The following is a 144179-nucleotide window of genomic DNA, read 5'->3' as shown; positions in this document are numbered from 1 at the left end:
GTTGGCCCATGCATTGTGTATGAAAATTATCGACAAATTTATTAAGAATGAATTGAACCCTAAACTCTGACACTAACAATAGGCTTTTGTGCAAAATTAGTTCAAAACAAAAGTGAGCCTTTTAGCCTTGCTCTTACGTACATCAACGAAACCCAACTTGTCTTCAAAAACCTGCCTTAAGTGAACTGCCAGTCTTCATGTAAAAGGCTTCACCTTTGAAAAAAGTGCTGTTCATTATGAAATTCGCAACTTGGAAGTCCCGCTTGTGCCATTCATTTACTTTGAATAGCTAACATAAAAATTGCTACTGTTTAGTAGGAACAGAAGACAGTCAATGTGAACTGGTCTCTACCGAAATCTATATTATAAGAATAAAGCGTTCCATTTTTGCTGAATACAATGGCAGATAAAGAACCTACAGAATAGCAAGCGCAAAGCTTTGTACTTCCAAGAGAAAAGCAAGAACACAAGGATGTCCTTCTATCTGCAGCGTAGTTTAGCTATATTGCATCATCAGGCAACAGCTTTTATTACAGTGTAGTTGTTTAAAAACCCCTTACGCAACTAAACTGAGGGGTTAAATTTTGCTCTTGTTTTGGAACAGTTACTAGTGGTAGAACTCCATTATTTTCCGTTATTAGCAAAGACAAACTGAAAGAATCGAAAGTCTTATTTCCTTACTAAGTCATGCTTATACGCGGTCTAATCAATTTACAGTTATCAAACAAGTTTCCAATAAGAAATCTATGATAATCTTTAAAAACTCTCAAAACCAAAAATATTCTAACACATTCTCAGATCAGTCAACACTTATAGAAGAGGCTCGGAGAGACCAAATGCTCCTTCAGCCCCAACCTTCCAAAAACAGTAACGAACACTGTCTCGGTCCTACAGTTGCTCACATGCGCACTAACCACAACTGAGAGATATTTGTTTACAATTTAGGCCGAGGCTTACCCATGCTGCGGTTGTTCCTGCTTGCTTACAATACAGGGCCTCTGACTCCTCGAGGTAGCTGCGCATGCGCGTGAGATACAGAAACGAGTGTGCCGTTTAAGTTACGCTCTCCGTTTCCTATTCAACTCTCCTCTCTATACTTCCTCCATGCTCAGATCATTGCCCCAAAAGCCGAATTTTCTATAATCTGGGGAGAGAAAGGCTTACATGTGCTGCAGTTGTCCGTGCATGCTTACATTTGAGTGCCTCTGGCTACTCGGGTGTGCGTCGAGGTAGCTGCACGCATGCGCGTGAGATACAGAAACGACTGCGCCGTTCAAGTTACCTATCCTTTTTCTATTCAACTCTCCTCTCTATACTTAGTCCATGCCCAGATAAATGCCTGAAATAGTGAATTTGCTATTATCTGGGGAGAGTAATTAAAAACATTAGGTAGTTTTAAAGTAAAGCACTGATTTGTTGACCAAAGAAACCGGACTCGAGAAGATACTGGACACAACGGAAGACTTTCATTAGCATCCACAGTGTTTGTTTACCTTTAGCTAACCCACTTTGTATAGACGTGGTCCATCTATCATATACGGGGAAAAGGTCTCTTAACAGCCAACCATACAGACCAGGGGGAGAGACAGTGGGTGGGTGGGTGGAACAGGAGGAATTTGACCAGGGGCGAAAAAGGATGATGATTGTCCGAATAAATGGCCGGCTTCCTCCATCCAAAAGAGCCCCCCAAAAAAAGCCACAATCGGGTTTCCCGCTCGACCGGGCAAGACCATTCTTGAGGTCAAGGAAAAATAGCCAGATAGAGGAAGCGTATACAGGGTGTTTCAAAAAAGTGGTCGTAGAACCAACTTCTGTGGGCTTTTATTAGGAAATTTTGATTATGAAGTAGCGTCTGAGGCAATTAGACTCAGATGTACTGGAATGGAGATACGGAAGACGCGTTGTTCTTTTATGGCAGTGCCTCTAGTGCCACTCTGCAACCAATAATGAAACTTTTTCGACTCAAACCATAGTCATAACATGATCTATGAGTCGAGAAGATTAGGGAGTGTCCTGCTATGGGCGACGACAGGCGATGCTATAGGAAGAACAGGGGTTTTAGCTTATCATTCCAGTTCATCTGCGTCTTAGGTAGCAAAGCGTCAACGGGAGAGACCCTTCCCATCTATAGACCCCGAAAATTTACCCCTAGTACCCCGGTTTTGTGGTTGGGCATCAGCTTTAGGTACCACCTGTCAATGGCCACAAGAACTAATATTTACATTACGCTTCGCAGCCTAAAAACTAAAATGTTTCTACTACGTGATGGCGGCACTCAGTGATGCCCAACGACGAAAAGCATTCTGGGATCTTTAAATAGCTACAGAAGGCCTCTTACTTCGCTAATCCAGAATATAACTATCGGTCTCCAAGATACTGACAATTTTGAGACAAATTTTCAATGCCATTGGCAAGTTGTGATTAGAATGTTTTACAGATTAAGAAACTGAACACACTGTTTTAATTTAAATAAATTTCTAGTTTTTGTGTTCAGTTTCATAGTTAAGAGGTCATCCTGTAAATAAAATAAATCTGATCTTGTTAAGAATGTGTATCATACCCCCTATGGTACACATTCTAAAAAAGTTCAGATTTATTTTTTATATTACATTTTCAACTCAAAATCGTTCATAGAACCATCCTTCATGGAACACACTGTACATACTTGATTATACGCCCAAACCCATGGCGGATGAGAACGCAATGTTAAACGGCGTAGAAGAGAAAGTAGCGCGATGGGTCGTTGGGGGTGGGGGTATTACATCCATTGAGCACTCAAATCTGATAGACAGTGGCCCCGAAAGATATTAGCTGGCAATCATCATTTCCATTGAAGCCGCTTTTTCCGCTCCTAGCGCTGACCACTCTGACGAAATATCATTATTTCCCTTCGGCTCGACCCTACGGCCATTATATTCTTCCTCCTGTCATAATGCCTATAAGCTTTGACCGTTTAAACACCGGACACGTTGACCGCCCCATCAAAATATTTGATGGGAAATATATTCTTACACGACTAGCTTGGGCTTTGCAATGTTCACTATCATATCTTGTTTTTTCTCTGATTAGGCCTATAGACGTGATGAAAATATTTGTGTGGACCAATTGCCTGAGGATTTTACGTCAGGCAATATTAACCCAGAATAAGTTAAACAGATGTATTTTGCGTTGAAGCTCTTATTTTAAGTGCCCTATAGACCGTAAATTAGTGCTAAGCCTAACACCGTTTCATATAGAAAATAGACCATTCCATTAAACTCCGAAGTCATCTAACCCCTCCGTTTTGGCGTTGCCTCTTGGCGCGAGGAAAATTATCTAAGAGGACGGCCTACAGCCTAAGTGTTGGTTTCTCTGCAAGTAGTTGATTGATCTGTGCAATGGGACAAGAGCTTTCTTTCTCATTGTTAGGAACCCACTTTGGTTTCTTCATCATGAAAACAGTTTTCTTGCTCAGTTTCCAACCAGAGCTCTATTTCAATTGACGCCGATTATTAACCATAAGATTAACTAATACTAAGGACGAGTAACTCATTACAAAGCGAAATCTCACAGATATTTCATGTAGCTCTTTGTTTAGTTATAGTTTCAATTCGTTAATTGAGCAATTTGACCAAAATTCATAGAGTCAAGGAATAGTTTGATGGTTGAGTTCTTCTCCAGGCTGGAACGGAGCAAGGTGAACTAGTAGCCATTAAGTCTGGTTAAGAAGCCATAGTCCTTGACTAACCGCTAATTAACCATCATTTTATGCAAATTGAAAGTTAAAAAATATTGTAGATTTCATAATGGGTAGGCTCTAGGACTATCTTGCGTTCGCCAACGAACCACGTATTGCCAACTAGCGTAGGTAAAGTTAGGCCTAAATCTTGCGATATGGTTCTGAGCTCCAAACCCATCAAAATTATAATTCCAGCCACCAAAGATATCAAAAATACAAATTGGAGGATACCTGCGGTAAATAACAAACCATATTTTCCATACATTTAATCGACAAAGCAAGATAAGCAAGCTTTACACGCATATTTCCAGGCAAAATTTTCATAACCTAATTTTAAACTACGTATTCGATACGGCTCCAACGAGTTAGTTTTCAGTAATAAATATATATAGCTTCAAGATAAATGACAACGCCGTATAAATATATATTGATTTTGTTAAATATTGACAATATTGGGGAAACACTAACGATCTATTTGACCTCGAAAGATGCTGCTTGGCTTTCGCTAGCTCCACCAATCAGAGAATAGCTAAAGATACCGAAGAGAATATGCCGAGAGAGGAGCGGAAGATTAAGCCTTTGCCTAGGTTTTTTTTTATTTAAAGGTACCGTCCAGTTTTAGGGAACTACAATACTACATCCTGTTGGCTTATGGTGATTGGCTTATTCTTTAAGACTCTCATTGGTTAGAATATGAAGTCTGCTTAAAGAATGAAATTTTTTATCATTACCAAAACCAGAAGTACTGAGCTAACCAAATTCTTCACTCGGTGAAAGTGAATATTCTTCATAAGACACCAACGTTGGCCCTCTGGTAGCGGTTTCTCAATTTTCCCTCCAAAACGTGATACGCTCGCGGCGGTAGACGGCCGAACTAGATTCAAGGACCCGCGCGTCTGTGTTCCGCGACTTTAGGTTTAGGAAAAGAGGGTAGGAAATATTTTTGAAACTCGACCCATTTTTTCTCTTTAGTGTAGGCGCGATGGAAGCGGTGGCATAAAATCCTCAAATTTGTTCACTAGTGCCAGGATCTACTATCAATGCTAGAGCCCTCCACTTCTAGGCTCATCTCACTTCTGCCAAAACGAATAAGTGATGGATAAATATTTTACTACAAAGCAAGAGAGAACTACTATTTAAAACTTAATTCCACCAAGATTCCACGAAATAGGACGTTATAGGCCTAACGCATTGTGGTCCACTCTGAATGAAGAAATAAGAATGACATTTTTGACCACTAGAAGTCTCTCTATACAAAGTTTGAGTGGAGCCAAAATTTAAGCAGACGAAGTTTCATACTGAATTATGCGAAGATGGTACCAGAGCTATGATTCGACGTTCTTATTACATTAATCCGTTTTTTGTAAGTACTTAATTTATAATTGTTTTAATTCTTACATTGAAACTCTAGCTAATAACCATAAAATTATAAACTTGGGAAAATACGATCTTCTATTTAATATATGATTCTTAAAAATGTTTTCCTCGCATTTACTGGTTTTACGTCACGCAGGGGTGTTCAGTGCACATACCAAATAGCCTGCTTATGCTAAAATAGGTGAGATAGGTTTTACCTACCGAACGCCGCCAACAAACACATCCTACTCTTTCCTTAGTTATTTGACCGTCATTAATCCGGAAACACGAAACAGTAAAAACATGCCTTCACCTATTTGAAGGTGCAAGAGGTAAAACTGCGGGAATCACCTGTTTCACATCCCAGGGTTACGAAATAACGCGTAGTCTTCTACTCCTCTCCGTTGTTATTTCTCTATGCTGAAGTTAGCGTGCACGTTTAGGCGCGGAAATAAGTCAATTTATAAGCAAAACTCGTGGTCTACCCTAAATTCGAATGAATTTCAATGAGGCGTCAAATTTGACTTTTTAAGCGATCATTTCCAAACTTTTAAAACTAGCTGGTTCCCGCTTTTTTAACGGACCGCTTTTAAACGACCGAATAAAAATGGCAGGAAAAAACGAAACGCAAGAAAAAAATCGTTAAGGATAAAACTTCCAGCGATGTTTTGTACCCCTCGGAATATCTTCGAATGTAAAGCTTATTGAGCTGAGTTATGTTCGGCCGGCTGGTCTGGTCTCATACCTTAAATGTATTGGTTTTACCATAAGTTGATAAGATATGCTCCATAAGTTTTTCACTGGTCATGAAGTGATTGAAGTACGTCATACATACTCGTTTATCGACGCCTGTTGAGGTGCTGCTGTCAAAGGCTTAGAGCAGACTAAATAGGAAGATGGACTGTAAAACTAACCACCGCTCGCTTGTCGTTCTCGAACTAGCTCGAGCTGTCTCTAGTATTACGAAGTATAGAAAGTGTCATACTTATGGAACATGTCTTATAAACTTATGGAAACACCGATTTCTTTCTACTGTTTATTGTAGTTTTGGACCATTTATGGCAATTTCAATCAAAAGAAAAGTATTTCTTCGGATTAACGTGCAGTTAAGCATTGTTGTCAGGAACTTTGTAAGTCAATTAAGTTAGTCAAGTACTGATTTGATCAAACTGAACTCCTAACCTTTTTTATTGACTGGAAAATGGCAAAACTCATAACTTGCACGTATACTTCATTGTGCATGGATTAACTTGCACGTATAATTCATGTTGCATGTTATCCAATGTGGATATATCAATTTTCTTTAGTAATTTTATCAGTTGTAGCGAATTATTTTATCAAGCCAGTTTTTTACTGACTCGCACTCCTAAAGTCTATAACTCATCTTCGGAGTAGTGAAAACTAATATCAGGCTGCTCAAAACGCTCACAAATAGCTTGTGTTTCTATGCCAGAAGAAATATTAATCGAAACATTTCAGGGAAAACGTGGAATACTCAGGGAAATCAAAAATGTGCCAATAAGATCAGGAAAAAGTGAGGCAATTAAATTTTAGTTGAAGGGGTTTCTTGGGTTTACCAATATTCCAATGTTGAACGTCACAGAAGAGATGTTTTATTAAAATGTTGTTCTTACATATATGCTCCTAATATTGACAACTTTGCCCTGGAAAGATCAGGGAAAATCACATCACATGAAATACTTAGGGAACACAAACGCAAAGTCTGCTATGAATTTGAGTTTGAAAACTGAAATTTTCTGCAACAAAAACCTTTAATATCGAGTGAGCACCTTGTTTTACAAAATATATTTTTTTGGTAGAGTGTAAAAAAGCGTGGTTGTAGAAAAGGCAGGGAAAAATTGCGATATGGCGTGCTGGAGACATTTCTGTGTGTAAAATCTCTTACTAAAGATAGGACAAGGAGAGAACCTAAGCGCGGGGACACTAGCTGAAAATGTCCCATTTTATAAGCGACACCGGCACCCACAACTATTTGGCAAAAACCAAACGATACTTTGAGATTTTTAGCGTCGCTCAGTTCACTCGGGACATTTTAACGAAGTCATATATATGTGTTGCCAGCTTCTACCCAAAAGCTTTTAGATTTCCAAGGGTAAGGCTAACAAGGCGGTCGGTCATCTCTCGATATTTTGCTTCTATCAGAAGCTAATGAATGTAAGTCTGCTTTGAGCAACGTTAGAAAAATTGGGGATTTTGAGAATTTGTGGCAGAGTTTTAAAATTTCAATGTTAAAAGTTGGGTAGTAGATATCATCTGTTGGTTTTTTGGTTATGGCAATAAACATTTGTGGATCAAAAGACGTTAGATCGAGCTTCATCTTTAACAGTCAACCAAAGTTCTTTTGATTGACATTATTTTACCCTCTACTTCGCATTGATTGTTTTTTTCTAATATGGTACTAGCATGAACTAGGGTCAGCAGCCCAAATTTGGAACACTTTTCTTAAAATCGTCATAACTTAGGTTTGAGAGCTTCAAATGAATATTTTAAGGACTCATTTTGAAGATTGAAAATCCCTCTATCCATAAAACATGGCCCCAAGACTCTATCAAAAAACCCAGAAGATACAAGCGTAATTAGACAACCTCATATTATTATTTTTTCCAAAACGAAGGGGAGGTTTTCCATAGGTATAGGGAAATAAGCTTTCACGACTAACAGGAAAAACATACTGAAAATCTGACTTTCCAAAAGAGTTTGGGAAAGTGTTCAGAGATAGGTCTACTAACCATTCATTCTAACTTTTTTAAAAATAAAAGTGGAATTTTATCTGGGTTTGATTATGCTTTTTAACTTTAGTTCTAAAATTAGGTAATATATTTATAAGTTCATGGTACTAATCAGTTTAAATCCGACAACCGTCGAACTAAATAAAAAATTAAACAAATGACTTAGACGGTCAAGGAAACCCATTAAAATTTTAAATAAAAAATCCTGTATCAATCCTTCTTTATCAAAATTCTAGTATTCCGTAAAGCATTGAATACTTATGTTAATAAACGTATGCTTCTATTGGACACGTCACAAAAAAAGTATATTTTTTTTTGGTCGGTCAAAAAAGTGCGCGTGGTTCAGGAGCTTTAGATTCGGATCATTTACGAAGAACGACGATCCATGGTATGCGGTTTATAAAGAGGAGTGTAGTGCAGTGTTCCTATCTTCGTGTTAAGGCCCCATTAACGAGGATAATATAGCAGCCCGGTCTGCCCATCCATCGGGGAAAAGATGTTTAAAGAGAGAATGAAATCCCTGGAGAACTCATTTTTCACCGATTTATATTGATAAAATAATACCAAAATTGTTTGGAAAACTATCCAAAAAATAAATGCCCTCTTCATTTTTAATATATTTTCCAAACTTCTTAAACTTGAAGAGGTATTTTTAAAAACTAAGGGTATATTTTTAAAAAACGAAGGGTATATTTTTAAAAAACGAAGGGTATATTTTTAAAAAACGAAGGGTATATTTTTAAAAAACGAAGGGTATATTTTTAAAAAACGAAGGGTATATTTTTAAAAAACGAAGGGTATATTTTTAAAAAACGAAGGGTATATTTTTAAAAAACGAAGGGTATATTTTTAAAAAACGAAGGGTATATTTTTAAAAAACGAAGGGTATATTTTTAAAAAACGAAGGGTATATTTTTAAAAAACGAAGGGTATATTTTTAAAAAACGAAGGGTATATTTTTAAAAAACGAAGGGTATATTTTTAAAAAACGAGGGGTATATTTTTAAAAAACGAGGGGTATATTTTTAAAAAACGAGGGGTATATTTTTAAAAAACGAGGGGTATATTTTTAAAAAAACGAAGGGTACATTAAAAAAACACAAAAATATGGTACATTTTTAAAAAGCTAGGGTTACTTTTATGAGAAAACTAGGGTTACTTTTATGAGAAAACTAGGGTTACTTTTATGAGAAAACTAGGGTTACTTTTATGAGAAAACTAGGGTTACTTTTATGAGAAAACTAGGGTTACTTTTATGAGAAAACTAGGGTTACTTTTATGAGAAAACGATCAAAAACAGTTTTCTGACGATTTCATTCTCCCTTTAATGGGATTAACGGTTTTCGGCAAAGAGAAGGAAGGAAAATTTGAATTTTATCGTTTTGACTTTAGTTGTTCATGATGAGGAAATAAATGAAAGACTAAATTAACTGATAGCTTCCAAAATCCCCCTCGTAAATTGAGACTCAATTACTGTCCAAAGGAAGGATATATTCACGAAGAGTAATAGTTTATACTAACTTTTATTTAATGTATTAGTTTACGGGAATCATCGCGAATTAGTGTGAACTAGTTTAAAAAAAACACTTCATTAAGAGTTATTAGCTATTCAGAGATACTGACTCATAACAAAGGAAATACACACAATTAGAGTAAGACATATCAGCTTCAAGCTTAAGAGAGTTACAGAACCTTCATCCAGCAGAAGTGTACTATTAAATGGTCAGCATTCGCTGGTAAATTAATCTAATTACTCCTCATGCGTTATTACTATTTCCATGTTTTAGGGGCCAATCAATGTTTGGGACATTAAACTTTAGCATATCCCATGTTCTTTGACAGTTTCCTCGCAGTTTAACCCTATTTATGGCAGACTAATCAGAATCAACCTTTATTTAAAATTAGTTTTAATGAACTTTAAACGTAAATATCACCTATGGAAACGTGGCTTTTCCTTCTTTCTTTCGAAGTAGTACAAAATAAAAAAAGCAAAGTTTTCCCATAGCGTTTGAAGATGGAAGCCAACTTTAAGGCGGAAACAAACCCATGTATTTCCTACGAGCCCCTGTAGAAAAGCTTCACTTCAATACACCGGTGTATTCAAAATATTTTCAGTTCGATTTTAACGTCTTAATTTATTCTAATTAACTACTAAATTTTGTGGAGACTAGTTTTACAGTCCTAAAAATTCAGATAGGCTTATACGAACTCTTCCACGTTTAGAACTTTGATAATTGAGACGACAGACATTTTATTTATTTTCGAATTACAAATATTTAAATTAACGTTTAATAATAAATGGATTGAAACTATACGATATTCTTTGTTAAGTCAAAAAAAAAACTAGTACCTTATCTTTGTCATTTAAAAATATTAATTAACCTATATATCTTTTATTTCAAATAAACTCTTGATAGAAATATCTTAAATTAAAATTTATCTCCATAATATCGTCTGAAACCCCGAGACACGTGGAAAAAAGCTGGAGCGGGGTCCTGGCTTTTACAACCGTTGACTGAACCTACTCTATTTGAGTTTCTCGCGAGAGTGTAGTGTAGTAGTCATAGAGGTTCAGGGGGAGAAGGTTGATAGAATGATCTCGGGTGTGTATTTAATGCCTATCGGAATACGCCATCATGTAAAGCTTTAGGGATTGAAACGCTGCTCCACTGATGCGGCTCTCATATCCTGTGGGTTGCCAGCATCGAACAATATTCTAAAGACTCCCTGGCACCCGCGTGTCATGCCACCTTTCAAGGGATAGTCGCGCAACTTGCTCAAAAATGGTTTCAAAGCAAGAGTGTTTAACATGGAATAAGCTCCATTAGCAGTTTACCACGGAAGTCTGAGGTGAAAATTTCTTAACACCGCATAGTGGATTTGAACCACCGATCTTGTGTGACACACCGACTTGTGTCATCTTTTTGACTGAAAAATTTATAGGACATTGACCACTGCAGTGTGTAAAAATAGTGAATCATCTTCATAATCAAGCTATCAAAATGTATTGGTCGAAATGTCCAGTGACCCCCTTTGTTTTTTAAAAAGTATTAGACATTTTAAAATTCTATCAGTGTCCTGTGCTTATTTCTTGCTCTGGTTCGTTGCACTCCTGTAAGCCAAGCTATTGTGCGACCAAGTTTGAGGGAATACGACACATTGCGGCACTCCTAAACCTTGCCCCGTGTCCGTCGGTGACTTGACCCCATTACCCTTCCGTCACCACCCAAGTAAACCCCATTTTCTGCCCTGACAAGTCACTTCATCCAGTTGCACCCTGATTATTCACATCCTGATCTAGGTTGTCACGGCTTATGTACAATAGCACGATGGGTCTGCGGACTCTGTCTCCGGTATGACCTAGAAACACTTAAAAAATAAATTAAACAATTACAGGTGAGTCAACAAATATTTCTTACCAACTAGTTTGGTGATTCAACTAATCCAAATTCTATTCTCAACAACCATTGATACTTCTAGTTAAGTCAAATAGTTGAATTCTTTTGAAATTCAGTGCCGGATCAACACCCTTGGGGGCTCACTGCGATATGACAGCTGAGAGCTTAAAACTGACCATCGGGGGCCCTTGATCCGGAACTGCTATGTTCTAATGGCCATTGAGACTGAAGGGAGAGCATTGTTGTGAGTCAAAACTGTATGTAACTATCTTTCGAAAAACCGTGTCATAATATATTCCGGTTATAACTATCCTCTTCGTTTTAACGCATCGTATTGTGCACTAAAGAAGCAAAGAATTTACACGTCACAAGACCGTATTCCCAACAAAACTGTTTTATCTTACGATTACAAACTATAGGTAATGGGAAAAAGCATATGTCCTCTCGAGTAACGCCCATACATTTTATTCTCATTTGAGGAAGGCACAGAGAGTCTTAAGACAGTCTTCAGCAGTGCTGGATTATCAACTAGGCACTGTAGGCACTTGCCTAGGGGCCCACGATGATCTGACTTAAGCTCTCTGCTGCCAAACGCCTAGGGACCCCAAGAGTATTGATCTTGCACTATCTCTTCAGGAAGAAATTTCCTAATAGCTCTAGTTTTCAATGATAGGAAGGTATAGGTTCTGGAACCAGCATATGTCTTCTCGATGACTACCCAAAATGTTTTCCCTTCGTTGCAAGCATCTTAAGAAGGTTCGAGCCAAGAGGTGGAATTCATAAACGTCGGACGCAACGCAATTTAGTACAGACGAAGGCAGTCAGGGCGTTGTGCGCAAACGTCCTGCCTTTGGATCACGACGCCCTGCCTTTGCCTGTACTAAATTGCGTTGCGTCCGACGTTTATGAATTCCACCTTAAATCTCTTGTCTTTTACTGGCGATATTATGAACGCGATGCCTAACCTACTCGCATTTTACCTTCAATAACGTGCGACTATCTCTTGTTTGAGCGCTTAGGTGTGTAGCGGGAGAAGGTTGGTTTATTTGGTTGGCGAAGGGGGATGGGGAGGGAGGGGCTCTCTTTGGTGGCGCGTACGTCTTCTTCCGCGGAATTGGCGGCCATTATTCAGGCTGCCTAACTATGGTCGGGGCCATCTATTCTCATTAGGCTCTCAACGGGACACAGCCAAGCGGTGGATGGATACATCTGATAAAATGGCGAACACGCACGCATCTCGCTCGCTCTACAAATTCGAGGGGCTAACCATTCGCAGAAATTGTCAAGAAGGTTAATACTGTTCTGAATTGAGAGAACCTCTAGGTTTTTAAAGGTGAATTTGAGTTCACTATGTTGTGAATATTTTGCATTTCGGACATTTTAGAAAAATACCCTGAAATAACGGGCGTTTTTTGATTTTCCATAAATGTTTGAGAATTGCTTCGAATTAGTTGACAGTTTCCCATAAATGCTTGGAAATTGCATGAATTAGTTGACAGTTTCCCATACTTTTTTGAGAGTTGCATCGAATTAGTGGACAGTTTCCCATACTTATTTGAAAATTGCATCGAATTTGTGGACAGTTTTCCATACTTTTTTAAAAATTGCATCGAATTTGTGGACAGTTTCCCATACTTATTTGAAAATTGCATCGAATTTGTGGACAGTTTTCCATACTTTTTTAAAAATTGCATCGAATTTGTGGACAGTTTTCCATACTTTTTTAAAAGTTGCATCGAATTTGTGGACAGTTTTCCATACTTTTTTAAAAGTTGCATCGAATTTGTGGACAGTTTTCCATACTTTTTTAAAAATTGCATCGAATTTGTGGACAGTTTCCCATACTTATTTGAAAATTGCATCGAATTTGTGGACAGTTTTCCATACTTTTTTAAAAATTGCATCGAATTTGTGGACAGTTTTCCATACTTTTTTAAAAGTTGCATCGAATTTGTGGACAGTTTTCCATACTTTTTTAAAAGTTGCATCGAATTTGTGGACAGTTTTCCATACTTTTTTAAAAATTGCATCGAATTTGTGGACAGTTTCCCACACTTTCTTGAGAATTACGATGAATTAGTTCAAAGTTTCCAGTAGATTTGCATGTTTCTAGTGCCTCTTAAAAATAACACAATTGAAAATGTTTTAAACACAGTTTGCAGAATATCAACTTCAAAAAAAATTGTTACTATAATTATTTTTCGAGATCCCACGAGATATATAAATTTGACACATTCCAACGAAATGGTGATTAGCTCCTCGATGTACGGAGCATACAAAGGGGAAACGGCAGAGTCGTCTGTTAGTAGAGAAGAGGAAGCTAGCGGAGAACGTAGGCAGGGTTTCCTTTATAACTAGGACATGCACGCTTCGTACAAGGAAGGGGAAACGCTATGTAGGAAGGCAGGCAGGCAGGCAGCTCGGCAATATGAGCTTTTCGATCAATATAGGGTGTTCAAAATAGGGTGGTGTTGAATGGCATCAGGACGCAAGCCGATTGCCGATTGGACGCAGCTCCGAGAAACCATTAGGCTCTCCTCTCGTAGGTTAGGGTAATTAGAGCCACCACCGCAGCTACTCCTACAGCCATCTACGAATTGAAAATCTCATCCAGTAATATTCTATTCGGGCCCATCGTATTGTGGTGGCCTCTCATTCTATCTCTATACTAGAAAGACAATGGCTCACACCGCAAAGAGCAAAGACAATATAACGGGACCCTATATACGATTTTAGCTTCAAAAGGATTTCAGAGCCCGCGTGTTTGAAAGGACCTTTTTGCGCTCATCGAGTAATGCTGTTCGTCTTCACGAAATATGACTTAATTTGACAAAATTCAACGCAAACTCCAGTTACCAAATTTAGGCGTGTTTCTATTCAGGTTGTAGCGTTAGTTTGTGGGCCAATTTGCAATTGACCACAAGGTCAGCCTTGAGGTAGCGAATGATTTAAAGTGATCAAGTTCTTCGTACCTATGAAGCGCAGTTAACAAAAGCGGCATAAGCTTGTGACTTGCCAAAACTTAAGTGTTTATGTTTTGAAATAGCGTTAAAAATGTTAGCATCTCTTCGGAGGGCCAAGCTATTCGTAGCATTTTTGCCCCAAGGATTCAAGGTCTTGGCACAGTTCACAAAATCACGATTACGAATCAAATTGTTTTTGTTTCTGTTCCCTTTTGCTTTTGCTATTCGATGCAATATTAAAGCTTGCAAAACACGATCTGCAATTGAACAGTCTTAGATCATCTGACTTAGAACCCGCATCCAAAAAAAGAGGTTATTTGCACAATCAACAGAAAATTCGCCAGATGAACTGAACATCTTTAGTTTTTGCTTTTTGAACCCATTCACCATATCGAAAATTTCAACTTAAATTCTACTCCTTCAAAAGTTGGCTACCATTATGGTTTCATCACAGTTTAGGCTTAACTTCAAGTATTTGCTGAGAGTGGATTACCAGATGAACTGCTCATCTTTAGTTCTTGCTGTTTGTAGCAAATATTTCCACTTCAATTCTACTCCTTCAAAAGTTGGCTTCTGTTATCATTTCATCAGAGTTTAGGCCTACAAGTATTTGCTGAGAGTTGATTACCAGATGAACTGCGCATCTTTAGTTTTATTGCTGTTTGTAGCCATTCACTAATCACCATATCGAAGATTTCAACTTCAATTCTACTCCTTCAAAAGTTGGCTACCATTATCGTTCCAACAGAGTTTAACCTACAAGTATTTGCTGTGGATGAGAGTGGGATTTCCACCTTAAGTCTGAATCGGTTCTAACTCAATAATGAAGTTAGAAAACCACTTCGACAAAACTTGGTCATCATCACTGGCACTTATTCAGCCACCCCCTCCCTCAGAAGGGATGGGGGGTTAGAACAGAGGGGGTTGATGATTTGCCTTTTAGCCTTTAGTGGTGTGAAAGAGAAATATAATAATTGATTCTGGTGAGCTTGCAGATAGATCGGGCGGAAAAGACGCCCACTTCACTTTCGAGAGAATATTTCGCGATTTGTAAATGAAAGGATATAACCTCCACCACCACTACCACGAGAGTCACAGACCCACCCTGTCCCTCACCCCATGCCTCTTGGTGTCTGCATTGTGTTTGTTTGGATTGCCTGCTCCAAACAAATTCGTTCAGGCTGAAACGATGACACTCATTACTTGGGTTCCTAAACCCGTTTCGAGGACTTTCCCAGATAAAGGAGCTCGCTGCTGCCTCTACTTCCACTGACCCTTCCCAATTTTCTCTGGACTTGTCGTGGCGTCTTTAATATTATATCGTGTATAGTGCGGTTCTCTCTATTCAAGCTTTTCGAGTGGCGTATAATCTAACCGCACTATATACCAAATCTTCTCCAAGTCGACCTTACCTTACCTTCCTTCCTTTCCGCGTCTTAGAGTTTGTTAATTTCGAAAATGGATATGGATGTGGAAAGAGGTGCTTCAAGATTATTGTATCTAATGATTTTCCATTACCTTCTGAAATGATGTGCTATTTCAACGTAAAATGCTATACCTAGAGAACGGATCGTATCATGTGAAATTTCAATGTACGATGGTACACCTATGGAACTGTTCACATAATGTGCAACTTCAATGTAAAATGGTACACCTAGGGAACCTGTCACATGATGTTAAATTTCAGTGTGAAATAGTATACTAAAAGATAATGTCACACCATGTTCAATTCCAATGTAAAATGGTGCACCTAGAGAACTGATCACAGCATGTTCAATTCCAATGTAAAATGGTGCACCTAGAGAACTGATCACAGCATGATCAATTCCAATGTAAAATGGTGCACCTAGAGAACTGATCACAGCATGTTCAATTCCAATGTAAAATGGTGCACCTAGAGAACTGATCACAGCATGTGAAATTTCAATGTAAAATGGTACACCTATAAACCTGATCACAGCATGTGAAATTTCAATGTAAAATGGTACACCTATAAACCTGATCACATCATGTACAATTTCAATGTAAAATGGTACACCTGAGGAACTGATCACATCATGTGCAACTTCAATGTAAAATGGTACACCTATAGACCTGATCGCATAATGTGCAACTTCAATGTAAAATGGTACACCTATAGACCTGATCGCATAATGTGCAATTTCAATGTAAAATGGTACACCTAGAGACCTGATCACATCATGTTCAATTTCAATGTAAAATGGTACACCAATAGAACTGATCACATGTTCAATTTCAATGTAAAATGGTACACCAATAGAACTGATCACATCATGTGCAATTTCAATGTAAAATGGTACACCAATAGAACTGATCACATCATGTGCAATTTCAATGTAAAATGGTACATCTAGAGAACTGATCACATCATGTGCAATTTCAATATAAGATTGCAATTTCTGTCTTTCATAAGAAATTATTTTTAGCTAGGTCATGCTTGCTTAAAGAGGCAGCGTTTCCCCAAAAATGTATTAATAGCGATACATTTTGACCGATTATATTTTTAACAATTTCTACTTTCTATATTTGCTCTATACGACCATGCGATATGGTGGTGTAAATTTGATTGTTGCTTGTATTAAACAATGACTCATTAGACGCTATCATAGACAGTGAGTCATGAATTATTTGTAGACTTCAAACTACCACGTGGTATAGACGTATATCAAGTTTGATCTAAGAACCCTATTTAACATTTAATTTTCTTTTATGACACGAAATTTAAATGTCGATCAAAGAGTTTGGAAAATCCCCTAGAAAACTAAGAAAATGTGCCTGCATAACAACAGGTTAAGAGAAGTGTTTAGACTCATGATCGCCCTCAAAGCTTTAGAACTTTCGTCCAGTATTTTGTAATTAAAAATGCTAATAGATGGAGTTAGTGTTTTATCGCTTAAACCAAAACCTACCTTATCTTAACTTTGTCTTCGATGTGGTGAATAATCGCAAATTTGTTTTCACCCATGTTTTATTTAAATTTAAATTTAATATATTTATTTGTTTGTTTGAGGTCGTCAATATCACGAAGAATATTGATTTTTACAAGAGGGTGACATTTGCTTTGAATTCACTGTCATCTTAGTAACCTAAACATTGTGAACGATATCCAGACATTTTAACCATTCACTTACAACCTATAACCTGGTTAACGAATTTGCTTTCCATAGAGGTTATATAATGAAAAGGATCATAATATTACATGTTTTATAAATTATTTTGGACAAATGGAATTTTGGTTAAAAAAAAAAAAAAAAAGGGTAATTTTTTTAAAATAATTAACGTTTTATGAACACTTCTTTAGAACACAAAAAATTTAATATCTACACTTCATGCGATCCTTATTCATCTTTTCAACTATAAGACACTTTTTATTAATATCTGTCCCTTCAGTCTTAATTTTAATTAGTTCGTTGGCGCGTTCAACTACCTCCTCTACAGAGGATGTCAAATCATATCTATAAGGGCCTACCGGGCCTGTACAACACCTCTATTTATTCTTTATTTTCTTTGTAAAAAAATTAAGATTAGTAATTTTTTAAAAATATTAATATTTTATAAACATGTTTTTAAAAGTGAAACAAAATGGTATGTTTTCCTTCAGAAAATCCAAATTGTGCACTTAATTATTTATTTGTTCGGAAAAAGCAGTTTCATCACCTCTCATACTGACGATGACGTTACGGAGAGGTATTACATTGAACCTGTCTGTCTGTCTGTCTGTTCGTAATATCCGCGTTCGCAGTTCACAGAAAGTAATATTGACTTATACTTCATTGGCATCGCTAGGGTTATGATATACATCTAGCCTCAAAATGGCAGGGCAATTGCGACTTCTATTATCATTTACTGTGAATAAATGCCTTATATACCCTAAATTTAAAAAAAAATGTTAAAGAGGCATACGCTTGAATTCAAACGTCAACAATAGCTATGTTTAAAACGATTTTAGGAATAAAGTTTCATAAAACGATTTAACTAGAATTAAGGTAAATTACTGACGATTAAAATAATTAATATCAATTATATTTATTTAATTATTTAAGAAAAAGCTCTTAAGTAGATAAATAGCCCTCCTCTCGAATCGGAGAGGCCTTTATTTTGGTTTCCCAACTTGTTCTTAATATTAATTTTTGTTGACAAAGTAACTACCTCTGCATTAATCGCTGTTAATTTTTTCCCAAGTTAAGTTTAGGTCTAATTTTCGTCTATTAATGAAAGAGAAAAGATATACACACGCCCTTATTTAAAATAACTAGTGACTGAGGCTATAGTTAATCGGACAACATAATGGCGGTAATATCTCGCCAGGAGAATTGATGGTATAAAAAGAAAGATAAATTTCTAATAAAAGCTTGACGATCGAGTAACAGCTTGAAAAATGCAAAATGAAAACCCTAATGTATAACAGCCAGTGCACACTGGCCCACAACGTTCGCTATCTCCCTTCAACGCAAAATAATTAAACTTTTATAGGCGGGCGGCAACGGAAAATAATTTGATCATCTAGGCTAGGCCTTGCACCTCCCAAGCGCGGTTGCCTGATGTTTTAGAGCAGACTGAAATCACGACGGGTGGTTGCTGGCTTAATATCGTGGGAGAGTAGATCCAACGCTGCTTTCATCGCTGCTGTATCATTTCAAATTGCCTGTTCGCAAAGATTGAGGTAATAGAGTATAGAGTGTAACATCGCAGGATGGGTGTTGGGTTGTTCAGGGACGACGAGGGGACAAACACTTTTAGGGACTGAGAAGTCTTGGATTAAGGATGATGAAATGAACACACGATGCCTTACAAGAACCACCTAATAGGTGATTTCGCAAACTTTGTCAGGAGTTGTTTGTGCGACGTCACTACTACGTCATAGGTTTATTGCAGGGAAAACATCATTCAGGGTGAAAAATCGATATTTTCAAGACTAGGGTCAAAGTATTAAGCTGTCTGCTTGTTTAAATGTTGCAGTTGAGTTAAGACTTGGCTTAGTGAATATAGATTTAACAGCTAAATGATTTGTTTCCAGTTTAATCGTAATAGCATTAATATTTTTTTCCTAACCAAAGTAATGAAGCAATAAACACGTTTGTAAACCTTAACTAGCAGCATAGCTTGTCTAATTTGAGCAGACGACAAATAACAATCACCCTCTAGAATTTTTTTTGCAGTAGTAGGACTTCATGTGACGTCTCAAGAATTTGTTCCACGTGACCAGCCCGACTTTTGCGAAATCGGCGATTAGCATTTAATTGGTCTAACGAGGACTACTGCGCCATCCGCCATTGGTTTAGTGGCGTCTGCTAAATGGAAACTCTTACCCCTACGGTATTGGTTGAATTTTCACAGACTGAGAGAGGTAGGGGTAAGTGATTCGATTTAGCAGACGCCACTGAACCCAAATGGATGATGGAGAAGTAGTCGTAGTTTTTAATACATTAAGTTCTAATCATTTTGTAATAAGGTACCTTTTATTTTTTAAATATTTTTCTATTTACCAAGGCGTAAGGATTTTTGTCAAGACGAAGTTTGTGGGTTGATTGCCGAGGATTTAGTACCAAACAGTTATAGAATTCACGCTAATTCTGAAGTTTGATGAGCGGGAGAGCAAACAAATAGGGGTGAGCCTGGGAAGAATCATGTTACATAACTAAAGAAGTATGAGGATACAGAGTGTCATCCTTCTTCAATTATCACCTTCTGACACTAAATATATTTAATTCAAACACTTTTGATACTATTTCACAAAATTGTGAACCTTAGTAGGTGTCCCCTCGACCTTTCTTGGTCTTTCATATCTCCTCTCGATGTCGACGAATGAATCCCCGCTTAATTTCATTAATGGACTCCCCCCTCCCGCCGATAGAGGACGCCGTGGCACCGATTTAACCCCACCGATGTTGAAAAAGGGGTTCCCCTACAAACCTTTAAATTGACGAGCTAGGAAGAGAGTTGCGTGTTAGCCGTGGGGGGTAGAGCCCGACCGGAAAGTCAACTTCATCCCTGCTAACTCCCTCCCTGAATTATGCATTCATGACGACAGCCATCTTTTATTATTAAAAGAGTGAGAGGGGACGTTCCCCATTCGTTCTTCCAACGTTCCGTTTTTAAATGATTTTGCCCCCCCACCATGTCACCCCCCGTTCAACCCCAAAGCGGCGACGAGCGAATTCAATCGGCCGCGATAAAACCATGACTGATGACTTCATAACAATTTTAAGTAGAAATGAACACCCCAAAAATTTTCATTTCATTAAATCGAGGGGTTCGCCACTCCCTTCGCGTTCTTTCTTTCTTTGTAATCCATACGTGTATTTCTGAAAGTGGTTTGCTTTGCTTGTTTCTCTGTTCATCATGCGCAGATACAATTCGTTGATATGATTAAAGGCTCTTTCAGACGATCCAACTTTTTGACTCAGCTTGATGGGTCAACTCGAGTTGAATCAAGGAGTTGGATGGTGTGAATAGACGCTGGATGAGTTGAGTCACCAAAAAATTGGCTAAGGAAAATTGGATGACTGACTCCACTTTTTAATTTCATTTCTTCAGCCAATCAAAATGAATTGCAATAAAAAGCCTTTTTTTGCGGGTTATAGTGCCAAGGTAGGTGGCGCTTAAAAAGTTCCATTTGGCGGTAAAAGTTTAGTCGTGTGAATAGGAAGGATTTATTTCACTTTTCCCTTCAAACGTTGGGCAAGTTGAGTCAACTCTTTGACCCATCGAGCTGAGTCACAAACTTGGATCGTCTGAAAGAGCCTTAACCCAAACCCCTTTCGTGGATTGGGTTAGAGGTCATATACGTTGATATGTGTATTAGAAAAAAGGGGTAAGAGCCTAATCTACCTATATGTGGAGCAAAACTGCTGGAGCAATACAGTTCCAAGTATAAGAGAGAAAATAAACTGAGCAACATAGAAACTTTTTGTGACGCCATAACAATTTTTTCTAAGGCGTTGATTGGCCCATCCCTGTTTTACCCTAGAGATTACTTGAGAATTATCCCTTTCAAAGAAGTGTATGACTTCCTGGTATTACTTGGAAATAATGTGATTTAAATTTCCGTGTTTTCCAAAGCGTTATTATTACTTTTTGTCAATTTCCAAAAATAATTGCTAATCTCCCGAACCATAAATGTATGATATACCATTAAGTTTCTGTCCCAACATGGTTGTAAATTATACAAGCCGTGGAAGGCTTCCCTTTACTAGTGTACTCTTAAGGCCTTTACAGACGATATAACTTCTGGCTCAACTAGATGGATCAAAAGTTTGAGTCAGCATAAATTGGTCAGTGATCAATTTTTAATTTGATTATTCACCTTGTCCACTTTCTGTTAACACGACCCAACCAGTTTACTCAACTTAAATTTACTCATCTAATTGAGTCAAAAGGCCTCAGTATAACAGGCGAGAGGTCATAATAACACCTCTTCTCGATTGCTGGCCAGGGTTTAGTTTAGTAATTTTCTTCCCCAAAATTGTCTTAACATGAGCATGGTCACTTAAACTACCATGGTAAAAAAACTTAGTAACGTAAAGAGTGTAAAAACTACTGTTGGAGGAAGTGGATGAAAACCTCCACGTTAAGAACAGAGGCTTTAAACTAAAATTCCATCCAAGAGAGTCAGGTCACCCTCAAATATACTTCTCTCTAAGCTACGAGCGGTGCTACAGGGGAAAGAAAAGACGCGTGTAATTTTTACACCCGATCTCTCTTAGGCGCTAACCGAAAAATACCTAGAGATGGATACTTAAAGAGGATGATTCGCTTATGCCCGTATTTATAGTTAAAAATCCTGATATTTTCTAACATATCCAAAATTATACTTCAATACTTGAAAAACCAAATATTCTTAAATAATTTATGTTCGTCAAGCACGAAATTTCCAAATAAAAATACTTGAAATCGTCATAGCGGATAAAATTATTTCACCATGATTTTTTCATGGTGAAATAATAATTTAAGTTGGGTTTTTTACCCAACTTTTAAAAAATTACTAAGGAAATTTAGATATCGATCAATCTTGCGGATCGGTGAGTACGTGTAAACTAGAGACAACATTATAATTTTTTAGACCATTTTTTTCTCTTGGCGTTCGTTGTAATCGTAAAAAGGGCAAAGTTTATGAAGAAATAATTATCAGAACTAGCTCGGTTAGGACTTTAGGGCCTTGGAAATAGATAAGCTTGTTTGGTTAGCACTCGAAGCCCCGTACGACGCCGCTTGCACGCATAGATTACACGTAAAAATATAGCCCCTGTGCTCTATATGCACAAAAAATGTATTCTTTCAACCAGAACATGATAAACTCGAAGGTTTCAAAGTATTTATTGCTCCAAATTTCACCAAAGAAAAAACCCATATCTAATATCAGAGATAGATTTAATTTTAGAAGTAGGAATGGAGAACGGAACGGTTAGTATTTACTTCAGTTATTCCGACTCATAGCCCACCCAGTATAGAGCCCCTTCCTCCCTCCAACACGTAACGAAAAGTTTAAATTATCTTATTGGGTAGCTCACTTAAACAGCTACGTTTTGATGACGTTGCTGACGGGGATGGTGGCGAAAAATAGTGACGTAATTTCCCTTTTTACCTCTGTCGCTATGACCCTCCCGCCTCTTCTTTCATACCCCCCCCCCCTCCGTTCCGTGGAAGGGGGTCCCGGACTTTGACTAGCGCCCACATTACGCTGTTCTCCATTCCTACTTCTAAAATTAAATCTATCGCTGCTAAGGGGGACGTAGTATCGTCTCCTTAATTTGGAGTATTTTATGGAAGACCCCTTAAACTTAATTAAGGGGCTTAAAGACAATGAAAATTTTATTAAGGGGTCATTCCTAAAGCTTTTAAATCATAACTTGAAAATTGTGCCCCGGACGGCAAAATTTCATAGAACATTTACGACTCAAAATTGCTCAATGAACATCCTCTTAATTAATGAGAGACTTATCAGAAACACCCTCTATATAAAATAGAAATTCCGCGTCAATTTACAATATCATAACTTAATAATCTACCATTAAGTTTCTATGTCTTAATGGGATCTAGTCTGTCTCACTGCAGACTATAATCCGGCGCACCAAAAACCTTCTATTGAATTATACGAGACACAACTGCTGTGAATGCCTTTAATTTGGTTTGAAACACAAGAATTGAATAATAATAAAAGACTTTCCTTGATTGGCGGCGAGATTTTCGATCTGTTGTTTTCTCCCTGAAAATATCCTTGCTTAAAAAAACCTTGATTAAAAGCTTGGTCGTTGTTTGCCCTATTTTAAACATCAGTATAGCGTAAGAGGTGGAAATGTACCCCTTGATCCGGGAAAAAAACGCAAGTTGCAGCTAGAGGGAGAAAAAGCCCTCGATAAAAAGAGAGACTTTAAATTAAAATTTCCACCCAATAGATTCAGGCCACTCCATAAATATTTCTCTCTGAATCCGCTCGTGGCATAGCTAGTAAGGAAATAAAAATATCTCTTCTATTTTGGGGCCGATTTCTCTTAGACGCTGACGTAAAGGAAGGGGCAGGAGCGGTTCCATCAAAGACCCATTGATGGATACTTAAAGAGAATTATTCTCTTATGACGATATTAAAGAAAATGGCAGCAATTTATCTGTGCGTTACAATCATAATATGGAAAAATTTTCATAATTTTAGAAGAAGAATGTGGAATATATTGAAGCTAGCATTCCCGGCGGCCATTTTCCTAGATGGCGGCGAAAGCTCGCCCTGTACAGCAGGGGACTTTTAGTATATTTTTTGTTGGGTCAAAAACAACACATGTACCAATTTTCATCTTTATGTTCAAATGTTCTAGGTCAAGCCCTTTTTTAGCCTATCTGTCCTGGCCTATTATAGGTGTGTTTTTAAAGCAGGCAAGGGTAGATCCGTCAGGTGGTACTAGTCGTCCAATAGAATTCTGTATTCTTTTCCTTATAACGTCATCTGCCTTACTTACGTGTTTTGTACATGATTCCAATTTAAAAATATTCATTGTTTTATAGTGTCTTTCGATTATAGTTTACTCGATAGGTGAACCAATCCGTGAAATAAATTAAATGTTTCAGAAAAAGATTTTGAATACCATGCCTCGGAAGTTTTATTTAAAACTTAGCTTGGCCTTTAGCCGAAAGATCTGTATCAACCATTGCAGCCATGGAATTAAAGCACGCTAATTTCGTTTCAGTCTGCAACTTTGACCCGAGATAAATTTATAATTTATCTTTTTGGCTCGATGAATTGAATTGATACAGATATATATGCCAGTAACTTTTAGTTATACAGACCTACTTTTTAAGCCACAATTTATAAACCTGAGCAAGAGACCTTTTTCAAAAAGTGGGCTCGGTGTTATGTGGACCCAAAGACGTGGATAGGGATTCAAAATTACCCATCACACACCAAGCCCCTTTTGTTTGTAGTCACATACCTGTTGTTCCGTCCTTAAGCCAACAAAGTTGACCAATACAGGACTTTTGAAAATTTAACACTAATTGATTAGAATTTAGGCTAGTTATTGAATCAGAAAGCGTTCAGTGTTTTTCTGTTCGCAAGGTAGTAAAAATATCCGGTAGGCGTCAGTAGTAGTGCTCCTAGCTAAGAAATAAGAAGGGGAAATTCGTAAAACTTCGAGTTGACCATGAGTTTTGTACAAGAGATGTGTGTTGTAGCAGGCATAGATTTAACTCTAGAAGTAGGAATGGAGAACGGTTAGTATTTACTTCAGTCCGACTCATAGACCACCCAGTATAGAGCCCCTCCCTCCAACACGTAACGAAAAGTTTAAATTGTCTTATTGGCTACGTTTTGATGACGTTGCTGTCTGGGACGGCGAAAAATACGTAATTCCTTTTTACCTCTGTCGCTATAACCCTCCCGCCTCTTCTTTCATACCCCCCTCCGTCCCGTGGAAGGGGGTCCGGGACTTGGACTCGCGCCCAGAATACTCTGTTCTCCATCCCTGCTTCTAAAATTATATCTATCCCTGGTTATAGCTTTAACATTTCAGTGGAGTACGGGCTTTTCCACGTTTTTTTTTTAAATTTGTTAATTAATGAAGCCTTGTTTTAGGTTTTAAACTTTCCTTCTTCATGAATACATTATTATTCGTTAAATCATTATGACGTCATCACCGATTTTATATACCATTAATAATAACCTATTTTATTAGTGGCTCATTTTTGAAATTATTTTTAGTCGAAATTAAAAGTGTGGAGTTGCATTATTTACTTGATCAAATCATTTATTATTTATTATAAATCGAGATCGTTCTGTTAGAAAGGCCAGAGTCGCTAGACTTTATCTGACTGCCTGTCATGTAACATGGACAATAATAAACAGCACTACTTTTAACTAGCCTTTTGGTGATAACAAGTACCGATATTAACAAAAAAACTACAATCAGTTTAACTAGACTTAGCTCAGTTACATAATACTCTTGTAAGCTAAAGTAAATTTGACCAGCTGCACTTGAACGGCAATGAGATGTAGGGACTGTAGCCATAACTTGGAACAGCTCTAAACTTGGAACACTTTCCTTAATATCGTCCTAACTTAAGTTTGGGAGCTTCAAATAAGGGTTTTTTTGAAGATTTAAAATCCCTCTATCCATAAATGTCCACGAGACTGTCTTAAAATCCAGAAAAGGTGAACCATTGATAGAAAGTTTTGCATTCGGAATGGAAGGTTCAAAAATCAATACTTTCTTGATTTGAAAATGAAAACAGATAGCCGTAAATCAAGGACGAAATATAGGCCTAGACCTTATGTTTTAATCTAATATATTTCAGAGTGTTTTGTTTTCTTATTAAAAAGTTTGTTCTTTATGTTTATTTGCTAAATTAACCAATATGCATGGTTAAATTAAGCATACGTTTATAAGATATGTTCCTTCCATAAGTGTGACACTATCTATACTTCGTAATGCTACTGAGAGACTTAACAGCTCGAGCTAGTTCGAGGGAGAACGACGGAAGCGAGAATTGAAGTGCTACACTCGGTGGTGGTTAATTTTGCAGGACTTGAATCTTCCTATTCAGTCCGCATTACTAAGCTTTGACAGCAGCGCCTCACTAGGCCTCCCTCGCTTTACCTCGAATCTATGACCTATCTCATTCACTTCATGACAAGCTCCAGTTTCTAAGTTACCAGACATTACAAACTTATGGAAGGAACATATCTTATGAACTTATGTTAATATCAATAACGCTAGAAAAATTAAGCTTCATGAGAAATGATTTATTGTTCAGTTCATCTCAATGCTGGGACGGAGTATGATCATAAGTTACTGAGAGCTCGTCATGAAGTGAATGAAGTGGGTCATAGATTTGAGGTAAAGCGACGCCTGGTGAGGTGCTGTCAATTGGGGCTTAGTAATGCAGACTAAATAGGACTACCTAGATGGAAGTCCTGCAAAATTAACCACCATTGAGTGTAGTCTGCAATTCTCGCTGAACTAGCTCGAGCGACGCCTGGTGAGGCGCTGCTGACAAAGGCTTAGTTATGTAGACTAAATAGGACCTAGATGGAAGTCCTGCGAAGTTAACCACCGAGTGTAGTCTGCAATTCTGGCTTGTATTTCTCGAACTAGCTCGAGCGACGCCTGGTGAGGTGCTGCTGTCATAGGCTTAGTAATACAGACTAAATAGGACCTAGATGGAAGTCCTAGCTGCAAAATTAATTAACCACCGAGTATAGGACTTCAATTCTCGCTAGTCGTTCTGCTGGAACTAGCTCGAGCTGTAAGTCTCTCAGTAGCATTACAAAGTATAGGCAAGGACATACTGATGGAACATAGATCTTATGAGTTTATGCTAGTTTCTAATATAAGTAACTTCGGGTTAATATCGAATTGTTTAAATATTAACTTCTCACGCAGCAGGGCAGGAAATCAGCCGCTTTTTCCGCGTATTATGGTTTTTAGCTTTATTCGATGCCTCGGAAAATTTAGTCGCTGATTACACTTATTCTCTATCATAAAAAAAAAACAAGTTTGAACTTTGACACGCATTGATATGGGAATATATATATTTTTTGGGAAGTCCCTATCTCACTTTGTATCGAGCGTTTCTTTTTATGGTTTTTATTTACATTTCACAAAAAATAACTCGAAAAATATGAGAACTGTCTTTGTCCTTCGAGATTAGACAATCTGATAAATATTCGGGCACTTCACCCAGCAAAACAATTAGGTCCAACTCGAATTATCATGTATTTTGGGGATTTTCTGGAAAAAGATTTCGTCTTTCTAGAAATACTTGAAAATTACCTTTTTTTTAATCAAAATGAAATTTATTTTTAAAATATTTTTTTTTTCTTCTGGGTTTTTCCCATGAATTTGTCAATATTTGCTTGGGAACAACAAATAAACAAAAACACAAAATTATTGTTTATCGGAGTTGCAAAATAAGTTTCGTCATGTGAAATTGATTAAGAGTATTGTATTCGAAATTCTATGATTTTAAAATTGATTTTTATAAAGCGACCAAAGGGTTTTATTTTATTTTTAATGCAGAATTTAACAAGGTCATGAGCTTCTATTAAAACATACGATTTAGTTGAGTGTAAGCAAAATTAACATTTACTCTGAAATCAAAGGAAGTAAAACAATGTAGCACAGATCATTAACCAACACTTTTTGAGTGTTGCTGTACTGCCGATGGAGAAATAATCGGTATAACATTTTTCAGACCTACGACACTGCGTGAAAGCTTGCTACATATTAGTGCGTTTTCAAACGTTGCATAGCGTAAACGTTTTGAAAGTAACGCCAAAACTCACGTTACGGCCATAGCGACATCTGTTGACGCTATTAACGCTTGAAAATGCATACCCTAGGCAACGTTTCAAAAGCGCTAATGAGTAGTAGACTTTAATATTAATGACGTATCTGATTTCTGATTTCACGAGTAGTATATTAGTACTAACACACTAAATGTTAATTCGACTGCCATGAAAACAGAACCTAACCTTTATTACAACTTTTAACTTCACGAAAACAATGCTTAGTTAGAAGGACTTAATGACTGGAGGTTCTCAAACCCAACCTTGTGGGACTCAAACCAAACCACTTCTACAACCTTTTACTAGTTATTGATGTCAAGCTTGCAGTTAGGTCACGAACTTTGACCTGCAGGGTGTCGAAAAGTGAAGTAGGACCGAAAAAAGGTAGGATGGTTCTATTTTCGTTTTTGAGTCAACAGAGTTCTGTGAAATTTTGTCCTGAGAGACAATTAAGTTAAGAACATTGGGGTGTTTTGGGGTGGCCCTTTAAAAATTTAATTAACGGTGTATGTTCAGTTTCATGAAAGGGTTATCCATCGGAGCCTCCGAAATGAACTAGGCCCATGCGTGTCGCGAAGCGAGAATATTTTTTTAACCAATTTAGTTCGCCGTGGTTTTACGCTTGGGGGCGCTTATTTGACCGTAAAATAAACAAAGTTGGACCTCGTGACCCTGTTGACTGCTTAAGTATTTGGGCCAAGGTCGCGGATTGTAAGTATACGTTTTTATTACTCTTACTGAATTATTTTAATTGAAATAATTTATTTTGTTGTCATCAATACATTCTAACCGAAAGATTCAATAAAACGTGAATAGCCCCAAAAACATTTACGTTAATTTTAGGATGAAACTTTTCTCTATCATAAAAATTTTATGACTGACCCCTAAAATAGCAACGATAATTTAAGGAAGACCCCTGTCACAACGGTAATATAAGCGCCATCTCGTACACATATATGGTGAAAATATTTTCCTTAACACACTGGATATTTCCCCACATAAAATTTGATATGCATGGGCCTTGTTCATTTCGGAGGCTCCGCTTTCACTATCAAGGAAATCTAATGTTTTTTAGATATAAGGTATTTTTAAATCATTGGAATTATAAAAATAATATTTACTAAAAATTCTAGTTCAAAATATTTGAATATTTTTAATATATTTTTCCCTTCAATTACAAACAATGTAAATAGCTTCTGTATATTGATTTCAATATGACTCAAAAAGTATATTTTAAAATTATCCTCGCTGATAAAATTGAAATGAATGATTTGTTATTTGTTATTCATTCGCTTACGAGAGGCTAACCACTCTGCATAGTTCAAGATAAATCTGTAATCATTGCAATGTGTACTATTTTTATTTTTTATTTCTTATGATTTTTATTGAGGTTAAAATCTGGTTTTTAAACCCAAACGTGACTTGGGACCATAAAGAAAAGAAACTCTTTAATATCTACGAGATTGAAGAACATGACAAATATTTTAGTAATATATCGTATAGAACGTTAACCTATGAACCTTTTTCACAAAATTTGAATTTTCAATTTTTAATTTTTAATTTGTGTTTTACAAGGATATATTTAATTTTAGAAGTAGGAATGGAGAACAGAGTAATGTGGGCGCGCGTCAAAGTCCCGGACCCCCTTTTCCCGGGACGGAGAGGGGGGTATGAAAGAAGAGGCGGGACGGTCATAGCGACGGAGGTAAAAAGGGGAATTACGTCACTATTTTTCGACACCGTCCCCGTCAGCAACGTCATCAAAACGTAGCTGTTTAAGTGAGCAGCCAATAAGATAATTTAAACTTTTCGTTACGTACGTGTTGGAGGGTGGGGCTCTATACGGGGTGGGCTATGAGTCGGAATAACTGAAGTAAATACTAACCGTTCCGTTCTCCATTCCTGCTTCTAAAATTAAATCTATCCCTGCTTCAGGTACAAAAGTTGTAGTTGATAACATCTGATTTAAAATGGTTGAAGAAATTTGGTTTTTTAATTTGCCGAAATACGGAAACAAATTTATCTAGTTGCTTCCCTTCGTGTTGTTTTAACTGTATGCAATTTTCGTAATGGTCTATTTCTCGGAATTTTGGTAGAGGCTCTAAATACATAATGAAACAGCTTTACTATTTGGTGATATGATTACGAATGCACTATTTACTAAGAAAGGGACAGTCTTCTAGATAAGATCTGATTACGATTTTAATATGTAATCGTAATTTGTCTTGTTAATTATGGAATTTGTTTTTGTTAAGAAAGAGTAATCACGTAATTGTAATTAAAAGATAATCGAACTGGATGATTCTGGAGTGTTAAAATCTTATCACGTGGTAACTGCTGTTCAGGTTGATTTTCAAAGAAAACAACTATGATCATAATATTTAAAGGGATCTTATTCAAAGATTGAAAAGGGTTGTCATTCGAATATCGTCATAAGTTTATGAGTTACTTTCCATAAGTATGACATTACCTATACTAGAATGACGCGAGAATTGACTACACCCGGTTTTGCACTCATCTCCCTATTTAGTCTGTACTGAGCCTTTGATAAGGCCTCACCAGGTGTCGCTTTACCTCGAATTTATGACCTACGTCACTTCACGACAAGCTCTCAGTAACCAGTGACAAACTTATCAAACATATCTTATGTTTATTGTCGACTATGTTTTCCTTTTACCATGTCTTGTATGAATTTAGGCTTACGTATCTTTTACGTAATTTCTTGCCTGTTTACGCAATATTGGACTACAGATCTGAATGCTTTAGCGAAGCAATTTATAAATGTATTGCATAAATGGAAAATTAATTTTTATTACATATGAATTCAATACATTAATTAATGAGTTTTAATCAAAGTTTTATTTAAGTTGATCCATTTGACAAGTTAAATTTCGAATAGTGAAATACAATATTTTTAACCGCTTCCCAACTAAACCAAAAAAATATTTTCCAAATCGAAACGACCTCTAATCAGTCAGCGAAAAACTTGGAAAAACCCACTGTAATAAAACCATAAGTTCATAAGATATGTTCCTACCATAAGTTTGTAAATTCTGGTAACTTAGAACTTGAGCTTGTAATTTTGAAGTGAGTGAATGAGGTAGGTCAAAGACTAAGGGTAAAGCGAGGGAGGCCTGGTGAGTGGGACGCTGCTGTCAAAGGGGGCTTAGTAATGCAGGCTAAATAGGACCTAGATTAACCACCACCGAGTGTAGGACTTCAATTGACTCGCGTCCGTCGTTCTCGAACTAGCTCGAGCTGTAAGTCTATACCATTACGAAGTATTTGAAGTGTCATACTCATGGAACATGTCATATAAACTTATGATTAAACTTATTATTGACCATCACAAAGTACAATCCTCTTTCCAAACAATATTTTTCTTGGTTAGCCCCTTGATTTTGTCTTCGCTAAATTGCGCATGTATTGAATTCACCAAGGACGAGATACTTCCCTATTGCTTGTCAATATAAATGAAGAATCGATTGTTCTTTTTTGCGTGTCCAAATTTCTTCATTTTGATGTTTCCAATCTTTATCTCATATTTTAAGACACTTGATTTTATATTCGACGATGTATTCCTTCTTTCGAAAATATCAAACGAGTGATAGCGACAGTCGTTCTTATCAATGACGCTGTTTCTATTCTTAAAGAGATAGTTGCCGATTGTGTTCAACGAGTATTTTGATATTGATATTCTGGCCGTTAAATTTATGCTTACACTTTTTAATAAGGAGAAATATATTTTGGATACACACTCTAATCTGACGTCTAAACCAAGGTACTTTCCAAATTAAGTGCTAGACCGGTAGAGTTGAATTTATAAATTTATTAGAGATAATGGCAAAAGTTTAATTTTTCTTTACAAGTTTTTTTCAAACAAGTTATAACATAAGCAAATAACCTCTTTAAGTATCCATCGTTAGGTCTATGGCGTTCCCTTCCTTAGCTTCAGCACCAAACAGAGAACGAGCGCCAAAAATACAAGACAGATTTTGAATTTAGAATATGGGGGTGGCTGACTCTCTTGGGTGGAATGTTTCTTTTCTGGTATCTTTTATTATCATGATCGAGGAGAGGTTTTACTATGACCTATCACGTGTTATACTTAGGTACACTAAAGAGAAGGCTTTTATGGCGCTAGTGTCTCTTATAATTTAATGCTAGGTAGGGGTGAGACGGACTATATACTGCTGGGGGATGGACAGACGTTTCCTCTATAGATCCCATTCAGACATAGAAACTTAATGGTAGCTTATTAACTTATGGTGCCCTCTATAATGGTCCAAAAAAGTCATCATTTGATTTTGTAACACTTTTGAACGGATTTTAAGCTGTGTTACCAAGTACGGAGGTGGTAAACACTTTGAAGATAGGTTTTGTTCATTGTAGCCAAGAACCAAAATGTTACGATTCGACGTGTAACGCTATTCTGAGTACGTTCTTAATGCAAATAATTAGATATGCGTGTAAATAATTTCCATAAACCACCTTAAGGCTCTATCAGACGATCCGACGTTTTCGACTCAGCTCGATGGGTCAAAAAGTTGTATCAACTTTCCCATGAACTTTTGAAGGGAAAAGTGTAGTAAATCCTTCCTATTCACACGACTGAACTTTTACCGCAAAATGGAACTTTTTAAGCGCCACCTTGGCACTTACGAAATAACCCGCGAAAAAAGCTTTTTTGGTAATTCATTTTGATTGGCTGGAGAAATGAAATTAAAAAATTTAGTCAGCTAAAATTGGATCACTGATCCAATTTTTCCTAACCAATGTTTTTGGTGACTCAACTCATCCAGCGTCTATTCACACGATCCAACTATGGTCAGTTGGAACACTTTCTCAAACTTTTTGGAAAGTCAGATTTTTCAGTACTGAAGTGAACGTTACACTAAGTTCGAACTATTGCCGATCGATTGCACCTATTTTCAGAAGCATACTTTTTCTGCAAAATGGGGTTTAGAAAAGGTCGATTTCAGCCCTAACTTGGAACGGTCCGTCCTAAATTGGAACGTCCCCGTCCTAAATTGGAACGCCCCGTCCTAAATGGGAACGCCCCCGTCCTAAATTGGAACGCCCCGTCCTAATTTGGAACACCCTAATTTAAATACGAAGTTTTGTAACTCTAGTTGATTCAACTCGAGTTGACCCATCAAGCTTAGTCAAAAAGTTGGATCGTCTGAAAGAGCCTAAAGAAAGCTTAAAAATCTCTGTTGGATTTTCAGCATCAGACACTTAAATGTTAGGCCTTGGGAGCATAAGAATTGAAAGACATCGAAAATGCCTTAATAATGGAAAGACTTGTCAAACTATCTTACGGAGATTGGTTGAGTTTAATTACTTAGTATGGTTGCGACAATGGTCTTTTCTATTCCATTGTTAGCTCCCTAAGTTTTGTTTCAAGCAACATACGCGACTATCACTTTAAGAAAGTTGTGGTTAAATATTAATTTTTATCAGCGCAGCTATAGGGCCAAGCTGACTGATTAAAGTAAAGTTCTGTTATTTGGTTTTGGGAGCGCGCGGTAAGCTAAATTGAAAGACGTATTTGTGTGTTGGCTTACTGAGCGCAAATTATCCAATTGATAAAGTCCCAATTTAAGATTAAGGCGCGCTGAGAAAAAAAGCGGAAAAACGTGATTGAGGTTGAAACAACTCTTCAGAATTCCAGATAACGATCCCCCTCCACCTAATTTAATCATTTTTATTCCTGGCACCTGGTCTTGCGCAATAACATGTGATAGCTGTTAGACACATAAGACTGAAAAACCCCAGTAGAGCATGCCATTGTTGCAGTTATATATTAGATGAGCACATATGGAAACCAACCGTGGAGTATTTTACAAGAAAGCAATATTTAAAATCACCATTTAAGGCGATAGGTTATTCTAAATGATTACCATCAATAGTTTCCTACACATAATAAAAATTTTTTAATACGGCATAAATATAATATCACCTTAACCTAAACTACCTAAGAATCTAACCTATCCTAACATAACGAGACATAAACAACATGATCTAGCCTAGCCTAACATATTATAACTTAGCCTAACCAAGAAGTGATATCTAGTTTACTAGGGAGAAGGTATAAGATGCCTTTGTATTCGCGCGCCATAGTCCCAGTCCCCCTTTCAAAACACAAGGAGGGACGTAAAAGCAGGTCGGGCTATTTCGCCTCTCCTCAGTCGGAAAATACGTAATTTTCGTCACTGGCGTCGCGCTGACGTGAGTTCTCAAGAACCAATGAGATGCAGGTTGTAATTTAGGGGTGGGGATTAACTCCGGACCTACGTTTGGACTGGAGATAAAGCTAGAAATGTGGTGAATTTATACCTTCTCCCTAGTAAACTAGATATCGCTTCTTGGCCTAACCTAACCTAACCAAAACTGACCTGGAAAAGTTTATTGTCATAAAAGGTGTGGAATTTTAAAATCGTCATAAAAGTTGGGGAATTTTAAAACTGTCCTTAAAAGTTGTTAAATTTTAAAACTGTCCTTAAAAGTTGGGGAATTTTAAAACTGTCCTTAAAAGTTGGGGAATTTTAAAACTATCCTTAAAAGTTGGGGAATTTTAAAACTATCCTTAAAAATTGGGGAATTTTAAAACTATCCTTAAAAGTTGGGGAATTTTAAAACTATCCTTAAAAGTTGGGGAATTTTAAAACTATCCTTAAAAGTTGGGAAATTTTAAAATTTTCCTTAAAAGTCAGAGAATTTTAAAATTGTCATAAAAGGTAGGGAGTTTTAAAATTTTTATAAATATCAGGAAATTTCATACGGTTTTGAAACTAGTCACTTCAAAGCATAATTTGGTTTTTGAAACCTGGCAAGTTAAGGGATTTGTAAACTGAAAAATCTGTGCAAGCGCTGTATAAAACTTCATCATAGACTTACAAAATAAATTTTTAAGTAAATATTGTTAAATTTCTAATTGATTTCAAACTCAATTATGTGGCAATGTTTCGGTTTTAAATCATTAGAATTTTTTTTGTTGCTGACGTGAGCGTATTTTACACATTTTGCAATAATTACTACAGCAATAAATATGCAACGAAACTTCGTTAGTAATAAAAATAATTTACAGCTCTAATAATCGTTGTGACAGTCGACAAGTAATCTCCTCAATTAAGCAATCAACATAAAACAATTTTATTCGTTTTGAAACGAGCCGAGTACACATTGTCAAAATACGAATACCAAAACACAAAACACAGCGAAGTTATTTGGATTTCATATAGACCGTTCCATTATTAACATGAGGGAAGAGAACTTTGCAGAGCGTAAGGGGATGCTTCAAGCGGAGCCTCCTAAATGAACTAGGCCCAAGCATATCAAATGTGGGGAAATATCCAGTTAGTTAAGAAAAATATTTTCACCATATATGTGTACGAGATGGCGCTTATATTACCGTTGTGACAGGGGTCTTCCTTAAATTATCGTTGATATTTTAGGGGTCAGTTATAAAATTTTTATGATAGAGAAAAGTTTCATCCTAAAATTAACGTAAATGTATTGGGGGGCTATTCACTTTTTATTGAATCTTTCGGTTAGATTGTATTGATGACAACAAAATAAATTATTTCAATTAAAATAATTCAGTAAGAGTAATAATCTTACAATCGGCGACCTTGGCCCAAATACTTAAGCAGTCGACAGGGTCACGGGGTTGAAATTTGTTTATTTTACGGTAATATAAGCGCCCTCAAGCGTAAAACCACGGCGAACTAAAATGGTTAAAAAAATATTCTCGCTTCACGACACGCATGGGCCTAGTTCATTTCGGAGGCTAAGCTTATGACGCACCACTAGAAGCAGTGCGTGTAGCGAACTGTGGCTCCATCTGGCGTTGACTCATGGCGGAAGAGACCCCTTCACACTTGCGCATTGGTTCTCTACAAGTAATTACGGGAATGGTCTATAAGAGGAATTTTAAAACTTCGATATTTTACTATTGACTATTAGGATTCTGAATATGTAGTGGAGTGTAAACTCGACTTGTGTTTTGTCATACCAAGAAGTGATATCTAGTTTATTAGGGAGAAGGTATAAGATGCCTAAGTATTCGCCCTTCATAGTCCCAGTCCCCCTTTCAAAATACAAGGGGGGACGTAAAAGGAGGCCCCGGGCTACTTCGCTACACTCTCCTCAGTCGGACAAATATGACTGTAATTTTCGTCATTCGCGTCGCCACGATGACGTGAGGAGTTTTCAAGAACCAATGAGATGCTGCTGCTGGTTGTAGTTTAGAGGCAGTGGGGATTAACTCCGTCCGGACAGGCTACATTTGTTTGGACTGCGGGAAATAAAGAGCTGGAAATGTGGAGGCGAATTTATACCTTCTCCCTAATAAACTAGATATCACTTCTTGGTCATACAAAAGAGTATATGCTAAAAGTCATTAAAAATAATCGCACTTTAGTTTATCTTAGGGCAATTTAGACTGGAGTCCTTCGGTGTTTTACTGTTGTTGTAAGAAGCTAGTAGCTAGCGGTACTTGACGTGAATATCAACTAGCCCTTGTATAATTTCACAAGTACCGTTGTATAAATACCTTCTTTTGATTTCATTTCTTTCAAGTGTCCTTCCGTCTGCTCTCGACTCGATTTTATTATGACGACTTCAAACTATGAATGGATTTAATTTCACAGTGAATAGTTTAATAAATGAAATATTTTTAAATCTTTCCTAAGTACATTTCGTAAAGTTAGGCTACTTGTTTGTCCTTTTCTAGCGGTATTTTCTTGACGCACCTCTACGCCCTGAAAAGTTCTCTTCACCCCATGTCAATAGTGAAATAGTCTATGTAGGCCTAGCATCGTTTTACTGAAATTTAAAGTTTGTAAACAAAAAGTTAATTTGATTAAAAATCAACATCATGGTTAAATTTCAAGATCGGTGGGTCTAAAGACTATTTAGTGTCTAAGCTTAGGTAGAACGTAGTATAATTTTTGAGAAATGAGGCCTTTTTCAATAGAATATGTTTCAACAGGGATAGATGCAATTTTAGAAGTAGGAATGGAGAACGGTTAGTATTTACTTCAGTCCGACTCATAGACCACCCAGTATAGAGCCCCTCCCTCCAACACGTAACGAAAATTTTAGATTATCTTATTGGCTCACTTAAACTACGTTTTGATGACGTTGCTGCCGGGTACGGCGAAAAATAGTGACGTAATTCTATTTGTACCTCTGTCGCTATGACCCTCTCTTTCATACCCCCACCCTGTCCCGTGGAAGGGGGTCCGGGACTTTGACGCGAGCTTACATTACTCGATCTGTTCTCCATTCCTACTTCTAAAATTAAATCTATTCCTGGTTTCAATTAAACCAATATGAGTCATTCTTTTCATCATATTGTGAAATGCAGTGACTTATCTACTTGACCCTTGTGAGCTTTTGGTTGAAACTTTTTCTGTTGAATTTTATCTTAAGTGCTGACACTCGATACCAAAAAAAATAGTGTTATTTGTTCCGTGGTCACCTTGGACAGTGGTGACCAGATAAGTTATTAAAACTAGTTTTGTTTTCAAGTTGATATTATAAGTAGGGTTTTTAGCCCTTGGTCATCTTGGACGTACAATAATCATTACTTGTTTTTTATCATTGTGCGCCCTTGGACAGTTTGTTATAAAATAACAATAAATTTATTTATATATTTGTTCTGTATGATAAAATATTTGATCAGGTTTGATTAAACACATTCCGCCCCTAACTTTAATTTTATTGATGCTTTAAATAAATATTTACTCGGAATTATTTTCACAAGCAACAAGTGCTTATATTTGATTTTATTTACTTTCACGTGGACAAATGGAAGTTTGACCAGGCTAAGAAATAACGTGGTGGCCCAGGACCACTTCAAAAATTAGCCTGGTCAGTTTAAAAATTGAATTCATGGGGGTACTTAATTAATTAAAAACTTTCCGAGGTTTCACCATATTAAGTGGCCAATGTCCAGTTTTTTAATATATGGCCAGTTTAAGATAAAATGCTTATTTCTCAGAATGAGTTGAACTCATACTAAATTAAATTTCAGGGAACACCTTTTAAAGCTAGTAACGACGGAGTGGAGGACGTAAATTAGGATCAGTATTTTTTCTGGTATATCGAGGTCTTTCAAAATTTTAAAGAGCTTTTAGTTTTAAAGTTAGACGCGATGGGGGAAGTAAATGTGATGAAATTCTCAAAGCTCCCTGTTTATCAGTCTCAAACTTAACTTGTTTACTGGTCTTTATTTAGAATTGAAACTGAAAAGAGATAGACCATTTTGTAAATTGCATACAAAGAAACCAAGACTCAGGCTCGAGGCCACCATTGGGGTATTCTACCTCGCGTAAAGAAGCAACGCCAGACGGAGCTCGAGGTCACTTCAAGCAGGAGGCAAGCCAACTTGCACTGCCTCTAGCGGTGCTTTTCTTGGCGAGAGAGAGAATACCCCAATGGCGGCCTCTGCCTTGTGTAATTGTCGAAATGGTGTGTTGGGCTTTAATTAATTTCAAATTTAAATCTAATTTTTCGCTCTAATCGCTTAAAGGAAGCGTAAAGATTGTAATTTAGTTACCTAATTTTAACATTAATTTTAATTGATATTAGCAGAAGCAAATTTACTTCTGATATTAGGGGAAAGTGGCACGAGGTACTTAAGGCTTTAGCAAACAAGTTATCATAATTGGAATTGGCCCTTAAATACCTGTATATTGGAATCAATTTTCGCTATCAATATTCCATGGAATTTGGGTACATATAAACGTCCTCGGCAAGGATGCGATTAGTCAAGTTTCAAAACGTGATTAATCATAGTGGGAATGAGGTTTACTTGGAGGGTGACTGAAAAGGTAGTGGGGTCAAGTCACCTCCGGCGGACACGGGCAGTCGGCACCTATAGAGTAGGAACACCGACATGCGTCGAATTCCTTCTAACGTCAAAGTTACCAAAATTTGAAGATACCCATTTCAAAAGGGAGGGCCGCCGTATCGTCTGCTTGGTATATAGGGTTAAGGAGGACCATCCGGTATGCAAATCCAAAGACGTTAAATAAGGCTTCATCGTTACCAGTCCACCAAAGTCCTTAAATTTTTTGAATTCAAATATAACGTTTTTGGATGAACACCATACCGGTTCTTCCAGGTGCTCGGACACCAGACTCTAGGACTAATTCTGACTAGGTCTTGAATTTGACAAATCAAAATTGGTAATTTTGCAATGTCGGGCTGGTCACGTGCAACTGTTTCTTGAAACATCACACAAAGTCCTACTTTTGTAAAAATAGTTGTTATGTGTCGTCTGCTACAGTTAGACAGGCTATGCTGCTATTTAAGGCTTACAAACGTGTTTACTGCTTCATTACTTTGGTTACGAAAATTTTTTTAATGTTAATATTATTATTATTAAACATGAAACAAATCATTTAGATGCTAAATCCATTTCCACTAAGCCGAATCTTAACCCAACTGTAACATTTGAACTAGCAGACAGCTTAATCCTTTGACCCTAGGCTTGAAAATATAGATTTTCTTACCCTGAATGAGGTTTTCCCTGCAATGAACCTATGACGTAGTAGTGACGTCGCACACACTAAAACAAGCTGGAGGGTGCTGAGAAAGTTTCCGAAATGATTAGCCAACTTGTTATGAGCACCAACTGAGACGAAATTTGCTAAAATACCTGTAAAAATATTTATTGGATAAATTCGAATCAATTCCCCTCCATATAACGTACGTAACAACTAGCTGTAGCTTAAACGGATAAAAATTTCTTTTTCCTCGGCTTTGAAGTGATGTTGTTAAGTAATAAGTCTCGGCGAGAGAGTAAAGTGAGTGCACTCGGTATTTATCTGGAGATTACCCTCTCGAGTTGTCATTTTCGCGACTAGCTGGAGTACTACCGGCTTATTCTTATACACCCGAGTTTTTCCCTGTAAGCTTGAACTCGTACCTTTTTTCTAGTGTCTGGCAATTGGAGAGCTTTTTCACTCTAGCTTACGGATAAAGTACTTGTGGGTGCAATTGAAAATAAAAATCCCACTCGAACGACATTATTAATGAAATCTCTGTCAAGTTCTTACGGTACTCATCGTAAATTACAACGAAAGAACACCTCTTCAAAATGAAACTTGTAACTTGAGTTTTATTTAACAATGTTTATTACCGGTGTGTAATTGATATATAAGCACTTCAATTGCGAAGGCGTCGAACACAAAGCAAAGATGTATTTTATTGTTTTATCTGTAAGGTTCTGTATACTAAAGAGTAGGCGTGTTTGAAGAAATTATAATACCTATCCGTGTTCGCGATGATGTCATGGAGAGGTATTACACTGGACGTGTCTGTGCGGAGCCTCCAACATGAACTAGGCCCATGCATGCCAAATTTTATGTGGGGAAATATCCAGTTTGTTAAGGAAAATATTTTCACCATATATGTTTACGAGATGGCGCTTATATTACTTAGAATCCGCAACCTTGGCCCAAATACTTAGGCAGTCGACAGGGTCACGGGGTTGAACTTTATTTTACGGTAGTATAAGCGCCCCCAAGCGTAAAACCACGGCGAACTAAATTGGTTAAAAAAATAATCTCGCTTCGCGACACGCATGGGCCTAGTTCATTTCGGAGGCTCCGGTATGTCTGTCACCGCGTTTGCAGTTGGCAAAGCGGAGCAAATGTATATGCAATTTCCGGACCGCGTTCGCAGTTCACAGAAAGCAATATTGGCTTACACACCATTATCATCGTTAGGGTTAAGAAGTACACGGCGATCGGCTAGGGTTACGAGAAATGTGTAGCCCCCTCCCAATGGCAGCTAGGGTTTACACCAAAGGTTCACGCAATTGCGGCTTTTCTTGCCATTTACTGTGAATTAATCGCTTTATATACCCTAAATTTCCAAAAATTTTTAAAGAGGCATACGCTTGAATTCAAACGTCAACAATAGCTATGTTTGAAATGATTTTAGGAATAACGTTTCTTAAAACGATTTAACTAGAATTAAGGTAAATTAATGACGATTAAAATAATATCAATTATATTTATTTAATTATTTTGGAAAAACCTCTTAATTGGGTCTCGATTAGGAGAGGTTTATTTTGGTTTCCCAACTTGTTGTTTGTTGCGTTTGTGAATTTGAATGTTTATTCATAGGGATATGAATTGTTCGGTAGATGTCGGTAGTTGTCCTTCTGCACTAAGAACAGTTTGAGAAGAAAAGGTGACCTTTTTTATTGCCCCGACCGGGGTTAGGGTTTTCGGTTTCAATATGGCTACGTATGACGTCTGTACATTATCCACTTTGGCTGATGTTAGGTTTTAGGTTAGCAAACGGTGAACCGACGCATTATTGAGCCTAATAAGGAAAGAAAACCTAAACTAACCTATCCTAACCCAAGTGTAACCAAACTTAACCAATCCTAACCCAAGTGTAACCAAAATTAACCTATCCTAACCCAAGTGCAACCAAACTTAACCTATCCTAACCCAATTGTAACCAAATTTAACCTATCCTAACCCAAGTGTAACCAAACTTAACCTATCCTAACCCAAGCCTAACCAAACTTAACCTATCCTAACCCAAGCCTAACCAAACTTAACCTATCCTAACCCAAGTGTAACCAAACTTAACCTATCCTAAGCCTCGAATTCGTGGACTTGTTGGAAGATGGCATCATCATAACATTACGATTAAATGCTTCGTCTGAAGGGGGTTTAAATTTTTAACATCGAAGGTCTTAGCTTTTGTAAAATCTAAATTAATTGCTCACATAAATTTCAAATAGAATTGGGAACGATTCATAGATATAAGTAACTAATGGACAGTAAGTATGACACTCGATGAAATGCGTTACTAAATAAAACATGATTTCCACCGACACAGCTGCTTAATTTTTGCCTGTTAAAATTTGCAATCAGCCCTGGAGAATGAGGCAGAGCTATAAAAACCTTAGTGAAGTAATATGTAGGTTACCTTTTAGAGTTGCTACTGTTCCAGTTTTAACGGAATAACCCCAATATACAGAATTTTGCAAAATGGTGATTCCAAAATACCGTGGGCTCTGTGGGCAATTTTGAATCTCAAATGTAACTTATATGACGTTTTGTCGTAAGGTGCAGACAATTTACAAAACGCGATTTCCGAGTTTTACGGACAACCCCTTAAAATTGTCTCTCAGTTTCTTTCTTAAATAATTTTAAGAGGTCATCGCAAAGCCACCATAAGTCAAAATGCAGGGTTCATATTCAAAAAAGCCACGGTTTTTATTGGCATTTATCCATCAAAAAAGCCCATCTTCAATTTAGATGAATTTAAATGCTAAAATAATTTGTTTTTAAAGGTACTTTAAAATATTGTTTCAACTTCAAAAGCTTCATTTAATATTTATGATTCTAGTGGAACATTTTAAAAAATTTTTTATTAAGAAGTTACTTTTGAATAACAAATTTTACGATTCAAGCAACTGATAATTATAAAAAAACACACAAAAACCCAATAAAATCCGGTAGTCATGGTTTTTTTACGAACCCCGTCAAAATATCATAAATACCATAGAACATTTTCCACTCAAAATCGCACATAGAAAAATCCCACAGTTGTTTGATTGTATCACAATTTATTAAACACAATGTATATAACATGATAGGAAACAATCTCCCTCAAAAATATAGTATTAAGGCTATGGCAACTTACGTTTAATATGTTTCTTATGGCGCTGGTTATTTTATTGGCCCCTAGCTGAATGGAAAGAAAATCTCTAAAATTCATTTCCAGTTAATCCTCTGTTCGAAAAAGAGCTTGAGGTGAAAAACACCTTCCCGTTTTATCTTTATAGGATTTTCTTAGGTAATATCAATTGACTTTCTCAGTTCCAAAATGTTGTAAGTACCGATAGTAAAACACCGCGAAAGATAAAATAATCCGTATAGCCAATACAATTCATCTCTCAAAGATATTACTTTTAGAATCCAAAAAGCGAAGGGCAAATGGCGTTTGTTTCAAATATCCAACTTGGGAATAGCCAAATACCATGTAATGGCTTCACTTTGCCTTCGACTACGTTACGCTTTATATGTAGACAACACGGAGTGCCACTAGTCTGTCAAAATAGGATTTCTTTTTGGGAAGTTGATTTGCGGGGCAACGGAAACACCAATTTCATTCTTTCCCTCAGGATCCTTTAAACGGAGAAACAACGACTCAATTTTGATACAACGTATCGGTTCGGTTGTCCCTTGACAAACGTTTCTTCGAAGATTGTAAAGGATCTTGTTTTACAATGGTTTTAATAGGGGATGCCTAAAATGCATGGTTCAGCTTGTTGGACTTTGCAGGAAGGAAGTTTGATACTGGAACCAGGGATATTAGATGTTTTAAGAGGGATGAGCAGCTCCAACGGTCCAACCTCTTGGCGTACATTCCGACGCGCCTGAGGCAGAGGGTTATTTTGACGCGCGTTAGGACGAGCGAGCCGAGTTCGAGCCGAGCCGAGCCGCCACTTTTGCGGCTCGATTAATTAACGAGCGAGCTTTTTTATGGTCGAGCCGAGCCGAGCCGACTCGCGAGCCGGCTCGCGAAATTAGTCACTGATATAGTGCTTTCCTTTTAGTCTTTATTCTCTCCACCAATAGCGTTCCGTGGTATTTTTACATGAAACAGCGTTGCCAGATGTACCATAATTATGGTACAATACCATAATTTCACCTCGAAATTCACAGTGTACCATAATTTCTACTATGTACCATTATGGTACGCAAAAACACAATAATTTTGATATTTGGTACCATAAATTCAATAATTTTTTAAATAGTACCATAAATTCAATAATTTTACTGTTAGTACCATATTTTCAATAATTTTTCAAGGTATACCGTAAATACTATTCCTAGAAATTTATTGTATACTTTTTCTTGGAAGTTGCGAGACGAAACCCAATAGAGGTCTCACGGCAAGGATGGATGATAGGGTAGGATAGGAAGGCGGCTAGCACGTCCTTGAACATAGCCCACTTGATCACGCTATGCCTAAAAGGGCTTTACCAGCCGTACCATAATTTTGCCAAGAATTCAATAATTTTGGAGCGAGAATACCATAATTTCGTTTTTTCAATCTGGCAACGCTGACATGAAATAAAGCGTGGGAAAAATCTCTCGTCTCTAACCTTGAGCATATTTTAAAGAGCGGGTTTTACTGAACCACTACATTCCTAAACATGGGATGGCATTTATAGTCGTTCTCAAGTTTGACGTTGGTAGTAGCAATTTTTTTTTTAAACATGTATATGTTAATCGAGCCGAGCTTTTAAAAAGCTCGCTCAGCTCGGCTCGTGAACAGTCCTAACGCGCGTCGTCTTGTTTTTCCCTTTTGAAGTCGTATTCCGAGAATTCTTCCCCCATTTTTACGTCCCACCGGACCTAAGCCGTTCCACAGTTAGCGCCCGCCTATTTCTCTCAGATTTCGTAAATTGGTGAAAATGGTATGCATCCTTCTAGTCTGAAAACTATCTATTAATGAAACCGGTTGAAATGTAAGGAAGCCATTTTTCAAGATGGCCACCGATTGTAAAAACACTTCTTAGCGTGTAACTTCTACCTAAGACAGAATTAATTACAAAATAAAAGTTCCAAGAACGGAGGGTTGGGCTGGGCTTAATTATCAGTCATTCAAGACTAATATTTAGATAAATACACCTCTAATATTACTCAATCAACCGATAAAAGGTGGTGACACTTCTGTTTAGTGTAAGATACAAAAACTTATGGATTATAATTATTCAAGTATAACATTATAGACTATTCTATTAATTGCAGTAGAGAAGCAAACACCACAGGAAGGAAGCCACCCTATTGGGTTCTTTCCCTCGCGCCAAGAAACACCGCCAGAAGCAGCGCGAGTCGGCTAGTCTCCCTCGTGTAATGTATCCGTCTGGCGTTTCCTCTTGGTGCAACCTTAGATGTCGGCCCCTTTTCGTTGGCTTCTCAGCACGCAATTAATGGAATGGTCTCTTAAGAAACTTCTCCCCTATTCCTTGCTAATCTGCTAATCTCCGCCTGAGTTCGGTTGATTTAAATCCATCCATGCCATGGCTTCGAATTTCGTCCCAATAAAAAATGTAGCGAATTTCCCACAATGCAATTCGGGTAACACCACGAAACCAGATCACACCTGTGTGTGGTTAAGACCTATATATATTTTTTATTGTTAAAAAACGTAAAAATCGTTCAATAAAAGCTGTACGTCGTAAATAAGAGCCCCGGAGGAATTCAGTGCTAGGTACCACAAAGATCGAATCTATTTCGTTTTCTGTCACATGCTAAAATCTCTTACAAAAACGGTGCAGCCAGGCGTTTGAAGCGGGAACACCCCTTTGAATTCGTATATAATCGTGAGGTGTCGGCCTCCAATTCGTCTCTCGCCGGGGTCCAAGTCATCGATCGCCCTTGGGGCCCCTGGTCATACACCCGCCACTGGACAATGGCCGCGAGGCGTTCGCCCCATACAACCATTCTCACTCGTCTCTTGTTCAACTTGCGCGGGAGAAATCGCTTCTTTTCCGGGTTGTTTGGGGACCCATTCTTCACGAAGGCGCTAAATCCTCGCCCGAGGACCCCTTTCTCTGGCACGGCCACGTGCTCTCTGAAATGGATAGTAGCATCCATAGATGGACAATCGCTTTTAGATTCAAGAACGAGTTTCTTTTTTCATCCAGGATTTTTAAGGAATGCTCGCGTATCAGGGTTTTGTCACCAAAAATCGTATTTTCGGACATTCCTCTGTGACGTTTTTAAGAAAATTTAATGTAAGAATTTTCTTTTTATTCCGTGTTTAATATTTGCCAAGGGTTTGACTCTCGAAATGCCAGGATTTTGACCTTTCGACGCAAGTAAACGTTTTCAAATTTTCAATAACCTGGTTTTGAGAACACTCGACCCATGTCTTTGACTGTACTATAGAAGTATTACGAAAACCAGTAGGCCTACCTTTGTTATTACTTCAAAATTATTTGAGCTGTTAAATGTAAGGAAATTTTTAACTGATTGAAATTGAATCGCGGTCGAAAGTTATTTTATTGGAAACCCTTCAATGTGCTATAGCAGGGATAGATTTAATTTTAGAAGTAGGAATGGAGAACAGTTAGTATTTACTTCAGTCCGACTCATAGACCACCCAGTATAAAACCCCCCTCCCTCCAACACGTAACCAAAAGTTTGAATTATCTTATTGGCTCAGTTTTAAACTACGTTTTGATGACGTTGCTGACGGGGACGGCGAAAAATAGTGACGTTATTTCTTTTTTACCTCTGTCACTACTACCTGCCTCTTCTTTCATACCCCCCGTGCCGGGGAAGGGGGTCCGGGACTTTGACGCGCGCCCACACTACTAGATCTGTTCTCCATTCCTGCTTCTAAACTTACATCTATCCCTGGTATTATAAACCCTTATAGTCAAATGTTTGGTGTTATCAAAGCTAACACGCGTGTTCCAGAGTTTTGATAAACCTGAACAAGCTCAGTCTGAACGAGCTGCGATACTGACAAGTTTCGGTACAAGTTATTCCCATGGACTAAGTGTTCCCTATGTACGATGCTTTTATATTACTGTGAAACATAAGTGGAATTTAGTAAGTAATATTAATTTTAAGCTTGTGGAAATTGCGGTGTGAAATAATTTTCAATCTTTACATAGAAATCTCCATCAAACAAACCCTGACCCAAAATTTAAATCTTTTCGAAAGATATTAAAACTATAAATATAAACAAATAACCTAACAACGAGATAGATAAGTTTAAAAAATGACTACACAATGTTTTCAAATAGCTGTATGTCTTTCTGTTGTGATATATTGTCTATGAAGTTATGCGAACCTAGACATCGTGTCAACAGTTACAGTCCCACATCTAGATAGATGGACGCGACGTGAAGTGCCTTCTCCGAATAGTGACTCTCAAGACTGGACTATTCAGTTAAGACCTCCTAAACGAAATTATGTCCTTGAAAATCTGCCTTCAATGAAGGTCAGACCAACCTTGTCTATGTCCTAGCTGTAGAATTTGCCAGGCCCTTAGTTTGAGATTCCCTTATATGGACCATTTTAAGTTCCCAGGCTCGAGGGAGCTTCACTCTAACAAAAACTACGTGACCTTGCATTGGATACAAACATCTAGAAGAACGGAACGGAACGGTAATTATAGGGACCGAATTCAACTTCAACAAAGGCTTAAGAAGCCGAAGACCATTTGTCAATTTGACAGTTCTCAAGTTGTCGGCAAATTACACGAAACCTTTGACCCGCCTTTACTTTTACTTGAGGGGTACATTTACTCACCGTAAGATGTTATCGGAATGTTAACAGCCCCAACCTGACACAGTGTCACAGATAATGGTCAAAATAGCCTTGGATAAATACAGACAGAAGATAACTCGGTGAAGTAAGGCATTGATAGGTGAAGAAAATCTTAAATATTTCAGCTATGAAGATAACAAAAACGAACCACTAATTACTGAGTAAAACCATGGTTAAACACATTGTCTTAATTGGTGTACTCTTCATGCAAGGGTCATCTTTTATATACAGTGTAAATTTTCTGTTATATTTTGAAAATTATAACAGAGCAAAACTTCCAGTAAAGAGAACGGCCTTTTCCTAAATATAAAACTAAAATTAATGATCTCTTGTTACAAAATAATTAACAGGCAATTAGTCTAATTGAAAAATCTAGGACTTCTACGTCGCCATTGCTTTAGTGGCGTCTGCTAAACCGAACCTACCTTACCGTTACCTCTCTCAGCCTGTGTGAATTCAACCAATCCTGTAGGTCTAAGAGGTTCTGGCTAGCAGACGCCACAAAACAAATGGCGGATGGCGCAGTAGTCCTTGACTATTTTTAAGCCTAATTAAATGCAAATTATTTTGTAATAAGAGACCATTTTTTTCATGTTAACATATTTTTCCTTATATATTTAGAAAAAGGTCATTCTTTTAAGATATAAATTTATGTTATCTATATTTTTCTTTTGATGTCTTTCAATTGATATTGCCGTAAAGTTAAATTTCAACCAAAGGTCAATTTCCACATTTTAGATAGGGTAACACTATGAAGTTTCCCTCAAATCCCTCCCCTCATGGGAACCACCCAAATTTAAAGGGGCGGGCCTCGCGCAACACTTTAAATAAATCTTTGAACCATGTTACTCCTTATCCCACCAGGGGTTGATTCATGCTTCTAAGAAAGCTTATTTGATTTTGGCAAGTAACAAATTGGTCGGAAAAAAATCATGTTTTACTCATAACTCATTAACCTATTTCACTCAGCGCGTATTACACTTAAGCTTTGTTCCCACTTGACCGAAAACACGACGGAAACACTACGTAAGTACTGTACCTCTGCGGTAAAACATCTTCCGCAGAACGCGACCAAAACATCTTTCAGAATTGGTGTTCTATTTTTGACGCTAAGATCGTAGAAAAATTATTTTTATAGCCAATCAAAATTCGTTTCGGGATGAAGCTTCTGTTGACGTCATAATATTGGAGTGTTTATCGCCGCTTTGAGGTATTTTTTCAACTCGCCAGTCGCCATTGCCACATTTGCATGTTGTTAACTTTTGAGTCTGAATTCTCTAATCGGATTAGATCGCCTTCATTTGGTAGAAGTAAGCTCCGTAATTAAGATACCATCAAGGGAAAATCAAAGGCCAAGGCTTAAGTTCTTCTGGTACCGATCCCAATTGCAACGAGTACCACGTGACTACCGGTCGACCGCCCTTTTTGGACTGAAATTCTGAATTCGGTCGTATGTGTGAACCGATCTAAAATCTTGCCGCGGAAGGCCTGCGTAAAACTCAATTTTTTGACTCAGCGCTAAAGTTTTGGGTCGTCATTTTCGGTCAAGTGGAAACCTAGCGTTAAGTTGTCACGTTATTTATAGTTGTACACTAACAACGAACGAACTTCGTAACATAAACTTCTGGTAGAAAATAAATGCTTGCAAATTCCAAGAAATCTGTAGCAAAAGTGTTTTTCTTTCTCAGAGTTTGAGGATGGGACTGTAACAGGTTGACAATAGTCTGCAAAAAAGTAATTGGCCTGTTCCCATGCACGACCTTGGATATTAGAGGTAGGGTCCCTTCAGTAATGATAAGTGGACTCAATGTGTTAAAGTGTTGTCTAAATATTCTGCGTTTGAAGGGGTTCGTGTCGTGGGAATGATACCACCCAAGCACGCTTATTGAAGAGCGCTGCCTTTATTTAGGCAGATCTGGTTATAAGCTTGGGACCCCGGGCACTCTCTCTGAATGACTGAGAGCCCACAGAGAGGATTACGCGCTTTTGACCCGTCGACCCCCCCCCCCCCGAATAAAATAGGCGGCCAGTCACTGTAGCCACGTGCAAACATGCGCCAATAATATTGTAGTGGCACCTACATCTTAGCAAAGACAGAAAATTTTCTGCAGATTAGGGAAAAATCTGGGATACTTTAAAATGAGCTAACAAGTCGTGGAATTTTTGAAATTTTCTAAAAAATTGTGGAATTTCTAAAATTTTCTAAAAAGTTGTGGAATTTTGGAAATTTTCTAAAAAATTGTGGAATTTCTAAAATTTTCTAAAAAGTTGTGGAATTTTTGAAATTTTCTAAAAAGTTGTGGAATTTTTGAAATTTTCTTTAAAGTTGTGGAATTTCTAAAATTTTCTAAAAAGTTGTGGAATTTTCGAAATTTTCCAAAAATTGTGAAATTTCTAAAATGGATTGAATAGTTGTGGAATTTTTGAAATTTTCTAAAAAGTTGTGAAATTTTTGAAATTTTCAAAAAGTTGTGAAATTTCTAAAATGGATTAAAAAGTTAGGGAATTTAAGTAATGGGCTTATAAGTCTGGGGAATTTTAGGAATGAACTGAAAAGGGGAGGGGAAAAAGGCCTTGTGTTTACGATATCGAAAATTGCCATGTTGAATTACCAGCGTTGCTTGTTACATAACAATTTAGTACCAACCTGAAGAGTTGCTTATGAAATTAATATTCTTTACAATATACTATTAAAATAGAAAATTAGCTTTTCAAATAAAAAGTTAAAGAAATATTCAGGTGATTTGAAAATGTTATGGCAACCCTGTTCTGGAGCCTGCGCAGTACACACACTTATATATATAAATATTACCGGTATTTGGTTATCATATCTTCAAGACAATTCCCTGTATCTTTGAAATGGATTACTCGAATCTATTTGGCTCCTATTGTAGGCACACTCCTGGGCTATTTAACCTCCTTGGTTTCAAAAAAAAAATGCTTGGATTGTGGGTCCTTCTAGAGCATGGACGGTTCAAAGTACAAAAATATTCGCGCCTTCTTTTCGTCGATATTTTATTTTTTTCAACGCGTGGCACGTTGGGGGATGGGTCACGCGGGTCCACCTTTTCTTCGGCCACCTGCAAACCGTGAGTAAAGCTTCCTTGTTTCGCTTTTCAAGACGTTGAAAAAGATGCCGCCACGGGACCCCAGTGAACGTTTTAACTATACGTGTCCACACCGGTTGGATTGTTCCCTTAGAGCCCCCCCCCCCTAGACTGACCTCCCAGGATTCGTTGCGACTTTAACAAGTATCGCCTTTGGAACCTGTTGTCCAGGAAATATTTCAGTTGCAGCTTTACATCGTGAAGCGAGGATATTATATTAGTGTCGTGCAGGTGTTGACTTGAAGTTTGAACAAGCAAAAACTTTTAAAATTGTAGACTTATCAACTGTCTTCAAGGATTTATCCCAATTGTGTAAGTTTGTTAATAAATTTGGCATATGCACAACAATAGGAATTTGGTAATTCGGACGTAACTCTGCCCCCAGCGCCATAATGGTATTTTATTTATTTTTTTACCTCCTGGTATGTTTTTTAGCACTGACGTTGCATGACGCAGTACTGTCTAGTCCCTATTATAAGAATATAAGTAAAGCATTGAAAATATTGGCTTAAAGATTGACCCCATCTTTACTGGATACAGAAATTAATATCTCATAACTGTGCAGCGATCCAATGTTAGTAACCTGAGCTGTCAATGCAATTATCATTGCGGTTTGATTATGGGAAATTACATAAATAACATGGCTGTGGGTTTTCAGGTTATTCCTGTAAAATGTTGCATGTTATAGATATTTGCCGCTGAAGGGGGTTTTCGCAGGTCACCCAATGTTGCCATGACCTTGGTGAGTCAAGAAAAGGCAGAGATAAGGCTAGAACTTCAGTTTGAATCCTTACTTGACCATCTTGACTCACAGAGTGTCTGACAACACTGCACTGAAGTTTAAGCTGAGAAAGGGGGGATTTTCTATAGCCCCTATAGTGAAAACTATAGTTTAATTATTGGTTTCATGGCAAAATTGTACTTAAGAAATACTTTTCAATTAAATTTAAGTTGGGTTTTTTCTTTTTATTGAAAAAGTTTTATAAACCAGTTTTCTTATATTTGTTAGTTTAGTATTTAACTCCATGACGTCACAGCTCTTTCTAAATGCTCGTCAACCCAAGGGCCAACCAGGAACCCAAACACTATTATTCTTACTTTGTACATTTTGTGGGGTAAAAATTTAATATTTAACCGACCTTCTGAAGTTTTTATATTGGTGCAGTCACTTTTACCAAATCTTTATGAGCAGTAAAAAGGTTCTTTACATCTTGTTTTCATCTAAACATGATCTAAACATTCCATGGCTGGTTTTCTTTTCACACCTTCTCTGTCCATGATGTTTTATGGTTGAGGGAGGGTGGGGACCATAGAGGGTGTTGGTTTCGTCCCACCTAATCTTGAAACATGAATCGTTGTACTATAGCTGCGGCGGGTCATGTCATGAGCTAAACACTATTATCAAATTTTATCAACCACTTTCTTCAATAATTTAATGGTTAATTTTTAAAATGGTCTCCACCCTACTCATTAACGAGAAACAAAATTGTTTGAGGACCATTTCAGGCTGCTACACGAGGGGCAATTCACTACTGAAACAATGTTTCGTACGCCATGGCGTTAAAGACTATAACATAATCTTATGCCAGGAGGATTCACTAGAACTAAAATTGCGATGGCAACTGTTGCAGAATAATACACGATGTTTAAGATTAGGGGCTTTTCTCTGTTTCCATCTAGACCTAGTTGAATGTTGACATGACTATAATTAAATCCAGGGATATGTACAACTAATTCCTTTGTTCCCCAGTTTTTGGTGTTAATTTGTCAGCGCAAAAATGTAGTGTGACCCGGGGCCATCTTGTTTACATTGCTTTTGATTCGATTACTCTGGTTTACTTGACGAATATTTGTTTGAAAACGATTAATTGTTTTTCTAAATACACCTAGCAGTACTAGTTTTTTTTTTTCAAAACGAGTACTTGAAAATACGATTACTCGGTTTTAGCAGACGAATATTCGTTTTGTAAATACACATATCAGTCTAAAATATTGTAGTTTTCGCAAAGAATGGAATTTTCCTTTCTCTACCGGTTCCCACGCTAAGACTAATTTGTGAGCGGAAAAACCCAACATTGAAAAACCGCTTGATAATTGTCATGTGACCATAGTAACTCCCATTTTCAATCGAGAAGCCTTTTTTTCGAATTTAACCCTTTGGAAAACATTACTCGGTTTAGGGAACTGTATTCGTATTTTAATCGGTTATTCGAATTTCTTTTCGAATAATTATTTTGTAATTCGAATACTTATTTTTCTCGAAATATCAAATTCGATTCGTTGAACAAAATACTCGATTCGAATTAAACGAATACTATTCGGAAATTTGAGTACTCGCTCAACCCTAGCCATAAAGCTTTATTGCTGTTTTAAAAATAACTCAAGATCTTAGTTTGTTAGAATTTTGGTAACCAAATCTAGTTTCATGTATAAATTCTTCAGTTAATAACAAAAGTGGGCTGCCCCTCGGTTGTTACAGAGAAATAAATATATTTTTGAGTGATGCTACTCTTTGCCCGGCTGGTGTCTCTTTTTGTGCCGTTGGTTCTATTGAAGGACGACTTTTCCGTCTCCTTGATCGTAAAATATTACAAAAAGAAATTCTTTAGATTATACAACCAAAATATATTGTACAACAGCGTTTTTATTACGACACAAATTTTTAAGTTTATACCGAAATAGGAAAAAATATGTTGCATGTATTATTTTACAATGTTCCGTACTTAGCGTCATCGAGGTACGGTCTTCTTTAAAACAAATAGCTTTGCTTTTCTGTTTTAATCGCATCAACTTGGAATTTTATAGTATTAAGTTTTAAAACAAGTTGGGTAAGCAAGAAAGAAATCCGGATATTGCGAACACGTTTGCTCCGACTATCCAACTGCGAACACGTTTGCTCCGACTATCCAACTGCGAACGCGGTGACTGACACACAGACAGACGCGTGCAGTATAATACCTCTCCGTGACGTCATCGTCACTCGGAGGGGTAAAAATACCGTTTTGAGTTGTTAATTAAGTATTAAACTGATACCATTCATTTTCAAATTACCAACCCCAGTAATAACTATCCTCATTCCCAGTATTAATACTGCTACATCTCTAGCCTTTAAGATAGCTTCCATTTTTGTGTTTCTCCACACAGTGCTATTCATCAGGTTCCGACGAAACCAGTTAATCGCCGAATCCCGACTTGTTATTAGTATACAGAAATTCAGATTCTTATTTTAATGGGTTCTTTGGCAAATGGGTTTCCCCCGAGTTACTATACCAAAAACGTAGGCTGTAATCTATTGTAAAGCCTGACAAGGTCACGCGGTGGCGTAGCTTCTTCCATTCCTCGGGTATGCCTACGAAAAAATGTCCTCTAATCCTATCGTTGAAGACGTTTACATCTCGAAACTCAAGGAACTTCACAATACGTGCGGTAGATAAATTCCACCCCATAAAAGTGGTTCCACAAGGTAAAAATACAATTACAAGGGACGAATCCGGTTTTACTTCATAGACAAGCTCTGAAAGTTGTCACTAGAGCTTTGTTCACACTTGCACGGGAGTCGGTTATCAACTCTATTGCCCTACTAGTTTTTAAAAGCTTTACTGCTACTTCGAAGCGATTTCAACACCTCAAAACGCTTCTGTTAGTGCTGTCTGCTTATCTTTTCGTTGGTGTTGTCTGCTAAGACCGGAGAAAATACCATTAATACTAATCTTATCCCATGTGAAATACCCCTGAAAACTAGACACTAGCTTCCAAAGCCGCTTTAAGTTGGTTAGCGAAGCAACTTCAAGTAACCGCGTTTGTAATTAGCCTCTCGAGTATCAGTTTTGTTCACACTAAATTTTGGAACCGTTTTGAATCACTTCGAACCGGTTTCTCATGTAAGTGTGAACGTGGCTTTAGAGCTTGCAGAGATACCGCATTGAGCTCGTTCGACATAAATGAATATTTTCTAAAACTAAACCACAATCGAAATTCGATTTTTTTCTAAATGACTCTCCCCAGCGGTGAAGAATGAAACTAATGTACTTGGCTCTGTGAAAGCGCATGTCGTCTAATATCCACCATCAAAAAATAGGTCTTAATTTAAACCAAGACACAGAAAAAACATTTCTGACGCTAGATGACGCTGAGAAAAACATGCAGCGTGAAATGCCTCTTGTAGTGAAAAAAATATATTCAACAAATAATAAATAGATCCTCACCTAAGGCTCCACCAACTTATAAACACTCGAGATGAAAACTGTCACACAGTCCCCCGGGCAGTAACTTAGCAAGTTCGTCCCTTGAATTACAATATTACCTTGTGATAATTTTGATACTTGCCGGTTGAAAAAACGCAAAAATGTCGAAAGTGCGTGCCTCTCAGAAAGACGGAGTATGAATTGCGCGGTTGTGCTCTTTGCGTGTGACATGAGGATCAAATAAAAACGGGCCATAAATTACTTGACGTCGTCAATGTCACTTTGGTCGAATTCGTTCAACCTTCTTCCGCCAAAAACCATCAAGAATACTGGACTGGATTTTCTATTACCAAGGTGTACCGAAGTCGAGCCTCCTCCAACGCGTTCGCATTACAAGCCACATTACACTTATATCGATATCTACCATCTTAGTTAACTAGAGTCAATTAATAACAAGCATATCTTCTACTTCTCACGCTTATTAAAGCTTGACTGAAAGCTGCAAATATTCATTTAAATCTAGGACTCAAAACCTTTTTGGGTTCTGAAGTTTTATCACAAGAAATTACAGTTACTCGACGCTTCGTGCAATTCGCTCTATAGAGTGAAATAAAACAGGGAGATATTTTACAGGGGGAGTTACGTGGTGAGACTAAATATGCCTAGCTCCTTGCTTCTAAAACTGTATAGACCATTACATTATTGACATGGCTGAAGTGGAACTTTATAGGGGCATAGGGTTGCGACGAAAAGCACCGGTAGAAGCAGTGAGAGTTGGCTCGCCTCCCGCATGCAATGAACGGTGTCTCCATCTGTCGTTGCTTCTTGGCGAGTCGGAAAAGATCCCTCCGTTTCTGCGTGTTGGTTTCTCTACAAGTTAAATAATTGCTGAGAAAGAATCGCATAGGGGCAGGACCGCCATCGGAAGTTATTTCCGTCGCGTTGAGTTCCTACACCAGACGGAGCCCGTGTTAACTATACACGCGGGAGGCTAGGCAACTCTGACTGCCTTTTGCTGTGCTTCTTTACGCATAGAAATAACCCAGGAATGAGTCCCCGCCCAAATGGTGTTTAGCCTCTCTTATGGCATTAATGGAATGATCCTTACTGGTTACTATAGAGAAATGACAGTACTACGTATGCAAACGTCATACCCGTCTATCTCTTAGCTCAGTGTCATCCCCCTACTGGTCGCGTACCGTATCCCCTCTTACAAGAGCGCGTCCAGAGGGAGGGATACAGAGTCTACACCTCCTCTCTACCGCCACTAGGCTATGGTTTATGGGCCTACGTTTTTGCGAACTGTTCTGATCATAAGAGTTGATTAGTCGTATAGGCTTAGTTTTCACAACAGGGGCTATGTGCCATTCTCCATTGCTGCCAGAGCGATGATATTTTGAATCATTACTTGACAAACCTGATCTGATAACACTACAGTGAAGCTAAGGCTGAGAGAAGGAGCAGGAAATGTTTCTAGTCCCTAAAGTAGACTCCCCTCAATTGAGTCTCCCTGGGGGAAACTGCGAACGGGTCTTTTTCAGTGTTAAAGCTCGTTTACGCTGACAAGATATTGATTGTAAAAGCAGGCACTCGTCTTACTTTTAATGAGTATTCCTGCACGCTCTATAGCTTTCAATTTTTGTAGCCTAGGGGGCTTCAGATACAGCTGCGTGTAGCTTAGGCACAGAGAGAGAACCTTTTAATAGCTGTAACATCGTTTAGCGGCGAATTTACAGCTTTTTACAAAAGATCTTTCCAGCTCGTAAAAAATGTGTTTCTCTTTTGACTTCGAGTAGGTGCGCCAGATATTTCTCTTTCTCTCGCTCTCTCGCTCTCTTGAGAAGAAGATCGCTTTTGTTCCATCTTTTCTTGGAGTTACGCTACGTTTTAGCAGAAGTAAGATGAGACTAGAAGTATTGAGGTAACCAAATTCTTCACTTGGCGAAAGTGAATATTCTTGATAAGACACCAACGGTTGGCCCTCTGGTAGAGGTTTCTCAATTTTCCCTCCAAAACGTGAGACGCTCTCGGGTGGTGGTAGACGGGGGCCGAACTAGATTCAAGCAGCACCCGCTTCGTCCGTGTACACCCCCGGCTTTAGCTTGAGGGGAACGGGGGTCGGAAATGTTTTTGGAACTAGACCAATTTCTCTCTCTCTCTAGTTTTAGCGCGTGGGAAGCGGCATAAAATCCTCTCAAATTTGTTCACTAGTACCAGGATCTATTACCAATGCTAGAGCTCTTTACTTCTAGTGCCTTATCCTACTTCTGGTTTTAGTAACATTTTTCTTCTCATTTTGAATCTTCGAAAATGTGGAAAGTTTAGGTGCAATAAGGAAACGATGTACCGTATATGTCGTTAGAGTAGACTTTGACAAATTGATCGTATACCTTTTGAAATAAACTGGTATTTTGACCATTGTTTAAAGTTTCTATATAAGTTTGTATTATTAACTAAAATTAGGCCTATCTATACACTTGATCCTTATGCCAAATGTAAAACATTCCCTGGTCTTAAGGGTGCATTGAAACTGTTCTTGGCCTTTGGGGAGCTGCTAGAGAGGTGTGGCTTAAAATGGCTCCTCCCCTTTCCACTAAAATGGCGGAAAACTTCACAGAGTGAAAGGCTAGTGTGGGATGGCTCCTGATTGGCTAAGTGAGGGTCTGACGCTTAGTAGGGGAGATTTTCGCCCCCTTTGCCCACTCGTTATAGTGTTCTTCAAGATTAAGCGAAATTTCTTTTACTTTTTCATAAGTTTATAAGATATGTTCCTAAAGACACTACCTTTATTTCGTAATGCTAGAGACTTACAGCTTGAGCTAGTTCGAGAACGACGGAAGCGAGAATTGAAGTCCTACACTCGGTGGTTAATTTTGCAGTCCATCTTCCTATTTACTCTGTACTAAGCCTTTGACAGTGCCTCACCAGAATTCTGACGTTTCACCTACGTCACTTCATGACAAGCTCTCAGTAGCCAGTTACAAACTTATGGATCATATCTTATGAACTTATGCTAATGTTTTGAAGCATTTTGAAAAATTAGAGCACAGAATTAGAACTACACCCATAAGAGTACTGTTAAACTAGTGTTACCCCTTCATATTTTACATATAAATCACATGGCATGACCCCTACGTGGCATTTCACTTATGATATATTTATAAATATTTAAATATTTTAAATAGAGAAATCATTGATTTTCATTGGTTCTTTTGAACCACGTGCAGTCACTCTCTCACTCTCGTTGTGGGTTAGGAAGTATCAATAATGATTTACAAGGCGACGTCGGATGTCCCCATTTTTCCAAAGAACAATCCCGGACAAAAGAATCTAACGCGGCAACAACGGAAGAGCTCGAAATGTCCGGTCATACCAAAAAAAGCCATACGTCCATAAGTAAATTAATTCACAACTAAGTTTAAAACATTTCGTTGGCCGTGAATATCAAAATCCTACCAGGAAAGCATAAGGCTAACACAGTGACGTCACCGTCACTCAGAGAGGTAAAAAGTAACCGTGCACATTATGTTTCATTCAAACACAGACTTTTCTGTTTTGGTCATCTTTATAATTTCTTATGCCTGTCTATTTCTTATGTCTACCATGTTGAGTTAAACCGTTAATATTGTGACGTCAGAATTACAATTCCCAGTTAAGATTAAGATTCTAGTTAAGTTTTCCCCACAATCGGGAGAGGTCAAAGGGGTGTTACTTAAGATGGCTCCACCAACCAAAATGGCGATGAACTTTACAAAGTAAAATGCGGGCTTCTGACGTATAGTGGAGGCATTTTTCACCCCTTAAACCCTTTGCGCACTCTTTCATTGTAGCAAATCTTTAACTGATCCAAAATTTTGAACTTTGAGGAGGTTAAGTTTACTTATGACAGTAATGATATATATATATATATATATAAGAAACGGTCAGCTCGTGCAATGGCAACACAATCTTATCTGGTGTAACCTCTGTTTTTAAAAGGCGCGAATGGCGACGAAGAGTCGTGAATGAATGGACTTGGGGACTATGTCCTTCGTGTCGCGCTTTATATGTATGACTCCTGTAAGCGTTTTGTATCTCCCCCGCCCCTGAAATGGCTTCTTTCCTAAACTACATACAAGGGAAAGTCTCATCAGAATGTTTTCTAAAACATTTTGGAGCTACACTTATTGGATGATTTTGCGTTAACTTGCAATGGTGGCTGGAACGTTACATCAGGGATAGATTTTATTTTAGAAGTAGGAATAGAGAACGGTTAGTATTTACTTCAGTTATTCCGACTCATAGCCCCCCAGTATAGAGCCCCTCCCTCCAACACGTAACGAAAAGTTTAAATTATCTTATTGGCTCACTTAAAGTACGTTTTGATGACGTTGCTTTCATACCCCTCCGTCCCGTGGAAGGCGGTCCGGGACTTTGACTCGCGCCCAGATTACTCTGTTCTCCATTTCTACTTCTAAAATTAAATCTCCCCTGGTTACATAAAGGTTATATCTCAGCCGATCTTAATTGATGAGTTTTAGGTGTAATTTAAATCGATGTTTTCAGTGATTTTATTTCGGATTTCATGTTTTGTTTAACCTGCTGGTCAAACCCACTATTTGTTTTTCAGCCATCATGAAAAATGGCGGACAATGTTTACAAAAGCAGTTATGTCTCTGAAACTACTTCGTTAATTGGATCGTTTCGGAACTGATTTTAATTTATTTTCAGGGTAATTTACACTAAATTGAATCAATATGTAACAACATATTCTGTATAACCTAACTGGATTTTGGTCACCATATTTCAATGATGGCTTTTTATAATTACAGAGAAAAACATTCTGTCTGTGCAACTGGTTTTCTGAAAATTTTGGGCATTGTATTTGTCGATTTCGCAATCAATTTGAACCCAAATTCATTGTGCTGTATAGAACTCGTTAAAATCATGATTTGTTTAAATCACCGCCATCTTTAAAAATGGTTGTTTAAATCACAAAAATCACTGCACACATTACTCAGAATTTATTTGGCATTCTTTGTATCCAGTTCTCAATTTATTTAACCAGTGAGTACCTATGAGAAGGAGCTTTAGATATAGACCAACTTCTTCGTCTGTCCCCCCGCCCTTCAAACAGGTGCCAACTAAGCTGTGGCTCGGTATCAGGGTTCAGCACATGCGCAATCGGCACAATAGAGAGAAAAAAATCAGAAGTTTGTTTACGTAATTTCGGCTTCTCGGCTCTGCGCCGAGGGAGGTGCGCGTGAGAGAGATTTCGGGCTCTGCCGTTATAGTTACTTTACCCCTTCCCTCTTTGATTCTCCTTCATTTACGTGCTCACTGAATTAGCCCACAACTTCTTGAAAATTCAGAGCCATTCAAATGGTTTTTTACCGCCATCTGTTAACATTAATTTACTAAAAATCATTATGCCTGATTCTGAAAATTAAGGACAATATTCCACTAGATTTCGTGAAAAATACTCCAAATTTTTATTAATTAAATATACCCTAATTTCATAAAATTCTCTGAATTTACATTTTTGACTCTGATCTAGGCATCATGATACACTTGCCCTTTAAAAGTATTATTCTCCCGTTTTCAGAAATGATGGTTCGAAAAATGTCACTGAGCGCGACACGAAATACGACCTCGTGATTTTGATCCCCGTTCCGCCTTCGCCTTCGCCAACTCCCACTGAAACTCTATTGAAAATACATTTTTATCGATATGTAGGTATTACCCCCCCCCTCGTTCAGCGCGATACAGCTAGCCAAAATATCGGTGTATAGCTAAGGCCTTTTATGAGTTTAATGGCCGTATACCAGACCCCAAAAACGTTCGTTTTTATTACATTTGGTGTGTCGTGATTAGGGTATTTTTGCCAAAATAACTAGCTAGCGCCATTAACATGAATCTCTTACAGTGCTTACACAAATATTGAAGTGAAGTTCGAGATACATGAGGTATGGTGGAGTAGAAACTTTAACCATAAGTTTATAAGATATGTTCCATAAGTATGACAAAACCTGTTCTTCGTAATGCTAGTATAGACTTAAGGCTCTTTCAGACGATCCAACTTTTTGACTCAGCTCGATGGGTCAAAAAGTTGTATCAACTTTGGCAACTTTTGAAGGGAAAAGTGAAATAAATCCTTGCTATTCACACCACTAAACTTTTACCGCCAAATGGAACTTTTTAAGCGCCACCTACCTTGGCACTTGCGAAATAAGCCGCGAAAAAGGCTTTTTTCTTGTAATTCATTTTGATTGGCTGGAGAAATGAACTTAAAAAGTTGAGTCAGCAAAAATTGGATCACTGATCCAATTTTTCCTAGCCAACTTTTTTGGTGACTCAACAAATCCAGCGTCTATTCACACCATCCAACTACTTGATTCAACTCGAGTTGACACATCAAGCTGAGTCAAAAAGTTGGATCGTCTGAAAGAGCCTTTACAGCTCTAGCTAGTTCGAGAACGACGGAAGCGAGAACTGCAGACTACACTCGGTTTTCCTGTCCATCTTCCTCTTTAGTCTGTATTACTAAGCCTTTGACCGCGCAGTACAGATCCACTCCTTACGCTACTGAGGTTCTTAAATTAAGAAAGAAAAACAAATTTTTACCACCAGCAATTCGAGGAGAGATTTTCTTAAATTTTATTTATATGTTCCATCTAAAAGTACACTAAAAGGAAGGCTTATGCGAAGGTATAGTGTCTCATATATTTTTCTACCAAGTTCAGGTGAGACAAACTATAGACCTCATGGGGGGCAGAAAAGTCCACTATAGAAAATATTCAATCATTGCTACTTAACGGTAGATCATGAACTTATGCTTTTTACTTATATGAGTTCGAAGTTCCATACTAAAAGTACACTAAAAGGAAGGCATACACGAAGGTAGTGTTTCATACATTTTTTACCAAGTTGAGGTGAGACAGACTATAGACTGCATGGGGCGACAGAAAACTCTGCTATAAAAATAGTTAAATCATAGCTACTTAATGGTAGATCATGAGTTTATGCTTTTACTAATATCAGAAAAACTCGTGACTAAAGGTGATCAAATTTTTATCGTAGTCGAAATTTAGGCAACTAGACAAGAATGCTTGAATGTATGCTAGTAGGGCCTATACGAAATTTGTAAAAATCTGTTTTAGATTATTTCAGTCGTTAAAAATTTAATTTTAATTTAAAATCAAATTGCACTCTGTGTCGTAAATGGGAGAATGTATTATATCATAAGTTCGTAAGGTATGTTCCATATGTTTGACTCTTGTTACTAAGAACTTGTCACGAAGTGACGTCGGTCATAGGTTCTCGCAGAGTGACGCCTGGTGAGGCGCTGCTGTCAAAGGCTTAGTAATGCAGACTAAATAGGGCTAGATGGAAGTCCTGCATGCAAAATTAACCACCGAGTGTAGGACTTCAATTGTCTCGCTTCCGTCGTTCTCGAACTAGCTCGAGCATAGCATTACGAAGTATAGGTAGTGTCATACTTTTGGAACATATCTTATTAGCCTTTGGTAGGACTGAAGTATGTTGTGGGTTCTATGATCAATTTCGATTCGAAAATGTAACTCCTATGGCATTTTACCTGAAGTGAGATGAGACTAGAAGTATTGAGCTAACCAAACTGTTCACTTGGCGAAAGTGAATATTCTTGATAAGACACCAACGGTTGGCCCTCTGGTAGCGGTTTCTCAATTTTCCCTCCAAAACGTGAGACGCTCTCGGGTGGTGGTAGACGGGGGCTGAACTAGATTCAAGCAGCACCCGCTTCGTCCGTGTACAAACCCGGCTTTAGCTTGAGGGGAACGGGGGTTGGAAATGTTTTGGAACTAGACCAATTTTATTTCTCTCCAGTGTAGGCGCGATGGAAGCGGCGAATAAAATCCTCAAATTTGTTCACTAGTGCCAGGATAGAGCCCTTTACTTCTAGTCTCATCTTACTTCTGATTTTACCAATGGTACACTTCCTTTAATTAAATTAGCATTGCGTTTAAATTTCTTGCTTAAATGACAGGGGTCAACCTTTTAAACACTCCAGTCTTTAATTGTAAATATCATAGAAAATTTTCGACTCAAATAGTCCTTTGTATATTCAACGGCGAAAAAAATGGTCTTTTCTATAATTATATAATAAAATTCCACCTTACAAACAAACAAAACCTTTTAGAAACCCGATAATCATATCTCTGTGGTATTCAATATTTACGTATTCTATGGTTTGATTTTAGGTATAGTGTAGACTAGACTAGTGGCACCCTAATTAATTCACCATAAGTTTAATACAGCTCAAAGTGTTTACTGCCATTACCGTATAGTCGCGTTATAAAAGCACCGGCGAAAGTTATATTTACGGAAACAATTAGTGCCAAATATGAAAGTGGCCCGCCTCTACCATCAAGCGGGGAATTCTGAAATACTGTTATTACAGTCTGGTCCGTTTATTCTCAGCTCCGGTCTCTTAGCACGGACGGCAGTAAGCGCCCGAGGACCAATTCAACACACACACGACACTACACCACACCACAAGCCAATTCATTCCGGCTATATGCTGCCAGGTTGGGCTCCCAAAACGGAGTATCGACGCCTGTCCCAAATCTATTGGCCTCCAGTAACACGTGCCCAATCCTTTACGGCATAGAGAATTATTTCATTACAGGAGTAGAAAGTCTCCTAAAACCCAAAAATATCAAACATGACCTTTTAAATTGTAAAATTGAAAATTTTAATTGTTTTCCAAGTAAATTTGAAGAGTTTTACATAACTTTTAAGGAAAAGGTTAGGGAACCTAACAGTATATCTTAAAATAACGGCCTTTTTCTAAATTTATAAAAAAAAACTAGCTGTTATTCCCGCGGCGTCGCTCCCGTGTAATAAGAACTTCCATCAAAATGATATAAAGAATAAGTAGATTTTACTGATTCGACTAATATTTTTGTAGGAGCGAAGGGACTCGGCGTTACCCGTCAGCCCTACGGACACGCATTTTTTGATTACTTTTCACTCGGACATTATTCCATGAAGAAGGCTTTATAAATCTCTGGCCGCCATTTAAAAAGATGGCCACAAATCGAACCCGAAAGACCATTCAGCCCGTCTATATAGGTTAAAGGAAACCAGTGTACGAAATATTTGCGAAATCGGTTGAAACGCGCGGACTTGGTTGCATAGAGAAGATTTTTTACATTTCTGGGCGGCATTTATTAAGATGGCGGCGGATTGGGGGAATCTTTCTTAGTACGCGCCTACTACTTACGAGTAACGTTCCTGCAAATTTTCAGCCTTCTAGGGGGCAAGCGGTTTGTGCTGGGCGTTGATTATCAGTCAGTCTGTCAGTCAGTCAGGACTTAGATAATTGATCTCTTATTACAAAATAATTGGCATTTAATTAATCTTCAAAACGAGGACTACTCCCCTGCCGCCATTGCTTTAGTGGTGTCTGCTAGCCCGAACCTCTTACCCCTACCTCTCTCAGCCTATGAGATTCAACCAATCTCGTAAATAGAACTCTTTTCTGAATGGCGGGAATCAAAATGACGTTTTACTTTTAATATTAGTACTCAAACCGTCTAGTTCTCAGTGCGAAAACAATATTGACACCATGCGCAAGGAATTTCATTACTCTTTACTTAAATTGAAGGAGACTAAACTGGTATGCTTTCTACTCCTTTTTAGCGATACAGTGTGTAGTAAAGGTAGCCTACATTGCATGGAGGAGATGTTTATCGGGTCAGTCAGCTATGGCGATCCTTGCGGCCAAAAAGTATAAGCAAGGCCTGACTCACCTTGTTCAATAGAAGCCTGCTTACTGTATGTATACACGTATTGACCTTTTTTGTTCAATTAGCTGACTCGGAAATATTGTAAAAGAAGTGTCGATAAGGTTCAGAGTGCATACTGGGGATAGGCGACGATGACAAAGGCTGTTTGCTCTGTTACGCGCGTCGCTCCGCATGGCCCAAACCTTGTCATCAAATCCCGAACCCAACACGCGTCCAACGTGTACATACTGCTAGACATTATTGATTTCTGATTTCATTTTATTAGCTATACCCTGTTTGTTATTGTTCCGAATGTGCTTCTGTTAGAGAAGGGATAGATTTAATTTTAGAAGTAGGAATGGAGAACAGATCTTGTAATGTGGGCGCACGTCAAAGTCCCGGACCCCCTTTCTTCCACGGGACGGAGAGGGGGTGGGTATGAAAGAAGAGGCGGGGGGTCATAGCGACAGAGGTAAAAAGGAATAACGTTACTATTTTTTCGCTGTCCCCATCAGCAACGTCATCAAAACGTAGTTTAAGTGAACCAGCCAATAAGATAATTTAAACTTTTCGTTACGTGTTGGAGGGAGGGGCTCTATACTGGGTGGTCTATGAGTCGGACTGAAGTAAATACTAACCGTTCTCTATTCCTACTTCTAAAATTAAATCTATCCCTGGTTGAAGTTACACTACGTTAACTAAATATTCTCTGTTTGAAGTAGTAACCGAGTATAGGGCCTAGTCAACTCTCGGTTGTCGTTCTCGAACTAGCTCGAGCTGTAAGTCTCTAGCATTACGAAGTATATACTTATGGAACGTACCTTATGATGACACTATTTCCCCGTCATTCTTTATTAATTCAAAGTTGAGACTGGTGCAGCCACGCAGTTGGTTCCAGCACGCGGAAGTTGTATCTACATATTTTCTTAATCCCGGATGAAAGTTTGATGCGTGATGAGTGAACATATTATAGGTATAATAATTATTGGCGACGGTCCACGGAGGGCAGACGACGCTTCAATATCCTGTACACGATACTCCCTAGGCTAACTCGTCTTCATTTTATTATAGACGACCTCTTCCTACACTTTTATTAGCTGGTAAAACGCCCTTTACTAAAACCAAGGTGGCTAGAGAATAAAAGCAATAGGAGTAGAAGATCATGGACGAACCAATACTGAAGGACCAATGGCAGAGGGAGAAAGTTGAAAAAAGACTCTTTCAGACGATCCAACTTTTTGACTCGGCTTGATGGGTCAACTCGAGTTGAATCAACTAGTTGGATGGTGTGAATAGACGCTCGTTGAGTTGAGTCACCAAAAAAGTTGGCTAGGAAAAATTGGATCAGTGATCCAATTTATGCTGACTCAACCTTTTAAGTTCATTTCTCCAGCCAATGAAAATGAATTACAAAAAAAGCCTTTTTCGCGGGTTATTTCGTAAGTGCCAAGGTAGGTGGCGCTTAAAAAGTTCCATTTGGTGGTAAAAGTTTAGTCGTGTGAATAGGAAAGATTTATTTCACTTTTCCCTTCAAAAGTTGGGCAAGTTGTTACAACTTTTTGACCCATCGAGCTGAGTCAAAAAGTTGGATCGTCTGAAAGAGCCTAATTCGCCTTCTAGCGGTAGATAGTATCAAACCGGATAGTGGGGGAATCAACGTTCTAAAGAGGGAAGCAGCTAACGTTTTACTTTGTCTAGATGCGCTAGCTTTTTCCGAGATTTGACTCAGTATTTTTCATAGCCCCCGCCCTCCATTTTGGGGGCTGAAAAGGGGAAGTAAGCTTAACATTAGTTGTTTAGTCGCTTAGTATGGGGCTCTATGGGCTAGCTACCATCGGTCCTTCAGTATTGGTTCGTCCATGAGAAGATTAAGCTTTTGCCAAAACGATATGGCTTCCAGGGTTAGGAAACTACAGTAACGCTCAGTTGTTTTTTGGAAGGCTGAGAATAAGGATTTTTTTGTTTAAACTGGACACGTGGCCAGTAGAGCCCAAGCACTTTTAATTAAAAAACTGAATATTGGTCATTTAAATGGTTAACGTTCCAACCTTTTTAATTAAGTGGTCACATGCTCAGTAAACCTCAAAAATTTTATTTTAAAACTGGCCCAGATAAAATTTAAAGTAGACATTTGTCCAGGGCTACCGCCTTATTTCTCAGCATGGTTTCTGGTGATTGGCTTATTCGCTACGCATCTCATTGGTCGGAATATGTCGTCTGCTTAAAGAATGAAATGATTTTAGACCCAACCAATACCAAAAGATAAAAGCTATAAAGTAAATAAACTACAAGATAACGAGGAAATTTTTTTCATTTCAATCTGTCTGATTCTCTATACCAAATAATTATTGCAATATAAACTTGCGAAAATATGATTGCATAGTTAAATGAAAGCTGCAAGAGGTATAAGCAGACGACTAAACAGGCGGAGCGAATCACCCGGTCACGTGACAGGCGCGAGCTAGTACCCATAACTTCGGGTACATGTTAAATATTCCACTCCTCTTCTTGTTGTATTCTCTTTGATAGGACTTGGTCAAACGTATATCCCGTTTTGCTCATAAACTATGAAGTCGGGAAGTTTGGTGCGGTGCGGTGCGGTTTCGTTAGGCGTTCCCCGTTCGTCCCTCGCGCTTATTCTGTGTGACTTGTCTAGAACATCTTCCTCACTTGGACTAAATAATTCAAGAAGTACATACTCTAACTTTATTGCAGACGAGCAGCGACGACACCCTGCGTGGCCCGCAAGGACTTTGTTAGCTTTCTATACTTTGTAATGTTAAAGATTTACTGAGAGATAAGAGCTAGTTCGAGAACGACGCGAGAATTGACTACACACGGTTTTGCAGTCCATCTTCCTATTAGTCTGCAGTACTAAGCCTTTGACAGCGCCTCACCAGACGTTGCTTTACCACGAATCAATGACCTACCTCACTCACTTCATGACAAGCTCCAGTTTCTAAGTTACCAGTGACAAACTTATGACCATATCTTATGAGCTTACGGCTATATCAACCAAGAAGTGATATCTAGTTAATTAGGGAGAAGGTTTAAGATACCTAAGTATTCGCGCGCCATAGTCCCAGTCCCCTTTCAAAATAAAAAGGGGGGACGTAAATGGAGGCCGGGCTATTTCGCCTCTCCTCATTCGGAAAATACGTAGTTTTCGTCATTCGCGTTGCGCTGACGTGAGTTTTAAAGAACCAATGAGATGCTGGCTGGTTGTAATTTAGAGGCGGCGGGGATTAAGTCCGTCCGGATGGGCTACGTTTGTTTGGACTGCAGATAAAGAGCTAGAAATGTGGAGGCGAATTTATACCTTCTCCCTAATAAACCAGATATCACTTCTTGTATTAACGTTATGTTTAAAGAGAACCTCCATTCTTTTAGTTATTCCAAGGGATCGTGCGTGACTCTGTTAGCCTATTACTGGCAACTCTAACTGTGAGTCGAACACGTGGGCGCAGGAAGAGCGAGGAGCGTCTCTTGGTCAGTGTAAAGAGTGGTGCTCGGAGTAACCCCCTCTAGTTTCATTAAAATACTTTTATGGTGGGCTTCCGGACGAGCCTGATTACTCTCGTAAATTATCACTCACCCTTAATACTCACTCCACTGTTTGACGTCCCCTATTTGCCTCATACCGCAGCTAGTTCAGGGCGGAAACAGCTCGCCCCGGCCGGTGGTGAATCTTCCCAACCTTTACAAACCGCTCAGAGTTATTCCTATCTACCTATGACTACGCAGGGTTTTTACTGAACCTGGAAAACCAGTTGAGAGGAAAGGACCACCATTGTTAAAAACCTTTCAAATAAGTAGTACCAAAAACGGATTTATGTAAGAAGAATGTTGAACGTAGCAAATTCCCTACCCATATTCGACTAATTTGTACATTTTGATGGGAGTGACTTATAATTTCAAAGCTCGCGCTCGCCATTATCGGCTTTATTCTCTTATGTTTTGGGCTTTAAAAGTAGATACTGCATAAGGCAAGTAAATAAAAACGATTACTTAAAATTGTACTACAATAGTAATTTTAGTGCAAAGAAATAAAAACCAGATACTTAAAGAAACATCAATTATATCCATTCTCAACATTGAAAATTAATTCCACTAAATCGGGAGTTATATCGCATTGTTGTCCACTTTGCTGTTTTACCACTGCCACTGGCACAATTTCGGAAAAAAAATATATTTAACCACAAAAATAGAGATAAGAATGACATTTTCGATCACTAGAAGTCGCTATGTGCAAAATTTGTGGGTGGAGTCAAAATATAAGCAGACGAAGTATGCGAGGATGGTAACAGAGGCTAAAGCTATGATCCGACGTTCTTAGTACGTAATCCGTTTTCGATAATATCAATTATATATATTTAATTATTTAAAAAAGAAAAATTAGTTGGATAGATAGCCCTGGTCTCGACTTGGAGAGGATTATTTTGGTTTCCCAACTTGTTAAATTATTTCCAAAATAATTTTTGTGAAATCTTCACCTTTTTTAACGAAACTTGTATTATTTTGTCCTACCTCTATAAATGGATTTAAAAAAATTATTAAATGACTCTGCCTTTAAGATTTTGTTTCGCGATGTTTAACGAAATCAAAAATAAGCGACATCTTATCAATATAATTATTATGACTAATTGCTCTACTAGCGCCTGTAAACACGATACCAGGAGTTCATAATAACCCACCTTCGGGGGGAAGTACGAAACTTGCCATAGAGCTAATGTTAAAAATCGCGAACAACAAGATTTTGTCGTTGCGCATATAAAGGACTAGCCTGTTGATGGACATACAACTTTACAGTAGATTGTATCTATACTCCTTGGTTTTCGTTCCAAAACTTGGCAGGGATCTCCGTCGTTAAGAAAAATGGCGAGTATGTGGACGTAGAAACACTATGGAATTCTTATATTAAAGATTCTGGGAATCAATTTGTCCATACCATTTTAATTTAACCACGGAATTATCACACATATCACAAGAAAACAATAATGACTATCGTTTAAATGTTTTGTAGAAAACTAGAAACCATTGCAAAGCCAACTTCTTAGCCAAGGCTTAATGTACACCGCGGCTGACCGCGCCGACAGACGTGAGACGGCGACTCGCGAGCCATTTTCGCTCCCTAAATCACAAGATAAAAATAGTGCTAACCCGGAATATGGCAAATTAATGCGCGTGGGCGCTAATCATTGGGGTAACTATTTCTTTGGGAGTTAAGCGGTGTATAAATCCGCTGAGCTTTACGGCGAAACTTTGTTGTTACGGGCTTTTTAACCAGTTTCGTACTTCCCCCCCCGAAGGGGGGTTATTATGAACTCCTGACGATACACATTTTCCCTGCATATCACCAACGTGTTATGAGACTAATCTTGAGCTGGTGGTCACCTAAAATTAATATATCCACTCTGTCTCTTTCAAATCAAAGTGTATGATCTGATGACTGACAAAGGGATGGTGAAACGTCTTAATATCACTTGAGATATCATTTCACTTCCGTTGTATTTATCTGTGAAATTATTTGAAATATTTTTATTATCACTCGAGATAGTAATAATTATAGCTGTGTAAATATATCCGTTTTGCTTGATCCACGTTCTTTATAACCTTATCGTGACTTTGTTCTAGAAAGAAAAGTCAACTGAAGGTCAAGTTTTATGGGACTGGAAACCGGGAAGGGTTCCTAGTCTATGTAGACACTACATGATCTTTGGGTACAGCAGTATGAAACAAGTTGGGAAAACCAAAATATTACCTCTCCGAGTCAAGAGGTCTACTACTACAAACTTATTTATCTAGATATGGAATTATTTCTCTTTTTTGAAGTAAAAATTTACGAAATATTGAAACAGTATTCCAAGCATAGCGAATAATACAGTAAAGCAGACAACATTTTACATCCAATAAGGATAAATCTTGGACACATGGAAATCAGTCAATGGGGAAAAGAACAGGAAATGAAGTCTACGCTTCAGCTGTTTACCGTATATTCTGATAGCTACATTCACAACTGGTTTGCAGTGTAAACACTATCGTCTCGTCTCACCTCAACAATATTCTTAGTTTGCCAACATGAATGTTAATGTTAAATAACACCAAAGCTAAATTGTAGCTAGACGCACTAATAATCAATGCGCACCATAAAGAGAAAAAAGTCTGTAGCTACTACCCGTTTACCATTAGCCCTTTTGCCATTCTAATTGCCACCATGATCTTTTCTTCTATTATAAAATCTTAACCTGATTATTTAATAGTGTATTTAACTTTCGGCTCACTCTGAACCGTTGATGTCTCTTCATTTCAGACACGAAAATCAAAGCCACAAGTTTACTTCACCTCAGGCCTCAATTATTTACTCTTTGGTTCACTAAGCCTATTGCGGATGATACTTAATATACCCGCCGGAGTCTAGGTCTTAGTTTTCTTCATGAAATCACTAAACCAGGGATTATTCTATATACAGATGTAGTATAGCTTAAGTAATATATAAACAGCCATTTCAAATAACAACAATATTAAAAAAAATCTTTGGAATATCAAAATGAAACAGAGCTTTAAAGCTACAAAAGTACTAAATGCAACATAATTACGAAAAATACTTCCACATATTCACTTTATATTATGGAAAAGGGAATATTAAGGTTCTGTATGATCAACACAAGGCTAACTGCTAACGCGACGCACTAGTGTAACAATGGACGGACACACACAGACAAAAACATAGACTGCTTTTTAACTCTTTCCGTATTAATTTTGAGTTGAGAAACAAGATTATCATTAATATTAAAATAAATATAATTATTTTTAATTATTTTAATCTTCAATAATTAACATTAATAATAGTTAAATCGTTTAAAATAAAGTTATACCTATTATCATCTCAAACTTTGCTAATATTGACGTTTAAAGTGAAGGGTACCCCTCTTGCCCGCTTTCTTCAAATTTTGGGGTATATATACGATTCGTTTCCATTATAATAGTAAGGAAAAAGCGCAATTGCGAAAACCTTTGGTGGCGATCCCACCTTAGGGAGGCTAGAAGTTTCTCGTAACCCTAGCTGATCGCCGCGTATATCCTAAAACCAAACGATGATAATGGAGTAGAAGCTAATGAGACAGATTGGTGTCTATGTGGAATAGACGGAAGACCAGTAGATGGTGGTGTTAGAAGCCAGAATGTACAGACTGGTGTCCAAGTGGGATGGACAAAGACCAGAAGATGGTGGTGATTAGAAGCCAGTATGTACAGACTGGTGTCCATGTGGGATGGACGAAGATCAAAAGATGGTGGTGATTAGAAGCCAGTAAGTACAGACTGGTGTCCGTGTGGGATGGACAAAGACCAGAAGATGGTGGTGTGAGAGCTCAAGTAGAGGAGCCATTTCCGTGACTGTGAAAGCAGTTCGGAAATGGCGAACACGTTTGCTCCGATTTGTAAACTGCGAACGCGGTCACGTGGGGTCTGACAGACAGACACACAGACAGACACACAGACACGTTCAGTGTAAAACCTCTCCGTGACGTCATCGTCACTCGGAGAGGTAAAAACACTACGATGTTTTTGGTGTCAGTGCAGTTAAGGGGGCTCTTAGCCACATCGCAGTGTATGATGAAGCTCTTAGTTCGACCCGAGACGTAACAGTTGTAGTAGTAGTTGTAGTGGTAGTAGTGACTGTGGCAGGAGTTTTCGCGTTATTTCCCTGTTCATTAAGTAAAACGAAAATCAATATCAATATATAAATCAAAGTCCCGACTGACTGACTGATAATCAACGCCCAGTACAAACCGCTTGCCCTAGAAGGCTGAAAATTTGCAGGAACGTTACTCGTAAGTAGTAGGTGCGTACTAAGAAAGATTTTTCCAATCCGCCGCCATCTTAATAAATGGCGCTCAAAAATGTAAAAAAATCTTCTCTATGCAATAAAGTCCGCGCGTTTCAATCCATTTCGCAAATATTTTGTACACTGGTTTCCTTTAACCTATAGACGGGCTGAATGCGGTCTTTCGGGTTCGATTTGTTGCCATCTTTTTAAATGGCGGACAAAAACTCAAAATCTCTTCTTTATGGAATAATGTCCGCATGAAAAGTAATAAAACAAATGCATCCCTAGGGGCTGACGGGCAACGCCGAGTGTCTTCGCTGCTCCTAGGGTGCTACAAAAATATTAGTCGAATCGGTAAAATCTACCCATTCTGTATATCATTTTGATGGAAGTTCTTAGTACACGCGAGCAACGCCAAGGGGAACAGCTAGTATTTATATATATAAGGCAATTTCGATGCCTTTAGTAGTTATGCAGTTTTAAAGCTCTGTTTCATTTCCTTATTCCAAGAACATCTTTTGATAATAATATTTGAAATGGGTGTTTACATATTAAGCTATACAACTGTTTTAGATTTTTTTTGTGGCTACAAGCTCGAAAGAACGGTAAAGCTAAGTTTCAATATTTTCATGAGGAGTTATGATGTGTTTGTAGTGGACTGAAAAGTAAACACTTGAGGCCCGAAATGAGATGAATTTAAATGTTTTTGTTTTCGTGTCGGTTACCATAGAGGATATACAGTGGAGGAGTAGACAGTTTTTGTGTTCAGCCTTACCAATTTAGGTATCATTATGCCGGTGTTAGAGTCAACAGAGTGGGTACATCCCATGGTCGTCGTCGAGAAACAAGAAGAAAGACAGGACGAGAACGACGAACCACGACTACGAATTCGCCTGGACACACGAAACTTGAATCGAGCTGTTAAACGAGAGCCATATCCCACACCAACAGCACAAGAAAACTTTTCCAAGTTGCATGGAGCTGAAGTCTTCACTTTCATCGACGGCCAAAGCGCATTCTGGCGGGTGGAACTAGATGAAGATAGTTCAAGACTTAGCACATTTGCAACCCCATTTGGACGGTTCCGGAGGTGTGCCTTGGGGATATGTACTTCTTCATCAGTCTTTCATCGGATCATCCACGATATATAACCGCCGTCAAGTTTCCCATACACGCACATATCAACGGATGATTTCTTGGTTGCTACCCGAGCACACACGCACAACAGAGAGATAGTGGCAGTCCGTGAAAGAGCAAGACAAAACGGCTTGATATTCAGCGCAGAGAAAATGCAATTGGCATCGCGATAGAACACATACTTGGGTTTAACCGTCACGCCTAAGGGATTGGCCATAGCCCCATCAAAAATCACTGCCATACAAGCCATACCTTCACTGACAGAAAAAACCACGCCACAGAAGTTTTGGGGATGGCCAAATTTCTCAGACAACACTCTTCGGAAGAGGCACCGTTTCGCGCATTACTTGAAACGGCGTTGCATTCACTTGGGACTCCAATGCGGAAGGAATTTTCAATAAATTGAAACAAATCATCACGGCAGCTACAGTACTGGTGTTCTTCAACCCAAAATGTCCGATTACGATATCCTTGGACAGTAGTGGCATAGGCGTCGGCGCAGCCTTACTACTAGACCAAAGGCCAATCGAATAAGCCTCCACATCCTTCACGCAAACACAGCAAAACTACGCACAGATAGAAAGAGAATTGCTGGGAGTGGTACACGCCTGCGAAAGATTCCACTGTTACATCATAGGGACGACATTCACAGTGGAAACAGATTATCGCCCATTGGTCTGGATCATCCAAAAACTTTACCACCTGTTAGTTATATCGTCCAGAAGCTTGGCTTACAGGAGTGTGCAACACTTCCGACAGCTGGGACACGATTCTATTACTTATCTCAACGTGCAAGCCCCCTTGATCTTGCTGTCGCAACCGCAAATCTCATTGGCTATGCTCAAAGACATCATAAACTTACTTTGTTCAACGTTTTATCCAAAAACCTATTGCACATTTACGACTTGGTCAATTTTCACATTTCTGCGACACAATTCCTCTTCTTTATCTCAATCCCTAGCTGGGTTCAAAGTTAATATAAACCAAGTCAGGATGATCATAACTGCAATGTAATGTTTTCAAAACTTGGAGTCCCAGCAATGCCAGCTAGACAGATGTCCATTCGGTTAAAGCCATGTCCGAGAAGTCTTCGGTTAATTGTTATTACGCGTTCACGACTCCCTTCATGTTGTCTGTTACCTGCTGCGAATTTATCAGTTCTTATGTTTGTCAGCATAGACTTCGTATTCTTGACTTTGTTCTTATTGGCTTTGCTTTATCTTATCTAAATAGTCGCAGTACAAAGAGTCGTGTTATAGCCGGGCAAAATTCACTTCAGGCTAAGAACACAAAGTGGACGGACCTCTCGCTTCTCTTTTACGTTTCAAACAGAATGGATTACTGAATGATCCGTAACAATTCAATTTCAAACAGGCAATCGGAAAAACGAATATGTTTCGCGATCCCAAAGTGACCGAAAAATGTACGCCAATTACTCTGACGATCAACAACAACGATGGCCGAGTTATTCCTCCAGTTATACCACTGTAGCCCAACAGCAAAATGAAACTAGTCCTTTGTTACATAACGTGAGTCATCCAATTACTTCTTCGCCTTTAGGAATTCCCCCATGTGTTCAAAACTTATCCCCAACAACCCAAGAAGACTCCTACATCCCTCCAACAGCACCTTCTCTTCCATCACAGGATGTCTATCGGTGAGTCTAATTTCCTATTTTTTGTTGTTAATATTTATTTAAGGGTTTAAAACTGCTACCACTAAACGTATCTACGCATTAGTTTCAATTGATACATCAATAAATATTAGAGTCTAGATATCCTAGTGTTTTACGTGATTTTCTTAAGAAATTGCTCTCGCTTTCTTAGTGGTTAACGCCATATTTCGAATGAATTATTTTGGGGACATCTAGCGGTAAAACTAAAGAGTTTAAAACTTAAAAATTATTTTTAGTTTAACCACTTAGTAGTTTTATTAGATTTTGGTAATAAATTGATTCAAAGTATATTTGTTAAAATTGGTAAATTAACTAAGTCCAACCATATTTCGTGATTTTTTTTTGTTCAATATGTCTATGATAAGTTTGGCTTTAAAAGCATTTCCCCTGCTTGTGATCACTTCAATTAGGCCCTAAACCAAGTGATGGTAACTAGTATATGTAATATCTATTTTCTAGGCTCTATTAGATAAGTGGCAATAAGTCGCAAGATGACTTGGTCCAATTAGCTAGCTGAACTTATTTATTATTAAGTGACAAAACGAATACTGCATCAAAATTATTCAAATCCTTAAAATCACCTTTTGATAAAGTTTAAGTAAATTTAATCGAGATATTCAAATGGGTAACCTTCGCATTAATGTTCATGACGAACAATTGACGCATGAAAAAATCTACGAAGTACGATGACGATTTCAAGGAACGTATAATTTTTGTAACTGGGGGAATGACGCACTTGGGTTTTTAGGCCTATCACGTGATCTGTACCAAATGGTATAGGGAATGACTTGCAGAAATGAGTGAAGATTTTTTTAAAGCGACATCTATGAATTTAACTAATACGAAAGAGAGTAATGCATTAAAATGGGGTTGATCCAACTATAATTTGAGTTAGTTTGTTTATTTCAATGATTGTTGCAAAAAAAAAGTCCATTTCGACTTTCATTGAAAAATTTGTGACGTGAATACATAATGGGTTATTTCTCTTTGGAACAAATTGCACCTAATTTTCCCAAAATTTGAGTAGACAATACAAATTTACTTATGAAAAACTCCTGACCGCCAAAAATGTTTGTCTAACCTCAAATAAAGTCCATTGTTGTTGCAAATATTATTTTTCCCTCCATCTCGTGGGCAAATTAAACTTTAATATTTGCATTAAATAGTCAATAGATTTAAAACATTTCCAGATGAATTTGTATTTATTACACTGTATACAAATTCGTTTATGACAAACAGAGAAACCAACACACAGGGGCGAGACCCGCCTTTGGGGTATTCTCCTTCGCGCCAAGAGCCAACACCAGACGGAGCCCGAGTTCACTACGCGCGCGAGCCTCCTGGCGGATCTTCTTGGCGAGAGGGTGGATACCCCAATGGTGGCCTTGCCCCTTTTGTGTTGGTTTCTTTTTTCATTGTAATAAACTAATGTAACTCTGAGTATTACTAAGCCTTAGCTTTCCATAAGTGCACTATTTATATAATTTCCCATATTTTAGGCCTAGTCAAAACTACCTACATAAATTTTAAAAATCCTCAAAGTCTAATTTGTTGTTCGATTTGCGTCTTAAAATAACCCTAAAAAGAGATTATAGTTTGCTCTTAATAAAAAATGACAACTGATAAGAGAGATCTCCGCGTCCTTTGACCCTCATCGCAATAAAATGTTTCGTCCTATTTTGAAATTCATTGGGTTTTGAAAATTTAGGAGTGAAGCCTTTTCTGTTTCTTAGAGCAAGTTCATAAATTTTTGACATCGCGTTGTTCTATTTTTACTCCGTGTGGTTATGTAATAACCAACGGGAGTTATGGGCTGATAACCAGTTTGTTATTTAGTGTGATGCACGCGGTTCCTTGCATAACTGAATCGTAAATGGAACTGGTAAAAGTGACTGTTTTGATGGTTCAGAAATCGTGGGAGGCGATTAGTCGCGGTAAGGGTGCTTTAAAAATTCCATAGACATCGGGAAAACCTTCAATAGGCCATTAAGTAAGTTGGTGGATTTAGTTTTTTTGACAAACGAAATTCTGAAATTTGTTACTGCAAGGGTTTATTTCTGATTGTGTTGATTTGGTAAGATTTACGTAAAAAGGAAAAATGTATGCTAAACTAAAAATGACACCTTATATTGTCGTGGTCACTGTATCCCTTGAGTATTGAATTGTGCAGGGATTTATCAAGTTTATGTGGCATTCATCGTAACTTTATAGTGTATGCGAGATACTGTATAGCTTTAGATCATTTTTGGAGCTGTACAACCTTAGCACATTAGAAACCACACGCAGTAATGCAAAGTGATTTATACCCTTGTTATGAGAAAAGTCCTTTCAATTTGACTTTTCCAAATTAGTACGAATGATTGCTCACTAAATCTTACTAAATGGAGGGTCGGAAATACTCAAAACCGCCAGGTTAGCTAATTCGGGTTCGGAACTTCCGGGACGTATAATCAATAAGCATCATCTGCTATCAGGGGTTCTGCTGACTTTTGTCACTCCCAACGTTAGTGTAACCGAGATATATGTAAAAACATTGTAGCTAACACTTAAATTAAATTTTTAATTTAATTGATGTTTGAGTCTAGCACTGTATGTAAAGTACCAACTTCAAATATTCCGGTGTGTAACACTAAAAAACATCCCAACATAGACCTTAACTCCAAATCAGCACGAAAGAATTGCAAACCAATCAGACAAACGCAAACAAATGATGATATTTGCAATTTTTTGCTGCTCAATCAATATAAATTTATGTACCTTTAAATCGTTAACTTCAATGTCTCTACATTTAACTCTTTCACCCTAAATTCTTGAATCTTGACTGAAAAATGAGCAGACGATGCTTAAAAGTTCCCCACGGGGTAGAAATCGCTGTCAACCCACCTCTTAGTATTGAACTATGGACTTTTTGGTGGGAAAGAACTAACCTCGAAGCGGCTATTTAATTGACGCATACTGTTGTTAATTGGAGCAATCTGAAATTATAATCATATTCCATTTAATGGAGTAAAAGTATGAGCAAATCACGAGTAAACCCAGAGTAAGTTAATGGAACTACGAATATTCGCAAGCACGTGGCAATAAAAATGAAAATATATTAAATATTATTATTTGTATTTGTGGAAATACATTTTGTGAAATTCCAAAAAATGTAAGGAAATTTAAATATTTTTGATTGATAGTACTTTGTTTCTTGTCAATAAGATAGAACTGATTATGTTAAATTACACACATAAAAGAATTCCCCTCAAGAAAATGTTCTCAGTTTATTTAAATATTTGTAAACTAAATATTTCTGTCCCATCAATAGACAAGTAAGAAACGTGTTTTTGTTGATAATTGATAAAATACTTTGATAAGAGGGGTAAATCACTTCTTTTTTCGGTATACATTTAATAATATTTAATTTCAAATTTAACTAAACAAGAAGTGATATCTAGCTTATTAGGGAGAAGGTATAAGTTGCCCAAGTATTGGCGCGACATAGTCCCAGTCCTCCTTTCAATTTTCAAGGGGGGGGGGACGTGAAAGGAGGCCGGGCTATTTCGCTACACTCTCCTCAGTCGGAAAATACGTAATTTTCGTCATTCGAAGTGGGTTTTCAAGAACCAATGAGATCCTGGTTGTAATTTAGAGGCGGGGTTTGGCTCCGGACCTACGTTTGGACTGGAGATAAAGCTTGAAATGTGGCGAGTTTATAGCTTCACCCTAATAAACTAGATTTCACTTCTTGATTTAATAATATTTCATTACAAATTTAACAAAAAAAGAATGAATTCCCCTAGAAAGATTCAACAATAGCATTTAATCTTATTTCATAAACTGAAGCCACGTTCACACTAGACACTTTGAAACTGTTTTGAACCTAAGCTTTTTTTTAAAAAAAAATAATAGAACATTCCATTATTGACATGGGTGAAGTGAACTTTACTGGGCGTAGGGGTGCGTCAAGAAGCCACGCTAGAGGCAGTACGTGTAGTGAACTGTGGCTCCATCTAATGTTGCCTCTTGGCGAGTTAGTTTCTCTACACGTTAATACAGGGATATTCTATAGATAGTATTTTAAAATATATGACAATGTGGCTGGTAGTTCCTCGCGATAGGGGCTGGTTATGTTTAACCCCCTAGACCAAACGAACCAGTTAAATACCTATTATTATTTACCCTAGATATAAAATTTACCGCGCAGTGTAAACTGGGCTTAAGATAGTAGAGATTTGAAATTATCAGTAAATTCCCAAAATATTTAAGTTGTACTCTTCAAAATATTCTTAACAACAAAATATTAATATTAAAATTATAAATATTCTAAATTACGGCATGCTATAAATCTCAAATATACAGCGTCATTTATAGTACACTAAACTATTTCTGGGAACCAGGGATAGATTTAATTTTAGAAGTAGGAATGGAGAAAAGAGTATAACGTGGGCGCGCGTCAAAGTCCCGGACTCCCTTCCACGGGACGGAGAGGGGGCATTAAAGAAGAGGCGGGAGGGTCAGAGCGACAGAGGTAAAACGGAATTACGTCACTATTTTTCGCCGTCCCCGTCAGCAACGTCATCAAAACGTAGCTGTTTAAGTGAGCTACCCAATAAGATAATTTAAACTTTTCGTTACGTACGTGTTGGAGGGAGGGCTCTATACTGGGTGGTCTATGACTCGGAATAACTGAAGTAAATACTAACCGTTCCGTTCTCCATTCTTACTTCTAAAATTATATCTATCCCCGTGGGAACTGATAACTCAAAGCACGGATTTTTATAAACCTTTTAAGGTACTTTTTACTGGTAGAGCACTTCCTTTGTCCTCGTGCAAAACAATTTAATGAAAAGGTATTCGCGTGCAAGGAAATTAAGATTAAAGTTCTAGTATAAAAACAGTCATTCTAAATTAAATTTAATTTCAAATCTAAGCTAGTTAAAGCTTGACTAATTGGGCTAACGTAAACAATTAGGATCTGTACATTTTCTAGTATATCAAGGTTAGCCAAAATTAATTAATTTTAAACCACGTGACGCTAATACCTTTCAGGTTTTCTTTTTTTTTGTTAAAGTTACTCTTAAATCCTTATTAATTAAATAATACAGCGTGTAAACTGATTAAACTAATTACTGCCTAACCAATCATTAACATCCTCAAGAAATTATTAATAACCAATTGAAAATAAGCAATTAGTTAACTTTTAAATAAATATTTTCGTTCAATAAAAATAAAAAAACGGTACTTACCAGAGGCGATCTTGTTGAAAGTTTCAACGTGGTGGTCAAAAATTGATGGATAACCGATTCTCTACGTACTTAGATTTAAAATGATAATATATGAACAGTTAGGAATAAAGACTGATCACAATTATTTGCAAAGTTCGTGGGAATAACCGATATTGCGCGAGTGACCAAGGGTCAAGAACCTTATTTTTATCTTATCGTATGTTTGTTTAAATTTCAAATTTTTCCATACACTTATTTTGTTCATGAATCTTTATCTGTTGAGAAACGCAAATAGAGTCGATTTTCCAGAGAAATCTTTAAACAAAGATTTCGAAGCATTTGTTTAATTTTCCGATAACACACAGGGGCGAGGCCGCCATTGGGGTATTCTACCTCGCGCCAAGATTCAACACCAGATGGAGCCCAATTTCACTACACGTGGGAAGCTAGCCAGTTCGCATTGCCTCTAGCGGTGATACTTGGCGGCGTCGCTCCTGTGTGCTGGTTTCTCTGTATGTAATTTACAAAATGGTCTATATTTGCCTCCAGGATTCCATATTTTAGTAGTTTGGGGTGCTTATATTAATTTAGGTAACACAACAAGTTTATTTCATATTTTGGACTTCTAAATACCATTTTTGATTTTTTTTTTCATTTTAAAAAACACATTCTCGATAAAAAGATACACTGTTCAAGTTCCCTTTATCAAATTAAATGGCTGGATAGCCCCTAGAGCTGGGTACCTTTTAGTATATGTGACCAAAAACGAATTGCTTCAAGATATTTCTAAATGTAATGCTTACCCCCTAACAAATCATACCCATCGTAAAGACATTATAACTGCACCTGAACGAACTAGATATACACATGTAAGAAAATACAAGTCTGGACAATTTTTGAGGATGGGACAGATCAAAGTAGGGATTGGTCCCAAGATGACGCGCGCCCCCGTCTTGGCGCTCGCAAGTTCGAAATAATAATTTTTGGAAAAGCGGAATGCCTTAGGAAAGCACCCAAAAACAAAGGCCCTTTCCATCCTGCTAAAGAAACTCTTCCTCGAGAAATTCAAGAACCCCTAGAGGTCAGCTAGACAACAAACCCTTTTTATTAAATTTTTTAAATATCCCCCTTCACTATAAAAGGTGTAGGCCTATCAGTAGCCTGGGACCCTTGTAATATTTTGGGAAATCTGGGGTTTATATTTTCGTTATCTGCATCACCGCAGAGTAGTGGTATTATTTTAACAGTCGGGTTAGGTCGGTTTCAATAATTGTACTACTGTTCGATTTTGAAATATTGTATCTTCGTTTATTAATGTTAAAAATATGTCATCATAGACGCAGGTCGATGTATTTGACCTACGACCTCAATCAAGGCTAGAACAACCATTCTGTTTTCTTCTTTCTTTTGCCATTCACGTAATGGATGTAACCCTTGGAACCGGGAAAGAGGTGGTTGTTGCGTAGGAAATAATTTCGTACTAAAATCCCCACGAGACGGATGCGTCGCTAATCCTTATTGTAGGAAAACTGGCACCGCGCCGCTCCCACTTCCAGCAACTACAACGTTCAATAAGCCGAGGGGCGCATCACGCTGCAATTGCGATACGTCTTACCAGATAAAAATAGACTTACCTGACCAATTGGACCATTGGAAGTTGACCAAAATTATTCATCCTTACTACTGTATCAAAAAAGTCATAAAAATTAGTTTGAAATCTCCACAAATTCATATCTCCAATTGTGGTTAAACAACATCATTATGGCGCTGACTCCAATTTTAGGTTGGTTAGATTTAGGTTTCGGTTGTATGGGTTAGTGTTGAGTTGGGTTTAGGTCTGGTTTGGGACGGGCTAAGGGTTGGGTTGGGTTATTTCTAGGATTGTGTTAGATTCAGGTTTGGGTTTGGGACGGGTTAGGTTTGTGTTAGATTCAGGCCGAGGTTTGGGTTTGGGACGGGTTAGGTTTGTGTTAGATTCAGGCCGAGGTTTGGGTTTGGGACGGGTTAGGTTTGTGTTAGATTCAGGCCGAGGTTTGGCTTTGGGGCGGATTAGGTTTGGTTAGATTCGGGTCTAGGTTTGGCTTTGGGACGGGTTAGGTTTGGTTAGATTCGGGTCTAGGTTTGGCTTTGGGACGGGTTAGGTTTGGTTAGATTCGGGTCTAGGTTTGGCTTTGGGACGGGTTAGGTTTGTGTTAGATTCAGGCCGAGATTTGGGTTGGGACGGGTTAGGTTTGTGTATGACTAAGTCAAGGTTTGGGTTGCGATGGGTAAGGCTTGAGTTCGGTTTGAGTTGCTTAGGGTTATGTTATCATTTATGAAACAAACAAAAGTCGTAGGTCACAGATCCTTTCCACTAGAATCTATTTTATTTCTGTGTTTGAAATATTAGATTATCAACCAATAATAACTCATTAGGTTATCCAAACTATATCAGTTCTATTTGCCTAAGTTCAGACCATGAATGAGCAAACCTAAGAACTTCTTAATTTCAGTGTGAAATTTGTAAACCCACTCTCTAACTTAGTGATTTGCCTCTCGGAGTAACCAAAGCGTACTAGGTCCTTGTACTAGTACAGCGAGCGTGTTTGTTTGAAAGGGAGTTAGCTAACCGAGATAGAGTGAAAATAATAAAAGTCGAGATTAACGCGTATCTTTTTAAGCCTTGGCTGCCTGCATGCTGTAATGATCGAACTTCATCAATCAGGCAACGCGACGCCTTGCCTTTTCATTCCGAGTCAACTACCGCCGTAATAACAAGCTACTAGGGCAAGGCTTAGTAGAAAAAACAGGGCCACGTCAACTGAAATTTAGGGGGCAAAGAGAGGGGGGTGGGTTGTTGTACGGAGACAATTTGGACGTTCGTGATAATGGATTTATATTTTGACCCTCAATTATAATTTCCCCCGTCTTTTGTTAAACGATAAAAAGAATTCGCCGGCGCTCAGATTAATCGTTGCTTTCGAGCATTTCACTTGAAAGCGAAACTGTACAAATCGACTTTCCCTAAAAACAATTTTCAAGTTTTTCGATAAAATCAAGTCGCTCATTAAAGGGATAGTGACATAAGGGAAGAAAATCTTCACTAAGTTTGTATTTATCGGTAAGAGGGTGTGACGTCACGATAAGGTTCCTAGTAGCTCTCTATGCTAACAGTGATGATTGTGTTGTACTTTCAACCCTAAGGCAAATGGTAGTCCTTAACTAAAACGCGGATAACAATGTAGGCGACGTTTTTAACAATTGGTCACGGCATAAGTTTATAAGACATGTTCCATAAGTATGACACTACATATACTTCGCAATGCTAGAGACTTACAGCTCGAGCTAGTTCGAGCAGAACGACAAACGAGAATTGAAGTCCTACACTCGGTGGTTAATTTTGCAGGATTCCCATCTTCCTATTTAGTCTGCATTACTAAGCCTTTGACAGTAGTGCCTCACCAAGCGTCGCTTTACGAGAACCTACGACGTTTCACTCACCTCACTTCATGACAAGCTCTCAGTAACCATTGACAGACTTATGGAACATATATTCATTTTGAAAATCGGTTTTGAAATGTTTTTAAAATTAATTTGAAAAAGATGTAGTTCGAATTAAGTTTATTTACGTTTAATAGATTTGTAATGACAAGTTTTTACTTCAAATACCTCAGGTAATAGTTCACACAAATAAAAATGACCCTTCGCTCCGAATGTTGTCAAATGCTCCACTAGCATTTTATTTAAACTCAGCAAAAAAGTGCATTAAAACCTTGGCTAGAAAGTCTTTAGCAGAAGCTGAAAAAAACTTACTTTAATACCCTTTTAAAACTGTTTTACCAAAGTTGATTGCTTGATGTTCCGTGGTTTTACCGTCTCTTGAAATTCTAAAGTCGTTTCTGTTGACGTCAACAAGACTAGTTTTTGATCACGAGGTCGGATTTTCCACATATGGTTTTTTTGGGGGAGGTCTTTAGAGAAATAATAAGATAAAATGAATTGTGTAATTCCGGGTATAGTCACTCTACTTCGAAATTATTTTCATGGGACTTCTAAAAACACTTCATGAAAAAACACAAAAATATACTTAATTGGGTTTTTATAAAGGTTCATATTGGTTTTTAGAAGATTCTGTTTAAATAAACACTAAAAGGCTCAAGGGATGAAAGATTTGACCAATGAAAATGTGACAGGATTGCGCATGTGCCGAGCAACTTATACACTCGCTTTTTCATCTCTGTGAACTAAATAGAAATGCTCATTAAGGGCCGCCATTTTCAAAGATGGGGTGGGTTAGGAAATGTTGTTAACGGGCACACCGCTAGAGCCCTTGCTGCTAGTAATATGATATAGTGTAATGGTGCTGTTAGAAATAATGCGCGTGAAATTAGACCTACTGTAAAATTATATTATCAATTTTGATAATTATACACATATCAGTCAAATATGTTTAAATGTAGAAATAATTTAATATTCTCTATAAAACTAACGCTTTTATAGAAACAATTTCTCTCAAAATTCACCATACCTTGAAGGAAAAGTTTAGGTAACATAACATGACACCTTAAATATTAGAAAAATAATTGATCTCTTTTTAGAAAATAATTTGCATTTAATTAGTCTTAAAAACGTGGACTAATGTGCCATCCGCCATTTATTTTGTAGCGTCTGCTAAATCGAACCACTTACCCCTACGGGATTTGTTTAATTCTCACAGGCTGAGAGGTAAGGGTAAGTAGGGCTTCGATTTAGCAGACATTACTAAAGCAATGGCGGATGGTGCAGTAGTCCTTGATTATTTTTAAGACTAAGTAAATGCTAATTATATTATAATAAGAGATAATTTATTTTTTAATTTAATATTTAATTCCTTTCATATTTAGAAAAAGGCCGTTCTTTTAATGTATAATGTTATGTTACCTGAATTTTTCCTATAACGTGAGTAAAAATGTTAACACACTAGGCCTAGCTTTGGTCTTTTTACACACGTTCTAATTCTTGAACATATTTCCCAACTAAAATACAAAAAAATAAATGCAAACCACAAAAATCTCAAAGTCATTTTAAATCACTTATCTTACTCACGATTCCATATTATTGTATTATCCTTAGTAAATTTTTACCTTTTGTTATTTTTAAATCCGAGTAAAAAATGAGTAAACCTCGTTACAAACAAAATGGACGACCTATATTTTGGCCCAAACTTAAAAGTTCACTCGTTGTTGCGTCAATATCTTTCATATTTCTTTAGTGTGTGAATAAACATCTTGGCCCCAAAAAGCAAGCAGCCAATACGAAGTATCCTTCAAAATCTCGAATGTTTTTCTACACTTTTTTTAACCTCTCAAGCCATCCATCTTAAATATAAGAGCTCCTTTTCTCATATTTTTCCTTCATCTCTTCATACCGCCTTTAAAAAAATCTTGAATCATTTAATTTCAACATGAATATACTACTGATGAATAAATTTCTAAAGTCGTTTCCAGACGATGCAACTCTTGACTCAACTAGATGGGTCTTTTTAAAAAGTTGAGTCAACAGTGAGATATTTTTAATTTGGTGAATCAACTTGACAACCAACTTCTGTTCACATGACTCAACTAGTTTACTCATCTCAAGTTGGCTCAATTAAATGAGTCAATAACTTGTATCGTCTCAAAACGTCCTTTGTTCACTTTGCGAGGGGGTAGATACTTCTCTGATTTTCGGTGTTCATAATTGCGTGAGACAAATTTTGAAGAGGAGTCCACTTTAGTTCGACTTGGTTCTTATGATTTATACATATGTTTCCATTATTTGACTTTCCTAGATTTTAGTTGAGTTTTCTTGAGTTTTGTTGAGTTCCAACCGTCTTGTACACATCAGTTTTAAAGTGTCTGGCCCATCCCAAATTTTCTACCAGTTATTTGATTACGCTTAGTCTTCCTTTATAAAAGACTAGCTGTTACCCGCGGCGTCGCTCGCGTGTAATAAGAACTTCCATCAAAAGGATATAAAGAATGGGTAGATTTAACCGATGACTAATATTTTTGAAGCACCCTGGGAGCGAAGGCACTCGGCGTTGCCCGTCAGCCCGTCGGGACATTTTTTATTACTTTTCACACGGACATTATTCCATAAAGAAGGGTTTTTAAGTTTTTGGCCGCCATTTAAAAAGATGGCAACAAATCGAACCCGAAAGACCATTCAGCCCTTCTATAGGTTAAAGGAAACCAGTGTACTAAATATTTTTGAAATCGGCTGAAACGCACGGACTTTGTTGCATAGAGAAGACTTTTTTCATTTCTGGGCGCCATTTTTTAAGATGGCGATGGATTGGAAAAATCTTTCTTAGTACGCGCCTACTACTTATGAGTAACTTTCCTGCAAATTTTCAGCCTTCTAGGGTAAGCGGTTTGGGCTGGGCGTTGATTATCAGTCAGTCAGTCAGTCAGTCAGGACTTTGATTTATATAGATATAGATGGTAGGACACAAGTCCAGTGGATTCTTATGGTTGCCTTTATTTTTGAGTTGAAAATTTTCTATGTTGTTTTGACCCAAGGGCCATTGTTTACAAGCTATGAATAACATAAGCAATGTTTTTCAGTTTCTTAATTAATTTCTTGGGCCCTTAAAAGTGATAGAAAACTTTCGACAGAAAATCACCCATATGAGAACCTCTGGTCTTCTTGGAAACTGCAAAGTGAATTAAGAGAAAATACGAGATATAATTTGGTAATCAAAAGTTCAAATACCATTCTAGAATTTTGTGCTCTCTGAAACCAGGGTTATTAATTAAATAACATGAAATCGCATTTAACATTTTTCATAAAAACAAATTTTATTTTTCGAAACATTAACTTAAATTAAAGAACAATGACTAACTATTATAAAAGTAAACAGATATAATTCAATGTAAGGTATAAATTTTGTATACCCATGGAAAGAAATACACAGGGGTTAAGATTGAACTCATGCATAGTGTAGTCCAAGTCTTTTTCTATAGCTTCTTTGGTCAACGATACATAGATTTTCTTTATGAGCATACGTTCTTAGCTGCACATTTCGATTGTAAAACTTAAATCTGTAATATGGCGGGAAAAATATTCATTATTGGCGGGAAATATTCATTATTGGCGGGAAATATTCATTGTTGGCTGGAAAAAGCACATTGTTGGCTGGAAAAAGCACATTATTGGCTGGAAAAAGCACATTATTGGCTGGAAAAAGCACATTGTTGGCTGGAAAAAGCACATTATTGGCTGGAAAAAGCACATTATTGGCTGGAAAAAGCACATTATTGGCTGGAAAAAGCACATTGTTGGCTGGAAAAAGCACATTGTTGGCTGGAAAAAGCACATTGTTGGCTGGAAAAAGCACATTATTGGCTGGAAAAAGCACATTATTGGCTGGAAAAAGCACATTATTGGCTGGAAAAAGCACATTATTGGCTGGAAAAAGCACATTATTGGCTGGAAAAAGCTAATTATTGGCTGGAAAAAGCACATTATTGGCTGGAAAAAGCACATTATTGGCTGGAAAAAGCACATTATTGGCTGGAAAAATCACATTATTGGCTGGAAAAAGCACATTATTGGCGGGAAATATTCATTATTGGCGGGAAAAAAGTACATGGGCAAGAAAAAAGTTTATTATTGGCAGGAAAATTTTCTAAATTCATGTGTTAATATAAAATGCATAAAGCGGGTTGATGTTGTACGCTTGAATCAACATTAAGCTCCTCTTATAGGACAGAGTTCCGTTCTTATATCCTGGCTAAAATGGCTTATTGACACTCGCTGAAACCCTCCTTACCTTAGTTGACGTCCCGCGTAGTTGCATTGGGACCCTCAGTCTGAAGGAGACGCCTCCCATAATCCGTCGAAAGAATGTCCGAAGCGAGTAGCACTAAGCTCGGGGTTAACGAGAGGCGGTGTGGTGCGCCCCAAAGAGAATCTCAAGGAGCTAGCCGAGGCTTAACAATTCAAGCTAAGAGAAAATATGGGACGGACTTTTTAACATCTTGGGGCAATAGCAAAGCAAACCTCTAACGAAATCAAGATGAAACAAGTCACGAAAGTTTTTTTCGTAAAATGTACGTGTGACAATATTTATATAAGGGGGCGTTAGTTTTGACAAAGAATTTATCGGCTAAATTATTGTCAAGCCAACGCAGTGTATTTTATGTGTATATCGGAAGTTGGTGTCGGTAGCATTGAGTATAATTTTTCCAACGCAAAGGGTTCTTGGAAAATGAAAACCAAGCTTTGAGACTAACAGAATCTAAAATGTGCAGAGCTGTGCTAATTAATTAGTTAGCTAATTGAATTTCTAATTAATTAGCAACATTTACTAATTGAAAATGGTAATTGAATTTTAATTACCTTGTGCTAATTGAGAAGTAATTCTAATTAATTAGTATGAATCGGAAAGGTAATTATCTAATTAAAATTTAATTAGATTTAGGATTAACTAATTAGCCAATTGGATTTTCAATTTATCTTTTACGCCAATTTGTTGTAAAAAATCGAGGAATTAACTCTTGATTCTTCTATTTGAATATGAAAAAGCCTTATTATATCGATGAGGAAACCTTAGTGCTACTCTAAATTTTTCAGCTCCTCAAATATGAGAGAATACTAGTACTAATAGAAAATTTCGTAGTTCGCAACTGCCCCATTTCGAAATTTCTCGAATTAATAGCAGTGCGCATGTATTTACTACTCAGGAGTCCATTATAGGAACTGTGGCAAGAAAATGAAGAAATAAGAAAAATTTTAACATGACGGAAGGCTCAAGGCTTGTCTCATTTTTCGAGAATAATTCATGGCTTCCGTACCCGTTTTTCAATGGCATTAAACATCACCAAAGTACTAAACCCATGAGCACTTTTAAACTTTTATGTTTACTTATGGTTTCTTTTTTACCTTAATTAGAAAATAGTAATTCTAATTAATTAGTTTGATAAATAAATGTCTAATTTCTAATTGAATTGAATTAGTTTCTATGTCTAATTGCTAATTTGCTAATTAATTAGTTCATAAATATTTCCCTAATTGCTAATTTACTAATTAATTAGTTCATAAATATTTCTCTAATTGCTAATTCTAATTCAATTAGTTGTCAGCTAATTAGCACAGCTCTGAAAATGTGTAGTTTAGTAACTTAAGGAAGTCGGTGCATGTCTCGCCATCAGGTAATAAGAACGCACAGCACATTAAATATGTCCATTGAAGAATGTTTTATTGAATAAATTCGCCAGCCTTTCTTTCCGAGTTATTTTCTCCAGTTCCAGCTCGTATATTGCGATATTTTCACTCTCAGTAACTAATTACATGAGGTCTTATTTCCCAACTTACGAGTATCTGTTTAACTGAATAACTTATTTTTTCCTGTTTTCCATTTTCCCTTTTCCACAAACGTTAAACGACATTTTCAAGGCCACCCGTGTCTCAAATCTACAATCTACGTTACACGTAGATAAAAATTATGGAGTTTTTTTATACCATCCTGGGATGAAGAAAAAGAAATGTAGGGGCCTTCTCACACCTGCATCTTTCGTAGTAAAATATTGGTTAGGCTCGGAAAGGTGGGTTTGAATTGCCATAGATATGGAAAGTATATACAGTGTATAGAGAAACCACATTTAAATTCTATATTTTAATACTTTTCCTATAATTCAAATGACATCCCATTCCCATAAGCCCATATTTCTATGTCTTCCAATTTTACAACGGTATTGTAATTATTTTTGTAGACATTTTTGTGTCTACTGATTTACTGAGTTTAGTTTTAGTTTCATCTTGATGCATATAGTAGACTAACTTTTACCCTTGGCGTCGCTCGCGTGTAATAAGAACTTCAAACAAAATGATATAAAGAATGGGTAGATTTTACTGATTCGACTGATATTTTTGTAGCATCCTAGGAGCGAAGGCACTCGGCGTTTCCCGTCAGCCCGTCGGGATATTTTTTATTACTTTTCACGCGGGCATTACTCCATAAAGAAGGGTTTTTAAGTTTTTGGCCGCCATTTAAAAAGATGGCCACAAGTCGAACCCAAAAAGCCATTCAGCCCGTCTATAGGTTAAAGGAAGCCAGTGTACTAAATATTTGCGAAATCAGTTGAAACGCGCGAACTTTGTTGCATAGAGAAGAGTTTTTACATTTCTGGGCGCCATTTATTAAGATGGCGGCGGATTGGGGGGAAATCTTTCTTAGTACGCGCCTACTACTTACGAGTAACATTCCCGTAAATATTCAGCCTTCTGGGGCAAGCGATTTGGGCTGGGCGTTGATTATCAGTCAGTCTGTCAGTCAGTCGGGACTTTGATTTATATAGATATAGATTTGTGATATCTATGCTGACTGTTAGCGCAGTATTCAATTTGTGAGAGGCCCAACAGCGAACGCGCGGTTACCGCGAATCTCGAAATTCCGTGACCTTATTTTTATTGAACCAAAATATTCTAATGTGGCTCTGTGGTAACAAATAAGAATTCGCGCATGCTTATATATTTTAGTGAATCGTGAGAGATGCATGCCCCATCCACTTTTACCTTTTCCTCCAAATGTTTACGCTTAAAGAGAGTGTGAAACATTAAGTTCCAAGTTTTATCAGAAGGGAATTATTAGGAAAGGGTGGCACATCATATATTTACGGCTGTAGCAAGACATTTACCGAGCACAAATTACGTTCCCTTCCCTGATTGGCTAAAAAGCTACCCCCTTTGAATGTTGCGGAAGTCAGTGTTAGAATCGAGGTATTCACATTGTAGCAGACAACGTCAGGGTTAACTTAAAATGACTTAATCCAGGGACTATTTTTCGTGTAAGCTCATTTTAGACTCTGTAGTTGCGCCTGTTTAAGGGTGTTTTTGAGGTTGATCGGCAGGGTTCGAAAAAAACCCGGGTTTTATTTAAAATAAACCAACCCACCGGGTTTTATTGGGTTTTAGGGTTTTTTATCTTAAGCAGTTACGTGTTTTGTCAAAATTGACATTCAAAAGTCACTGCTTCATAAAAAAGTCATACTATATTTCATAAAGAGTATAAATGCTTTTAAATAGTACTTTTAATGTTGAAAAAACAGATATCTTAAACTATCTTTAAACTAAAGTTATTGTAGCATTCAAATTCTTCAAAATTAGTTAAGATCTTAGTGATGGGTTTTATTATGTGGGTTTTTTATGATAGGTAAAACCCGTGAAGATTTTTGGGCTGGTTTTTTTTTTAATTTGAATTTTGTTGCTCGGACTCTCGTTTAAACCCTGGGTCAATAAGCCTCGACTCTCTTATATTTTTAAATCTGGTTATATTTATTGGTATCTCCTCGGAATGGAATGAGTCTTTTATACAATTCCACCGTTCCTTTATCTTGGTACGCGTTCATTGGAGACCGGTTTTTTTCCATCAAGTACTTTTAAACAGCATTAAGGACTTGAATTTTTACGAGTGATTTTTTTTTTATTTGAAGATGGAGTGTACGTAGGCGTTTCTTCCAAATGACTCTTCAAACAACATTAACGGCTTATCCTTAACTTTTGAGAGTTTTTAGAGTGTATCCAATAAGAAATAGCTTCAAAGTTATAATTAATTTTATCCCATAGCAATTGACTGCAGTGTTTCCCAAAGTTTAATTTCGAAGTTACGACACATTTATTGTTTGCAGATTACAAATATAGGCCTATGACACTTTTCAATTTCCAGGTGATTTATTTTAATTTTAGATTTGAGGCTGTATTTAGTAAAATTTCAATTCTGTTTTGTTATATAGGATAATTTAAATGTTTGAGTGAAAATCAGATTGTTGTATAGCCCGTGTGAAACGAGGTGGTTACACTAGATTTCCTGGAGACCTGTAAGCTAATAATAGACCTTAAACTATCAAGTGACATAGATGTTTTTCACTAGGGGTGTGCGAATACCACTTTTTGGGTATCGAACCGGTTATCGAATACCAAAAAATTTTCCTTATCAAATACCGAATCGAATAGTTTATTCCAAATCGAATACCGAATAGTTGGGCCTTGGTAATTTTTTTCCTTCCCGATTAATCGCGAATAGTTAAGCCTAGTAACCGCGAATATTTAACCCTAATATTCGCGAATACTAGGCCAACTATTCGCGGTTAATCGGGTAGTAACCCTAATATTCGCCAATAAAATTACTAAGCAAGGAGAAGAACATTTAGAAGCTCCTAAATTTCAAAATACCTCTCCTCATTGGTGGTCAAGTATTTCTTAAAATTTTCCTATGCACTTGCTGGTAGTTTTTGATGGGAGACAAATAAAATTGGGATGATATTTTTTTAAATAAGGTGGGTCTCTCTAGTGCCAAGGACCAAAATTTATGGTAGTCGAACTTTAACCGAATAGTCAGTTCGGTATTCGATATTCGAATCGAATAGTGAAAATAGGCTTATCGAATACCGAATCGAATTATTCGGTTCGGTATTCGATTGAAACGGTTAACCGCACACCTCTATTTTTCACCAATATCATTTGCCAATTCGGTTTGTAAACAATATTTACGATTTTTCGATTCCAAATCAAAACGTTGAGCTGAAATTTTCCGCTACAGAGCATTCGGCAACTACACGATAGTTTTAAAAGGTGCGCCAATGAAATCAAGTTTCATCTTTAGGTTGTCTGCAACTAAAATAATTGAGAAGTTGGCTCTAGATGGGGTTAAATTAGGTGTGGTTGATTGTGTAGAAGTTTTGCACGTGCAAAATTGATAATAGAACTTGTAAAACCTATCGTCCGAAGAAATGTTTATCTCAAAATTTTAATTACGCTGATTTTGATAAAATTCACTCGTGTATTTTCAGTTTTGTTTAATTTAACGAATTTAATCTTCGAAATTAAAGCCGGTTTATAACAGCTAGGCGGCAATTCAGGTTGCCATTTTCCGAGATAATCATGGACTGTAAATCTTAGTGAGCACCTGTTTTGAAAAAAACAAATTGTCTCTGCAGTTTCAGCTTACCAAGTGTGGTTAGTTGATAATCGGTCAGTTGTCATTCAGTTTTTCGACCATTTCATGAATATAGATAAATTAGGCTTTCGGTAACTGCACATAAACCTTGAAATCACCCATAATGACATCTTTAACGCATTCATTTTAATTTCATATTGTTCAGACAAATCCTTCTAAAAACTCGTTCAATGGCTCTCAGTTATGTTAAAAAAATTTCAACTCAATACACATTCAGCATTATTTTGGCTAAGTGTCTGGAAAGCAATTGCTCTTGATGACATCGATTCATTACTTGCAAAAATTAGTGCGATTATGGCACATAATGTTTGCTACGAGAAGAGTCAAGTTAGTACAGTATCGTTTGCATGTATCGTGCACATGTACTATTGTGTGGTTGGTACATTTCATCTTATTTTCATTTCATTTCATTTTTAATAAACCAGTTTTCTGGTTTAACTTTAAACAAAACACTCATTTTTACATAGGGCACCACACAATGGCTTTACGTGCACGATAAGCATGGCTTTTGCACGGAACGAGAATGGCCCAACGAGCGCATGCACGGCACTCTTTGAAGACCCCCTGATGAACACGTGAACGTACCCATCATGCGCGGGTGACCCGGGATTTTCCATGCACCAAAAAACCCACCGAGTAAGAGAAATTCATTTTCACGTAGCTTTTAATGGGGAAAAAGAGAAGGGTCAAATCAATATCTTTCATCCAATTAGATTGTGATATAATTCAAATTTGCAAAACTTTTGAAATTATTATCTGTACTTTCATTTACAAAACGCATAGTTTTTGGTCAACTTCATCGTGTTTGTGGATTATAAACACGAAAACCATTCAAGTTAGGTGAAGAATTGACTTAGACATCAGCTCTTTCGAACATATTTTTGAATTTTTGACTCAGAATTTAATAGTTCAACTGTTCTCACGACACAATAACGCGTCTCTAAAGATAGATCAATGATATGAGACATTAAATATTGTTTGATATTCGGGAACTACGTATTTATTTGAAAATTCTCAACTGCAGATTAAATTCCATTGTTTCATCCCAACTATCAAGTGAGTCAGGTTATTTTAAGTTTCGCAAAGTGTTTGGTTTTGAAATTCCTTATCAATCTACACTGTTTGAAATATGTTTGATTTACCAAATTCTTTTTCCTTTACTAAAGATGAGTGTTAAAAGAGTGTTACGTGTGCGATTGGATTGGGTACTGGGCTTAGAAGGACCATTTTCGATTGAACATAAAATTTGTGAAATTCAAGTTTCACTTTTAATTTTGCTATCTTCAGAGCTGGAAAACTATTGCTTGGGTAAAATTAGAAGCCAAATATCTAGTTCTCTACTATTATAAGTTTTTACGTTTGTTTCAACGGCATTTATGGTGTCGTATGAGACCAGCAAATATTATTGCGTTATCTAAAGAGGACCAGAAATGTATAGTCGTGTTTGCTTCCGAAGAATTCTGATTTTAAAGCAATAAATCTCTTTCTATTCTCTCTTAAAACAGTACTTTGAATTATGACTGACCTTGATATACCAAAGACAATAACATCTTCATTTAATCATAACCGAAATTTTTACAATGATCTAAAACCTTGCTAAGATTAAATTAAGAATGACATTGATATACTATAACTCTACAATCGTAGTCCCAATTTCCTTGCTGCATCCCTTGATTTTTCTATAAACAAATAACCTTGATATACCACAATAGCCTTGCTAGGGTTTGAAATTTGGGGGGGGGGCTTAATCTGGGCAAACTATTAGAAAGTTGTTATAAGTAATTAATAACAAAATTTTGCATAATAGGGACTTGGCAATTCTGGCTTAACTCCGCCCCCAGCGCCATTATGGTATGTTTTTTAACAGAATGAAAGCTGTATAAGCCCCTCCTCCTGGTATGTTTTTTAGCACTAATGGAAGGTAGCCTGACGTTGCATGATGTAGTACTGCCAAGTCCCTATTGGTTCATTGGAACATGTGTAGACCTTTATAGCTATCCGAAAATTTGTGTCAACGTAAAATTATTCGTATTTTAAAGATATACAAACTTGTTTGATATTGAAATTCATCTCTACAAAGATAAAACTTAACGATCTTATCATTATAATTTTTATACACTATATTGCTACAGAAATTTAGAAGGCTACGATAAATTTTTGGTAGGGTTAGCAGATTATTTCGTGGGGGCCAACTTTGAAATTTGGGGGGTGGGGGCTATAGCCTCCCAAAAAAGACATAACGATGGCACTGATACACCAGAAAACAATACAGATCCTAGTTTTTACATTCTCACAGCACCTATATCTTTAAACAGTGCAATACTACAATCTGAATCTTTATTTAATCGCTCCTAAATTCCATGGTTTCCTATCCCATATAGAGTTTTTAAGATGCCATGAAATTCTATTAGACTTTTGATAAAAGATCCAGAAAAACATAAAATCCGGTTTTTTGGGGGAAATGGATTTTACAAGACCGCCCTCTTTGGGAACGAAATTACTGCGACGTTTTTACTATTAACCTTTCCAACAAAGTGGGTTCTGCGTGGCTTTTATGAGAAGCAAGGTTCAGAGATACTCAGGTTATAAGATTTTATTTTTATAATTGTACATTTGATTCAAAATTCAGAATACACGATATGTCAGAATTAGAAAACCTTAACGAAACCCATATGCTATATTTCATGAAAATAGACTCTTAAATATGATAGGACTAACGGACATGTAAATCAAAAGATAGTTTGAACACATGGAGGATTCATACCATTTACACGAGGAGGCCGGGCTACCTGCATGAGTACAGAAACCCGTCTGCTTTTTGTCCTCCATGTAGCGTGGCCTTCTGGTGTAAATGGTATGAACACACTATGGGGCAATTCTCTAACTTTTCAACAACGACCAAGATACCACAGATCAGTTTAGGTAAACCATAACACGAGGTTATCAAATCAATTAAGGGGTCCATTTAACAGTAAATTAAATTTCAATCTGACGTACTAAAAAAGGTACCATAAAATCGCCGTGTTTTTAACTTCTTTATCTAACCCGGGATAGATTTAATTTTAGAAGTAGGAATGGAGAACAGAGTAAAGTTGGGGGGGGGGCGTCAAAGTCCCGGACCCCCTTCCACGGGACGGAGGGGGGGGGGTATGAAAGAAGAGGCGGGAGGGGGGTCATAGCGACAGAGGTAAAAAGGAATTACTTCACTATTTTTCACCACCGTCCCCGTCAGCAACGTCATCAAAACGTAGTTTAAAACTAAGCCAATAAGATAATTTAAACTTTTCATTACGTGTTGGAGGGAGGTGCTCCATACTGGGTGGTCTATGAGTCGGAATAACTGAAGTAATTACTAACCGTTTCGTTCTCCATTCCTACTTCTAAAATTAAATCTATCCCTTATCCAACAAAAACTACTAAATCAGTACGTAGAAATAATCCACGGTCTAACCTTCCCCGTCATATCTTTCAACCTCAACAAAACCATCGATGCATATCGGCCATCTTTCTCTTGACAAGATTAAATAAGTAATCGTTGGAAACCCATCCCATCCCATGCCATTTCCTCGCGCGAGCCCACGTGAAATCTATTTTCTATTGTTCACTTTAGGACATTGTAATAGTTTTTATTATTTTTGAAACCTTATAATTTGCAGCGTAAAAACATGTTGTAAAACGATATATATTTAGAAAAGCGCATGCCCCCCTAACCCTAACCCCCTGGTTGGGGATACAATGAGATGGACTCCCATGGGCCCGCTCCTTTTCCGGTGAGAGAGAGCAAAGCGGTGTGGAGTAAATTGGCCTAACGCTAGGGACCAATTACTCCCGCCCAGAGAGACATAATTGGTTTCGTACTCGTCCGAATAAAGCCGTGTGTTATGGTGAATCGGGATCAGAATCAGGGTAATGTCTTGTTTACGAATCACGATGGTAAAACTAGCGACCCGTAGCTAATGTCACTGAACGTAATCCATACTGTGCTATATAACCATTTGGGTTGGGTTGGGTACCATCCCTATAACATCGGTTACACATTAACCTTTATATTTTAGCTATGTCGTTGTCATACATCTGTAAAAGCCTGCTTTTGTCAAATGAGTGTTTTAAAATGAAGGGAGGGTGAAGTGGAAAATCAAGTTAATTTTTTTCATGGATTCGTATACTAATTATAAGACCAGTCTGCATAGTGAAACATTCAGGAAATACCAGCTCCTAATGATTTTAAAAATCAAGTTAGGTTCACATCTTAAGGATAGTTTTAAATTAGCCCGTCCGACCAATCGATAAAAAATCACTTGATTTTCCACTTCACCCTCCCTTTAAAGGGACAGTGACACGCATCGATTTTTAAATTTTCGGTTGAAAATGGTTTTAACAGAGACAGGCTTAGATATGTGTAGTTAAGTAACGTTACTTTGTTCCAGGCTACAAGCTTCTTAAAGCAATCTATAGCTATCAGCTAGTTAAACGATTATTTTAGGTTTAAGAAATATTTAAAACTTTTCCAATAATAATTTATCTCACATATAATTTGATCAGCTTTAAAATTTTAACCTATTTAAAACGGTCAAAACCGCGTAAATTGAAATTAAACGCCGCTAAAACCACGCAAATTGAAATAAAACGCCGCTAAAACCACGCCATCTGCCAGAACCTATTGATTTAGGAAATCTGAACCACCCTGTAGTATTTGACTTTAATGTCATATGAGGTTTAAGTTGTACTACGAAATATTTAGCCGTTGGTTACAATTTCTACAGGTAATACACGAATCGTTTTTCAAGCTATGCCGCTTAAAAAGTAAAAACATTTAAATTGTTTTCATGAAAAAAAAATCATATGAAATTTGGTAAATTATTCAGGTACTTATCGAGTCACATTTTTACAAAAACTAATTAGGCTAGCATAGGTTACTAATCCGTAGCCCCATCTATTGGATTCATCAAGTCCCCGAAGCTTGACAAGACCTGAGTAATTTATTCAGGAAGCGTTAGTTCTTCTGTATGTGAAAAGCTTTTAAAATCGATGTCCGTTAGAGACTGTTGAGGCAGATTCGGAACTGCTGCAAAGGGGACCCCAAAAAAGATCATGCAATGCATGGGCGCGATGCGAATACAAGCGATGGTTAATAAGAGTGAGCCTGATACAATATATTACAGTCCGGTAATGCAAAGAATCGAGACCTTTCGTCGCCTACATACTACATACATCTATCTTAATCTTAACGAATATTTACGTTGGCGGACGTGTTTAGATTCTTCTTGCCCTTCGCGGAAAACCTCCAACAGCGCGTTCGCTTCTTTTCCTTTTCCCCTCCCTTATTCGTGGCCTTTCGGATAAGGAGGCCATCTATTAGAGCCAGTGTATTCTAGTTAAATGAAGAGTGTATGCACTCACGTTTTTTTACACGAGGGTACATATCCACGGTGGTGGTTCTTATCCACTTCTGCAATGGGGTGGAGGTATTCACTAATTTCTCTTTGGTATCCTTGGTAGCATCCTATCCTCCCAGCAAGCAGCACTTTCGGTTGCAGGCTCTTATTCTTTAGGGTCAGCGCTAATGGGGAGAGTTTTCGCCTCCCCCCCTCCGTTTTCCAAGCCATGTTTTCTTTTTCATCCAGAGTTCTCTTCTCGACTCTGGAGTACGTTCTCCAGCTGTCCATCCTATTCGTTCCCACTGAGACTGACTCTTCAGCCTGCGACGGAACGGTCGGTGGTTGAAGTTGTTCGAGACCAGGTTTTCCCCCGGTCAGTATTAGAGTCTGTAAATGTTAGTCGCCGCCTTCTTGGTTCCTATGCCGGGACTCCTCCTCGTTGGGGGGACGGATCGATGCTCAGGGGCCGAGAGTAGTTCTTGTCGGTGCTTCTATTCTCACTCTCCAATCACGGAGCCTCTTCTCTAAAGAGCTGACAAATTGATCGAGCGTTTATACCTCGGCGACTCCACCTTCCTTTCAAGTCCAGTCTCTGTTGACTCTACTACCGACCCTAGTTTTTTAGTAACCCGACTCATCTTCATAAGAAGTTAAGATGGTAGACTCGCGGAGGTCCCGATTGAAGTCACTACCGCCCCATTTTTCTCACGCGCGCGCCCCTCGACTTTCTCGAGTCGCAGTCTTCAGACTAGCACTCTTCGTAGGGGGTTTCTTAAAGAGCATAGGGGGGCATGAAAAGGGGGTCGTATTCCATCCACTCTTAGGGGCCATAGTAGTCCGAAGAACGTCTCAGGGCACCATCGTCGTGACTAGTAACTTGTACTTCTTTCCTACTACTTTAGTCGACTCTTACTTGGCGGGGACTAAGAGGTTAGTAACTATTAGAATAGCCAAACGTTACGGTGATTTTCAACCCCCACTTTGGCTTTTTCGTGGTCCGTTTGTAGCCCCCCCCCCGTCTAGTAAAAGGCAGGTTATTCAGTTCATGGTTGTTTCCAACTTCTTTCTACCTTTTAACACTCTCTGGCGGGGACAGGCGAAAGAGACTGAATGGTAGCAGCCCTGGCAAACTCTCAACGGGCTCTAGCCTCTCTAGAAGGTGGTGGGTGGAAACGGACTCAGGGTTCCTCTTAACTATCATCTCGCGCCTCCCCCGGACTGGACCCCCACGAGGTCCCGCTAGCTCTTGACGGGGCAGCAGAAGCTCATCCAGCTCTCTTCAATCTGTAAGGGGGTACGTTGAGGGTAGTATACGATTGAAGTTCTCTTACTAGGAAACTTGTTTTCCGAAACGGCCACCGTCAGTGAGAGCGCGCTGAACGAGAGGCGATCTCGTAGCTGGACCGTAAGGTACTGTCTAGAGAAGAGAAGTCGCGGCAAAGTCGTGTCGCGAATATGGCACTTGAGCTTTTCGAGAAGCTGGCCCACTCAATATCCAGACTCTTCTAGTGACTAGTTGGGTGGGTCCCTCCGTCAATGGGAGAACAATGATGAAGAGTGCCCCTCCAGATTTAATCATCGCCCCCTGGCACTAGTCGGGCCCTAACTCGCTCGTTGTTGCTAAATACCTCGAGCCTTCTCTCGCCACTCGCCTTATCAACCAAAACGAGGCTTCACCGGTGTGGGTCGTACTTTGCCCGCATTTTATTTCGATAATCCGACATACTTTAAATATCTGCCATTGATACCAACGCGAAACTTGAGGACACTTTAGTGAAGTCCGTAGATAAATCCGGAGTTAATTCTTCGTTTAAGTGTTTAACTCTATTTTGACGGCCTGAGAAGTTTCTGTTCGGACGTTACTTACCGGATTTGACCGGTCGCGAAAGTACTTAACCGCGTTACTATCGCCACCAACTCGAATTGAAGGGTGTCACTTCGGTGGGGGTCAAAGTATCTCGCTTAGTTTCAATCGAGTTTTACTCGATTTGTTTAAACGCAATCATTGCTAACCTAACGGTTACGGTGAAAAAGACTAAAGCCACGACTAACGTCAGTAATAGGATGTTAGTCAGAACTATGAAGGTGTCGTTGACGACGGCACCGAGCGGTGGTGGTGGTGGTAGCAATAAACCCAGTAGTTTTCGTGTTCAAGACATCTTGGATTTACCCAAAGTTAAACCGTTTTGCAGTTCGACGCGAAATGCGACAGGACTATCGCCGAGTTTGGGTCTCCCGCCATCCACCGGAACCGGGGGCAACGCCGGACTAGATGGTAGCGCCATCCCGGATTGCGTTCTACCTTACCCACACCTTTATTACGGATCAGTATGTCCCGATAATCCATACCGATGGCTTTCAAGCGATACTGTGCCGAGTTACCAATTACGTAAGTAAATTAGAAACACTTTTCTTAATCCGTAAATTCTTGGGTGTTTCAGAAAGACGTGCGTCCCGAAAAATATTAATTACGTACCCTTTTTCAAATTGATTTAAAAGTTTGTGCATTAACTATAATTTAGAAGGTGGTTAAGAAATTGCACAACCTTTAGGTACATTAAATTTAAATTTTATTCGAATTATATGTAAAAAGTTAAGTATTATTTGTGAAGGTTTCAATAAGCACGTGTGATAATTTTTCTGGCGCCCGAAAACAATTTTCCATAACCAAAATATGACCTAAATTTGTTCATAATGACGATACAAAAATTATGCCAAAAAGTTTGTGGTTAAAATTGAAAAGAATTCTTAAAATGAGCTATGAGGTTTGTTTGTGGAATTTGATATTGTGAACGTATTGAACCTTTTTATCGCTAAAAAAACACGCTGCAATTGAAATTCCACTTGCCCTTAAAAAGTGTTCACTTGACTTGAGGCACTAAATGATTTAGAACTACTTACAAACTATCTTTAGGCCCGAACCATTTTGAATTTAGACTTGCTTGAAATTCAAGAGTGATCTAATAGACGCAAATGTTATTATTAGTTCAGTCAGTTAACCACTGCATTAACGGTGATAAACGGTATATCAAGGTTTCTAAAACTAAACTAGGTTTTAAATTTTAGGTGTGCTGAAGCTTACACTTAGTAGGAGCTTCAATTATAGTTTCTATTCTCGAAATCGTAATTTATCGTGAAAAAAAAAATTGTACCGACCCATTGATTTAAGTTAATTGTAATTGGTGTTGTTAATTATATACCCTCGATGAGATAGCTATTACCATAAGTTTACAAGATATGTTCCTTAAGTTTGTCACTGGATACTGAGAGCTTGTCATGAAGTGAATGACGTAGGTCATAGATTCGAAGTAAAGCGATGCCTGGTGAGGCGCTGCTGTCAAAGTTTTATTACAGCAGACTAAATAGGAACATGGACTGCAAAACCGAGGGTAGTCTGCAATTCTCGCTTCCGTTGTTCTCGAACTAGCTCGAGCTGTAAGTCTCTAGCATTACGAACTGATATAGGTAGTGTCATACTTATGGAAAATATCTTATAAACTTATGCTATGACGAGTAGTCTAATTTTAAGGTGCCTTTAAGGTTTCAAAGTTCTTCATTATTAAATTAACAACAAACCGATTGATAGATTTCTCCGTATATAAAAAGTCTAAAAACTGTACCGACTTAATTAGAATATTCAATTTGATAGCCAAACCAAAATCTAACAATCCGAGTTCACAATCATGGGCCTATCGCAATCCCAAAGATGTTTCAAATTTCACGAATGCAATTTACTTTTAATCGAGATGTGTTAATATTATGAACTACAAAGCTATTCGTTTTCTTTCTCGCAAGTTTATCAAGTAAATAAGTTTACCAATTGGTAAAAGATGGACCTAATTCTAGAGAGTTTAATGTTATACTAGTTAAAGGAATAGAATTATTGCACGTATTGAAAAACCTTTTTTGACTTGTTCTCAGCTCTCCGTTTTGGAGCTTATGGTTTCCTTTATTGGAAACCTAAATTCCCATGAGTTCTAGTCAAAATTTATTGGCTTAATCAAGCATAAAGTCAAAGATTATTCCTTGAAAATAACCGATGACTTTCGTGGAATTAGACCTTTGATTGGCTTTTTGTCTTCGACTCTATTTTGCAACTGAAACCGCAATTGCAGATTTTGTTTTTGTTGAGTAGTGAGATTACCAACGTCTGGCGACAAACTAAAAAAACATTATTGTTAATTTTTATAATATTTCACTTTGTAAAAAAAGGCATATTTGAATATACGCGATATAGTTAAGTACGCGCCATCTATGTTCAATTCCTGCAACTAACAGATGAGACGTTACGGAACAGACAGAAAGAAAAACATAAATACAAATTTCATTTGATTTAGATAGACGGCCATATTTAAACCAAGTATGGCAAATTGAATAATTAGTTTACAATTAAACCAAGCCTCTTTATAATCCAAAAATCCGTTGTAAAATGGCAGGCATGGAAATTATATTACCTGTACATAATACACGAAAGTTACTTTAGATAATGAATTAATGGCCTCTTCTGAAAGTGGATGATATAAACAGGGTGGAACAGATCTGATGTAAAAATGGTGTTGTATTGACGACGTTAAAATAATCGGTATGATAAATTTCAGACCTATGATAAAGGCCAGCAATTATAATGATAGATTTCGCAATTAGTGCAGTGGCGTGGTGAGATTTTCAAATCCACTTTTAAAATGTGTAAAAAAATCGTAAATAGATTAAATTAACAAGAAATATTAGCAGAAGTAAGATGAGACTAGAAGTGAAGCGCTCTAGCATTGGTAGTAGATCCTGGCACTAGTGAACAAATTTGAGGATTTTATGCCGCTTCCATCGCGCCTACACTAAAGAGAGAGAAAAAATTTGGTCGAGTTCCAAAAACATTTCCTACCCCCGTTCCCCTGAAGCTTAAGCTGCGAAACACGGACGCCTGTGCTTGAATCTAGTTCGGCTGTCTACCGCCACGAGGGTCACACGTTTTGGAGGGAAAATTGAGAAACCGCTACCAGAGGGCCAACCGTTGGTGCGTTATCAAGAATATTCACTTTCGCCGAGTGAAGAATTTGGTTAGCTCAGTACTTCTAGTCTCATCTCACTTCTGATATTAGTAAATGTGTCTACGCCACGAGATCGTATTTAGTCTGTAATGGGCCCACAAATAATCTCACTGTCTCAATAGGAGAACTTCTTTAACGTAAGCCTAATAGCCACCAGATTTCCATCACCGCTTTTACAATGGCATTGTAGAACAAAACTAAACATACAGTATAGGTCTCTAAAATCCAAATTAAAATTAGATTGAAGGCTTCTTACGGAACCTGGATAACTTGGATAAGTCAGGGATTTTGAAAATAGGGGAAATAAGAAGTCAGGGAAAAGCCAGGGATTTAAAGTTTCTGCCTAAAGAGTCAGTGATAGGTTAGGGATTTATTTTAGTATATCAAACCACCATGCTTCGAGCAATGATAATATAAACCAATTATGATGAAGTTGGCTCTGGTAAACACCTTTAAAATGGTCAGGTATATTGGGAAAAATTTGGTCAGGGATAAGCAGCTGGAAAAGTCAGGTATTTTCAATATAAATATTTCGTCCGAACCCATGCATTGTGAAAAATGTGAATCGCAATTTGGAATATGAAATTTTGGAATAACTCAAAACAGGGATAGATTTAATTTTAGAAGTAGGAATGGAGAACAGATCTAGTAATGTGGGCGTGCGTCAAAGTCCCGGACCCCCCTTCCACGGGACGGAGAGGGGGTATGAAAGAAGAGGCGGGAGGGGGGTCATAGCGACAGAGGTAAAAAGGAATTACGTCACTATTTTTCGCCACCGTCCCCGTCCGCAACGTCATCAAAACGTAGCTGTTTAAGTGAGCTACCCAATAAGATAATTTAACCTTTTCGTTACGTGTTGGAGGGAGGGACTCGGGTCTATGAGTCGGAATAACTGAAGTAAATACTAACCGTTCCGTTCTCCATTCCTACTTCTAAAATTAAATCTGTCCCCGCTCAAAATAAGTGTTTGTGTGATCTGTTCCACCCTATATGGAATGGAACATTTTTCTTAAGATATATTTTTTTTTGTGTGAAGTTTTGTCGTCATAACGGAAGAAAGCTCCCCAGAAAAGATGAAGAGGTGATCTTTTCTTCGGTTATGGTAACGGAGCGATTAAGGGAAAATGGCTTTAGGTTAAAGACGGGCGAGGACCATTTAGCTAGAAGGATTCTCTTCGATGAATATATGCATTATAAAGCGGATGGATACACTCACCCCCTACGCCATTGCCACCCCCATCCCCTTCCACCCAATATTGAAAAACCGTCCTATCGCTTCCCATTCTTTTTAAAACAAGACCGAGGGGTTAACCACTTCATTCAGTTCTACGCTAGCAGATAGCAAGTTCAACTTAAAGCTCCGAAATTTATCCCACGATGAATTTCATTGTACACAATAGAACCGTTAGCTAGATTTCTTGAAATTCATGATCATGATGCAAATTGGCAAGAATTTCTAGTGAATTAGTGAGTTTCATACAATTTTTTTAAATAAATTTCATAGAATTTGCTGCTTTTCGCAAATTTAATGTTCATTTTGTTTATTTCGTAGCTTTTGAGTTTAAAATAAAATTTGTGAAGAAATATAGAAATTACAACGAATTCGGAGAAATAAGATGTTTTTCAAATTGAATCCGTGAAAAATTCGTCTGTCAAATTTATTTGTCTTCCTAATTTCTTCAATTTATTGAATAATCTTCATTAAAACATATTTCTATATGATTTCATTAATAGCCTAAAATGGTGTTATAAAATTATCTAAATGCATTATGGTTCTGTAAAATATATAAATCAAGTCCGTGAAATATTATAAACGTGTCAGTTAGAATAATTTTAATTATTCATTAACACACAGTAACGAGGAATGCATACAGCTATAGAAATCATTGTGTATACCATATTCTCAACGCGTCTAGGCGATTTAGTGGGAAGAATTAGACTTACCATTATGTATAACGAATTTTAAGTCATGTGTAATTTATTTCGCTGCGCCTTGAACCTTCCCGACCTACCTTTGCTACCAACCAATGAAATCACAGTTAGAAATACGTCAGATTTATAGTGCTCAAGCCCGGCCCACAAAATCCGCGTAGATATGGGACCCAATGACTCCCTTTACTTGAATATGTCTTCTTGCAGTAACGTATCGAGGCTTTCAAAGAGAGGACTTAGTATTGACTATAAACAACCCAAAACAAACCCATTGAAATTATCGACATTTGGGCAAGTAGTGTATGGCCTCTCGACTGGTGTATGTAAGGGAAGTCGGGTCTTTTCCGTAAATGGGCGAAATGAGTGAGATAAGTCGGCGAAGAGGAAGCCGCGAATGTTTTTTCTTCTCGGATGCTTTTCCATTTTAGCCGTCGGCGTGAAGCGTCGAGTCGGGCCGGGGAAAAAGCCCTCTTATCGCGCTCCTCTTCTAGGAGCTGTCCACTAACCACAAAAGAGAACCGGTAGCGGCCCAAGAGCCCCTACCCCATTTTGACAAAAACCCACCCCAAAATCTATCCGGCTTTGCCCCCCCCCTTCCCAACACCCTCCACCGACCCATTCTCTTTAAAACTCAACTTGCCTTCATTGGCTTTCGTGTTGTGTTTAGAAAAATGCCCAAGTACGAGAGTGTCATTTAGTGAGAAGTGCTTCGAGAGACAAAATTGTTTCACCGGGCCACACTGTTGCCCGAGTGTTTTTAGGGAGTGAGAATTTCCTGTTAACACTGAATAGTCTTTTGGGTACACCCGTATGAAATATATGAACAAATGTTGGTTGCTTTGTATTGGAAACTAAGCTTTTACAAATTTAAATTTTGATGCTTGAAACGATTAAGCTAGGGATTATTCATAAACCCAAATTGTTATGGTGCTTAGAAAAGGACTTTCTTTACAGGCTTAATGGCTAAGGATTCATCTCCGTCCCAACCGTAAGAAGAACTGAACTAAACCACTTCTTATATTAGTATTCCGTTATTGGTAGCAACCGTGGAGTTTGGTCAAATTTGGAAACAACTTACAAACAAACAATTTTGTAAAATATTGGGAAATTTTGTTTTTCTGCTTTTAAGAACTTTGAAAAATGTCAAAATTGGGCTTCAAATTAGTTTTGTTGTTTGTTTAAAAATGGAAAAAATTTCATGATGATTTCCTAACTTTGCCTTTATATGGCACAACAAAGATTATTTACAATAGGAATAGATAATTTCTTGACCATTGCGAGCCTCTGACTTCAGATCAGAGAAAATTTTCCTTTAGGATACCTTCGAAATATGATGACTAAGAATAAGTCACCCTTTATACGAAAATGCTTGGGACTTTGCTTTCGTACAATTCACAAAAGAGCTGGTGTTGTGTGTCCCCGTGACAGTGTTTTTTGTTTATCGACGAGTGTTTCTATTGATTTTACAATGTACCTCAGAATGAAACGAGCCTCTGCTTTAGCTCTTCTTTGCTTCTATATCCACTCTCTCGCACTGTGCACTGTGCGCGGACGGCTCTTTTTAAAAAAGTTAAAAACGAGTGGCCCGGAAATGACGATAATGTTTTGACGCTTTCACGCGCTTCTGACAGCTCGCGGAAGCGCCCCGTTCGCATCTATCTCTCTTTCCCTCTCTCTTTTAAGGGCTTCTATTCGAAGTCCTTCCTATTTAGAGAGTAAATGGGTTTTAGCATAGGCAAAATTGAAATAACAAAAAAGATTAAGGCACTTGGGAAGTTAATGAATGCGAGCCTTTCGTAGTGCCCAGTATGACGTCAAGTCTCGCTTTATTTATAACGTGTTTGGTCGACCAATTAGCACTCTCTTTTCCTTTCTCTGACGAAAGTAGTAATCCATTGGTGAGGTGTTAGTAATGTAGGAATTTTTCTGCTTCTTGGAATCAGTAAAAAACATGACAAATGGAATTCGTTTTTAGAGCTATGGTGTTTTCCGGGATCAGTAAATACTTTATTTATTGACTTAGAAACCTTCTGAATCCCGTGTCGTCTTTGCTCACCTTTCGGTTATTCTAGGGTTGTAAGTCGGAAAATTTCCCGCGGAAAATTTTCCGCCCGGAAAATTTTCCGGAAAATGACCGAGCTATATTTTTCCGGAAAATTTTCCGTATTTTTCCGCAACCGGTTTTTCAATTAAAAAGTTAAAACTTTAAAATTTTTCAATTGCCTTTCTTTTCAAAACATTCATTATTTTGTTTTAGGTGAATTTGGAGGGGTAAAAAATTGTCCAAGGGCACAGAGTCTAGTGACCCCTATTTTCTATAGGAAAAGCTCACTCATTTGCTATCGCTTGCATGCATAGGGTTACTGTTTGCTCTTATGACGGTATAAGGCGTTAGAGAGTCGAGACATAACCGTTAAGAGACCCAAGTGAAACTAAAATTATCAGGCATAAAGGATAGTGATAGTCTGCGTCATTGTAAGGGAAACGAGGTGTTATGTTGTTAATATTATTAAGTTTGTTAACCCTGTTTAAAGTCACATATTATGGGAAAATCAACCACTAATATTTGGTGTTACTTTAATAGATCTACTAAATATGGCAAAATAACTGGAGAATGTTTTAAATCTTTAAAAGTTAGATAAATTGATTCAAAGCTCACAAAATTGCTAGTTTTATATTTTTCCGATTAGCGGAAAATTTTCCGCTAAGAGGAAAATTTTCCGGAAAAGTTTCCGGAAAATTTTCCGCGTTTTATTTTTCCGGAAAATTTACAACCCTAGGTTATTCTATTAAACTTTGGCGGTTAATCTAAAAACATCAGCATAATTGTAAAACTCGCCTGTTTAAAAATACATCAGGGTAAGACGTCATAACACTATCGCCCTCTGGTGGAAAAGAAGCGTGACATATTGCTCCGTACGAGCGACAATGTTCTTTTATAAGTATTTCTCAAAACCTGGGATATGAATATATCATAAAAAAAGTTATTCAATTAAAATTTAAATTTATAGATTAATACCCTACTATCCCTATAAAAATATCTTATCCATGTTAGCATAAGTTTAAAAGAAATGTTCCATAAGTATGACACTACCTATTCATACTGAGAGCTAGTTCGATAACGACGGAAGCGAGAATTGAAGTCCTACACTCGGTTGTTAATTTGACGGTACTTCCATCTAGTTCCCATTTAGTCTGCATTGCTAAGCCTTTGACAGCAGCGCCCCACTCACCAGGCCTCCCTCGCTTTACCTCTAATCTATGGCCTACGTCACATCACGACAAGCTCCAGTTTCTAAGTTACCAGTGACAAACCTATGGAGAACATATCTTCATTTTGAAAATCTGTTTTGAAAATTTTTCTAACTAAATTTCGAAAAATTGCAATTTGAACTATGTTTATTTACGTTTAATAGATTTAATTTGACTTTTGATCTGATCATCTTAGCGTTAATTTTGCAATAGAAATTGTACAGACAACTTGTTATACTTCTAATATTTCAGGCCATAGTTAACAAAAATAGAAAATGACGCAAGTTACGAAGTCAGTATTTCTCTAGAAATGTTGTCAAATGTTCTACGATGTTCTCAAGTGACAAACTCAACCTTATCCGTGTTAACAAGTTGACTTGGGACTCTTGATGTCCTAACATACCGTTTAGTCTACGGCATAAGCTGGTAGGCCACCTCTCGGGCCCCCATTTTAAAAGCTTATTAAGAGGAGCTTGGGGCTGATTTCCCTCTCACACACACTCCGCAAAACACTCAATTAACTCCGGCGCGGTCTTTTTATCTAAATTTCACTCTCGTCTCGATATACTATACGTTTCTCTTTGAAAGCAAAATTCGCACTCTCTCTCTCTCTCTCTTCATGATGCAGATAGCGTTAGCACGTGCCGACGTTCCCGGGCCAGGAGGGGACGATTAGCTTGCCAATATCTCGACTCGAGTCCTCTTCTCCGCGTTGCGCGTTGCGCGTCGCGCGGAAGCTCAAGAGCAGAGATGACTAGAGAGAGAGAAAAGAGAGATTCTAGTCAGTGCGCGTATGTCCCAGAATATTCTCTCGGTTAGAAGGAAATTTGTCCTGTCATTTTATTTGAAAAAGTACGCTTAAAGGAAAGTTTTAGATAACATAACATTATACCTTAAATGAACGGCCTTTTTCTAAATATAAAAAGAAAAATATAAAAAAATAAATAAATCATCTCTTATTACAAAATAATTAGCATTTAATTAGTCTTTAAACTGCGCCATCCGCCATGGTTTTAGTGGCGTCTGCTAAATCGAACCTCTCACCCCTTACCTCTCTCAGCCTGTTATAATTCAACCAATCCCGCGGGCTTCCACCAAAGGCTCACACATTTGCTTAATTTCTTATCATTTACTGTGAATATAAATCCTATATTTACAAAAATTGTGAAAAGGTGTTTTCTAGAATTCAAACGTAAACAATAGCAAGGTTTAAAATGATTTTAGGAATAACGTTTCTTAAAACGACTTAACTAGAATTAAGGTAAATTACTGACGAATAAAGTAATTAATATCAATTATATCTATTTAATTATTTAAAGAAAAACCTCTTAGCCCACGTCTCGACTGGGAGAGATTTATTTTGGTTTCCGAACTTAACTGTATTACATTGTTCTGGGGCATTTTCTGGCACGCGATCAAAGTGTGTGCATTTGAGGAACATCAGCACACGGACTAGGATTTGGCGGTTGGGCTAATGTCACTCGATTAATATACATACCCACCCATAGAACATTTGTCTCTTGTCTCATCGTGGATGACTTTCTTTACACGTTGCTTTTTTCAGTCCCATCCGGCCGTACGCCGCTGCCACCACCTATACTCTTTCTGCGTCATCTCAAATTGAAGGCGAATGATTTTCGCGACCGCGACTCTCTCTTTCTCTCTCGAGCGGGTGTTCGCCTCGAGAATCGAGATACCCGATCGAAACGGCACGGCACGGCACGGCCGACACCCGCGCTCGTGTTTGAGAGAGAGAGAGAGAGCAGAGCAGCGCGCGCCGGGTGACGTTAGAAAAGTTTTCGATAAGTGTCAGACACGCGCTCCTTCTCTCCTCCTTTTGGGAGGAACTTCGCATTGAAGGTTTTGGTTTTCTAAAAAGAACGGGACGCGAGAGATAACACGCTATTATAGACATCTTAACGAGGGAATGTACACTTTTTCTTGAGATTCGAGAGAGAAACTCTGATTATATAATTATGTGACGCCTCTTAATTTTCATGTCAAATTTTATTTCGTTTTGAGTGAATTATATTTTGAATAATTTCTATGCATGCGTTTGTCCTGTACGATCATAGTGTTTGGAGAAAATGTGATTTTTATTGCCTGTGTTAAACAAGGTCATGTGAGCCAATAATTATTTGCACATCAATAATTACTTAAAATTAACACGTTTTTTAGAAAAATATTATGTAAGACTTGTCTATGAACCCTGTTTCAATTCTTGACGACACCGTTTTAAAATTTCACTCGTGTAGGAAAAAAGTAAACTGATTTATGAACGCGGGTTCGCCAAAAACATTTTGTAAAATTTTGTTAAAAAGATCAACTGAATAATATATGAGTATAATTTGACTTATAAACAACGCCTAGCTTAAATCCCGAGTTTTACCTCAGATCACCTGTTTATGTGTGGTTTTACAAAGTTTGAATCTAGTTTTGCGTGACTTATTGGTAAACTAAGAAAGATTTTTCCCTAATTAGGGCTCACCTCGGAACAAGACAGCTCTGTTGATCTATGGATGTGAGTCGGTAATTTACCAAATACCGCGTAAATTACAGATTTATATCTTACCGTAATTTTTGAATGGTAATTTACGGGTAAATTACAAAATTACCGCGGTAATAAGCATGTTAAAACATAAAATACCATAAATTACGGTAATTTTTGTGTTTTCAAAATTTTAATCGGTAATTTACCGGTAATGTTTCGGTAATTTACCCAGTAAATTACCATTTTTAAAAATTACGGTAATTTCACATCTCTATGTTGATCGTACGTTTCAAACATTTCATGATTATTTAGAATGCTGGTTGGATGGTTTCAAGCACAGTTCTGTGTTGTTAGGCCGTCAATAAGATAAGTTACTCAAGTATAACAAATTAGCATAAACAAAATAGTTCAAATTGAACTATTAGCCTTTCTTTCCGAAATCATTCTATTAGCTCGCAAACTGTCTGTACAAAAACCCTTCTTATGGAAAACGATGAACACGAAAATTGAGTGTTCCGCCCCTCGCTATTGGTTCGTGTCATCTCTCGTTGATTCTTTCATTTTATTTAGTCGAAAGCGACGAAGCATTAACAGAAAAATGTAAGGACGTCCGTCCTTTGGTTCGGTGGCGTGGAATTGACACGTTCGAAATCTGTATTGAAATATCTGTAACCCACGACGACTTATCTGAGGTTTTTATATACGTATAGTGTGGTTGCAATGCTCGCGTCTTTAAGATAGTGATCTTACTTTAACACCCAAGTATTATTTTACATGTCAATGCGCTGTTCGAGAATCGCCCAAGATCATTTTTCAATTGCGTGGTGGTGCTCGCCGAATTCGGGATCGAGTAAAATGTACAGGGTGGAAACCTTAATTTCGGTTGCTGTTCAGTTTTGACACGGCGTTCCTCCTGCAGAGAAATTAATTGTTCGACCCATAAAATTCTGTCATAGACGTAACATGGAGGCTGTATCATATTCAATGTTGGACGGGTCGAAGCTGTCGTTATTCATGTAGTCCTTGCTTTTTAGGAGAATTATAGTAAACATGGCTGCCAGTCAACGTAAGATTCATTTATGTCGTCTGCTCGGGGGACTGGGGATTATTTTTTTCTTCGTTTCGAACTTAGAAGAGCTTAATTATTTTTGAAACTGACTAAAAAATCTAATAACAGAAAGACGGGTAGTTCATGTTGACGTTGGCAGTTAATTATTAATATTAAATTGTTACATAGATTTTCAGTCTGAGACTGTCAATTTGAGTTACAAAGCCTCGGACTTAAGCAGCCGAACTAGACCGTTGAAAATCTCTCACGCCCTAGTAGGCACCACCCAATTTTAAAACGACGAAATTTGGAGATTCAGTTTGTTAAATATATTTTCTAGGAAAATACGCTAAATCTATGGCAGCCCTGTGGCTCAGTCTTGTCATAGATTCCCACCATTGATAAGTCGCAATACCATAAATTGATTCGTCAATTCAGTTTTGTTGCATCAAAAATTGCAACGAAAAGTTTATGTAGCTCTAGTTAAAGTGCGCGTCACCAAATGCTTGAAGGACATGTGACTACACGGTCACGCGCAAACGGCGGACTTGCTTTTACTTCTTGAAATACCTGCGCATGTATGTAGCCTCTAGTTTTCACGAAATATTTTGCTCGTATAGTGCATGTCAAATATGGAAATATTTCAAAGTCTAGTTCTTCGCAATAGAAAATGAAAAATTAATATGCCATATATTTACAAACGGCCAAAAGATGAACACTCGCAACTTGGAATTAACACTTTTGCAAAACAGTAATCTAGGCTTCTTGGCATCAAAGGTTTCCACCCTGTATTCGCTTTAGGGGTATAGATAATGTTTGAAGCGGAGTTTCGATATTCTATTAAAAAGGGTGACACTCTTAATGATTAGCTTGATGTCGAGTGACTTTTCGTATTCCGCTAGCAGATTTTGAGTATCGCGGGGCCTCAAAATGATCTTATTTTTAGATAAAACGTTGCTTGGTTGGTGCGCGGGTCGAGAGGAACGTATGTACAGTACGTCTCCGTACAATTTTCCCCGCCGCACCCCGATCATCTTCCGGGGGATCATTTTTGCCGGTTTCCCCCTAACGGTTATCGAACGTCCGAATCGCGGGAAAGTTTCGGAACTTGATACTCAGTCCGCGGATGGACACGCAAATTTTTATAAGCGCATTATATAGATATCGCCTGTTAAATCGAAACTTCGAAGCAAATAAATAACGTAACACGCCATTCGGGACTAAATTAATACTTCAAATTTTTATTTATTTATTTTCCACGAAAAGTCGCGTTCGCACTCTCTTTCAAACTTTTTCTGAAAAGGTCAAATTGAAGAATTTTGGATACACTGCGTAGTTTTTGGATTAAATCAGGGATCCATGCCATATAATAGAAGAAAAGAATTAAGTTCAGAACTAAGGAAATTTTTTCCTAGGGAAAGTAAAAAAGAGGGAAACATAAGTAGAGAAAATGAATCGGTTGAAGGAACAGATATTAAAATTTTCAGTTTTAAAGACATGATTGCAAAACATTTAATTATATGAAACAATTGCTTATCTTAGTTTTTTTCACCAAAATTGTAATTGACAAACGTTTACTACACATTAAAATGAATAATTTTATTTTCGTTATTGGTACAGAAAAGAGATGCAGCCATAGTTAATGGTCTGATCGTGATCGGGTTATAGCTTCGAAGTTTGCATTCTTTTGAGCTACTGGAGATAATTGCACGTTAACAGTCAAGCAAGAAGTCCACTTAGCCTTGCGAAACCGTATCGTTACCGTTTAAAGTTCTAAATCATCCGAAAGAGGGCGCCCATTAACTAAGTCCGAAAGCATCGTTTAAGAAACGTTATCAGATGGCGTTCTGTTCGTATTTGGATATGTGACGTTACGTTAACGATACGGTTTCACCAGGCTTAGTGGACTACTTGCTTCATTCTGGAAAACTAAGAATTTTGTTGATGTGTAATGAGAGAATAGTGTTGACCTAGTTTTGAATATAGCTTCGAATAATTATTTAATTTTAATGAGACATGCAGTTGCTTATCAAATAAAGAGCAATAATTGCACATCTCGACTCGTAGAAGTCTCTTTCTTATTTTTGTCAAAAACTGGTTCAACTTTTTTTTCAGGTCATTCTAGAGATTATATTATACTCTTAATTGAAACAACGTTGAAATTTGTACATTTGAAACTGTGCATTGGTTCTTAGGATAAGCTTGTGCTGAAAATATTTAACTGATTTCATTTTCTTATTTACAGCCCAGATGGGATTTTTAGAGAATCTGATTTCAACTCCGAACCACTTCTTCAACGCGGAAGCGGACTCTTTAAACATGGGTCCGCTTCCATCCATGCCTCCACCGCACTCGCACCATCATTCCGGGGTAGCTTCGGCAGCCGGTTCCTCAGCCAGTCTAGGAAGTCATAGTCACCACCAAGATCGCAAACCCAACATCTCTTCCTCCCCACCTCAAGCGTCTTCACCGGGTCTACCCACGGACACGGATGTCTTATCCACCTTTGGCGGTGGGGACAACAGCCGGGACACTCCGGGGAAACCTCACTCCTCGGGACCCAGGAGTTCCGTAAGTCCGGGGTCACGCGGCATGCACTCTGTCCATGGCTTACACGGGGTTCACGCGGTTTCGACCGATGATGGATCTATGATGAGTTCGGACGGTAGCGAAGTGTCGGGTGCCATGGGTCACTCGCCTTCCGAATCTGATAGTCGCCCATCCGGGTTAACTGTTCGTTTAAACGAAGATGGTAAACCCGTTATAGACGGTGGTGGTTCGGATCCAACCGATCAACCTCAAAAGAAACGAAAACGTCGCGTTCTATTCTCCAAACAACAAACGTTCGAATTAGAGAAGAGATTCAGACTTCAACGCTACTTATCGGCACCGGAACGGGAATTTTTAGCCAGTCAAATTCACTTAACTCCAACCCAAGTGAAAATTTGGTTTCAAAACCATCGATATAAGACCAAACGAGCGCGTAGTGAGAAAGGTTTGGACATGAACCCCCTACCATCCCCTAGAAGGGTAGCCGTACCCGTTTTAGTTCGAGACGGTAAACCTTGCCAACCCTCGGGCGGTAATGGTTCCGGCGGTTCGGTACATCACCATAAGGATGGTACTGTTCCAACCTCGTTGCAATCGGACATGCATCCTTGTTTACCTTACAACATGATGTCCGGCATTAACCCTTTATTGCACAACACGGGAAGGTGGCCGCCTTGGTGAAATCCCCCCCTTAGCTTTCAATATTAATCGATCAAAATTTAAAATAATTAAAACTTAAAAACATGACTTTACTAAACACTTTATAATAAAAACGGGTTTCATGAAAATCGCCAGGTTTTGGTTTAAGTATGTCGAGTGTGGATTCAGAATAGCTCTGATTGGCTGCAGTTAAATTTGAAGCTCGGGACACACATTAAAATTTAAAATAATTTTAAAATGTATTCGTGTACATTCAAAATTTTAAATTAAACATTTGAAATAATATTAAAACTTAAATTAAAAAAAAATGAATTTTAATATGAACCTTGTTTAAGTTTTTAACTTGATCACTTGAAATAATATTAAAAATTAAATGAAAAACATCATTTTTAATTATTTAAATTTAACTTTAAACTTTTAAATAAATTTTTCTTAAATATAATTCACGAAAGTAAGAGATAATTTTGATTAAAAATTTTAATATAAAAATTTTGAAGCTCTCAATCAACTCAACCTGAATCTCTCGTCAAAATTAAAGGTACTATCTGCTGAGGAAATTAAAGCTGCTTGAAATGTCGGTAAATTCTAGTTTCCACAAATTACTTAGAATATAAAACCAGAATCTTATATAATAATTCAGACCTATTATTTTCAAAGACAAAAATAAATTATTAGGTTATAATGCAACCCATATTTCCAAAGGAACCTTTCCTCAACCGATAGTACCTGAAAAACCTGCATTTACATGAAACATCTCTCATTTAATTTCATCTTTTCCGATTGTAAATTTTAATTAAAGCTTACAATGCTGCTATCTATTACTTATCTTTATCTCTAACACCGAATTGTAAATCAAATTTCGCCTACAGCATTACCGAATTTTCACCGAGGCCCAATTTAATAAAAAAAATTATTATTGATATAATAACACATATCAAAATAGCCTTAAAAAGCTAAGAGAAAAAAAAACAGACGAGCGTCGAACGCATTTTCGCATTTATATTTGTAAAGTGTTTAAGTGACTTGAGAGGTGACACAATTTCAACCATATTTTCTTGCCTCACAAGACACTCAAAGGCTATAATGATCAAAGGTTTTAATATATCATGGACTTGTATTTATAAAGGCCAAAGTCGATCAGATCAAATTGCGAAATTGTTTTAAATTGAACAATGCACGTTCACAATACAAATTTTTTTAATTCTGATATGAACAAGCCCGTATAGAGGACTGGTAAACAAACAAACATTTTGTTGTTTATATTACGTAATACAAGGACTGGTGTCGTTGCGAAATCAAGACAAATTTAAATTTAAAGCGAAAAATTTCGTCTCAGATTTAAAGTGAACTACAGATCAAACGATACACGTTTTAAGTTAATTTCTTACGCTATTACGTACTAAAACAGACTTAACAAATTTACAGTATCTAAAAATGCAAAAATACAAATTGTTTATTAATTTTAATGATCAAATGTGATATTAAAGGGACTGTAAAGAAGGCATCGGTGTGTTTGTAAAAAATTCTTTGAAATACGTTACAGACACGTGACCCAGGAGAGGCGTGGTTCAAAGAAACTTAGTTCGTTTTATTTCGAAAACTAACACTTTATGGAATTGGCGCTGCAATCTCACGAAAACCGAGGACTAGATGTCCAGTCCCACTGCATGAGGAGCCTTTGTATCTTGGCATCACATGATGTCTGTGACGTATTTCAAATAATTTTTACCAACACACCGATGCAATTGGCACTGCAATCTCAAAAACCAAGGACTAGATGTCCAGTCCCACTGCATGAGGAGCCTTTGTATCTTGGCATCACGTGCTGTCTGTGACGTATTACAAATAATTTTTACCCACCCACCGATGCCTTCTTCGTAGTCCCTTTGAAACGCATTTAGAATTGAACGCCTGCTTCGGTATACTTCATTACTATTCGAAGAATATTTTCGAACCAACCCTTGTACGTAAGACAGACGAAAACTACCCACCAGTAGAAACGAGATTTAAAAAAGTCCTCTATAAATATAAAGTCCATGGTATTAATTAAAATTGAATTTTTTCGCGTTACAATTAACCCTTTTCTTCAACTTGAACCCCATTTAAATGAAGTGCCTTAAAATTCCGAGTCGTATATAGTCGCCGTTGCAACCTTGATAGGGACCTTAATCCCATATTAAACTGGTTACATTATGTCGCTAACGAAGGTTGCAGTATAGATAGTATTAAAAGAGTGAAAGTGAAGATTTACTTACGTAACAAGTGACAATTTTAAAATGCAATTAATGCTGAAAAGAGACCTTTTAGGGACAGTCTCAATCTTTGTGTTTCATTATTTCAAACGGTAATTTTCAATTGTAGAATCTGATTTTCACTGAGGATATTATTTAAGAAGTATGGTGTAAGGCAGCATTTCCTAATGAGTGAGAATCGAGACACATTAGACGATCTGCGCATGAGCTACGTTACAAAGTTAGCTCTCGCCTTCGCAATGCTTCCTTTTGGTAACAAAAAGCACACTGTAGAAAATTATGAACTTAGCTTTAAAGTGTTTAAAACCGATTTAAAACAAGTTAGTAAAAATTTATATTTTGTAAATTCAAGCATAATTATTATTGTTCAATTCATATATTTTTTTTTCATTTAAAAGACAGAATAAAATATGGATTAGTTTCCCAACTGTAATAAAATATCCATATTGATTCGTAAACGTTTAACAATCAGTTTTTAATATCACAAGGTTTTTTTATAACTTAAAAAACAATTTTTTCAAAATTTACCGCTTATTTTTTTCATAACTTACCGCTTATTTTTTCATAATTTACCGCTTATTTTTTCGTACAATATTTTTAATTTACTAATAGTTATAATTTTTCCTAATTTAAAAAATATGTATAAATTTTATTTTTCTTTCAATATTTTAAATTCACTAATAATTATAATTTTTCATAAGTTAAATTTTTTTATAAATTTTATTATTTTTTTCTTACAATATTTGAATTTAGATAACAAATTTGTTTTTAAATAGCATGATGTAACTTTATAAATAATTTTAACGGAGGAGACACATGGCTAAGACAAAAAAACTTTCATAATTTAAAAATCTTTATAAATTTATTTATTTACAATTCTTTATAAATTTTAATTAGTTACAAATACTTAAAGTTTTCCCTAATTTAGAAGTTTCTTCTAATTATTTATTTACAATCTTTTTTACTTAAATTTACACAAATTATGCAGAACTTTCGTTTTTAAATAATCTGCCCTAATGCATTTATAAGTAAATTTAAAATCCACCTTAATGAATCAAACTGTAAATAATTTTAAACTGTAATTAATACTTCTAATTGATTATTATACGTTTACTTATTCAATTTGGATAAAACAATTATAAAATAACACCATGAATTTCGCCTAACATTTCTACGATGCTTTTTGTTACCAAAACCGCAGTGTGAACATATCCTCAATTGAGTATTAAGAGTTTGTTCGCATTTATCTGTTGTATTTTTTGCTCTTTCGAAGTTACGTTTTATTTGCAACTATATCTCGTCCAAAGAAACAAGAGCCCTAACCTTAAAGGCCGACTTCCACCGAAAAGGGTTCTTACGAACTGAAGACCGTGCATCGATTCTTAACAATAGAGCGACCGTGCCAATTTTCGAGTCCCCACTGGGGCAAAATTTGGAGGGGTTCTTACGAACTGAAAACCTTGCTATGCGGGTTCTTACGAACTGAAGATAAACAATAGAAAGTCTCTTAAATATTTTATTCCCGATTTTTACGACCCTCTGAAGGAAAATATCTATTGTTTATCTTCAGTTCGTAAGAACCCCCGTATCAAGGTTTTCAGTTCGTAAGAACCCCTCAAAATTTTGTCCAGCGGGGATTCGAAAATCGGCACGGTCGCTCCATTGTTACTCTCGATGCACGGTTTTCAGTTCGTAAGAACCCTTTTCGATGGAAGTCGGCCTTTAACTAAAAACCCAATTTAAAACTGTAATAAAAATATTAATAATTGCACTGATCCAAAAATTTTAAAATATATAAAACATTAATTAAAATTAAATAATGCAATAGATATATTTCCTTCACATCTCTTCTTTCCTTGAACGAATTATAACCATGACAATACCGAGGAGATTATAAGTCTTGGCAACAATTTACTTTTCTTTTTAAGTTTAGTTACGTTCTCAAAAACTTTCGAACAAATTTAGAATGAAGAAAAATGTTAGGTTTGATTTCTGTATTAATTTATTCGAAAGACAATATAAAATAATGAATTTTTCAAATTGGAACCATGCATCTATCTTACATATTAAAGAAGATACGAGCATTTATCTTTAGGCCTTTCCGTAAAGCAGATCATGATGTAATAATGTGCGGGGACTCTAATTGGCTACTCTAGACCTTAAACGTCGTCTGCTTCACTTGGAAGTTTAAATGCTTATATCTTCCTTAATTTTATAGATAAATACATGGTTCCAATTTGAAGTATTCCATATTTTATACCCTCTTTCGATTAAAACTAAAAAAAATCCAGCCTGAATATTTTTCATTAATCATTCTAATTATCATTTCATTTTTTTGTTTATTAGTTATAATTTTAATTTGTCCTGTCCCTTTTAATTAATTATTGAAAATGATAACATGCCGAGATCCCCGTAATTCTAGTCTAATTTATATAATTAAAAATAATTATATTAATGAAGTAATTTCGGTAAATAAATATATCCGAAAGAACAAGAGTTGTATCATAGAATGAATATAAATAAATGTATATAATATGGTAATTAATTGATGATTTTAAATAAATACGTGTAATTATAATTCTCTCTTGATTTTAGTTAATTTTATAATTTAATTTTTAATTGGGTAAATGAATGATAACTAATTATATACGTAAAATGACGTCCGTTTTAAATAATTAATCTGCTAATAAAAAATTCAAATTAATTGAACTGAATATTAATTAACCCAACTTTCATAATCAAACTAACTGTATTAGTTAGCATGCACCCACGGCACAAATACTTCAGTGTTTTTAACAACGGGTAAAATAAATCGGCAAAATTTAGATAATTTAAATTTAATTTGTACGAAATTTGGTAAGAATTTCCGAAAACTTCGCCTGTTGCATAAGCGTGTTTACTAAACTGCAAATCCCACTAATTGCTAGTGTTCTTTCTGAGTGTTTTGGTATGTTATTCAATTCGATAATCACGAATTTAGTATTTTAGAAGCAGCAAAAGTGAAAAATGTCTGAAAAGCTCTACCTTGTAACGCGTTACGATTTTTTTAAAGTATCATATTAGATCATTGAAATTCAATGGTGAAGTTTCTGACCCTGTTTTGAACTAAGATGAACTGGAATGATAAGCTAAAACCCCGTTCTTCTAATGGCATCGCCTGTCGTTACCCCTAGTGGGAAAGTCCCGCAATTTTCGACTCATAGATCATGTTATGGCTATTGCCTGAGTCGAAAAAGTTTCAATATTGTTCGCGGCGTGGCCCTAAAACCCCCGTTCTTCTAATGGCATCGCTTGTCATTACCCCTAGCGGAAAAGACCTGAAACCTTTCGACTCATAGATCACGGTTTGAGTCGAAAAAGTTTCGATATTGTTCGCGGCGTGGCGCTAAAAAGGCGCTGCCCTAAAATAACCACGCGTCGTTTCTCCATTCCAGTCCATCTGTGTTTAATGGTCTTAAGTTTGAAAAAGAAAAAAGAAAATATTTTTATTAAATTCGTCTACCGCGGAAGGAAGAAGTGAACACATTTTTCATTCTTGGTGCTTTAAAATATATAAATTCCTGTTATAATTATTTATTACCGATTATTATTAATTGATCTTAATTTATGCAAATATATTCAGTGATTCTAATGCCGTTTCCTAGAAGTAATGCTGTAGGAAACCAAGTAATTTTCATTTCATTTATGTTTAGAAACGTCAATGGACAACAGCGTTAACAATTTTGCAGTTTAGTATAACACGCGTTACGCGATCGCATTTATTTTTTGAACCAATCGAAGTTTCTAGCAGCTCAATTCGTCAATTTCGTTTAAAATTTTTCAACCAAATTTTGCATTTGTTGTTGAATATTATAAAAAAATTATGAAAAACAAATTATGAAAATAAAAAATAAAATTAAAAAAAATTGTTTAAAAACAATTAAAAAATATGAAAATTTAAAAATTCCAAAAAATTACCTTGTTTAAAAAATTATAAAGTGTAATAATTTCTCTAAACAAAACAAAGGAAAAAAAATTGCAGGTATAAAAAACATTATTTGAAAAACTAGTAAAGTGTTCAATAAAGTATAAGATATGAAAAGTATTGTGATTTTTCATTTGTTAAAATAGTTTTTGTTGCGTTTCCAGTGAGTGATAGTTGCAACGTTAAAAGTTTTGTTCCGTTTCAGCATACCTGCCTCGATAAAACTATTCTTAATCTTAATAGGTAATTGACCGAAAAAAAATCAGCTTCCCTCAGTAGTACAGCATTTTGAAATTGAATTCACAGTTCGGTTCATGTTATTCTCGGCTTTACTTAAAATCCTTAAAAAAAACTTCGAAGATTTTTATTTAGTTTTAGTTATCGTCTGCTTAGAGTCCTTGTTGTTAACTTATTATCATTAATTAAAACCTCATTTCCGTGTCTGATCGAAAAACGTTGAAAAACATCTAGCAACACGTTGTTTTTGACGGCCAGCTATACGTATAAAACGTTCTAATAAGTTGCCCACAAATTCTGACCAATCATGGAGGACCAAACTATTGAGGCTCTCAAAACAGTGTGTATTGTGGAAAAAGAATTAGTATGGGATTTTTTTACGGGTCCATTAAATCTAATTAGAACGGAAAATCAAATAAGACATTAAAATCTACAAGCGTAACTGGATTGGAAGCCTGCACTTCACTGGTATGTTTTTAAAATATTTTGTTATAAGAGCAAAAGTCAATATTTAATAAAAGGTGAGACATTTATGTTGACCTTCTTATGATACTTTACAACGGGAAGTCTCGTTTTATCGCTACCTTTATGGGTAGACCAATCAGAAGTTTGATATTAAGTTTTGATTTTCAATACCTCTCCGACAAAAATAGGTGTTTATTAGGCATCTAGGGTATTAGATTATTTTTGGTTCTTATTATTATATATTATATTAGATTTCGTAGTGCAAACTTGGTTGGTAAATATAATTCGGTTAGCCGTGTTACTAGAAATAATATGAGAACTAAAAGCTTAATAGGAAACAGTAATTCCTCACTCGGCATAATTGAATAAACTAGAAAAGACATCGGCGGTTGGCCCCCTGGTAGCGATTTTTGATTTTTCCCTCTACTTTGGAGAAAGGTTTGATGCCAGTTATTTCACCCGGTGCCACCGTCAGGGATAGAAACTGCAAAAGCTATAGCCACCTAGACACCCCACTATCTAGACAAAACTTGAAAACCAGCTCCTGTTAACAATCTACAAATAATTAAATAAATGTAATTGATATTAATTATTTTAATCGTCAGTAATTTAGCTTAATTCTAGTTAAGTCATTTGAAGAAACGTTATTCCTAAAATCATTTTAAACATAGCTATTGTTAACGTTTGACTTCTAGAGATCATCTTGCTTACAATTTTTGTAAATTTATATATATAGTATAAAAAAGCCGCAATTGCCTGAACCTATGGTTGAAGCTCTGCCATTGGGATACTAGACGTTTCGCGTAACCGTTGCTGATCGCCGCGTTCAGTACATCTTAACCCTAACGATGATAATGTAGTAGAAACCAAAATTGCTTTCTGTGAACTGCAAATACGGTAACAGACAGACACACATACAGACATGTCCAGTGTAACACCTCTCCGTAACGTCAGCATCACTCGGAGAGGTAAAAACGCTTTGAAAAGCAATTTCCTTAATATCCAGACGAAATAGTTTTCTTTCGCGTATGTGCGAACGCGCCTTAATAGCAAAACAGCTACACCGAATGTTTTCTACCCATGATTTCCACCACTTTCCCACACGTCAATAGAGAGATTAAGCATCCCCATTTTAGGCAAACATGTTGAAACTTTAAAGGTGGGCGTCAACTTTAAGTGAATTCATGGAATTAAGCGTATGTCAATATCGATATAATCTGTTCCCTTTTACGTTTTCCCCGCTCTGTCGGAGATTACAATTGGTATTACACGTTCTCACCCTTGATATACGGTATTTAAAAGGGTCCCCCTGGTTATGTAAATTAGTTACGTGCCTGATGCCTCAATCGACCAACGACGAACACTTTCGAGGGAGATTAGGCCCAACCGCGAACAGAAGGGAGAGAGAGAGAGCAGAAGCGCAAATTTCGAATATACCCTTGTAGTGTTGCCAGACGGATTAGGATATGTACGATTCCAACCCTCACGCGCCTACCTTGAAAATGCATAATGCTTATCGACGATTGAACCCGCGAATCTAGTTCCTCACTCCAACAAAATCCAATCTTTTTTTGAATAACAAATTAATCCAGTTGCGATTCATTATTTCTTTTCGACCCCTACTAACCTTTTATAGAGCTAAAGGGAAAGTGAAATGGTTTCATATTTATTAACTGGTTAGAATTTGGTAATAGTTAAAATTTGATTTTTAACGCGGATAAACTGAACAGAACATTTTCTCATCAAACCCACAAATTTTATCAATGAGATAGTTTCTGAGTTTGGATGTTTGTTGCTCAATCCCGCTTTTTCTTAATTCGACTTAACTGGAACTAAGGTAAATTACTGACGATTAAAATCGTTAATATCAATTATATTTATTTAATTATTTAAGAAAAACCTCTTAAGTGGGTAGGTAGTCCTCGTTTGGACTCGGAGAGGTTTATTTTGGTTTCCCAACTTGTTTAGAATAGTTCTTATTGACTATTTTTACTTTATCATTTCAACGTTCTGAATTCGCTATTGCGTCAAACAGCCTGTAGAGAGCATTAACTTGCTTTATGAAAAACCCTTAATTAAGCATCGTTTTACTGAATGTGTCAGTTGTTTAAAATGTCTTTTAAAAATACATGTAGATGTTACACTCTCCTTAAACATCCGAGCATCTTTAATTTAGACTACATAATGAAATCATTCATGAAAGGCTAAATAATAAATTTCAGAGTCTAGGTTAAATAGAATCTGGTGTTTGTGTATAATTACCAAAAAAACCTGTCATTCGGTCGGTGAGTCTGAACGCACCTTTGTGACATTGACAAAATCAGTAAACCCGTCGTAAAACAAACAAGTGTAAAACCTCTTTAAACTCGTTATCAATGATTTATTATTAATGACAATATAATCGAATTTTCAAATAAATCCATTGGGAATCCCACTAATTTAGGGTAAGCTAGCCACTAAATTTATTAACTTCGGGTAGCTCTGACATTTGACAAACAAATAATTTCTCTGTTGTTTGTACAGAAACGTAAAACAAGTGTTTGTCTGATCTGATCCACTCTGTGCATTCGTTTTAATGTCAGTACCGTATTTAATTATATCGATTACAAATTGGACTAGAACGCGAGAAAGCTTTTAACAGAGACACTACTTAAAAATATTATCCGTCGAACCTCCCACCCATAAACAAAAGCTGAAAAACACGAAATAAGTGATCTGTTTGCAATATACAATTTAGACTGTTTTAAAGCTGACAATTTCTGTGTTGCACGCTCTAAAACACTTTAAAAAATCCATATAGGAGAAAATATGACACCAATGAGAATGTAGCAAGAGGAGTAGAGGATTAAGCGTTTTGGGGTTGTAGTTTCGGTGAATCATACGAATCGCGTTGTCTGTTTAGTAGTCTGCTTAAGCAGGCTTTACCTTGCATCATATCGCAAACTTACCATTTGAGAAAGTTTCAATATAAGAATCGGAGCAAAAACCTTTCATTTTTCATTATTTATTTTCTGTCTTTTCACAAAAACATATTCGTTTTATTGACACTGAGACTTAATTGGCTCCAAAATGATTTTTCATTAAGCAGACGACATATTCCAACCAATGAGACGCGTAGCAAACAAGCCAATCAGTCTGGGAAAAACAGTGCACTTCCTCTGGTCCGAAACCAGTTTATTAATTCCTTGGACTAGTTTTTAAATTCAAGAAGAGGAGGTTACTGGTCCTCGGGACCAGTTTATTAATTGCAAATCTATTGGACAACAAAGGCTGGGACCACTCCGGAGACCAGTTTATTATTTAGGACACTAAGGGGGTCACTAGTCCCAAGGACTAGTTTTAAAAACATCTTTATTTCCCAGACTGAAGCCAACCACCAGAAACAAACCGAATGTAGTTCCATAAACACGAAGTCCAGGCAAAGGCTTAATCTTCCACACCTCATGATATATTCTCTTTTGTTGTTAGACAGCGTGAGCAGCGGCGTTGCCAGTGTTTTTAGCAGAAGGCGTCTCCATTAGCGCCATTTACCGGCTGAGGCATCATCGTGCTGGCAACTCCCTTGTTTACGAGATTTTTAAAAGCGGCACGTGTCCAATGGCCACTCTGTTTCAGTCTAAATTCACTTTTCACTTATAGAATAAGTCGAGGGGTCGGACGTTCCTACAAATCTCGTACATTTTGAGAAAAATTAGGAATTGTTTTTCTTTTTCATTTGTAAACACGAGAAAATGCTTTCTAAATCTTAGAAAAATCCCAAATCCAGAAAACTAAAATAACCTGTAGAATTTCAAAAAAAGAATCCGAAATTTTTGTAGTATCTCTTATTGTAGGCCTAAATTTAAAAAAAACTTAATCCGTAAATTCGAGAAAAATCCGGGTTTTTGTTATAATCCGAGAATTTTCTGTAAATCTCAAAATGAGGAAAATAATCCTTAAATCGAAGAAAAATGTCTAAAATCTTAAAATCTGAAAAAAAAATCGTGCGCATTTTATAAATTACTTCAATTTTTTCGGAAATGTCCGACCCCTCTGTAAAACTACCAGTACGCCTTATAAGTGTGCAACTCAATTAAGTTTTTTTACTGAACCCTGCAATTTAGACTTTTATCTTTTCAATGAATGAAGCTTAAATTCACCGCATTAATTTAGATTTTCTCAAAGCCCAATAAATTATTTCCTCAACTTTCAAAAAAGAACTTAATTACACACAAAAACTCACGGCCAATTATTAGGTAATATATATTTTATGGTTTAATGGCGTCTGCTAGCTAGAGGCATGACCTTACCGTTGCCTCTGAAAATTCAACCAATCCCGTAGGAGTAAGAGGTTCAGGCTAGCAGACAATGATTGGCACAGTAGTCCTCGATTTTAAGACTAATTATTTTGTAGTAAGAGATCATCTATTATTGTTTCCCTATTTAATAATTAATTCCTTTTATATTTAGAAAAATGTTCATGAATTAACGGATAAGTTTTAATTTACATTAAATAAACAGCACAATTAATTGTACATACGTAAGGCAACAACATTTATTTTTAATTAAGAACACTCGTTGTAGGAAGCGTGGTTCCATCTGATTTCTTTATACGCTTTGAATTTTAAGCATGAATTGTTGAACAATTACTTTTATTAGTTTGCAAACCACGTGAAATTCCAATTATTTCCCAATGTGATAGTGTGATAATTAGCCTAAAATATTATTGAACATAAAAAATGAAGCCAAGAATTATGTTGTTATTAAGCTTGTAAATAGATAGCTTTTGAGAGTAAAATACCCTTGAATGGCGCAATAATTTAAATTTTATCAGAAGAAAATAGTAGAAGAAGGTTACTCAGGCATACTCGCGAGGCGTCCATTTACGGATTTTTCGCGCCATTCACCTACCCAGGGGGAGTAGGGAAAGTCTCGATTTTATCGCGGATTAACACAAGAGTGACGTCACGCATTGTGCGCTACGCCGCTTCGCGTCAGCTGAGCACTGAAGCAGGGACTATGTCTCCATGTGTATTTTGTAGTCTGCTAGTACCTTAGGGGATCACTGGTTTAATTAGAATGTAAGTAGAGTTTTAATTATTTTATACTGTAGCCTGTAGAGTTCTTTTGATTTAAATTAAAGTGATTCTGAAATTCTAGGTGAAAAATGGACTTGTCAAATGTTTTAAAAGGCGATAGGGAAGAATTAAAAGTAGTAACATCGTATGTTAGCCGAAACGAAATTTGGCAAAGGCTTAAAGAGACAGGAGAAATACAAGTATTATTGGAAAACATGAAATCTAAGTTTTATATTTTAAAAGAATCTGAAAAACCTAACGATTTAAATAAAAAGGCTGGAGGTTATGGACATTTCTTGAACAAATGGCAAAATTGGATTAATAGTATTTCAGCTAGAACATTGGAAATTGGAGGTGATGAACCCAAAGATTCCGAAGATTTCAACTGTGTAAAAATATTAAAACCATACATAAATTCTAAAGCCGATGGTGTTATTGCTGACGTAGTTGTGATCTTGAATTACTTAGCGCATGCAATGTTAGATTGCCACAATGAAAACGAAATAATGATTATTAAAGCTCAAGCTGAAACTTCGGCATTTGTGCAATCGCGGCCACTTAAAGATTCTCTAAGAAATCAAGCTACAGATGAACAATATTCAGCGTATTGTCTAGGTGGTGGTGCATTAGGGGAAATGATTAACGTTAACAAGGGTCGAGCTCATAATGAGAACTTATCATTAAGGCAAAGAAATGAAGCACGTGTCCTCTTAGAAATTGGTCTGTCTCTCTGTGATGAAAAGAAGTCACCAGAAACAAATGTGGATAGTTTTGAATCAGAAACTGTTCCAGCAGCAACAACTAATAGGGATAGTGGAGGTTTACACCTCCCACATAAGAAGTTAATTATATACCTAAAGAGAATTATGGCTTTTGTCGGTGTTCATTACTTAAAGTGGGCTAAATCAGATGAAACCAATGTCATCAAAAAAACTATGGCCATTTTACTTCAAGATGAAGATCTGAAACAAATGTTTTATTCTGCATTGGCATTAATACCAAAGTTTACTAGTCAAGATTTTACGAAAGAAATAGTTGAAATGTTCCGATTAATCTATTTAAGAAAACTCGGACATGCCTTATTGAATGACTTCATTTTTGGAAAAAATGAAGCCAAAAATATCAATGATAAGTCCCGGGGTCAGGGTGGCCAGCTATTACGAGACAAGTTGTTTCAGTTCAGTGAAGGCAAAACTAACAGTGGCAACACTAAAAGCTGCAAGAACATATGGAAAGATGATGGTTCCAGTAGTCAAGTTTGTGTTCCAGCCAAAGATAATATCACTGAAACAAAGTCTGTTGTTAAAGCTACGGCCAGTGCCACTAATAACATTAAAAGCTCCAAGAAACGACGAAAAGCTGATAGCTCTGCTAGTCAAGTTCCAGAACCTGCCAAAAATGATCTCATTCAGAAAAAATGTATCAAAAATACAGCCAGTGCCACTGCTAAAATTAAGAAACGATCGAAAGATAACGGTTGTACTAGTCAAGTTTCTGTACCTGCTAAAGTTGATCTCAGTCAAGTACAAACTTCTTCTCGAGGGAGAGTGATAAAAAACAGTTTCAAAAATGATTTCATGTACTAAGTTTATTATAAGTACCAGAACAAGTAGAAGTATTTCATGTTCAAGTTTGTTTGTATAGTTATTAACATATCTAAGGTTTACTATTTTAAAATGTCTTCAACTATGGTCAAAAGAAAATATATTCTGCTATTATACTGTGATAAAATAAGTGCCAAATATCTCAAATAGTTCCTAGCTCGTACAAATGATTAATAAAAATAACTATTTGCTTTATATGTCCTTTTAATCCAAAATAGAGGGTATATTAATATTGGTTCCCCGATAAAATCTTTCGCCAGTCTTTACCTCTGTTTTCATTTCAGAATTTATTAGGAATGATCTCCTTGATGCTTTAAAGTTGGAACCTGTTAATTTTCCCGCTGTTATGAAACGCAACTGGCTAAACATTGTTTCTACCACACTTCCATTTACTTTAACTGGGTAAATATAAGAGTCCGGATACCTTTCATGGTAATCCTTTACAAACCCTATAAATCCATATACCGATATTCTTAGCAAGTCCCACGTTTGCCAGGCTAAGAAAGTTTTGCCTTCAAGACTGAGTTCGATGGTTTCCTTAGCCCAATCTTCAAAATAAGCTAAACCTTTCAACATATTTTGAATTGGTTCACTTTCTACACAATATGTTTTCTTATGCGATAGAAGACCTTTTTCAAATATTAGATGGCAAGCAAACAGAAAATCGTAACAAGCCAAAACCTCTTTGCTATCCTTTGGTGGATCACCCGAGGTTGGATGTGTATAATTATAGAGCTCACTGAGGAATGGTAATTGTTGTAATATTTTCGCGGGGGTTACGTTTAATTTGGTCCAAGAGTCTCTGATGATATACGAATGCCGTAGTCCCTTTACTTGGGTCAACTCCTTACTGTCTCTCCTTTGTATCTCTCTAGCTTCCACTTCTTCAATTTGCTTCCACCCAAATGAGCAGCCATTTCTCTCAAAGGCCCTAGTTCCACCTTCTTTGGAGTGGCTCAAAGCATTTACCATATTTTTTAGTTGGTGACTAGGGCATATAACGTAATAAATCCACCTGTCAGGTAATAAAGAGTTCTGTACTCTTGGTGATATTTCAAAGTCATAGGTTCCATCTTGCTGTTGGGTAAATGCATATCGCCCCGAAACACCGTGACTATTTTTAATCATAGTAAGGTTGGAGCTTGCTCCATCACATACTATAGCTGACACTATGAATCCAACTGATTGAAATGAAAACGTGACCCTTTGGGTTATTGCGGTTAATAATTCATGAGCGAATGGTACGTTGCTTGGGTAATAAGGACCTACAACATCAAATAATTCTCCTGCGCATCTCCAAATGTACTGTAGAACGTATTCAGCTTTAAGACAATTATTGACTGATTTGGTCTTATAAAAATTATGCAAAGAAGGTACTTCTTCTGGGTTCATCGCTAAACCAATAAATTCATTGCTATTACCATTCCAAACCATTTTCCCAATGACTTTTACTTCATCCATAACCAAAATTCCATCCTGTGGTGGTGGTTTTTCTAGGGAGCTAAATGTTGCTTTGAATCTGGCACTCTCTTTCTTTAAATGTTCAATGTCTATACCAGGGCCACACTTTATTTTGTGCAATTTCTTTTTAACAGTTTCTACACTTGGTAGGTTAAAAATCTTTAAACCTTGCAAGGTTCTATATGATGCTGGCGATCTTGAATAAAGGCTAAGTGCCAGACGAAATGTTAGAGGACTAAACCTATTCCCAGTGCTAGTTCCTGGGTTTTTAGCTTGATCATTTATGAAGTCTGTTAATTTAGAATTTTTGCTATCTGTTTCCCAACTTGTCCGAAAAGCTTGAGCAAGCAAGGGGTTGCGTCGTTTTACTTCTAAAATAATCTTGTCTACTCTTCCTTTGTGGTTTTCATTCATCTCTTTCAACACTTGGGACATTTCGTGACTTTGCTCAGGGTTAAGCGTGACGCAGTTTTCTTTAAGTTGTTTTTCCATCCTGGCTATTCTTGTCTTTTGGCGATATCTATCGTTACGAATGTTTTTTATTCTGATACGCCTACTTTTCGGAGTTAGACTTTCGATTGGAAATTTTGAGCTTATATGACGTCGTCTTAATTTTGTTCTAGGTGTTGTTGCTTTCATATCCTTTTCTCTTCGTTTGAGATACCTTAAAAATATAAAAATGAGCCTTTGCGTTTATACTTATGTAAAAACATGTTGAAACTAGCTTCGTTTAAATCATACAAAACATCTATTTTCTTCTGTTTTTCACAATTTATTCTGCTATTAGTTATTAAATAGGAAATAACGTACCTGTCTAAAGACGCACACTTGGGACAAATTAACTTTTGTTCTCCTTTGGGTGACGACGCTTTTGGTGGTCTAAATATGATCGGACAATGCCTTGATTGACGTCTTTCACAGGGATGATGTATTACATCCAATGACGTAGCTTTAGCAAATTCGAATTCCTGTAACAGTAAAAATATATTTAGTAATCATTAACAAACTAGCAGCTATATATTGTAAACTTACAGTTTTAATACCCGAGCAAAAAACATTATTTGGATTTAGATAATTTAGCGCTCTAAAAACCACACTATTATCAATTTTACAGGTTTCGATATCGAAAAATGTTTCGCGTACAGCAGGTTTAAAAGTTAGAAGAACGGACACTATTCCATCTGAGGAAAATTGGACTTTGACAGGAACCTCGTACAGACCTCCCAGGTCTTGAAACATATCACTACGAGAAACAGTGAGGCAAGAAGAGGATGCAGTAGAGTTATGTTGATAGTGGTATTCCAAATCTATAAAAAATTATTTGTAACTATAGCAGTCATACAAATAATATAACTAGTTTCATATCTTACCGAGTCTATTCTCAACGCACAATAAATGGTTCACTTGCCGTAAAGCTTCGCTATTACAAACATCATTCGCAGTCTTGAGAACTTTAGCTTCATATTCTGGTAGAGACTTAAAATCTGCACACCGTTTTAGTGCGCCTATTTGGCCAATGATATGAGTTTTACCCTGAATACTCTCAAAAGTTTCCGTTCCTACTGATATTATCGATTTTGGTAGATAACCCAAATCTACACACTGTTTTTGTTCACCAATTTCGCCTATGACTACATTTTTACGGTTAGTTTCCTTTCCTAATGGAATCGCCGATTTATTTAATCTATCACAAACATTATTGCTAAAATTATCTTGTGAACTTGATTGTCTTTGTGATAGATGAGAAAGCAGAGAAACGTCAGCGTTAACACTTGTACCAAGGCCTAAGTAAATATCCTCTGTTGTAGTCGATTTATTTTTAAATTCTGGCTTGACTTGAATAGATTTAACTTTTCCATTGAATACTGCTTGAGTCTTCTTATCGGTGGTTTCTTTCAATGTGGAATAACACTGTGTAGACGCGTTCATTTTCTTATTCAATCGCAACCCTAACCCAAACAATGAAACAACTACACAACATGACAACTAGCAGCCGAAATTTGTAATTTCTGTACTAGACACACAGGGGCGCTTATGACCAAAATCATCCTAACCCAAGAACTACTTGTGCCTTCTTCCTATTGGTTAGATTTAAATTTTAGGGGTGGTGGGTGAATATTTCAGGGTTATGGGACGACTTGCACTGCTCAAAGGTAGAGAGACCTTCTTCTACTATTTTCTTCTGATTTTATGAAGGAAGACATAATATGTGATTATATAACATACATTGGGTTTACCACTTCTGGCTAATAATTATGGACAGGTATTGTCTCAATCAAAAGTGTATTTATATCTGTGTAGTTTCATCGATCAATCTCTGTCGAAAATACTTCTTGGAGTAAAGTGACATCTAGGTTTAAAATATAGAAACCTAAATTTCTTATCTTATTAAATCTTATCGTTTATTAAATTACAATCTTGGATATTTTTATTTGAGACAAGATACTGAATTTTAACAATCTAAGTTATTTTAATTTCACTGAGCTATCTGAGGTGATTGGCTAGACATATTTTCGCTTACATCTTAAAATCCGACAGCGGGCAACTACAGCGTTCCCAAGTCGATCAGAAAATAAAACTTTTTTTCCATGTATGTTTTTAGCCAACAAGTTGGGAAACCAAAATAAACCTCTCCTAGTCGAGACGCTATTATGAGGTTTTTCTTAAATAATTAAATAAATGTAATTGATATTAATTATTTTAATCGTCATTAATTTACCATAATTCTAGTTAAATCGTTTTAAGAAACATTATTTCTAAAATCATTTTTAACATAGCTATTATTGACGTGTGAATTCAAGAGTACGCCTCTTTAGCAATTATTGGAAATTTAGGGTATATGAGGCAATTGAATCACCATTAAAGATAATAAAACCCGCAATTGCGTGAACCATTGGTGGAAGCCCTGCCATTGGTAGGCTAGACGTTTCTCCTAATCCTAGCCGGTACTTCTTAATCGTAACGATGGTAGTAGAAGCCAAAAATTGCTTTCTGCGAACACGTTTGCCCGATTTGCCAACTGCGAATGCGGTGACAGACACACACAGTCACGCCCAGTGTAATACCTCTCCGTGTCGTTAAAGTTGTTTTAAACAATGGGAGACCTTTCCTTTAACCAGAAACTCAAATAAATTAAATTAAAAGTTTCAAACTAAATAATTACGTGCAGTTTAATATCCGAAAAAAATAGTACATTAAAGTAATTATAAATTATTTATTTGTGATTTACATATCTAGTTTTACACTAAAGCTACATTTATTTGTAATAATTGCTAGACATCGGATACTGCATCTCTGTGTTTCCTTGTGAGAAAAAATATTCTTTCATTTTTATTTTGCATATCTGACTTGGTGTATACAAAGCTAGGTGCAAAAATTGGTCTAAATGATAAACCAATCAGAATAGTCTCGAAAGTATCAGATCCTTGGTATCGAAATGGTTTATAGTCTGTTTCTTGTTTTTCAAACTATGTTAACTATGTTAAAGTCCTATATTGTTCATTAAATCATGGTCAGTAGCTCGATGGTGAAGGCGAAAGAAGCGACTCCAAGCATCGCCGCCCACAATGCGACCTTCGCTCCAATGTTCTCGAATTGTATTTTCTGCACTACAGTTTCAGTCGTGGGATGTTCAGGTTCCATCTTGATACTCAAATATCTTTCTGCTGAGCGGTGCCATACTGTTATTTGACCCGTTTCCAAGAAAGCCCTTAGTCTATGACATAAGAAAATAATATATAGCTCTCTATAAGTTTGAAACACATTTTTATACTAGAGCTTTTGCTTCCAAAATTGGCACTCTTACGCTTTTACGCCCCGTGGGAGAAGTTTTTGTACCACCGCCGCCTGGCGAATTGAGGAGCGAACGGAGGAGCGAATAGCCCGTCATGAGCAGTTCGCTCGTCCGTTCGCCTAGTCTGACATAGTTTTTGCCATTCGCTCACCCCGTTCGCCCGGAATAGTTTCCAAACTATTTTTACGAGCGAATAGGTCAGCTTTTCCCGTATAAAATGTGGGTGGGTAGGAGGCCTTTTTATTCGCTGCTCAGCTCTTATCTATTATCGCCCAAAAATCTATTTTCTAGCGACCAAAGAAGATTTTTTTCTTTCTTTCATCCTACTTGGCCTTATCTTTAAGCAATAGAAATTGTGTAGTTCTTCTGAATATAAGGACCCACCATTTGCACTAAACTCTCAATGTTGTCGGAGTCATTCTCAACCACTTCTTATAATTGGCTCTATCATTCATTCTTAATTTCCGCAATTGGTTATAGATACTGAATTAGTTACGACGTTTAATCAAATCCCATACAGTCCTTTTGATTTTTTTCTTGGCTGGTGGATTTAGTTCATCCTCTAGCTACAAAAATCCTACCCAATGTATTGCAAGCACCTTCTTTCTATCATTCTATCATCCATTGGAAACGATGAAAAAAGACAAACCAGCCAAAATTTCTGATTTTCCCGCCAATATAGCACCCCCTACAGGTATCATTTTGGAGAGTTCGCCCCTCAATTTGCCTAGTGTGACAGCTCTTCGCTCCTTCATTCGCTTGGACCAGGGATAGATAGACTTTTTTAAGACGGAATAAACAATGTTTGGCCTTTACTTCAGTCCGACTCATAGACGAGTATATAGTCCCTTCCTTCAACACGTAACCAAAAAATTAAATTATCTTATTGGCTCACAAAAACTACGAATTGGTGACGTTGCTGACGGGGAGGGCCAAAAATACGTAATTCCTGTTTACCTCGGTCGCCATGACTACGACCCCTCTTGCGTTGTACCATAGCCCACTCGATCACGCGCGTCACGACGCAAGCTGCTCGCGCTATAGCTATAGAGCGCGGATCGAGTGGGCTATGGTTGTACAGATAAGCGTCTTCACCGGGGTTCAAAATGGAGCCGTCTAAATGCGAGGGTCCAGGTAATTATTCGGGAATTGTTTTTAATAGCAATTAAGAAGGTTGTTAGTGAATTTGGTGCCGGTGTTTTGGATTTGGAGTACATCTGTAAAGGTGAAAAGTGTTCGCTAATTCTTTCTTAAGCCAATAATTTCTACTATCCTCATGATTTTGTAAACGAATTTGATGAAGTTAACCAAGGCTTAGTGAATGGTCAGGAGATTTGTGAGCTTAGTGTTTGGTTAAAACCTGTTCGTGCTGTAATATCTATGAAGACTTTTACTCAATTCTAACTCACTTTTAATTTTCTTGGGTCTTCCCCGTTTTTTTTTCAGTTGCAAGCCCTATGTCTTGTGTAACTTCCATTTTTAAACAATGTTATGTCAAAAATTACAATCCGAGCCCATTCCAACTTGGCAGACGAATGAGCAGACGACGGGCAGACGACGTTTACTTGACCCGGATATACATACAACGTCATAACGAAAATAAGACCCGCCTCTTCTTTCATACCCCTCCGTCACGGGTAAGGGGGTCGTGGACTAGGACGCGCACCCGAATAACCCTGTTACCCATTCCGTCTTAAAAAAGTCTATCTATCCCTGCTTGGACCTATTCGCTTACTTATTCGCGCCTTCAGTTCGCTCCTCCGTTCGCTCCTCAATTCGCCAGGTGTGAACCAGGCTTAAGGGGTCCGCGAAAAGCACGATGGGCCGGGGAAGACACAAGAAACTCCGCACCCCGTACCTTGAAGGTGAGAGGGATGGAGTGGAAACCCTCATACCTACAACGGTGCCTCTTTACCCCCACCTACGGAACTGCACCGTAGTCCTCCCAGCATCCTCAGCGGTTAGGTAGGGTCGAACAGTACGGAAACGTAAAGGACGCCCCATCTGTCTTAAAAATAGAATCTAGTCCACATACAAATACAATGACGCTACGCGGCAGCACTTAACAATCGCCTACCGAAGGATAGGGGCGTGGGAGAGTTTCAGTGCCGCAGGTCGCCCATCGTCATTTCCAATCGATCCCTGCTCGTACCAGTGTAAGGCCATGGAAGAAGTAATACTGAAGGGCCGATGGCAGCCCATAGAGCCCCATACTAGGCGACTAAACAACCAATGTTAAGCTTACTTCCCCTTTTCAATCCCCCAAAATGGAGGGGGGTTATGAAAAAATACCGATTCAAATCCCGGGAATAGCAAGCGCCATCTAGACAAAATAAGAAGTTAGATGCTTCCCTCTTTAGAACGTTGATTCCCCCATATCCCTCCCCACTATCCGGTTTGCTACTATCTGCCACTAGAAGGCGAAATAACAAGTATTTTTCAGCTTTCTTCCTCTGCCATTGGGCTTTGGGCTAGTCTCAGTCGTTAAAATCAAAGTTCCAAGTTAGTTTTTTGCGCCATCTATTTATCATAATTTTATTATGAAGTAAATCACTTATAATTATCATAATAATAACTTCAAGACCTTTAACGATTTAATTACAATATAAAATTTGAAAATTTTCTAAACAAATATTTTACGTTATTTAAAGCCAAAATTCATAATAGGTGGCATTAGAAACTTTTAACAAATTTCAATGCAAGAAAATGTCGTTTACATGGCTTAAATGGAGAGTTTGATACTAATTTTATATTATATATTACTAGTACCGTGACTATGAATTTTGAAAAGAGGCATATGTATTACTAGCTGTTATTCCCGCGGCGTCGCTCGCGTGTAATAAGAACTACCATCAAAATGATATAAAGAATGGGTGGAATTTACTGATTCGACTAAAATTTTTGTAACCGTACCCTAGGAGCGAATTAAGGCACTCGGCGTTGCCCGTCAGCCCCTAGGGATGCATTTTTTATTACTTTTCACGCGGACATTATCTTCCATAAAGAAGGCTTTTTAAGTTTTTGGCAACCCGAAAGACCGCATTCAGCCCGTCTATAGGTTAAAGGAAACCAGTATACTAAATATTTGCGAAATTGGTTGAAACGCGCGGACTTTGTTGCTTAGAGAAGAGTTTTTACATTTCTGGGCGCCATTTTTTAAGATGGCGGCGGATTGGGGGGAAATCTTTCTTAGTACGCGCCTACAACTTAAGAGTAACGTCCCTGCAAATTTTCAGCCTCCTAGCGCAAGCGGTTTGGCTTGGGCGTTGATTATCTCCCAGTTAATCAGTCAGTCAGGACTTTGATTTATATAGATATAGATTTATATTATTTAGTCTATGGTCCTCAATCGGTCGTAATTAGATTTTTCTAATCGATAGCGCAAATAAGTTTGTTTGAGGCAAAGAAATATTCTTCCATTGATTTATTTGTAAATTCAGTTTGAAGATTTAATTTTAAAGTGATTTCACGGGGCTTTTTGAAATAACTAGATTTATTTTGAACTAGGAGAGTAAACTTACCTTCGATTAATGTACTTTCGGACTTTAGGATTCATTTTGGGATATGTACGTAGCACATTCGGTTGAAGCATGTACTTAGCCGAACTTATGTGAAGTTCTAAATCCGATTGATTGGGCATATCCTTTGTCTTTTGGTATTGGTAATTAGCCATAATCATCTGTAAGTTAAATATATCTGCAAACCAAACAGCCTTTCCTCTAGGTAGGTTTTTTGAATCAAATGTTTTCCCGTCTGACTTCAAATGCAAGAAAATTCGCCTTTCATCTTCAGTCTGAAATGATTGGAAGATTTATAGGATAGCCTTGAAGTCTTGTTATCATAAATTCAGGATTCATACAAACCTGGAAAACAGGGAAAACCTGGAAAAGTCAGGGAAATAAATAGTTGACAAAAACCTCAGAGAAAACTCAAAGTTTTAGTAAAATTTATTGAAATCAGGGAAATTTGCGTCAAACAGGGGCCGATTAATTTAGCAAAATGTTCATAGGATTAACATTACACTAATCTTTGTAGGCTCATTACTGTGGTTCTACTAGAGATACTGGGATGTCCTTTAAGTACGTTAAAGTCCTATTTGCCCCCCCCCCCATCCAACCATACCAAATACTTGTGATTTCGTCAAACGGAGGCCGAGTAATTGAGGAAAGTATTTATAAAAATACCACCCTCCATAGGAATAACATTACACTAAACTTGGGAAGTTCATAACTGTGGTTATATTAGAAGTACGAGGATGTCCTTTGGTTATGTAATAGTCCTATTTCTCCCCCTCCTCCGTTAACGTTTGCTCCATAGGATACTCCGTATATAATGGAAAAATCTGGAAAACTCAGGGAAGCATATGGGGAAAAACCTGATAATCTCAGGGTAATTGGTTTTCCAAAAGTTGTATGAACCCTGAATAAGAAAAAATCAGTACCAATTGATGAACATATCCCTCAATCAACGGGGTATTATCTATGTGAACCCCGGATACTTTTAATAAATCCTCTAAATTGTTGATGTTTTCTTTTTTCTGTGATGAGTAATTTGCTTTCAAGACTCCACTGAACAAATTGACGAAAATGACAATTATCAAGAGGAAAAAGCCAACACTGAAGCGAATAGCTAGTGACGAAGGAATATCGAATCCTACATGAAAAAAAAATTAAATTCCACACTAAGCGTGAGCACTTTTTTCCAAAACATATCATTATCGTCTCCAACTTGAAGATTTAAATCGTTTGAATTTTCTTTTTAAATTTTGGTACAATTGTCTTTTTAAATTAAGACTTTTTATGTGTAAAGCAATTTTAGCCTTCTAGGTAAAGCGTTTTATCGTAGCCTCCGAAATGAACTAGGCCCATGCGTGTCGCGAAGCGAGAATATTTTTGTAACCAATTTAGTTCGCCGTGGTTTTACGCATGGGGGCGCTTATATTACCGTAAAATAAACAAAGTTCAACCCCGTGACCCTGTCGACTGCTTAAGTATTTGGGCCAAGGTCGCGGATTGTAAGTATACGTTTTTATTACTCTTACTGAATTATTTTAATTGAAATAATTTATTTTTTGTCATCAATACAATCTAACCGAAAGATTCAAAAAAAGTGAATAGCCCCAAAAACATTTACGTTAATTTTAGGATGAAACTTTTCTCTATCATAAAAAAGTTATGACTGACCCCTAAAATATCAACGATAATTTAAGGAAGACCCCTGTCACAACGGTAATATAAGCGCCATCTCGTGCACATATTGGGTGAAAATATTTTCCTTGCCAAACTGGATATTTCCCTACATAAAATTTGACATGCATGGGCCTAGTTCATTTCGGAGGCTCCGGTTTTAAGCTGGGTGTTGATAATCAGTCAGTCAATCATGACTTTGACATATTTATTAACAATTAAATGACGCCGGTCTTCATCACCTTTTCCCAAAATGGCTCCAAAATATAGTATGACTTTTTGTGAGGCGACAGCTACCAATGACTTTCGAGTTTCCATCACCAGCATGTGCAGTATGTCAACCGCCACCAGCAGAATAATGACGCAACCCAATCCGATCCATATCTGAATAAGGTTTAAAATTAATGCGCTAACATTACATGTAATAACAAATTTATTGTCGTAAGCAAATGTTCATAAGATATGTTCCATAAGTTGGTCAATGGCTAGTATTTAAAGAGAGCTTGTCTTGAAATGACGTAGGTGAAACGTCATAGAACATATTATACTTTAGGAAAACCTTATATAAATAATGTTCTAAACAAGTAAGATAATAGTTATTTTTGGTACAAAGTCTAACTGATCTGTTAGCAGACTGAATAGATACGTCATGAAAGATTATGTTGGCTTAGATATAGCTAGGTCAGCATAATTAAAGGGAATGCGAATTTACAATTTCATATCATATTTTACCACGAAAGTGGTATTATGTTACACTTTCAAGTCTCTACTTTCAAAATATCAAGTTTTTAATATAATTGTACCAAAGTTTCTATATTTAAAATCCATTGGAAAATCACGAAAACTCAGTTTCGATATATCAATAATTTTGTCTTGTCGAGATTGTTCGCCCGTTTTATGACATCACTATGACGTTGAGGAAAAAAGCGCGGGAATCCTCTACGCGCCTCGAGCTTCTCGCCAGTCTAAACTCTGGGTCTGATAGCGGAGAGAGTGGCACCATCTCATGTTAAAAATATATCTGTGACGTCAGCCTACGGGAAACGTTTTAGCCTTTCATAAAAAGTGGATTTCAAATGAAGCATTTTCAGATGCATATTGCGGCCAAATAACCAGCAGAAATGGGAGAATTAAAAGCTTGATATTTTTGAATTCACAGAAAATAATTTTATCTTTTGTTATATAAATCAGAGGTTTTTCAAACGAAGCTTCTCATTCCCTTTAAATCGTGACTCGTTTAGAACACTGAATTTTTCCTGAATTTTGCTTATCTGGTGTGAATTAAATGTAAAACAACAATTATGTTCTTACTCCATTCGAAATAATTTTTAAGTCATCGAAGGCTCCGATTGGAGCAGCGTTGAACGTCAGGGTTTTTGCCGAGAGTATTCTTTGGTAGCTATACATGATTGGGACTGTAAGTATAGAAGTTGGCGAAAGCTTTTCGACATATGCCTGAGTATATAGCAACGGATCCATTGAGTCGTTCTGAAAATGATCATTTGTACAAGAAGGTCAATGTTACTTTTTGTCAGCATCAGGATACATGTATGCGGATGAACGTTAGTCACTCCTAACACAATAGTGATTGACGAAACTTTGATGGCCGTGTTTTTTAACTATGGCTCTAAGGCCATTTTCATACTTTCCTTTCATCCACTTTTGATATAATTTATTGAATAATAAAATACTTGTAGTGAAATGTACAATATCAAAATTTACTCTCTCAACAGAGTGCAGAAAACATCGAAACTAAGGCACTTTTTTACTAAATCAGTGCCACTGATAATATTTACCGTTACATCACATTCTTCGAATGTAGAAACGATGAATCTTTAAAATGGAAACTCTAATAAGAATGCGCATTTTTCTATAAATGCTTATTCAGACTACTCTAAAATCTTACGTACACGTCAGAGAAGTCTCTTATCTCGCTTAAGTAGACTCAGGAATAGATTAAATTTTAGAAGTAGGAATGGAGAACGGTTGGTATTTATTTCAGTCCGAGTCCCTTCCTCCAACACGTAATGTAAGGTTTAAATTATCTTATTGGCTCACTTAAATAGCTACGTTTTGATGACGTTGCTGACGGGGACGACGAAAAATAGTGACGTAATTATTTTTTACCTCTGTCGCTATGACCCCCCGCCTCTTCTTTCATACCCCCTCTCCGTCCCGTGAAAGGGGGTCCGGGACTTTAACGCACGCTCACATTACTCTGTTCTCCATTCCTACTTCTAAAATTAGATCTATCCCTGGTAGATTGTTCACACGTCTCAACGACTACCTAAAAGATTCACAAACTTTCAATATCGTAGGGCAGTTGCGAGATCGAACCAACTGGTAAGCGCCAAGATCCTTTTTTTAAGTCATAGCTCCATAGATCATGATCATGCCTCTAACTCATGATGGACGCTACTAATTTGCATAAGTTTGCAGCAAACCAATATTTTTGCATAAGGCCGCCATTTTCAAAAGTTTGCTTCCAAAATACAAATTTGCATAAATTCTGCAAACGTTTTCTTGCATAAGGCCAGTATTTTCAATAGTTTGCAGCCAATATACTAATTTGCATAAAATTCACCAGCAAACTTCCCCATGCATAAGGCCGTTAATTTCAAAAGTTTGCTACAAGAATTCTAATTTGCATAAATTTACCGAAAACTCGATGAAACTCGTGGTTTTTTCAAGGAAACCTATTAAGTTATTTACGTTCATAATTTAGCGATTAATGTTATACCATAATATCAAGAGTTTCACAGGTTTCATACCAAATTTGTATTTTGCATAAAAAGTATAAAACAAGCAAACTCGATGAAACTCATGGTTTTTTTTCAAGGAAACCTATTAGGTTATTTACGTTTAAAATTTAGCGATTAATTTTATACCATAATACCAGAAGTATACCCCTTCTGATAGTACTCAATCCATCTTTCCTGGCGACCCTGGTTTATTGCTTCGCTTCGCTTAGCTTAGCTTTGCTTAGCTTAGCTTCGCTTAGCTTAGCTTCGCTTAACTTAGCTTACCATAGTTTAGCTTAGCTTCGATTAACTTAGCTTACCATAGTTTAGATTAGCTTAGCTTAGCTTAGCTTCGATTAGCTTAGCTTCGCTTACCATAGTTTAGCTTAGCTTAGCATAGCTTAGCTTAGCTTCGATTAGCCGAGCTTCGCTAAGCTTAGCTTAGCTTCGATTAGCTTAGCTTAGCTTCGCTTAACTTAGCTTACCATAGTTTAGCTTAGCTTCGCTTAACTTAGCTTACCATAGTTTAGCTTAGCTTAGCTTAGCTTACCATAGTTTAGCTTAGCTTAGCTTCGCTTAACTTATCTTACCATAGTTAAGCTTAGCTTAGTTTAGCTTAGCTTAGCTTCGCTTAACTTAGCTTACCATAGTTTAGCTTAGCTTCGCTTAACTTCGCTTCGCTTAGCTTAGCTTAGATTCGCTTAGCTTAGCTTCGCTTAGATTCGCTTAGCTTAGATTCGCTTAGATTCGCTTAGCTTTGATTCGCTTAGATTCGCTTAGCTTCGCTTAGATTTGCTTAGCTTCGCTTCGCTTAGCTTAGCTTAGATTCGCATAGATTCGCTTAGCTTCGGTTCGCTTAAATTAGATTCGCTTAGATTCGCTTAGCTTCGCTTAGATTCGCTTAGCTTCGCTTCGCTTAGCTTAGATTCGCTTAGATTCGCTTAGCTTCGCTTAGCTTAGTTTAGCATAGCTTAGCTTAGCTTAGTTTAGCATAGCTTAGCTTAGCTTAGCTTAGCTAAGCTTAGCATAGCTTAGCTTAGCGTAGCATAGCATAGCATAGCATAGCATAGCATAGCATAGCTTAGCTTAGCATAGCTTAGCTTAGCATAGCTTAGCTTAGCTTAGAATAGCTTAGCTTAGCATAGCATAGCATAGCTTAGCTTAGCTTAGCACAGCATAGCATAGCTTAGCATAGCATAGCATAGCATAGCTTAGCTTAGCTTAGCATAGCATAGCATAGCTTACCTTAGCTTAGCATAGCATAGCTTAGCATAGCATAGCATAGCATAGCTTAGCTTAGCTTAGCATAGCTTAGCTTAGCATAGCTTTGCTTAGCTTAGCATAGCATAGCTTAGCTTAGCATAGCATAGCATAGCTTAGCTTAGCTTAGCTTAGCATGGCTTAGCTTAGCATAGCTTAGCTTAGCATAGCATAGCTTAGCTTAGCTTAGCATAACATAGCATAGCTTAGCATAGCTTAGCTTAGCATAGCATAGCTTAGCTTAGCTTAGCATAACATAGCATAGCTTAGCATAGCATAGCTTAGCTTAGCTTAGCATAGCATAGCTTAGCTTAGCTTGGCATAGCATAGCTTAGCATAGCTTAGCATAGCATAGCATAGAATAGCATAGCTTAGCATAGCATAGCATAGCATAGCATAGCTTAGCTTAGCTTAGCATAGCTTAGCTTAGCATAGCTTAGCTTAGCATAGCTTAGCTTAGCATAGAATAGCATAGCATAGCATAGCTTAGCATAGCTTAGCATAGCTTAGCTTAGCATAGCTTAGCTTAGCTTAGCTTAGCATAGCAAAGCTTAGCATAGCTTAGCATAGCATAGCATAGCATAGCATAGCTTAGCTTAGCTTAGCATAGCTTAGCATAGCATAGCATAGCATAGCTT

The 144179-nt window shown here is 37.3% G+C and overlaps 4 protein-coding genes and 5 long non-coding RNA genes across 12 annotated transcripts; 4 read left to right on the top strand and 5 right to left on the bottom strand.

The window, feature by feature from the left end:
* Positions 1 to 35111: 35111 nt before the first annotated feature.
* On the bottom strand, positions 35112 to 40426 carry LOC149629885 (uncharacterized). Its single transcript, XR_016374378.1, has 2 exons — positions 39506 to 40426; positions 35112 to 39238 (listed from the first exon to the last, which is right to left on the bottom strand). It is a non-coding gene; the product is annotated as an uncharacterized LOC149629885 (long non-coding RNA).
* Positions 40427 to 45250: 4824 nt separating this feature from the next.
* On the top strand, positions 45251 to 49602 carry LOC149629884 (uncharacterized). Its single transcript, XR_016374374.1, has 3 exons — positions 45251 to 48343; positions 48456 to 48527; positions 48608 to 49602. It is a non-coding gene; the product is annotated as an uncharacterized LOC149629884 (long non-coding RNA).
* A 124-nt stretch (positions 49603 to 49726) lies between these two features.
* Positions 49727 to 69024, top strand: LOC149629883 (uncharacterized). Its single transcript, XR_016374379.1, has 3 exons — positions 49727 to 50736; positions 59218 to 59319; positions 59420 to 69024. It is a non-coding gene; the product is annotated as an uncharacterized LOC149629883 (long non-coding RNA).
* Positions 69025 to 74596: 5572 nt separating this feature from the next.
* LOC149629880 (uncharacterized) lies at positions 74597 to 121854 on the top strand. Its single transcript, XM_089851566.1, has 3 exons — positions 74597 to 74979; positions 100736 to 100932; positions 114557 to 121854. The coding sequence occupies exons 1-3, from the start codon at positions 74744 to 74746 to the stop codon at positions 115540 to 115542; spliced, it is 1419 nt and encodes a 472-aa protein (XP_089707692.1). The 5' UTR covers positions 74597 to 74743; the 3' UTR covers positions 115543 to 121854.
* On the bottom strand, positions 95744 to 100685 carry LOC149629882 (uncharacterized). Its single transcript, XR_016374377.1, has 2 exons — positions 98566 to 100685; positions 95744 to 98497 (listed from the first exon to the last, which is right to left on the bottom strand). It is a non-coding gene; the product is annotated as an uncharacterized LOC149629882 (long non-coding RNA).
* Positions 109397 to 110575, bottom strand: LOC149629881 (uncharacterized). Of its 2 annotated transcripts, XR_016374375.1 has the most exons (3): positions 110271 to 110375; positions 109665 to 109684; positions 109407 to 109526 (listed from the first exon to the last, which is right to left on the bottom strand). It is a non-coding gene; the product is annotated as an uncharacterized LOC149629881 (long non-coding RNA). The 2 variants fall into 2 exon arrangements; XR_016374376.1 differs by lacking the exon at positions 109665 to 109684 and having other exon boundaries at positions 109397 to 109526; positions 110271 to 110575.
* Positions 121855 to 127245: 5391 nt separating the features above from the next.
* On the top strand, positions 127246 to 129293 carry LOC149629879 (uncharacterized). Of its 3 annotated transcripts, XM_089851565.1 has the most exons (3): positions 127246 to 127499; positions 127579 to 127696; positions 127772 to 129293. In XM_089851565.1, exons 2-3 carry the CDS (start codon positions 127586 to 127588, stop codon positions 129080 to 129082), a joined length of 1422 nt encoding a protein of 473 aa, XP_089707691.1. In that variant the 5' UTR covers positions 127246 to 127499; positions 127579 to 127585; the 3' UTR covers positions 129083 to 129293. The 3 variants fall into 3 exon arrangements, with proteins under 3 accessions (XP_089707691.1, XP_089707689.1, XP_089707690.1); XM_089851563.1 differs by having other exon boundaries at positions 127579 to 129293; XM_089851564.1 differs by having other exon boundaries at positions 127246 to 127696.
* Positions 129067 to 132746, bottom strand: LOC149629878 (uncharacterized). Its single transcript, XM_089851562.1, has 4 exons — positions 131932 to 132746; positions 131594 to 131868; positions 131372 to 131529; positions 129067 to 131225 (listed from the first exon to the last, which is right to left on the bottom strand). Exons 1-4 carry the CDS (start codon positions 132488 to 132490, stop codon positions 129305 to 129307), a joined length of 2913 nt encoding a protein of 970 aa, XP_089707688.1. The 5' UTR covers positions 132491 to 132746; the 3' UTR covers positions 129067 to 129304.
* A 973-nt stretch (positions 132747 to 133719) lies between these two features.
* Positions 133720 to 141184, bottom strand: LOC149629877 (uncharacterized). Its single transcript, XM_089851559.1, has 5 exons — positions 140852 to 141184; positions 139783 to 139924; positions 138218 to 139007; positions 137876 to 138147; positions 133720 to 134276 (listed from the first exon to the last, which is right to left on the bottom strand). The coding sequence occupies exons 1-3, from the start codon at positions 141017 to 141019 to the stop codon at positions 138739 to 138741; spliced, it is 579 nt and encodes a 192-aa protein (XP_089707685.1). The 5' UTR covers positions 141020 to 141184; the 3' UTR covers positions 133720 to 134276; positions 137876 to 138147; positions 138218 to 138738.
* Positions 141185 to 144179: the final 2995 nt, after the last annotated feature.

Source organism: Phalangium opilio, unplaced genomic scaffold (genome assembly GCF_054372755.1).
Source record: "Phalangium opilio isolate 3A_F unplaced genomic scaffold, DU_Popi_V2 ptg000105l_1, whole genome shotgun sequence".
NCBI lineage: Eukaryota > Metazoa > Arthropoda > Arachnida > Opiliones > Phalangiidae > Phalangium > Phalangium opilio.
This window is presented reverse-complemented; position numbering and strand designations above follow the sequence as displayed.

What these genes read in the sequence shown, in the direction of transcription:
- LOC149629880 (XM_089851566.1), top strand. Translation starts at nt 74,744, where the DNA reads ATGTACGCCAATTACTCTGACGATCAACAACAACGATGGCCGAGTTAT. An exon ending in CCATCACAGGATGTCTATCG is followed by an intron (nt 74,980 to 100,735) that starts GTGAGTCTAATT and finishes ACCGTTTTGCAG; the next exon opens with TTCGACGCGAAATGCGACAG. An exon ending in TGTGCCGAGTTACCAATTAC is followed by an intron (nt 100,933 to 114,556) that starts GTAAGTAAATTA and finishes TCTTATTTACAG; the next exon opens with CCCAGATGGGATTTTTAGAG.
- LOC149629879 (XM_089851563.1), top strand. Translation starts at nt 127,586, where the DNA reads ATGGACTTGTCAAATGTTTTAAAAGGCGATAGGGAAGAATTAAAAGTA.
- LOC149629878 (XM_089851562.1), bottom strand. Translation starts at nt 132,490, where the DNA reads ATGAACGCGTCTACACAGTGTTATTCCACATTGAAAGAAACCACCGAT. An exon ending in GTGCGTTGAGAATAGACTCG is followed by an intron (nt 131,869 to 131,931) that starts GTAAGATATGAA and finishes AATTTTTTATAG; the next exon opens with ATTTGGAATACCACTATCAA. An exon ending in TTTGCTCGGGTATTAAAACT is followed by an intron (nt 131,530 to 131,593) that starts GTAAGTTTACAA and finishes TTACTGTTACAG; the next exon opens with GAATTCGAATTTGCTAAAGC.
- LOC149629877 (XM_089851559.1), bottom strand. Translation starts at nt 141,019, where the DNA reads ATGGATCCGTTGCTATATACTCAGGCATATGTCGAAAAGCTTTCGCCA. An exon ending in TAAAAATTATTTCGAATGGA is followed by an intron (nt 139,925 to 140,851) that starts GTAAGAACATAA and finishes AACCTTATTCAG; the next exon opens with ATATGGATCGGATTGGGTTG. An exon ending in TGGAGCCATTTTGGGAAAAG is followed by an intron (nt 139,008 to 139,782) that starts GTGATGAAGACC and finishes TTTTTCATGTAG; the next exon opens with GATTCGATATTCCTTCGTCA.